The sequence below is a fragment of the Malaclemys terrapin genome, chromosome 8 (assembly GCF_027887155.1).
Source record: "Malaclemys terrapin pileata isolate rMalTer1 chromosome 8, rMalTer1.hap1, whole genome shotgun sequence".
NCBI classification, from domain to species: domain Eukaryota; kingdom Metazoa; phylum Chordata; order Testudines; family Emydidae; genus Malaclemys; species Malaclemys terrapin.
This window is the reverse complement of record NC_071512.1, coordinates 38,067,585-38,211,763: the sequence shown is the minus strand read 5'-3', so window position 1 is coordinate 38,211,763 and position 144,179 is coordinate 38,067,585. Positions and strand designations below refer to the sequence as shown.

At 42.2% G+C, this 144,179-nt stretch overlaps 5 protein-coding genes and 3 pseudogenes across 5 annotated transcripts; all 8 read right to left on the bottom strand.

Moving 5' to 3' along the window:
* Positions 1-54,156: 54,156 nt before the first annotated feature.
* LOC128841918 (protocadherin gamma-B5-like) lies at positions 54,157-56,640 on the bottom strand. Its single transcript, XM_054037439.1, has one exon. It carries the CDS (start codon positions 56,638-56,640, stop codon positions 54,157-54,159), a length of 2,484 nt encoding a protein of 827 aa, XP_053893414.1.
* A 2,476-nt stretch (positions 56,641-59,116) lies between these two features.
* Positions 59,117-61,708, bottom strand: LOC128841917 (protocadherin gamma-A12-like; annotated as a pseudogene).
* Positions 61,709-72,732: 11,024 nt separating this feature from the next.
* On the bottom strand, positions 72,733-75,075 carry LOC128841916 (protocadherin gamma-B5-like). The gene has a single exon (XM_054037437.1). It carries the CDS (start codon positions 75,073-75,075, stop codon positions 72,733-72,735), a length of 2,343 nt encoding a protein of 780 aa, XP_053893412.1.
* Positions 75,076-75,332: 257 nt separating this feature from the next.
* On the bottom strand, positions 75,333-81,705 carry LOC128841915 (protocadherin gamma-A4-like; annotated as a pseudogene).
* A 7,833-nt stretch (positions 81,706-89,538) lies between these two features.
* Positions 89,539-92,923, bottom strand: LOC128841914 (protocadherin gamma-B1-like). The gene is made up of 2 exons (XM_054037436.1): positions 90,488-92,923; positions 89,539-89,634 (listed from the first exon to the last, which is right to left on the bottom strand). The coding sequence occupies exons 1-2, from the start codon at positions 92,921-92,923 to the stop codon at positions 89,539-89,541; spliced, it is 2,532 nt and encodes an 843-aa protein (XP_053893411.1).
* A 14,675-nt stretch (positions 92,924-107,598) lies between these two features.
* On the bottom strand, positions 107,599-110,970 carry LOC128841805 (protocadherin gamma-A10-like). The gene is made up of 2 exons (XM_054037243.1): positions 108,404-110,970; positions 107,599-107,753 (listed from the first exon to the last, which is right to left on the bottom strand). The coding sequence occupies exons 1-2, from the start codon at positions 110,819-110,821 to the stop codon at positions 107,727-107,729; spliced, it is 2,445 nt and encodes an 814-aa protein (XP_053893218.1). The 5' UTR covers positions 110,822-110,970; the 3' UTR covers positions 107,599-107,726.
* A 12,612-nt stretch (positions 110,971-123,582) lies between these two features.
* Positions 123,583-125,904, bottom strand: LOC128841907 (protocadherin beta-3-like; annotated as a pseudogene).
* Positions 125,905-129,598: 3,694 nt separating this feature from the next.
* On the bottom strand, positions 129,599-132,223 carry LOC128841812 (protocadherin beta-1-like). Its single transcript, XM_054037249.1, is given in 2 exon segments — positions 129,599-129,707; positions 129,709-132,223. Coding segments are annotated over 2 exon segments (2,511 nt in total). The 5' UTR covers positions 132,148-132,223; the 3' UTR covers positions 129,599-129,635.
* Between the last annotated feature and the right edge of the window lie 11,956 nt (positions 132,224-144,179).

Genomic DNA, 144,179 nt, shown 5'->3' with positions numbered 1-144,179 from the left:
ACACCCTCACCTGGCGTAGTGAATGACACTACCATTGCTCCAGAGGCAGCAGTGGAGCAGGAGGAAACCCTAATGAACTATATTAGGACTGAATCTTGGTTGGGTAGTGAGGAATTTATTAAAAATGCTAAGATAAATGGCATAGATTGTAAGGACTGGAGGGACACAGCATCCCAAAATACTTTGGTCAAGCAAAGTTTGGTAAGGGAGAAAGACAGAATTCCTGGTAAAAGCCTAAATATATCAGCTTTGGCTGAATTCCCTATAACTCTGCCTTTGTCTAAGGTCTACCTCAAGTGCAAGGATTTTAACAGAGACATTGTGGTGGGCATTAGGAGTCTACTTCCCACTGACATTTTAATAGATAATGATATTTATTCATGTCTAAGCAGGTTAATATAACTCTTAGCCACAAAGAGCTTGGGTCTGCCTCTCCTGGCTTGTCTATGGACAGCAAGGAGGGCCGTGAGAGCAGGGAGAAATGCACTCAGTCCTTTGTCAGTTTGAGAGGGACAGCTCAGAGTAACCTGAGGAGGGTTTGGGGATTCCACTGCTTTGCCAGAGTCTCATTTTAACTTAAGTGAGATGCAAATGCAAATTATTGAGGCTCAACAGGCAAATCCTTCTCTGCACAAGGAGAGAAATGTGGCTCAGAATAATACACCTGCTGGAGAAGGAAAGGGTAACTTTTTCTTAGAAAGAAGTTTGTTGTACAGGGATGCTCCTACAGGAAAAAAGAGATGCCCTGGTGATATTTACAGGCATGTAATCATGCCTGATAAGTACAGGACAGAACTGCTGCACGTAGCTCATTATTGTCCCTTTGCTGTACACTTAGGAGTGGAGAGAACGTGTGGGAGGCTCAAACAGAATTTCTATTGATCTCACATGTTTGAGATAGTTCAAAATTACTGTAAGGGTTGTGTCTTATGTCAAAAGCATAAGAAGTTAAAGGGATGCTGTTGCCCATCATTAAGAAGATGTTTGGCAGAATGTCTGTAGATATTATGGGACCCCTACCCAGACATGGAGATATATAGAAGCTGAAACTATGGCTATTGCCCTAATTACCATTTTTAGCCGAGTGGGGAAATCTTATCAGACCATGGTGCAAATATCATCCAGAAACTAATGGTCCAGTAGAAAGATTCAATGGAACTCTGAAGTCTACACTGAGGATGTGTGCTGACTTGTGAGAGAATGACTAGGATGTGTTGCTCTCTTATTTGATATTAATGTACAGGTGTGTACCCCAACAGTCTACAGGGTTTGCCCCCTTTGATCTCGTTTATGGAATATAGATGAGGCGACCGTTAGATTTAATTCAAGGTGTTGGGGAGGGTAGTACAGAAGAGTCAAGACAACCTATAGCAGAGTATGTCACTCATTTTAAAGAAAACTTAAGGTCTGTGAAGGACTTATTGCATCAAACCTTGAAATGAATCAGGTGTCTCAGAAAGCATGGTATGACAGACATGCTTGAGAAAGGTCTTTTTATATAAGTGACTTTGTGTTACTGTTGATTCCTGTAAGGAAAAAAAAAGGATACAAGATTGTTGTGAGGGACCTTTCAATATGATAGGGATAGTGAATGAGATGATTTATGATGCAATGAAACTGCAAGGCAGGGGAGCTGTGTAAAACGGTACATGTCAATACAGGTCTGTCGCATCTTAGGCGCATTTAACATGTGCGATTTCAGCCTTACGCGGTCGGCAAAAACAAAAACAAAAACCCCAAAAAGAGAAAAATAACAATTTAAATACTGTTTCTGTAGTGCGGGTGATTCCGCCCGCCATTACACTCAATGTAATTTTGACCTTACGCGATTTTCGCTTTAGGCGCTGACTGCGGAACGTAACCCCAGCGTAAGATGAGACAGACCTGTAGATTGAAAACTTAACACAAAAGTGAGATGGCAGTAAATATGATTTGTTGGGCTGATGAGGGACCATTTACTGCTCCGTTAAATTATTTGGTCAGCTAGAGTAAGGAACAGACTGCTCTGGAGAGCATTCAGATTTGGAAAGGTTTGGACCCAACCCAAAAGCAGGAGATATTGGTCCTCTTGAAATACCTCAGGCAGATATTTTCAAACCTTCCAGGTTTAACTAACAGCACTGTGCATTCCATAGAAACTATAGGGCCACTCCAGGCCCCTTTCAGAGCATACCATGCTAAAGTAGAAATACAAAGACAAATTCAGGAGGAGGTGGAAAGCATTCTAGACATGGGAGTGACTACTAAATCAAAAATCCCCTGGGTGTCTCCTATTGTAATGGTATCCAAGAGGAATAAAATGATGAAAGTTTGAGTGGATTTTAGAAGGGTAAATGCCATCACCCAACCTGATCCTTACCCCATACCCGAGATAGAGGACCTACTGGATCTATGAAGGGGTACTCTGGATTTAACTCAAGGGTATTCAGAAATTCCAAATTCTGATGCCCAGGAAAAGTCAGTTTTCATAGAGAAGTCTGGCCTATATCAGTGTAAGAGGTTATACCTTTCAGATTAATTAATTCAGGGGGTTCCTTTCAGAGGCTCGTCAATGAGATCCTGCAGGGTTTACAGACCATGGCCCAGGCCTATGTAGGTGACTTGGCTATTTTAAGTGACACCTAGAAAGACTACCTGAACCATGTGGGAATTGCATTGGAGAGGCTTAGAGAAACCAAGCTCACTGTCAAGGTGTCCAAATGCAAGATGGGGGCAGCAGACCTACCTAATTTAGGATATAGGATGGGCAGAGGGTTTGTTCGCCCTGCTCCTCTAAAAGTAAAAGCCATTGGGAATTGGCCTGCCCCGTGAACCAGGAAGTAGGTCCAAGACCCAAGCCTAGCCCATGAACAAAAAAACAGGTTTATTGTTCTGGCGAGTTATTACCAGAGGTTTCTAAAGGGGTTTAGCAACATTGTGGCCTCGTAACCAGACCTTATAAAAAAGGGAAAATTATACTGGGTGATACGGACTGAGGCCTGTGAGAAGGGCTTCAAGGGCATAAAAGAGGCTTTGCCAGTTTAAGTTATCCCTGATTTTAGCAAACCTTGTGCTGTGCACTGATGCTTCTGATATTGGGTTACGTGCATTGCTAATGCAGGCTGGGTTGAGGACAACAGCGACCCCATTGTCTTTTTAAGTAAAAAACTGACCCACATATAACAGAACTATGATGTCATCAAGAAGGAATGTTGTGCCATAGTCTGGGCTGCTAAACCTGCCTGAGGTATTTCAAGAGGACCAATATCTCCTGCTTTTGGGTTGGGTCCAAACCTTTCCAAATCTAGGACTTAGGTTGGTCATTAGGAAAAACTTCCTAACTGTCAGGGTAGATAAGCACTAGAATAAATTGCATAGGGAGATTGTGAAATCTCTGTCACTGGAAATTTTTAAGAATAGGTTAGACAAACACCATTAAGGGATAGTCTAGATAATACTTAATCCTGCCTTGAGTTCAAGGGACTTGAGTTCAAGACCTCTTGAGGTTACTTCCAGTCCTATACTTCTATGAGTCTATAATTTATTAAGGTAATATCTGAGCAGCTGTATCGTGAGCCTCTGAGACTGTGTAAATCACCAGACGAGAGAGAGATCATTTAGTGTGAAGGGCTGACCTTCAACTGAAATTCTTAAGCCCTTCTCAAAAAGAAAGGTTCATCAATAACAGACAGACTATTGTGGACATTGCAACTGGAATTTCACTATGTACCATCAACAATAAATATGCTGGAAATAGCCTCCCCCCCAAAAACTGGCAGAGTGCCCCCCCAAAACACACATACCTCTTCAAAAGCACCCAGCAGCAAAAAACAAAGTTAGCGCCTATGAGTCTGGGGCCCCCTGGGGGGTCATGAGCAAGTTTTAGGGGGCCATCAAGCAGAGCCAGTATTAGACTCACGGGGGCCCAGAGCAGAAAGCCAAAGCCCCACGTTGCAGGGCTGAAGCCCGTGGCCCCGCAACCCGGGGCTGAAGCCAAAGCCTGAGGAACTTAACTTTGTGGGGCCCCCTCTGGTGTGGGTGTGACATTATCTAATTAAAATATGACCATGTAGATCATTGTTGCTACCGCTGTTATATAATTGCCACAAATCTTGTACAAAGTATGTCAAGTGAGGTGTCTATGGAAAGGTTATGATTTGCTGAATATGATTATGCTATTTGTATGTATGTATAATTTTTGTATTTGAATTTATGAGCATTGGCTCTATACCTGTATTTCAAATATGTTTTCTCCCACAAAGTATTTAACCTGCATATCTTGAAGGGACTATTCAAGTTAAATGGCTCATCAAGGAACACTTAACTCACAATGAACCATGGGAGATGCCTATCTACACTTAATGGACTTTCCTGTGAACTTTCCATCTACTAGTATAGATAATGGCTTCTGCTATGAGTAAGCGAAACCATGCATGGACATGTGACCTGCCCATATGACTCCAAACACCATCTTCTTACCTGTAATTTTCCACAGTGAGAACAATGGGATTCCCTTCAATTGGCAGAAGCTATAGAAGGTGCTGGAAACATCTCCATTTTGCCTCTTTCCTGCTCAAGCCTCTGGACTATCATAAAAAGCAACAGAAAGTCCTATGGCATCTTTAAGGCTAACAGATGTATTGGAGCATAAGCTTTCGTGGGTGAATACCCACTTCATCAGACGCAGTATTGCCCACTTCGTCAGACTATCACAGAATCATAGAATCAGGGTTGGAAGGGACCTCAGGAGGTCATCTAGTCCAATCCCCTGCTCAAAGCAGGACCAATCCCCAACTAAATCATCCCATCCAGGGCTTTGTCAAGCCTGACTATGAACTTATACTAATGGGGACATTCTAACCAAAGGACTGAGGACCTTCCAATGATTTGAAAGCAACCAGAGCCAGCAGTTTATTTCATCCCTTCTACAAGCCTGATCCAAGAACTTTGCAATTATTGTATGCATTTAATTCCTTAACCAATTTTAACTCTCACCTCTTTCTTTCTTTCTTTCTTTCTTTCTTTCTTTCTTTCTTTCTTTCTTTCTTTCTTTCTTTCTTTCTTTCTTTCTTTCTTTCTTTCTTTCTTTCTTTCTATAAATAAACCTTTAGATATTAGATGCTAAAGGATTGGCAACAGCATGATTATTGGGTAAGATCTGAGATATATATTGACCTGGGTATGTGGCTGGTCCTTTGGGATCAGAAGAACCTTTTGTTTGATGAAATTGGTTTGAAATAACCACTCATCTTTAAGTTTAGTGTCTGGGTGTTGAATTCAGGACTGGAATGCCTAAGAAGACTGCTTTTCTGACTTCCTGTTAGCCAGTGTGGTGAAACAGAAGTTTACTTTTGTTGCTGGTTTGGTATATCTTATGGGAGGAAAACCACCAGTTTTGGGGTGTGTCTGCTCAATTTCTCAGCAGTTTGTCCTGAATTTGGTATTCTCAGTTGTGACCCACGGAGGCACAGTGACAGTGGGGCCCCAAGCAATTGCCTTGCTTACTACCTCCTAACACTGTCTCTGGCTTTTATATGCAGAAAAACATGGGTGGGCTGTGAAGTTTTTATAGTATGTTGCGGGGAGGGTGTCTCAGAAAGAAAAAGGTTGAAAACCACTGATCTAAGGTACAATTAGACCAGGGTAAGAGATTGGTTCTTTGGAACAGGGAGTAACCTGAATATTGCTGTGATTCTTGGTGTAAGGGCCCAGCTATCAGAAAGGGATACTTCCTTGGGTAGCAAGATTAATTGGAGTATCCAAGAGGACTGTCTGAGACACCATATTAAGGCCTGTTATAATGCCCGAGGAATTTCCACTTGACAATTGTTGGTGAAGTCTAAGTACAGACCTCACAATTAATTTGGGATTTGGGTCCTGCTTTCAAACAGTCTGCCCTGAGGTTGATACTCATGCTCTTGTGTCACTGCAGGTAATGTTACAATTGCGTGAGCCCTTTTGTTATAGGTTCATACTGGGAGCTGTTGTTCAGTTAATTATCTACAATGAGACATAAATACTTTTCAGAGTCACTGTTTTCCAGGGTACTATTCACTATCCTGTCAGAATGGCCTATATTCTTTGTTCCTAGAAAGCTGATTTTGTATTTGACTGTATTAAAATACATTGTATTCAATAACATCTATCTTACAGTCTACATGCCTCTGTATCAATGGTCTGGCTTCGTCATTATTTACCATTCTACCAATCTTTGAGTTATCTGCACAATTCATCAGCAAACGTGTACTTTCTTCAAGGTCACTGGTAATTTTTGAAAAGCATTAGACTGTGAAGTAATCCTTGCTGCACCCCACCAGAAACAGTGCCATAATTGGTAATTTCTCCTTTACATTTAAATTTTGAGATCTATCACTCAATAGAACTTTAAGCCATTTATTATGGATCATATTGATATCCATTTGCCAACTGGTAACAGATTTTGGTGTCTTGCAGGATGGTTTTCTGTTGGTGGAGACCGTACTTGAACAATCTCAAGCAAACCTCTTTTTCAGAAATCTCAGTTGAAACACTAATATCTGGTTTCCAAGAAGCAACTTTGCACCAGTAATTGACTCTAGTCAGAGACATTAAGGTGAACAGGAAACTTTCTTGTTGTTTGCAGTTCCCTCCCAGAAGAGAGCCTGCTTTACAAAAATTAATAACCATGTGCCATCTGGTGACTCCAAGAACAATAATATCTAATTTGGATAGTGCTAAAATTTTAATCAGTTGGTGCTGCAGTTTTAGATCAAACATCTGACAAAAATCTAAATATATTACATCAACACAATTACCTGTGTTAATCATACGTATAATCTAGCCAAGGGATGGCATAAAGTTTGTCTGAAAAGACATATTTCTCGGGAGATGATATTGATTGGCAATATTTATATTTCTGTCCTCTAATTTCTTACTTATAGATCCCTGCATCTACAATTTCATTATTTTTCTCCAAAATAACTTCAGTCTAACTAGACTACAATTACATGGGCCATTCCCTTTTGTGTTTTTAAAATATCTTATTAAACTATGTTAAAACAGTCTTCTTTTATTCTTTTTTGGTTCTAAGAATTACAGTCTTCTTACAAAAGACAGAAAAATGTTACAAAATGAAGGATGTGCTCTTTCATTCTGAAAAGTTTACATATAAAACACACATTAGGCTTCTGATAGGACTGTTAATATAGGATGGTGTTTATCTTTTTTAGGACAAATACCAGGTTTTGGAAATAAAGAACATCTCAAGAACTAAGAGCATATTCCTAATAAAATAATGTCTTCAAAAGACTTTAGCCCATGCAAACCGAACACTTATACCTACATGTTATACTTAAAAAGATATTAAATACATTCATTGTACTATCTTTACCACAGAGAGAGTGTTTCCTCCCATAACACATTAGTCAGTGATATCAAAGCAGGCAAGTGAAACAATAAACAGAAGTGTCTGAACTTTTCCACTTATAAAAATAGCAAAATTCTGCTAATATTAAACCATATGCAGCCATGATAAAATCCTTAGGGAGGCACAGAGACAGTATAAATCAGAGGAGAATTTGGCCTGAAGTCATGATGCAACATGCAACAATTTCAGTCTGTCAAGGCCCAGATGTGGGGCACCTAGAAATCCCTGTCCCTCTCTATGCATCCCAGTATGCTGACCCAGCCTACATTGCTCCCTGAATACTCTGCTCTTCTCTTCCTTATGCCTAGCACCCTATAATTACTTCATTCTCCTTCCATTTTCTGTCAATATCCTGCCTCATTCATGCACCTCCTCTTTCTTCCTATCCAAGACTCTCACTTTCCAAGACCAATAATACAGCTCCTTGATACCCAGACTCCTAACCCCAGTCCAAGTCCCTCCCAACCCATTGTCTGTCCTTCATATCTCCTTCAAGAATCCACCCAGCATAAAGTGCATGGTGTTAGACCAATTTTTTTTATCTTGATTTAAACTTCTCCATTCTCCCCTCAACCCACCTTCCACCCATAGCTAGCAACAGATAGCTGAACTTTGCTCTAGCCAATACAAAACACAAACATTTATTCACTTAAAAATTCTCTTTTAAGTAGGACATAATTTTTCAGTTCTAAGTTTCTCTAAATTTCCTGATATAGTGACATAGTTAGTCAAACACTTCCTCTTCCTATTTCCATCTGAATCCCTCCCACAGCAGTTCTTTGGCTTCTTTCTATAACTCTGCTTTAATTAATCCCAATGAACTTCCTTCCTTCCTAGATTGTGTGATATAGAACAAGCTGTTTCAAGTTTTTATTGTATATCTTTGTAAGTTTTCTAATATGTCCCTGAAAATATCAAAAGACACTTCTACTCAACAACGGAAACAAAACAAAGCAAATCAGGAGTTTCTGGGCATAATCATTCTGAAGATCTTATGATTCAAACCAGTTAGAAACATTTTCACAAGTGAACTACTGTTATATTTGTCAGGTTTCTGGGTGCAGTCCAGACCAGTGAGAGGTTGCGTTACCACCTGCCCTATACCTGGGGGGAGGGATAGCTCAGTGGTTTGAGCATTGGCCTGCTAAACCCAGGGTTGTGAGTTCAATCCTTGAGGGGGCCACTTGGGGATCTGGGGCAAAAATCAGTACTTGGTCCTGCTAGTGAAGGCAGGGGGCTGAACTCAATGACCTTTCAAGGTCCCTTCCAGTTCTAGGAGATAGGATATCTCCATTAATTTAATTTATAACTCTGGGTGTCTTAAATACTTTGCTACTGTGGTTCACAGTTGGGTCATCAACAGTCAGCAGATGAGCATGCAGTTCCCTGAGTGTCTGTATGCCATGCAGCCCTGCTTCAGCACTTCTGAACATAGAGGTCTACTCACAACACAACATCCCCACTGAGGTCTCCAGCAGCCTTCGTTATACCTGCAAGGTGACCCCAACACACACCCTGTCCTGCATTTCCCCTAAACCATCTGCCCAGAAGTGTCCAGCCCTTTCCTGGAACACTCAGAGAATTAATAAGGTTTTTCCTCATCTAAAGAGACAAAAGCTCAACTTATTACTTTAACTGGAGTTAACAATCACTTCAAATAAGAGTAATATGCTTTCTAGTGGCTAAGACTTAACTTAACAAGCTACTGCCTTGGTTCAAGGTAGATTTTCTATCAATCTTTCTTCTTTCTAGCCATGGCTGACTTTCTCGCAGTCGGGTCTTTCCACAGAAGTACAAGGTGTTGGTTTTCTTTGTTTTCTTAGGTGAAAGGTCTTTGCCTAAGCAAGTTTTACATACATTCAGTTCCCAGAGACTTCAACCCCCTTGACTGAAGGACCCACTGTTCTCAGCTTGCAAGAGGTCTGGCCCCTTGTGCATGTCAGTTTTGTTCCCAGACTCTGGATGACCTCATGATGTTCTTCCCTTCCTGTGGACTTCCTGTGCCACTGAGGATTCATATGTAAATGGGAATTTAATTGTTTTTGGTTGCACCTTGCTTAATTTCACTGGAGACAGGTAGACAGCTGCCTTCCCGCCTGTCTGGGAGAAAACTTGTTTCTCCTTTTGTTGGACACACAATTTAAAGCATAATATCAGTGAATATTCATAATTCCTCATATAGTATTAATACCTGCATTTTACAATGATATTAATCACCTGTGTGTCATTAGCTTCCATAAAACACCTTATCAGATACACTTTTATAATACAGTAATATTGTATACTATCAGATGATTCAATTTTTTGTCATCTGAGGTTAAGACCCCTGTCTTTATAGTCCAGCAAACCATTTTCTCCTTCTGGGAAGAGACTCCATGCAGTCTGGTGAAGACTATGCTGGTTCCTCCCCTGCTGGTGATAGTTGAGTTTCTTCTTCCACTCCTTATTAGCTTGATGGCTTTGTTTATCTTCTATGTAAATGCGCCTTTATTGTCTCTGCATGAGGACCTAGTCAGCCAAGCAAATACACATCCCATTGTCTAGGGCAGACTGGTCTTATGCATTTGTTGCCTGTGAAGGGACATGCCTTCTCACTGGCTGGGAGGAGGCTAAGGAGCTCCTCTGGGCCTGTGCTGTACTAACAAGGTACACCTGCACAGCTTGTTCCTCCTCAAGGAGGAGGGTCTTATAAGGGGAAGCCTACCATAGGAAGGGGTGGTGACCAGGAAGAAAGCTGCTCCATGCAGAGACTGTGAGTAACAGAAGCAGGCCAGGTGAGGACAAGAAACCTATGTGGACCACACTGCTTCCAGAACCACCCCTGCTAACAGCCAAGTAACACACCCCAGGAGAGGGGTAGGAGGTAAACACCACAAAGGAGCAATAGACTTTCAGAGACTGAGCCTGTAAAGCCCTATCCAGGGGGCTTTCTGAGACGCTGACTTCTGTTCCAGCCAGACCCTCCCCTCTAACAAGGGACAGGGAGAAAGAAGAACCAAGCCTCTGCCAAGAGGCAATTTCCCCAGAAAACTGATTGCAGCCACTGGGGGTGTAGAGAAGGTGAATGAAGGACAGTGGGACCTGGGTGGGAGGGTTTAGGGAGTCCCGCTACCTCCTACATTGCCCACATTTTAAGAACATAGCACTAGCATATACCCATAACTCTTTGTACATACATCACACAAGAATATTGATAACTGAGTTATTAGTTTTCCAATCATATATAACACACCACCTTTTGGGTATATATCATAACAACAGTGTGCTAGGTGTAGTGAGTATGCCAGAGTTGCTGACACAGAACTGTGAACCACCAATAGGCCTCTGTGTCACAATATTGTAAAAACAAGATAACATTAAAATTAATTTTCTTATTTTTGCCACACTACACAGACATGCTTTACTATGGGGTGACATGTTTCATGGTATTTCAGGGAAACAGGTTTTCTTTTGAGGGAAGTGTAAGTGGGGTTCAATAATATGGTGTAAAAATAAAGCTATATTCAACTTTTAATATAAATTAGTTCCCACTATTTCATAAAAAATAACTCTTCACTTCAGTGACACATTCTACAACCTATTTTATCTTTCAGATAGTTAAAACTAGTCAAAATAAACCACTATATATTTGGTATATTTCAATAGACTTGTCTATTAAATGAGGGATAAAAGTAACAATGATTACAAATTAAGAGGTATTCTTTGGGCTAAACAATGCCTTCCACCATGTTACCAATTTATTAATGTACACATTTCAATATATTTGTAACTTTCCAAGTCATGTAAAGGTGCATTTGGGTGCAAAAATGAAGTGCCCACTTTAAAACTACAGCTGAGTAAATGCTTTGCATTGATAAAATGTGAACTGATATATATTACATTTCCATATGAAGGATGCAGAGAACTGTACAAATATATACGTTTATATATTAGCCAAAGACAAACACTCTCACCTTCGTCTCTATTCCTCAGATGGAAAAGCAATACAGGGCATACAAAGTCCAAACCACACTATGTAAAGTGGCAGACTCACCTGAAAAAGTGGCTGATCCCCATTGCTCAAACTCAAATCCTCCGACATGAGGACGGATTCCTTTTTTTTATCAATTGACTGACATGTTAGGGTACTTGAATAGTTCCGTTTTGGTAGGGTAAATTGGCTCCTTCTGGAGTCCGTGGTTAGAGAAACCTCATGTGAGTAGGAGTGAAGAAAAGCTCTGACTCCATCGATCCCCACAAACTGCGAGGCCGGAACTCCACTGAAAGTCACACTCGAGGAGTCAAACAGCTGCGAGTTTCTCCACCGGCGGAGCCTCAAGGCCAGTAACACTATGATAAAGATAAAGAACAAGCAGGAAACGGAAGCCACGGCGATCACCAAATACAAAGTGAGGCTGGACTGGGGGTCTGTAGGAGCTGAGAGGCTGCTTAAATCGGAGAGGATTTCGGGGATGCTGTCAGCCACCACCACCGTGACAGTGGCCGTGGCAGAGAGAGGGGGCTGCCCGTTGTCCTTCACTAAAACCACCAGACTTTGCTTGAGCGCATCTTTGTCGAGAAAGTAGCGCGCTGTCCTGATCTCTCCGCTGTGGAGTCCCACAGAGAAGAGCCCCGGCTCTGTAGCCTTCAGCAGCTGGTAGGAGAGCCAGGCGTTCTGCCCGGAGTCTGCATCCACCGCCACCACTTTAGTGACCAGGTAACCCGGCTCGGAGGAGCGAGGGGCCAACTCCACTCCCGTGGAGCCATCGGTGGGAAAGGAGGGGTGTAAGATGTGCGGGCTGTTGTCATTCTGATCCAGGATAAAGAGAGTGACGGAGACATTACTGCTGAGAGGTGGGGAACCCCCATCCTGAGCCTGCACTTGGAACCGAATCTCCCGGAACTGTTCGTAATCGAAGGAACGCAGAGCGTAGAGAGCCCCAGTCTCAGAGTTAATGGAGATGGAGGAAGAGAGCGGAGCTTCCTGGATCTGAGTTCCAGTAATGGAGTAAGTGACTCGGGCGTTCTGCCCCCAGTCGGGGTCATTCGCTTTCAGGGAACAAAGGGAAGCTCCACTGTGATTGTTCTCTGTGATGTACAAAGTGTAGGATGTCTGGTTGAAGATGGGAGCGTTGTCGTTTATGTCTGAAAGATGCACTAAAATTGTTATTTGGGAAGCCAGATTTGGAGTTCCTCGGTCTGTGGCTGTGATCGCCGCATTGTAATCCGAGACCCGCTCCCGGTCCAGGGGTCTGTCAGTCACCAAGCTGTAATAATTGTCAAATGATTTCTGTAACCGGAATGGCAGGTTGCCGGGTATGGAGCATGTGACCTCTCCATTATCTCCAGAATCTTTATCTCTGATGTTTAATAGAGCAATCAGAGTCTCTGGAGGGCTGTCTTCGCTGACTGAGCTGAAGAGAGAAGTGATTGTTATTCTGGGAGCATTATCATTAACATCAATCACAGTAACCAGGACTTTAGACCTGGCCGAGAGGTCTCCAACGTCCTTTGCTTGAACCTCCATTTCATATGATGCGGCTTCCTCATAGTCCAGGTTTCCCACAGTTGATATTTCTCCCGTTTTAGAATCCACCTGGAATATCTGGGACGCTTTGTCTTTCATCTTCCTGAGTGAATATGTGATCTCCGAATTTATCGCTTCGTCCGGATCTGTGGCGTTTACTGTCAGCAGCAGAGACCCGATGGGCACATTTTCCAAAACACTCACTTTATAGACAGGCTGACTGAAAACTGGTGCATTGTCATTTGCGTCAAGGACGATAACGCGGATCTGCGCAGTGCCGGACCTGACTGGATCTCCCCCGTCAGTGGCTGTGAGGATTAGATCGTGAACAGCTTGTTCTTCCCGGTCTAGAGACTTTTCCAGCACCAGTTCGGCATATTTGTCCCCGTCAGCTCCCGTTTGCACATCCAGAGAGAAGTGTTTGTCACTGCTGAGATAATAGCCCTGCACAGAACTGGCTCCCACATCTGCATCCTGCGCCTCCTCAAGAGAATATCGGGTTCCCACAGCGGCTAACTCACTGATTCTAAATTCCAATTCATCTTCCTGGAAGCGGGGCGCATTGTCATTAATATCTGTGATTTCAACGTCAACTATGAAAAGCTTCACTTTATCCTCAACAAGAACCTCAAGATGTAACAGACACGTCTCTAGCTGGCCACAGATTTGCTCTCTGTCAATTCTTTCTGTGGTGATTAAATGACCGCTCTTAAGATTCAGAGCAAAATACGGAGTCCTACCTGTGGAAACAATGCGGAGTCCGCGGTCTGAGAGTTCCTTTAGATCCAGTCCCAGATCTTTTAAGATATTCCCCACGAAAGAGCCTTTCTGCATTTCCTCATGAATCGAATAGCGAATTTCCCCAGAAACTGTCTCCCAAGCGGAAACCAATGTAAAGCAGAAGAGGGCTAGTCCTTTGCAGCCGCGGGGCCTTGCTTTATCCGCCATTTCCAGATCTTTGAAGTAGAGGTGCAGGATCCTAATCTCGGGACGCTGTAGTTTAGTGTAATATTTATTGTTTTCTTTCCTGAGATACTAATTTATATAATAATTATACTACGGATATCATTCATGCAACCGTTTGTATGAAGGCTGAGCTACAGACTGTTTGAGCTCTCTGTGTTTTGTGCTGTGAAACAGACGGCTGGGCTGCCTGAATCTCTGATTGCATTTCTCTGCCTCTCTGGTGAACAGCGGCACCCAGAGTCTCAACCGATAACTGCAACAGCTCCGATAAATACTTTTAAACTTGGCTTTCAATATGTTCTGGGTTTTTTCGGCACCATGAGCTTTATCGAGTCTTAAAACTACGTAATAAATCTACAAATTAAACAAATATTGCTGTGATGGCGTACTTACTGTTAGCTAGACTCCTCATTTTGATGCAATAATTTTATAAAAATGTGTCAAACGAACAAAACTATTCCGTTCTCTCTCTCACCTTCAAATTGGGGATAATTCACGACTATGTTTCATACTGGGACAAATCGACCTTGAATATAAATCATACTCGAATAGGACGAATCATTCCTATGTTGTTGTTTTCTTAGACATTACTGCACATACGAATGCGTAGAGTACATTCTTTCATTCTCTTTCCATAAATATTTTTCTCCGACCTTCTTTTCAGTATGCAGCATGCATTTATTTACTTTTTATCTGTATTTTATTTTTTCACGAGAACAAAAATGTCTATGCATCGTTCTCAGGAATTTTGCATATGTAAAATTCAGTATAAATAAAAGCAAATCCAGCAGCCTGTCTCCTATCCCCAAGAGGAAGACTCGTACTCTCGGGAAATTAAAATATCGATAACGCTCCACATTCGTCAACAACAACAAGGTTCTTTCCTAAGAGCTCCTGAAAACAGATGTTTTTTGCAGCATGCCCTAAAGATCATCAGAGTTGGAGATTGATACTAGTTTCCAAAGTTAAGGACACTCACAGTAAAATATCCTGCCATCACCTTCCCCCTTCTCTAATTTACCCCGTTGTGGCTCCAGTTCCGGTGTTTCCGCCTATTCCAATTAGGCCAGTATATCACATTTTGAGTACCTTAAACTTCACTTAGAAATCAAAAGACAGACAATGCAGATCATGGGGCACTGGTGCTCCCTCCTGAGACAAGACCAAAAGTACCTTATTTATACAGGTGGGGATATTTAGTTATTGTAACTTAGCATTTCAATTTACTTATAAATCGAATAGTTTTTAATGATGTGTGAAAATGAAATACCTGTGAAATCATGTTATTGCATGGAAAAGGAGATACAGAAAATATCTCCTAAAGGACTATAAAATAATATCTCATAGGTTCTGTTTACATCTCTTACATCTACATGCAAAAATTGTGTCTTATTCCTTTGGGGTGACCAAGCATTTATCCCTAGTTGCTTTGTGTTAGATATGCTATTAATGCTTCAATCCTCAGAGACTGATGAACAGAAGGAAGAAGGGCAAAAGAAAGACAGGAATGAGAGGGAGAGCAAACTGTGTATCAGCCTAGAAATTAAAATGTTACCCTAGAATCATTTTTAATGTTTAGGGAATAATTTAATCATATTATCAGGAAATTTTCTATTTATGTAACTATTTTTTTTCTGTGCCACTTTATTCTCCCATGCTATGGATGAGGCACATTAAAAATATCTTTATGTTTATATTTGTATTAATACCCATTCCATGTCAAAGGAAGAGAAAGATATAATAATGTGGAAATAAAGTAATGTCTGAACATGACAATTATTATAATATATTGAAACTACTTATTGATAGTCTATATCTCTTTTGGTATTTGTGCATCATGACATATTCCACACTTATCAGAAAACTATTGCTTTTCAACTTGTCTCATCAATGAACTTGGCACCAGAACATGAAACCACTTAAAAAAAAAAAAGTTCTTTACGGAAAGCAAGCTGCATTACAGAAAATAAAATAAAAATGTACTCATAAGATAATTAGTCAAGCAACACTTATAGCAAATAGTGTATTACCAAAAAGGTCCAAGAGCTCTAATTTTGACTAGAATTTAAACTGTTTCAAACCGCAGATACACTAGCGCATCACGACAGAATCTCACCTCATGCAGTGTGTCGGCCTCAGACTTTGGTTCTCCAGGCGCAGATTTACTGCTCATAGGTAGCATTCCAGAGTTGTCTCTGCAAAGAATGTTCTCTTCTATGAAATTCTGACCATTTGATTTTAGGAGGCTAAACGCCATTATGCCAGAGTCTGCGGCTGAACGTTGATTATAGCTATACGGTAAAGTCCCATCGCAGTAGCTGGGGGGCAATCCGGGACCCGACTTGGAATAATCAGAACGGAAACATCGCAAAACTGGGGGATTCATCGACCTTCCACATTTCATCACAATGGCCAGTGCAACTGTCAGGAGGAACAAAAATGAGATCAAGGCTAAAGCCAACACCAAGTAAAACTGTAAATCAGACTGAGGTGCCGAGTCACCCGATTGGTCACTCATTTCCGGAAGAGCCTCTTGGAAGTTCTCGGCAAACACCAGGTTGAGAGTCACTGTGGCGGAGAGAGGCGGCTGCCCGTTATCCTTCACCAGGGTGACCAGCCTGTGCTTCACAGCATCTCTCTCAGCAAAGGCGCGGGCTGTCCGGATCTCCCCGCTGTGCAGCACCATGCTGAAGAGCGTCGGTTCCGTGGCCTGGAGCAGATGGTAGGAGAGCCAGGCATTGTGTCCTGAGTCAGCATCCACCGCCACCACCTTAGTCACCAGATAACCTGCCTCGGCCGAGCGAGGGACCATCTCGAACAAGGCGGAGCCATCGGCTCCCAGGGAAGGGTACAGGATGCGAGGGGCATTATCATTCTGATCCAGAATAAACACCCTGACGGTGACATTGCTGCTGAGTGGCGGGGACCCGCCGTCTTGGGCCTTCACTTGCACTTCAAACTCCCGGAATTGTTCGTAGTCGAAGGAGCGCTGCGCATAGATAGCTCCGGTCTGGGAGTTAATGGAGATGTAGGAGGAGAGAGGCAGCTCCTCGAGGTTGCTGCTCAGGATGGAGTAAGTGAGTCGGGCGTTCCGGTCCAGATCCCGGTCTGAGGCTTTTACACTGAAAACAGAGGCCCCCGAGGGATTGTTCTCTGGCACATAGGCGGTGTAGGAAGGTTTTTGAAAGACAGGGGCGTTGTCATTGATATCCGAGATCTGCAACAGGATGGTTTTCTGGGTGGAGAGGGGGGGAGAGCCTTTGTCTGTGGCTATGATTGTGATATTGTACTCCGGGGTTCTCTCCCTGTCCAGGGTGCTGTCTGTGAGAATTTTGTGATAATTATTAGAGGACGACACTATTTTAAAAGGCAAGTTGTGCTGAAGATGACAGGTGACGTCTCCATTTTCACCGGCATCTCGGTCATAGACTTTGATCAAAGCTATCACGGTCCTGGGCACTGAGTCTTCGGAGATAGGACTGGACATGGATGTTACAGTCACTTCTGGGGCGTTGTCGTTCTCGTCAATAATTTCGATCTCTACTTTGCAGTGACCTATCAGATCACCGCCATCTCTGGCTTCTATCCCCAACATGTATTTATTTTTCTTTTCAAAATCCAGAAGCTCTGTACTTGTAATGTCTCCTTTCTCTTGGTCTAGGCTGAATAATTGGCGCCCTGTGTCTTGTATGTCGCTGAAGGTGTAGGTGATCTTTGCATTCAACCCTTCATCCTTATCCATGGCTTTCACCTGAAGAACAAAGGAGTCTTTTGGTAGATTTTCCCTCAGTCTGACCTTGTAGATCTCTTCAGTGAATATTGGAGGATTGTCATTGGCGTCAGAAATTTTAAAGTTAATGGTAACTGTCCCCGATCTAAATGGATCTCCCCCATCCACAGCCGTCAGAATCAAGTGATGAGAACTTTGTTGCTCCCGATCTAAAGGTTTTTCTAAAATTATTTCCGCATGCTTAATGCCATCTGGGGTCTCCTTCACGGATAGGATAAAATGGGGGTTTTTACTGAGCTGGTAACTCTGCAGCGAGTTGATTCCAACGTCTGGATCTTGTGCAGATTCTACTGGGAATCGCGCGCCTGATAGTGTCGATTCACTGATTTCTAAATCAACGCTGTTTCTTTTGAACCGCGGGGCGTTATCATTAATGTCCCGTATTTCGATGTTCACATGATAAATATTTAAAGGATTTTCAACCACCGTTTCGAATGTCAGGACACAAAGGGGTGTCTCCCCGCATATTTCCTCCCGGTCTATCCTGCCATTCACATACAGGTTGCCATTTCCCTCATTCACACTGAAATATTGCTTTTCCGAACTGACACGGAGCTTCCGCTGCTGCAATTCTCTGACATCCAACCCCAAATCTTTGGCGAGATTCCCCACAAGGGAACCTTTGGCCATTTCCTCCGGAATCGAATAACGAATCTGCTCCGAGACCGCCCAGCAGAACAAAGAGAATACAAAGGGAAACAACAGTACCTGCCTCGTGACTGCCCGGCTCAGATCTCTGTGCCTGATTTCCATCTCAGTCACTCTCCGATACGCTCTCCTGGCCTGTCTGGTCTGAATAGATTCTTTGTCTTAAATTCCCGTTACATCGAAAGGTTTTCCAGACTAGTCACTTTAAGGTAAACAAAATGAACTTCTCTGTCAAGTAACACACCACAAATCCCGGAGACGATTTCTTTTCTCAGCAAGTGTGTGAGAGCTTTCCCCTGCTTTGTTTTCTCTCGGATCTGTGCTGTGTTACTGAGCAATCGCACTGCAGGAGACTCCTATGGATCTCCAGCAGCGGCTCCTGCACCGCGTTGGCCAACAGCGGCACTTGCAGTCTTGGCCGCAGAACTACAGCTAAATTGATCTCGTGAAAGAGAAAGTAGATTCGTAACTCATTGACAAATATAAACTGCATAATCTATATGAAAATGTAGAAACTGCTTGGCATCCATTTTAATTTCGTTTTCTTTTGTTTTCTGTGAAGTTTTGTATGTTCAGGTTCCACAACTGTTTGACTCATTTTTAAACGACATTGTGTAGGATTAGATAGTCTCTCGTCAGGAAGAAAAAGTTTCCCTGAATTCCCAGATTTTGTGACCTATAGTAGCTGTATAGAGGGAGCCAGATTCTGATCTCGTTACTGCAATGTAAATCTGGACACAGCTTGATCCAGTAAGACAAGGTAGCGAGAATCATTAAACAGCGATTATATTCCACCTCGCCGTTGATTTGCTCCAGCCTTTGTCCAGTCACTTAAGCTCTCTGTGTTTCAGTTTTCCATTTTTGAAAGTGGTAGATAATATTGGCAATGTTACCTTTGCAAACTATTTGAAATGTCTGAATAAAAAGTGCTATTTAAATTATAAGTATTATTACTCTAAATTCGTATCTGTATAAATAAGAGCAGATTTTGACCCAAAGAACATTATTTTTTATGTACAAAATGCAAAATGTCAACAATTGAATGTGTTGGAACTGAAATTAAATGAGCAACTGTAAGTTATGTTTAATGTATATGACCAATCAGTCACAGATTTACAATTTTTAAGGCCGTCAAGAACTTCTAATAGCATTTAGTCCGACCTACCACACAACACAGGACAGATAATTTCACCCAATAATGCCTGCAGTGGGGAAACTATTTCCCCCTAATGTGTAAGTGGCATTATTAGAGCATTATAAGTGGTGGTGCAATCATATTTTTTTAGAAAGACAGCCAAACGTTTTTTAAAGACTCCAAGTGACGATGAATTAGCTACTTCTCTTATCAAAGCTTTTCTAGTAGTTAATTACTATCACTGTCAAAAAGTTGCCTAATTTCCAATTTGAGTTTTTCTAACTTTAGGATCCAGTTATTGCCTCGTCATATCTGTCTGCTATATTAAAGATTAAGTTCTCTTAAATCAGGTATGTTTTCCCAGTGTAGCTACTTATATTCCATGATCCAGTTGCATGTTAATCTGCTCTTTAATAAACTGGATAAATTGAGCTCACTAAGTCTCTCACTATAAGGTATGTTGTCCAGTCTTCTAATCATTTTTGTAGCTCTTCTCTGAACCCTTTCCATTTTGAACATCTCTTTCAAAGTGTGGACACCACCAGGAACAATCTCACCAGTATAGTATGCTGAGATAATACCATCTCTCTACTCCTATTCCATATCCCCATAGGTGCTGAAAATAGCTATGCTGAGGGTGCCGCTACACTTCCTGTCTTGAAGTGGTTTTCATCATATACAGTGTTTACAGTTTGGTTCAATGGCTATATACAAATTGTTCCAGTGCCAATACCCACGCCTGTTCCATATTCCCCATATTATACATCCAGTGATGCTGCTATCCCTTTTGCAGCAACATCACACCGAGAGCTCATTCAAATGTTTATACACCCTGACGGTACAACTCTCTCTTCCCCTGTCAAATACACAAAAGTTTCTCATAGTTTCTCCTCCTCTAACATAGGAACATAAGAACGGCCATAATGGGTCAGACCAAAGGTCCATCTAGACCAGTATCCTGTCTTCCAACAGTGGCCAATGCCAGGTGCCCCAGAGGGAATGAACAGAACAAGTATGATCAAGTGATCCATTCCCTGTCATTCATTCCCATCTTCTGGCAAACAGGCTAGGGACACCATCCTGGCTTATAGCCATTGATGGACCTATCCTCTATGAATTTATCTAGTTCTTTTTTTAAAACCTGTTATAGTCCTGGTCTTCACACAATCCTCTGGCAAAGAGTTCCACAGTAACCCCTCCATATGTCCCAGTGACCCCATCTCCTGATAGCCCTTGTGTCCACTCTCATCCTCTCCCTCCCTCTCCTCTGGCTCTTTCCCCTCACACAAGCATGTTTTACTCTCTACCATTAAATAAACAAACAAACCACTCCATCCTTGTCCCTACTTGCCTCTCCAATCACCACCCCATTTCACGTCCCCCTTTAATCTCTGAGCTTGTTGACTGGACCATTTAAAAGCACTGTATGGAGCCTCTCTCCTCCAATTCTACCCTAGACCCTCTCCAATATGAGTTCCTTCCCGTGGACTCCACTGAAAGTATTCCCACCAAAGCCTCTAATGAATTTTGCTAGTCAAATGTTAGAATCAATATTCAGTCCTCAGCTTGTCAACCGCCTTTGAGACTGTCAGCCATACCCTCCTTCTTACAACATTGTCCTACCTTGCATTCTATGACTCTATCCTCTCATGGTTTTCCTCCCACCTCTCTAATGGTTCCTTCAGAGTATCCTTCAGAGACCCCTTCTCATCCACCTTCCATCTTTCAGTTGGGATTCCACATGGTTTTGTCGTTTGTCCTCTTCTCTTCACCCTTCCCAGCTTATCTCTGGGTAATCTCACCCATAAATAAAAATTAAACTATTATCTCTGTGCTGGTGATTCACAGATCTACCTCTCTACTCCAAACCTGTCTTCATCTGTCTAAACTAAAATCTGAGCTTGTCTCTTGCACGTCTCATGAATATCTAGCTATCAGCTCAAGTTGAGAATGAATAAAACAAAGCTTTTCATCTTCCTTCCAACCTGTGCTCTCTGACTACTTTTTATCATTGTGGACAATACCACCATCCTGCCTGTAGCTCACACCCATAATCTGGGTGTCATCTTTAATTTACACCACTCTCTAGGTCCTCACTTCCAGGTTATGACTACATTTTGCTGATTCTTCCTGCATAATATCTCTAACATACGGTATTTGCTAACCATCCAAACAGGTATAACTCTCATCCAGGCTCTCATTGTCTCATGTGCTGAGTACTGCAACATCTTTTTCTCTGGCTTTGGCAAATGAAATCTTGTCCTGCTAATATTCATTTTCTTCTGCTGAAAATATCATTGTTCTGGGCCATTTCTTTGGCTACATCACTGTTCTTTTTGCATCTCTCCACTAGCCCCTCTTCTCTGTAACATCAAACATAAGCTGCTTATCTTCAATTTCAAGCCCTTCCCCATCTATCATCTCTCATTCACTATTTAGATCTCACCTACCACCTCCAATCAGCTAATGATACCAGCCTGCTCTACCCATTTTTTAAATTTTCATACAAGCACCTACATGCTTTTTCCCATGCTGCCCCCACACTTGGGGTGAGCTACCATACACATCAAATTATTGCCAAGGTGTCTACAAAAGACTTAATAATACAGGTTTTAATGCTGCAGGATTTAATCATTTTCTATCATGCTGACCAACATTGTTTTATTGTTTCCTAATACTCCCCCATCTACCTGTCTATATCTATCTGTGTCTCCTGTTTTATAGTTAGATTACTAGCTGCCTTTAGGGCAGGAACTGTCTTTTTTTCTGTATTTGTACATCACTCAGCACAATGGACTCCTGGGCCACGGCTATGACTCCTAGATACTATGGTAATACAAGTAAATAAATAATAGAGCCCTGACCAGTACTTCCATATATGAAATTTGTAGACCAGCAAAGACTAGATGATATCATGTATGTATTGAATGTAGCGCACCAGGAAGCTTTAAGTACAATAAATATTAGACAATTGAAAGATATAATTGATGCTACAGCAACAGTAGCAGCTCATCAGTTTAACGTCAAGCCAACTCAGGAATTGAACCACCAGAAAGCTCCCGATATTAAAGAACCTCTATGGAAATGAAGGTTAGATCAGAAGATTAAGATTTTACACTAAGATATCTTCCCATTGGATAATTGGAGAAAAAATCATTTGAAGAGAAAAAGGAAGTGAATGGCCCTGCAGATGAAATATCAGCTGCATAAAAGGGATGTGAGAGTTGTGAAGGAGCAGTGTAAACAGAAGCTGATTGCACTAACTCATAGATTTGAAAGCTGTTCAGTACGAAGCTGTCAGTATCAAGAGACCAGGTTCTTCATGAGAGACCCTAAAAGATTATTTGACCAGACTGAGAGTAAAAGCAGAATAGGGGAAAAAATTAGAGCCAATAATTAATGTGGAATAGTTCTAGTGCTAGTGGAAATACATTGTGGTCTGAGAATAAACAACATAACCAACAAGAGACTGGATTAATAATGTGTGAGAGAAATTTAGAAATCACAAATACACAGGAATATCAAAGAAATAAACAGGTGAGATACTGACAGGAATGAAAAATAGGAAAGCCCCTGGTCTAGATGGGGTGTGTGGATTCTGACCGAAACACCTCTCTCCGCTGTTTACTTGAAAAATTAAATACATGTTTGAAGAAAGGGTGTTCAAGATGGACAGTGACAGGAAGGACCATCCTCGTGCAAAAAAAAAAAAAAAAGAAAGAAAGAAGGCCACAGTGATCTTATGAATTATGGCTGATCACTTTTGCCAGCTATGTGGGAACTTCTAACGGCAATTCTGGCAAAGAAGATCCAAATAGTGCTAGCTCACAATGGAATGCTTCCTCCTGTGCAAGAAGACTGCTCAATAAACATGAAAAGGAACAAAGGACCGTCTCTGGCTGAACAAAAGGATCAAAGAAGATTCAAAACACAAAAAGAGAGAGAAAATGAGAGATGGTGTGGACAGACAATCAGAAAGCATGTAACATCATCCCACATGTGTGGACCACTAGGACAATGAAAATGCACAAGGTTTATCCAAAGATTATTTTCTTTTTGTGGCAATCTCTGATTAACTGGAACATTCAACTCTACCTGGAATGGACTCTCACTGATGAGATCTAAATTAGAAGAGTAATCTTTCAAGCAGATTCCTTTTCACCAATGCTGTTCATGGTAGCAATGGTTCCAGTGTCATAGATGCTTCGTGAGTGGTTATCATAAGAGCAGCAACCAGTTAACCATTGTTACACATGGATGAGCTGAAGCTATGTGGACAGTCACAAAAGGCAATACTGAGATTGATTACATGTAGAAAAGTTTGGTGAAGATATAAAGTTATGGGTTAGCTTGGCATCTGTAAAGAGAGGCTAACTGGTACACTCAGAGTGCATACAAGTTAACAAAAATGCTATCCAACATATCTCTCACCATGGCCCCTGCAAATACCTTGGAATAAGAGAACTGTCTGTGTTGCAACCTAATAAAGTTAATGAAGAGTGCGGAAATAATATTACAAATGAATAAGAGCTACTCTAATGAGAAAACTCAAATAATTTGATGCAAACCATTACTATGTGGGTAATGCCTGTAGTACGGTACACCGCCAGTTTGCCCAAGTGGAATCAAGAGAGAAGAAAGAAATCGACATCCAAACAAGAAAGCTCTGGAGATGCATAGAGTATGAATATCAATCAAGATGTGGACGGGATGTACATCTGATGATGCGATGGAGGAAAAGGTTCGCTATCTGTGGAAGAAGCAATTAACAATGAAGAATATAACATGAAAATATAAGAGGAGGCAACCAGAGTAAAATATCATCTGGTCGTTATAACACGTGATGGCTGAGCATGCATCCCAGCCCAAGAAAGTAAAAATGAAAGGAGAAAACAAATTGCCAAAGAAATATTCAAAAGATTTACACAGAAATCAGTGCGCAGACAGTGGTGGAGAGAGATAAAACCCACAACTGTTTGAGGATTAACAAACTCATGGTTTGCAGAAGGATACCTCAAGAGAGCGAGAGAGAGAGAGAGAGAGAGAGAGAGAGAGAGACTCAGCAGTGCACAAGAGCAGTCCTTAAGGCTTTATGTTCTAAACAAAAGTGACCAACAGAACTGTTCCCCAAACTGCAGCCTGTTTTCTGAGAAGAGAGAGAGGTGGTGCAGCATGTGTTGAGCACCTCTAGGAGCCTAGCTGGGAAAGAATATATGAACACACACAATTAGGTCACCAAGTGTATGAACTGGAGCCCCTATCTCAAGTACGGATTTCAGTTAACCATGTTGTGTTATGACTACCAAATTGAAAACACTCTACAGAATGGAGAGGCTAAGATTTTATAGGATCTGGCAATTGTCACAGACCGAATGGTGCTGGCAAACAGGCTGAACATAGCTGTAGAAAAGAAGACCAATAAGAATGCTAATTGATATTACCATACCAGCAGACAGAAACATTAGAAAGAAACAAGAGAAGATAATGAAGTATGAAGAACTCTGCCATGTCGTGGAATAATAATGGACGACTAGAACAAAGACAATGTCACAGATATTTGGAGCGATCCCTAAGGGTATGCATGAGTAATTCAATAACGCATAAAGTGTGGAAGACGTCATAACCAGTGACCTTCAGAAAACAGCGCTCTTAAGCACTGTGAGAATTTTAAGGAAAGTCGAAGAACAAGTGCATTTGAGCACCTAAAATGCAGGAATTCTGGTGAGGTTTCAACCAAACCTATGGTGACAAGGTGGGCGAGGTAATATCTTCTATTGGACCAACTTCTTGAAGTTGGTTCTTATTACTTCAGCCACCTTGTCACTCTAATATCCTTGCACTAACGTGGCTACGACAGGGCTACACTGCATAAACCTATGGAATCCGTTCATGGTCAGGATTTATTGGTGACTCACGGGGATAAATTTTAGAAAGTAGTTTCCCCCTTTTTATGCTTAAAGATTTTGTACGTTGTGAAGGCTAACTGTTTTTGTTTGTTTGTTTGTTTGTTTTAATTCTCATGATGTAATACTCAGGGATGCTGCTGCTGCTGATATAACAATCCTTAAATCTTTTTTCAGATTCACTGCTGCCAAGATTACAGTCCCACACTCCCCCAAAACAAAAGTATGGCCGATAATGTTTGTCTGTAAAGGTATGACATTGCAGTTGTCTTATTAAAACACATGGCCTTTGATTGGTCTCAGATTATACAGCGATCCAGATTACTCGGTGTCAATGACCCGCATTTACAATTATTTACCTTTCCATCAATCTCTCTGTCATCTGCAATTTTTTATCAGAACCTATTTTGTATTTTCTTCCACATCGATGACAAAAATATGGAACAGCACCAGAATGAGATCTGATCCCCGTGAGATTCCAAAATAATCACACAGTCATTGGTGAGTCAAACTTGTAATCATATAAAAAAAGATGTCAAAGCCATTTAATAACAGTTGTTTTCCATAAAAACATATTGATTGATACTAGCAATTGGACCTATAAATGTTATTGATAAAGTCTTGTATCAGGTACTACGACTGTTTTTTCTTGGATTTATGTCAGGCTAACTGACTAATTTCCTGGGTCATTCCCATTTACACTATAAAATGTCTCTTTCAGTAAGTTTTCACAGGGTGATGGGAATCAATCTTTCTTTCTTTCTTTCTTTCTTTCTTTCTTTCTTTCTTTCTTTCTTTCTTTCTTTCTTTCTTTCTTAAATGAAGTCTTCCGACAGAGACGAGAAAATGCTTAACATATTTAAGAATGTCCTTTTTTATTTTGAAAAACCAATGTGTAAAAACCACATGAGGTTCCCTCCTAGGATTCTTACTATTGATCAGTGATAAAAGATCTCTTGAACAATTATTAGGTGTTGAAAATGAAAAGCATCTCACAGCACCATGGACAAATTCCTCCAAATATACTTTCTACATCAGAATTCAACATATGCAAATCAATCTATTTTATAATTTAAAAAAAATGAAGTAAATTTCGTTACTTCCTGCACACACGGGTGCACACATGCACATACACGCACGCATACACATACAGAGTCACTCCCAGTTTAATCTCATGACACTTCAATCACCTTCAGTACATAAGATATCAAAAAGTTAAGTTAAACATTAACTATAAGCATGCGAATTTGTCTACTTATACAAAAGGACCAAATTCGGACATGATTTTAAACTCATGCAGCCCTATTAAAATCTATATTGTGTCCCAGGTGCTCCTGGCTCACCTATCCTTCACTACATAAGACCACACCACTACCACCAAGATGGCAGTGCTTAGATGAAATCAGCTCCTGGACGAAGAATAGCTCGCTGAAGCTGGAACTGAACAAAACAGAGGTGATGCTGGTGGGAAGAGGAAAGTATTTTGAGGCGTTTGTAGTCACAGTGAAGTCTCCTTTACCTGAAATTTCACATCTACACTTGATAAATTCAATCTGTAGTCTAGGTGTACTATTGGATTTCTTGCTGATGCTGAGGTCTTACTAACAACAGCTGTGCTTAATGTTTTCTTTCACTTCCACCAGTCTATGACACTCCATCCCATCCTGGTAATGAAGACCTGGCCTCAGTTATTCATGCCCGTATCATCTCTTGACTGGATTACAGCAATGCAATATATTTTGTCATGAAACCTTCAGCACTTTGAAAATTCCAACTAGTACAAAATGCTGCAGCTCATCTCCTCAACAACATAGGTTGCCTGTCCTCTACTGTCTACACTGGCTTCCAATACAATTTCAAATTTTGTTCAAGGTGATGGTCCTTATTGTCCAAGTGCTCACTTCCTTGGCCGCAGAACACCAAAACGACTGTAATGCTTTGGGACAAAGACCGTGGTCAACCACTTTGCTCCTTTGGCAAAATGGAATTCTGAACAATAAGATTAAAACCATTTGTTTGGGGAAAGAACTCTCTCTGGGAGCAGAGTCTGTGGAATGAACTCTCTCGGGAACTAAGGACCATCACAAACATCACCACTTTCTGTTCCAAATGCAAAGCACACTTATTTGACCTTGGCTTCTCTAATCTAAATGGCAGATGTGTACTCACATTTCTTAATGCACTACTGGGAGGAACTCAGACATTATGGTGAAGAACGAGGTATAAAAACCTACATAGCATAGAACAGACTAGGAATAGAGAAAACTCTCAAGGCAGTATATGCATTGTAGATGCAAGCATGTATTTGAGTTTTAGCTGTTTTCATATATATAAATATATAATTTTGTTTTATACCTAAATTATTATAAAATTAAGTATACCTATATAATATGTGTGAGCATAAATTTTATGTGTATACACACAAACTGACAATATATGCTCATTTTCAAATGCTACAAGGAAGCTACTCCTAAAGAAAATTATGTTTCACAATGTATCTCATAATTTAAAACAAAACAAAACGCTGATTCATTTTACTTTGACACGCCGAAGAAAATTCAGACACTCTACTGAAAAAAAAATCTATGTATTAGACCCCCTATCCTAAAGCGATAAAAGTTGATGATACTAGAAATAACTAATCCAAATAACAATATTTTTAACTATTAAGAACTCTAATTTTGAGTTAAAGGAAATGGATTTTAAAAAGCCCTGATATACGAGCGAATCTATACAAAGACTCACCTCTCCAAGTGATTCAGCTTCAGACTTTGGGTCTCCAGGAGCAAATTTACTGCTCATAGGTAGCATTCCAGAGTTATCCCTGCAAAGAATGTTCTCTTCTATGAAGTTCTGACCATTTGATTTTAGGAGACTAAACGCCGTTTTACCAGAGTCTGCGCCTAAACACAGATTATAGCTATACGATAAAGTCCCATCGCAGTAGCTTTGGGGCAATCCTGGACCCGACTTGGAAAAACGATCAGAACCAAAACATCGCAAAACTGGGAGATTCATCGACCTTCCACATTTCATCACAATGGCCAGTGCAACTGTCAGGAGGAACAAAAATGAGATCAAGACTAAAGCCAGCACCAAATAGAACTGTAAATCAGACTGAGGTGCCGAGTCACCCGATTGGTCGCTCATTTCCGGAAGAGCCTCTTGGAAGTTCTCAGCAACCACCAGGTTGAGAGTCACTGTGGCGGAGAGAGGCGGCTGCCCGTTATCCTTCACCAGGGTGACCAGCCTGTGCTTCACAGCATCTCTCTCCGCAAAGGCGCGGGCTGTCCGGATCTCCCCGCTGTGCAGCCCCATGCTGAAGAGCGTCGGTTCCGTGGCCCGGAGCAGATGGTAGGAGAGCCAGGCATTGTGTCCTGAGTCACCATCCACCGCCACCACCTTAGTCACCAGATAACCTGCCTCGGCCGAGTGAGGGACCATCTCGAACAAGGCGGTGCCATCGGCTCCCAGGGAAGGGTACAGTATGCGAGGGGCGTTATCATTCTGATCCAGAATAAACACCCTGACGGTGACATTGCTGCTGAGTGGCGGGGACCCGCTGTCTTGGGCCTTCACTTGCACTTCAAACTCCCGGAATTGCTCGTAGTCGAAGGAGCGCTGCGCATAGATAGCTCCGGTCTGGGAGTTAATGGAGATGTAGGAGGAGAGAGGCAGCTCCTCGAGGTTGCTGCTCAGGATGGAGTAAGTGAGTCGGGCGTTCCGGTCCAGATCCCGGTCTGAGGCTTTTACACTGAATATAGAGGCCCCCGAGGGATTGTTCTCTGGCACATAGGCGGTGTAGGAAGGTTTCTCAAAGACAGGGGCGTTGTCATTGATATCCGAGATTTGTAACAAGATGGTTTTCTGGGTGGAGAGGGGGGGAGTGCCTTTGTCGGTGACTGTGATTGTGATATTGTACTCCGGGGTCCTTTCCCTGTCCAGGGTGCTGCCTGTGAGAATTTTGTAATAATTATTAGAGGACGACACTATTTTAAAAGGCAAGTTGTGCTGAAGATGACAGGTGACGTCTCCATTTTCACCGGCATCTCGGTCATAGGCTTTGATCAGAGCCGCCACTGTGCCGGCTACTGAGTCTTCTGGAATGGGACTGGATATAGATGTGAACGTCACTTCTGGGACGTTGTCGTTCTCATCAAGAATTTCTATTTGAACTTTGCAATGAGCAGATTGTCCTCCCGCATCTCTGGCCTCTATACGTATTGTGTATGTATTTGTTTTCTCAAAATCCAGAATGCCCGTATTTGTAATTCTTCCATTCACAGGATCTAAATGAAATAATTTACGAGCATTTTCTTTAATGTTGCTAAAAATGTATGTGATTTGGCCATTTAACCCTTCATCCTGATCCGTGGCTTTCACCTGAACCACTAAGGAGCCATTTGGTAGATTTTCTCTCAGGCTTACTTTGTAGATCTCTTCAGTAAATTCGGGGCGATTGTCATTGGTATCAGTGACATTAATCCTAATCTGAACCGTCCCAGTTCTGACTGGATCTCCCCCATCCACAGCCGTCAGGATCAAGTGATGAGAGTTTTGCTTTTCCCGATCCAAAGATTTTTCCAAAATTAACTCAGCATATTTGTTTTCATCTGGACTCTCGTTTACTGACAGGATAAAATGCGGGTTCTTGCTGAGTTGGTAACTCTTCAGTGAGTTGACCCCAACGTCTGGATCTTGAGCAGATTCTAGTGGAAATCGCACACCAGGCAGTGCGGATTCAATAATTGCTAAATCAATGTTGTTTGTCTTGAACCGCGGGGCGTTATCATTAATGTCCTGGATTGCTACATTCACATGGAAAACATTCAAAGGATTTTCCACCACCGTTTCGAGTGTCAGGACACAAAGGGGTGTTTCCCCGCATATCTCCTCCCGGTCTATCCTGCCATTCACATACAGGTTGCCATTTTCCCCATTCACACTGAAGTATTGCTTTTCCGAATTGACACGGAGCTTTCGCTGCGGAAGCTCTCGGATACTCAACCCCAAATCGTTGGCGAGCTTCCCCACAAGGGAACCTTTGGCCATTTCCTCCGGAATCGAATAACGAATCTGCTCCGAGACCGCCCGGCAGAACAAAGAGAATAAGAAGGGAAACAACAGTACCTGCTGTCTGACTGCCCGGCCGCTCAGTCTGTGCCTGGTTTCCATCCCATGCATTTTCACGTACGCTCTTTTCTTTATTCTGTACAAAAAGTGCTTATAAATCCAGATATATGGTAAATATCCCAGGTAATGAAGAGAAAATGGATTCAATTGTTCAGGCTAATTGAACATCAGAGTCCAGAGGGAGGCTTTCTCTGAGCAGCAAGGCTGTGTGCGCGTTTCTCGGGTTGTTTTCTCTGCGATCTGCACTGTGTGATTGAGAAATCAGGCTGCAGTCGGCTGTAATGGATCTCTGGCTGTAGCTCCGCACCGCATTGGCCAATAGCGGCACTCTGAGCTCAGACGGAGAACTGCAGCACACTGTCACAAAACTAATGAAGTCACCGATAGAGATCTCGACACGAGGAAAGGTATTCTAATACATTTAATATAAATGTTTTTAAATTATTCTCAATCTAGTCTGTTCTAGCCTTAATTAAATTTTAAAAGGTTCCTCCAAACACCCACGGACATCTCTATAGTTTACAGTAGCACTTTCTTTATCCTTTATCAAAGTTGTTTGCTTCAAAATAAAGTGTAATTGTATTTTTTTATTATTATTGCATTTTCCTCCTAAGAGCCAGAGCCCTCATGGAAGACATGGGGATTCTGTTTATGCTTTAATTCAGGTATCATTTTGAAAATAAAATACTTATTCTTAGATTTTGTGAAGTTTATATATTATGGAGAGAGAAGATGGGTTTTGCATTCATTATTTCAAGAAATAAAGTTGTGCTTGTGACCTGGTGTGCCTGGGGTAGCCCTCACTGAAAATGCTAAGGTCAGGGCAGGCTGCAAAAGGGAGATCAGATACTCCCAAAACTGGTGGGCAACACTGAAGTTAAATTTACCAGCCAGTCACAAACCATGCTTCTGATCCTCCACACTGGTTATCAAGAAACTAAAAAGAGAAACCACACGGCCCCCTTTATTGCATTTAAGTTCCCTGACTCCCAATCAGCACATAGATCCAGTACAGTGAGAAGTTATTTACAAACTCTGCTCACTATACAAAATGTTCTTCTGACCCCAAAGTGCCAGCCACCTTACCAGGTCAATATTATTTTGGATCTTACCCAAAATATCACACTGCCAGCCAATCCTTTAGTGTCTAAAACTAAAGGTTTATTATAAAGAAAACAGAAAGAACAAGAAGAGAGTTGTTAAATGATAAAGCACTCAGATATATACAGAGACTTCAAAGTCCACATATCAGATTCTGAGCAGTATTGGTGCGTTTTCTGGCTTGAAAGTCCCTCTGGAATACATCCATAGCTTGGATGGGTCATCCAGTCCTTTGTTCAGAGTTTTATTTGTGGAAAATGTTACTCCAGAGGTAAGAAACAGGAATGAAGACAAAATGAAGAAGATGCAGCTGCCTTTCATATTCTTTTGCCATGTGGCTTGTACTTCCTTTGTCCCAAACACAAGTTTCACAGCACATGGCATGGAAAAGCTCTAGAGTTCTCTGTCCACAGGCATGCCCTACATGTCTTGCTGACTCATAAGGTGTAGCCCCTACCTTCTCTCAATGGGTTCATTGTACAGCTGATGTCCCTTGATGGGCCACCAAGCAGGCTTAGTGCTGATGCCATTCTATCTGGGGGAGTCACCCAGAAACACAGCACAAGTTTTGAAATACAGATATATCATACATATCTATAACTCACAATGCAAAGGTGATACAAACATATAAACAAGATCATCATTCCTGGCAAATCATAACATTTTCACAGACACCTTACATGGCCTATCTGCTCAGATTCCTTGCAATTTTGTAATATTGATATAAATATAATAAAGCGTCTCCCATATTCCATACAGTGTCACAGTGCTTTCCCTCACCTCTCAAGAATGAGTTCTCTAGCTGTGAGTCAGTTGTTACAAAACCCCCGCTCTTCCCCCATTTTGGAGCCTGACTTTTTTGTGTGTGGAGATAATGTCACAATTACTGGATAATTTTATTGTTATGAATAACCATAGCCAGAGTGAGTGAAACTGAAACGGATCCTCTAACTTAGGTTTATCCCACAGAGAGCCTTGAAAGTGAGTACAAGTACTATGAATTTGATTTTCCATTGAATAGGTATCCAGTATGTCATTGGGATGATGGGTTCAGGATGACGTGAGTTGCTTAAACATGTTAGAGTATCTGTGTTAACTAGTCTTATCTTTTTTAAATGGCACATTGTTCTTAAATATAGAGAATTGCAGCAGTTGATCCTGGAGATTACAAATGCATGCATCCCTGTGGCTAAGTCTTGGTACTATCTGTTGGATGCAGCAATCGGGCTAGCCATAGGTGGCAAGAAAGTATTTTTAGCGTCCACTGCTATTTGGAAACCTCCTAGACGTATTGAGAAATCTTGCAGGACCTTGAGACTACATAGTGTCTTTACAATCGTAAGGCAGGGCGTGAAGTATTGATGCTAACCAAGCCTCCCAAGTACTTCCCTTTCCCTACTACCAATATTTTTATTCTGACCAGATGTAACTCCACTTAACATAAATGAGCCAAATTATGAGAAAACGGGTGTAATCGTTTATGTCCTTAAACAAAACTGAACGTCTAGGCACGGAATGAAATAAATAATATAAAATAAATTTAACTGTCCTAAGTAATTTCTTATTCAAAGATATTTTTCAAAGTTGGCTTTAAAGATATTTTCCCTCTTCCATTCTAATTTTGTAATAAAAAGAGAAATTTACCTTACACAGAATATACAAACTTTACTAGATCGAAGGATATTTTATTTTATTCTCACAAACACTGTAATGCAAAACTTAAAAACCTGAACAGGTTCCCTATGGAAGCCTTCCTTAAGGAGAATATTCGGTGTTAGAAATATAGAGATTCCTAAGCAGTTCCGGTGAATTCTTGATAAAAACCCATTCTAGAAAGGTATAATAATTTATTTTTCTTCGGCTCATGCCCTAATAAATTCGGTTTTAAAAATGTGAACTAGAGTTTGTCAGACTTGAATAACAACAACAAATAGCTTCATCTCCTATTAATGCATGAGTGTAGAGGATTTGATTCTAATCCTACCTTCTCCGACTGTTTACGAGATTCTGAACCAAGATCGCAGGAAGAGAGACAAATTTGGAGATATCCCATCTCCTAGAACTAGAAGGGACCTTGAAAGGTCATCAAGTCCAGCCCCCTGCCTTCACTAGCAGGACCAAGTACTGATTTTGCCCCAGATTCCTAAGTGGCCCCCCTCAAGGATTGAGCTCACACCCCTGGGTTTAGCAGGCCAATGCTCAAACCACTGAGCTATCCCTCCCACCCAAGCAGGGGTTCCCCGCATGTTTGCTCTGCACAAGAGCTGCTTCCAATATTCAGTGAATAAAACTATATAATTACACGTCAAAATATTTTAAAAAAGGAACTAAAGAAAACTTACCTGACCAAACACATCATTCCCGTCATTATTTTTCGAGTTTTCAATCGGCTCATTAGTGAGAGTGTTTGAATAGTTTGATTTGGGAAAGTTGAATTGGCTCTTTCTGGAGTCCGTGGTTAAAGAAACCTCATGTGAGTAGGAGTGAAGAAAAGCTCTGACTCCATCAATCCCCACAAACTGCGAGACGGGAACTCCACTGAAAGTCACACTCGAGGAGTCAAACAGCGGCGAGTTTCTCCACCGGCGGAGCCTCAGGGCCAGTAACACTATGATAAAAGTAAAGAACAAGCAGGAAACGGAAGCCACAGCGATCACCAAATACAAGGTGAGGCTGGACTGGGGGTCTACAGGAGCTGAGAGGCTGCTTAAATCGGAGAGGATTTCGGGGATGCTGTCAGCAACCACCACCGTGACAGTGGCCGTGGCAGAGAGAGGGGGCTGCCCGCTGTCCTTCACTAAAACCACCAGACTTTGCTTGAGCGCATCTTTGTCGAGAAAGTAGCGCGCTGTCCTGATCTCTCCGCTGTGGAGTCCCACAGAGAAGAGCCCCGGCTCTGTAGCTTTCAGCAGCTGGTAGGAGAGCCAGGCGTTCTGTCCGGAGTCTGCATCCACCGCCACCACCTTAGTGACCAGGTAACCCGGCTCGGAGGAGCGAGGGGCCAACTCCACTCCCGTGGAATCATCGGTGGGAAAGGAGGGGTGTAAAATGTGCGGAGTGTTGTCATTCTGATCCAGTATAATGAGAGTGACGGAGACATTACTGCTGAGAGGTGGGGAACCCCCATCCTGAGCCTGCACTTGGAACCGAATCTCCCGGAACTGTTCGTAATCGAAGGAGCGCAGAGCGTAGAGAGACCCAGTCTCGGAGTTAATGGAGATGGAGGAGGACAAGGGCACTTCGCTTCTGTCTTCTTCAATAATTGAGTAAGTGACTCGGGCGTTCTCCCTCCAGTCAGGATCATTCGCTTTCAGGGAACAAAGGGAAGCTCCTCTGGGATTGTTCTCTGTGATGTACAAAGTGTAGGATGTCTGGTTGAAGATGGGAGCGTTGTCGTTTATGTCTAAAAGCTGTACTAAAATTGTTGCTGTAGAGGATAAAGGAGGAGTCCCTCGGTCTGTGGCTGTGACAGTTACATTGTAATCCAAGACCTGCTCCCTGTCTAGGTGTTTGTCAGTCACCAAACTGTAATAATTATCGAATGATTTCTGTAACCGAAATGGGATGTTTCTGGGGATGGAGCACGTGACCTCTCCATTCTCCGCTGAATCTCGATCGTGTAAATTTATTAGAGCGATCACAGTCCCTGGAGGGCTGTCTTCACTCACCGATTTGATTGCAGACGTGACTGTAATTTCAGGAGCATTATCATTGACATCAATAACAGCTATCAGAACTTTAGACCTGGCCGAGAGGTCTCCAACGTCCTTTGCTTGAACCTCCATTTCATATAATGCAGCTTCCTCATAGTCCAGGTTTCCCACAGTTGATATTTTCCCCGTTTTAGAATCCACCTGGAATATCTGAGACGCTTTGTCTTTCATTTTCCTGAGTGAATATGTGACCTCCGAATTTATCGCTTCATCGGGATCTGTGGCGTTTACTGTCAGCAGCAGAGACCCGATGGGCACATTTTCCAAAACACTCACTTTATAGACAGGCTGACTGAAAACTGGTGCATTGTCATTTGCGTCAAGGACAATAACGCGGATCTGCGCAGTGCCGGACCTGACTGGATCTCCCCCGTCAGTGGCTGTGAGGATTAGATCGTGAACAGCTTGTTCTTCCCGGTCTAGAGACTTTTCCAGCACCAGTTCGGCATATTTGTCCCCGTCAGCTCCCGTTTGCACATCCAGAGAGAAGTGTTTGTCACTGCTGAGATAATAGCCCTGCACAGAACTGGCTCCCACATCTGCATCCTGCGCCTCCTCAAGAGAATATCGGGTTCCCACAGCGGCTAACTCACTGATTCTAAATTCCAATTCATCTTCCTGGAAGCGGGGCGCATTGTCATTAATATCTGTGATTTCAACTTCAACTCCGAAAACCTTCATTTTGTCCTCTACTATAATTTCAAAATTTAACAGACACGTCTCTAGCTGGCCACAGATTTGCTCTCTGTCTACTCTTTCCGTGGGGTATAAATGGCCGCTTTTAATATTCAAAGTAAAATACTGAGTCCTACCTCTGCCAACAATGCGGACTCCGCGGTCTGAGAGATCCTTTATATCCAGCCCCAGATCCTTTGCAATATTCCCCACATAAGAGCCTTTCTGCATTTCCTCAGGAATCGAATAGCGAATCTGCCCAGAAACTGCCTCCCAAACATTAACCAATATGAGGCAGAACAGGGCTTGTCCTTCGTTTCCCAGCAGCATGTGTGCATTCGCCATTTCCAGCTCTCTAAAGAGACATCTGAGATGGAACCAGCACACAGAGTTCGGAGACAGGCTTTCTTCTATTGGGTTTATAATCCAAGCCGAGTGCAGAGGATTTATTCAGCGATGCTGCCGTTTGAAGAGGATTTGATCTCTGTTCTGTGCTGTGAGACACTGGTCCGTCTGCTCCATTTCTCATTGCATCTCTCTCCCCGAGTGGTGAACAGCGGCACTCAGAGTCTCAACTAATAATTACAACTGCTCAGATAAATAAAGCGGTATCTGTTTTTCTGTGTGACAGCTTACTTTTTCAGCACTGTATATAATCGTGATGTCCTAATTAAGGTATGTTTTAAAACTGAACACACAAAGCAAAACTATATATTTTTTGAAGTAATTATCAAAACACAGGATGGTTTTCTGGGTGGAGATGAGGATGTCTTTGTCTCTGGCTATAACTGTAATATTAGACTCCGGTGTCCTTTCTCTGTCCTGAGTGTTCTCCGTGACCAGCTTATAATAATTATTAGGAAAGGATATTATCTGAAACAGAAAGCTACCCTTTATATGATATTTGGCCTTGCCATTTTCTCCTGCATCTCAGACGGATACACAGATCAGAGCTGTCACTGTTCAAGGGAGACAGTCTTCGAGAATTGGTCTAGACACTGCTAGGAGGCGTTGTCCTTCTGATCAACAATATGCACTACTACCTTGCTGTAGGCAGCTATTTCCCTCCATCTTTGGCTTCCGCTCCGAAGATGTATTTATCTGCTCTTCAAAGTCCAAAATTCCTTTAGTTGTAATTTTACCGTTTTCGGGAACCCGCGTAAACATTTGCAGACCATTTTCTGGTATGATGCAGAATGTATGATGCTCAATATGAATTGTTCGTTAAGACCTTTCTCATTATTCCTGGCTTTCACCTGCAGTACAAATAATTATTTTGGTAGATTTTATCTCAGGCTGACTTTGTAGATCTGTTCAGTGAATACAGGGGGATTCTCATTGGCGTCAAATTAATCCTAATTTGAGCGGTCCAGGTTCTGACTGGATCAAGTGATGAGTTACTTGCCATTCCCCATCCAAGTGTTTCGCTAGAAATAGTTCTGAGTATTTATTGCCATCCTGTCTACCCTTCACGGCTAGAGAGAAACGTTGGTTCGGGCTGAACTGGTAATTTTGTAATGAATTCATCCCAACATCAGTATCTTGAGCAGAATCCAGTGGAAATTCGGCACCCGACAATGTTCATCAATCATTTCTAGATCAGTGTTATTTCCTTTGAACTGCGGTGCATTACCATTTAAGTCCCGGATTTCAACATTCACATGAGGAACTTTCAAAGGGTTTTCAACTACAGTTTCCAGTTTTATAAGACAGACTGGAGATTTCCTGCATGTTCTCTCCCCGTCTATTCTGTCATTTACATACAAGTTTCCATTTTCTACACTGATAACGAAATATTGCTTTTTAGCCAGAGCAAGAACAAAGAGCTTTCTCTGAGGCAGCTCTCTGACATTCAATCTCAAGGAGCCTTTTGCCATTTCCTTAGGAATCGAATCTGCTCAGAGAGCACTCGGCAAAGCAAAGAGAACAAAGTATTTGGAAAACAGTACTTGCGGTCTGAGTCCCCAGCCTGTGCCTGTCCCGCTGTGTTTGAGTCCCATCCCTTTTGCTTTCATTTTAACTGAGGCCTGGTCTACACTACAGAGTTGGATTGAAGGAAGCCGCCTTAAGTTGACCTGTTAATGTATGTGTCTACACTACTGGGTCCTTTATGCCGACCTAAGTAACCTCTAATGTCAACTTCTGTAATCCACCTCTGCGAGAGGCGTAGCACTTAATTTGTAGTGCAGATACAGCATTGTGTAATTCAACTTAATTGGCCTCCAGTAGCGTCCCACAATGCTCATCTGTGACAGCTCTGGAGATCATTCTCAACTCTGCTGCAGTGTATCCAGGTACAACGGAAACAGCCCCTCCCCTGCTAAAGCCCTGGGAATTCTTGATTTCCCATTTCCTGTTTGATCAGCATTGGGAGCATGCCAGCTTGAGCACAGCTGATCAAGGAGACTACACGCCCCAAATGCGCTCCAGCCTGGTCTGCACAGGAGGTGATGGATCTCATTGCTGTGTGGGGAGAAAAGTCTGTGCAGGCAGAACTCTGACCCAGCAGAAGAAATGCTGACATCTATGCAAAGATCACTTGTGGAATGGTGGAGAAGGGCTACACAAGGGACACACAGCAGTGCCATATGAAAATAAAAAACCATTGCCAAGCATACCAGAAGGCAAGGGAGGAGAACAGTCATTCTGGTGCTGAACCCCACACATGCCGGTTCTACAATGAGCTGCATGCGATTCTCTGGGGTGACCCTACCAGTACCCCCGAAGCAATGTGGACATCTCACAGGTGTGTGAGTCTAGGGACAACAAGGAGGATGATATAGTGGATGAGGAAGAGGAGGAGGAGAATGAGAGACAGGAGAGTGGTAGATCCAGTCTCCCTGAGAGCCAGGAAATATGTTTAACCCTGGAGCCCTATGGGTTGCAGGACATCGTAGTGGCTGACTGTGATGCTGGGGAAGGCACCTCTGGTGAGTGTACAGTTACAATCAAAGTCCAGTTAAACTTTAGCGGGCACACACATTCAGTGATATTGCATGTTTATTGTGAAGAAAAAGCGAGGTGCTGTGGTTCTCTGCTTACAAAAGGCCGCTCCACCTATGCAGATGGAGACCCCTGGAAAAGAATGTTTACGTGGACTGGGATAGCCCAGGAATCCTCCATGGATATCTCTAGGAAACTTTCATGGAGGTACTCTGCAAGCCTTTGCAGAAGGTTTCTGGGCAGGGCAGTCTTATTTTCTCCACCATGGTAGGGCACTTTCCCACACAACTCCTGAATTAATTCTGTTGTCATCATTGTGGTACACGGCATAGCAGCATAAGAACCAGGTCTATACCCAGATGCTTGCAGCATCTCCTTCCTTTCCACCTCAGTTACTCTCAGGAGACTGATATCACATAGGGTCGCCTAGGGGAAATGGGGAAGTTCTCATTAAAAGTGCTCTTACAAGAAAAAAAGAGCATGTAGACCCACCCCACCCTCCCACATTCCAGATTGCCAAACCACGCGACCGCTAATGTGCCTTTACTGTGCTTGGCATGGGTCGGCAACTAGTTTAAGTGGCTGATAGGGGATGGGGGCCCCACATGTGAGATTCTGCACTTTGGGAGTGAAAACGTTCCCCTCACGCCCGCCCTGTTCGTAAACTGCTTCCTCTGGTGCTATGGGGGAGGGCCATTGTTCAACTAGCTATCTCTGCTCCCGACATAAGCCTGCCATAAACGTCATTAAAAGTGGGCCTACCCACCATGGTTGGAGCAGCAAAATAGTGCAGTGAACGGTTACAGATTCTGATTATGTTATGGCTTGCATGTAGTGTAATAAGTTTTTTTTTAATGAAAACAGCCTTGCTATGAAAACATTTTATTCATGTACAATGGCTCCTTTATTTTTTCCCATGACTGACAGCTGGAAATGTGTCCTTCAGAGTATCATCAACACCTGAAAGCAGACTTTCACTGATTAGAAGGAGGAGAAAGAGAACACGGGAGGACATGTTCACTGAGATAATGAGCGCCTCCGGGACAGCTGACACAGAGCTGAGAGCATGGAGGATTTCACTGTCTGAGAAGTTAGACATGGACATGGATAGCAGGAAAGCCTCCCATGAGCAAGAGTGTGCAGCGCAGGATGCAATGCTTTGGATTATGAGGGACCAAGCAGACATGTTGAGGCATCTGGTTGAACTGCAGGAACAGAAGCAGGAGGATAGAGTTCCTTTGAAGACCCCGGTGGACAGCCAGCCAGCATTGCCTGGTACAGAATCACCCTCCCTCAAGAGTTCCATGAGGCGTGGATGAAAAGTCCATTATCCCTTTCACTTAACTCGGGGGGAGGGTACAAGGAACAGAAGGTTCCCATTCACAGACCTTTGATGGTTTAGAATGCGGTGTTATGTTACACAGCTGAAAATATTTCTCCCGTTCTAACTTTCCAACCTCCTTTCCCCATGGTTATCTTTTTTTTCTGTTCTCCCTCTTTACTTATGTTTGTTAAATAAAATAAATGGATTGGAGAAATAAATGTTCTTTATTGAGTAAAAGCAGTGGGCTTGGGCAGGGGGTTGGCTTTACAGGGACAGTGATACAAGCCAGATGAAGGTTTGGGAAATCACAATGCAGACAAGCAGCTCACATTACTGTGACACATTAGTGAAATGGCTTTTCAAAGCCTCGCAGATATGCAGTGCCTCTTGTTGTGCTCTTCTTATTGCCCTGGTGTCTGGCTGCTCAAAAATGGCTGTCATGTGATCTGTCTCAACTGCCCACACCTGCAGAAAAATTTCCCCCTTTTTTCACAGATATAATGGATCACACAGCAGGTAGCTATAACCATGGGGATGTTCTCTTCACTAAGGTCCCACCCTGTTAGTAAACTTCTCCAGCGCCTTTTTAAATGACCAAAGGCACATTCAACCACCATTCTGAACTTGTTGAGCCTACAGCTGAATGGCTCCTTACTGCTGTCCAGACGAATGGTGTATGGCTTCATGAGCCATGGGAGCAAAGGGTAGGCTGGATCCCCCAGGATAACTATAGGCATCTAAACATCGTCAATGTTCATTTTGTGGTCTGGAAAGAAAGTCCCCGATTGCAGCTTTTTGAACAGATCCAAGTTCCTAAAGATGTGCATGTCATGAACCTTTCCCAATCATCCTACACTGATGTCGGTGAACCGCCCCCTGTGATTCACCAGCACTTGCAACACCATTGAAAAGTATCCCTTTTGGTTTATGTACTCTTTGGAAAGGTGGTTTGGTGCCAAGATGGGGATATGCATGCCATCTATCGCCCCACTGCACTTAGGGAACCCCATTGTGGCAAAACCATTCACTATGTCCTGCACATTTCCTAGACTCACTACCCTTCATAGTAGAAGTCAATTAATAGCCCTGTACACTTAGAACACAGCAGCTTCCATGGTTGATTTACCTACTCCAAATTGATTCCACAATGACTGGTAACTGACTGGCATTGCAAGCTTACGAAGAGTGATCGCCACTCGCTTCTCCACTGTCAGAGCAGCTCTCATTTTTGTGTTGCTGAACTGCAGGGCAGGGGAAAGCTCTGCACAAAGTTCCTGGAGGGTGGCTTTCCACATTTGAAAGTTCTACAGCCACTGCTTGTCATCCTATACCTGCAAAACGATGCGGCCCCACCAGTCACGAGACCAAAAACGGCACTCAATAGCGTGCAGTTGCTCTGTGACTGCCAGCAGCAACTGTGAATTGTTTTTTTCAATGGCTTGCAGCAGGGCTGCTTGCAGGACATCGCTATGTTCCACACAGCGAACCTAACTTCGGCTCTGGAAATACTGCAGGAAAAGGCGTGAGGTGTTTGAGATGCTCACAGCAAGAGTGCACAACTGAGCAGGCGCCATGCTTCTGTGGTTATGATGTATGCATGGCGGTTTTAAGGCGTGAAAACCACTGGGTTGTTTGCCATTGATATGAGGGAGGGAGCACAGTGCATCATGGGATGTCGATGCAATGCCCCCATTCTCCACTGCGACAATGTTTTGATCCCATGAGGCATTGCACAAATGTCTCAAAACACACTGCAGCAAGTTGCATTTTGGGATAGCTACCCACAAAGCACTGCTTTGTGCATATCGATGCAGGCACTGTTAGTGAGGATGCACTCCATCAAGACAATAGGCATGGTGTGGCCACACACAATCAATTTAATTAATTTGGAGGCTCGAGGTCAAATTAGATAAAGTCAACTTAATTTTGTAGTGTAGACAAGCCCTGTCTAGTATATTCAACTGCTGAATCTCCCACACAGTTAGAAATATCACAGCCAAAACACTGAAGAATTTGCTCCTTAATGATCCATTTTCTCCTGTAATGAGGATTTATGGTAGTGAATGCGTGTGCTTGTTCCTCTGCTCTGTTTCCTCTCTGATCTGCACTCTGAGTAGAATATGTGACTTTAGCGTTCTCTTCCCAGTCAGGATCATTTGCTTTTAAAGTGACAATGGAAGCCCCTTTGCGATTGTTCTCTGTGATACAGGAAGTATAGGATGATTGGTTGAGGACCGTCAGGTTGTATTTTTTGTCCAACATAATCAGTGGAAGGAAGTTGGTTGCAGAGAGGAGTCCCTCGGTCCGTGCCTGTGTTATTTACATTGTAATCTGACTCGAGACCTACTCCCTTTCCAGGGCTCTGTCAGTCACCAAACTATAGTAATTGTCAAATGATTTCTTTAGTATAAATAGAAGGCTGTCTGTGATGGAGCACCAGACCTCCCCATTCTGTCTGTAATCTCTAGATAGCCCAGTATCCTGTCTTCCAATAGTGGCCAATGCCAGGTGCCCCAGAGGGAATGAACAGAATGGGTAATCATCAAGTGATCCATTTCCTGTCACCCATTCCCAGCTTCTGGCAAACAGAGGCTAGGGACACCATCCCTGCCCATTCTGGCTAATAGCCATTGATGAACCTATCCTCCATGAATTTATCTAGTTCTTTTTTGAACCCTGTTATAATCTTGGCCTTCACAACATACTCTGGCAAAGAGTTCCACAGACTGACTGTACATTGTGTGAAAAAATACCCCATTTTGTTTGTTTTAAACCTGCTGCCTATTAATTTCATTTGGTGACCTCTAGTTCTTGTGTTACGAGAAGAAGTAAATATCACTTCCTTATTTACTTTCTCTACACCAATCATGATTTTATAGACCTCAGTCATATCCTCCCTTAATTGCCTTTTTTCCAAGCTGAAAAGTCCCAGTTTTATTAATCTCTCCTCATACAGAAGCCATTTCATACCCCTAATCATTTCTGTTGCCCATTTCTGAACCTTTTCCAATTCCAATATATCTTTTTTGAGATAGGGTGACCACATCTGCACCCAGTATTCAAGATATGGGTGTACCATGGATTTATATAGTGGCAATATGTCTTATTATCTATCTCTTTCTTAATAATTCCCAAAATTCTGTTCGCTTTTTTGACCGCCACTGCACGTTGAATGGATATTTTCAGAGAACTATCCACAATGACTTTAAGATCTCTTTCTTGAGTGGTAACAGCTAATTTAGAACCCATCATTTTATTTATATAGTTGGGATTATGTTTTCCAATGTGCATTACTTTGCATTTATCAACATTGAATGTCATCTGCCATTTTGTTGTCCAGTCACCTAGTTTTATGAGATCCTTTTGTATCTCTTCGCAGTCTGCTTGGGATTTAACTATCTTGAGTGGTTTTGTAGCATTTGCAAATTTGCAAACACCTCACTGTTTACCCCTTTTTCCAGATCATTTATGAATATTGAATAGGACTGGTCCCAATGCAGACCCCTGGGGGAATCACTATTTACCTCTCTTCATTCTGAAAACTTACCATTTATTCCTACCCTTTGTTTCCTATCTTTTAACCAACTAGCGATCCATGAGAGGACCTTCCCTCTTATCCCATAATAGCTTACTTTGCTTAAGAGCCTTTGGTGAGGGACCTTGTCAAAGGCTTTCTGAAAATCTAAGTACACTATATCCACTGGATCCCCTTTGTCCACATGCTTGTTGACCCCCTCAAAGAATTCTAGTAGATTGGAGACGCATGATTTCCCTTTACAAAAACCATGTTGACTCTTTTCCAACAAGTTATGTTAATCTGTGTGTCTGACAATTTTGTTCTTTACTATAGTTTCAATCAGTTTGCCCGGTACTGAAGTCAGGCTTACCAGCCTAAAATTGCCAGGATCACCTCTGGAGACCTTTTTAAAAATTGGCGTCACATTAGCTATCCTCCCGTCATTTGGTACAGAAGCTGATTTAAATGATAGGTTACAGACTGCAGTTAGTAGTTATCAACTTGTTCCAAAACCTCCTCTAATGACACCTGGGACAGTTACTCAGATTTGTCACCTAAAAAGAATGGCTCAGGTTTGGGAATCTCCCTCACATCCTCAGCCGTAAAGACCTATGTGAGGAATTCATTTAGTCAGAGGTGAAAGTAAGCTGGTAGGGGCCAGAAAGGGTATGTCTACGCTACCCGCCGGATTGACGGGCAGCGATCGATCCAGCAGGGGTCGATTTATTGTGTCTAGTCTAGCTGCAATGAATTGATCCCTGAGCGCTCTCCTGTCGACTCCTGTACTCCACTGTCGCAAGAGGTGCAAACGGAGTCGACGGGGGAGTGGCAGCAATCGACTCACCACAGTGAAGGCACCATGGTAGGTTGATCTAAGTACATCGACTTCAGCTACATTATTCACGTAGCTAAATTTGCGTAACTTAGATCAATCTGCCCTCTTTCCCCCCAGTGTAGACCAGGCCTAAGAAAGTGGCCGAAGCATTCAGCACAAGTGGGTAAAATAGGCTAGTTTTAAGGGCAAGTCTTCATTAGCAACATTAAAGTGTTGCCTTGGCAGCGCTGCGGCAGCAGCACTTTAACATGGCTTGTGTAGTTGTGGCATAGCGCTGGGAGAGAGGTGGTTTTATTATAGAGCTGGGAGAGCTCTCTCCCAGCGCTGGAGCCAGGACTATACAGCCATGTTAAAGCGCTGCTGTGGCAGCGCTGCCAGGGCAACACTTTAACGTTGGCTGTGTAGACATACCCTTAAAGCTACTACCAATACTCTAGAATAAAACTAGTAGACAGCTACTGTATCAAAGTCATGCAAAGAGATCCATGAAGTTAAGTGTGTAGGAGTGGAGGTGGGAAGAGGGGTTGCGATACAACCATACCAGTAGGAAATTTAAGTTCCTTTCACTCCTGCATTAGTTTCTCCGCAATGGCTTTATTGTCCTTGAGTGCTCCTTAAGCATCTCGATCGTCCAGTGGCCTCTCTGGCTGTTTAGCAGGCTTCCTGCTTCTGATTTACTTAATTTTTTGTTGTTGTTGTTGCTATTCCTTTTTGATTCTTTAGCTAGCTGTTCTTCAAATTCTTTTTTGGCCTTCCTAATTATATTTTTACACTTCACTTGCCAGATTTTATGCTCCTTTCTATTTTCCTCACTAGGATTTTACTTCCACTTTTTAAAGGATGCCTTTTTGCCTCTCCCTGCTTATTTTACATTGTTGTTTAGCCACGGTGGCACTTTTTGGTTCTCTTACTATTTTTTTAAATTTGGGGTATACATTTAAGTTGAGCTTCTATTATAGTGTCTTTAAAAAGTTTCCATGTAGCTTGGAAGCTTGGCGCGTTATCATTAATGTCTGTGATTTCCATTTCTGTTGCAAAACATTTAATATGTCTTCTACTAAAACTTCAAAGAAGTAACAGAGACCTCGGTATTCAGCCTTAGATCTCTTCTCTATTTTGTCTGACAAATATAAATGGCCGCTGTTTAGAAGAAACACTGCGTCCCACCTTTCGATATGATCCGGATTCCGTGGTCTGAGAGCCTCTTTTTACACCGCCCAGATCCTTTGCAATATCCCCACAAAAGACCCTTTCTTAATTGCCTTGGGAATCAAATAACGATTCTGCTGAGAAACTACTTCCCAAATGGTAACCAGTTCCGGTGTCTTTGTGGATCAGCCATTTCCAGCAAGTGAATAATTGCCTCAGATTGCTATTCATGAGATTTCTGTACAGCTATTATAGATATAACTTTTTAGAGGAGTGTTTCCAAAATACTTCTTCCAAGCCTGGGTGGAGGAGAGATTGAGTTCAATCACGATGCTCCCTTTGGTCTCCAGACCAGATGAATGTGAGTCTGATCTCTTTGTGTTCTGTGCTGTGTAACAGCAGGGCTGCCTGGATCTCTCATTGCATTTCTCCCTCTGATTAGTGAACAGCGGCACTCAGAGTCTCAACCAATAACCGCAGCATCTCAGAAAAAATCAGCTTCCCCTGAGTTCATTTTTTAAAATTGTTTTAATTCTTTAGATGTTCTCATCTGTCTAATTTTTTAATTAACACACGGACAAAGATAAACACAGATAGACTTTCAATGTAACTCTGGAACTGTTTCTTAGGCCTGGTCTACACTGTGAGTTTAGGTCAAATTTAGCAGCATTAAATCGAATTAACCCTGCACCCATCCACACAACAAAGCCATTTTTGTCAACATAAAGGGCTCTTAAAATCGATTTCTGTACTCCTCCCCGATGAGGGGAGTAGCGCTGAAATCGACATTGCCAGTTCGAATTAGGATTAGTGTGGACACAATTCGACGGTATTGGCCTCCGGGAGCTATCCTACAGTGCACCATTGTGACCGCTCTGGACAGCAATCTGAACTCGGATGCACTGGCCAGGTAGACAGGAAAAGCCTGCGAACTTTAGAATTTCATTTCCTGTTTGCCCAGTGTGGAGCGCTGATCAGCACAGGTGACCATGCAGTCCCAGAATCAAAAAAGAACTCCAGCATGGACCGTACGGGAGATACTGAATCTGATCTCTGTATGGGGAGATGAATCTGTTCTATCAGAACTCCGTTCCAAAAGACGAAATGCCAAAACATTTGAAAAAATCTCCACGGCCATGATGGACAGAGGCCACAACAGGGACTCAACACAGTGCTGAGTGAAACTTAAGGAGCTGAGACAAGCATACCAGAAAGCCAAAGAATCAAATGGATGCTCACGGAGGGAGGGGTGACTGACAACCGTAGCTATCCCACAGTTTCCGCACTCTCCGAAAACCATTTGAATTCTGGGTTGAGCTCCCAATGCCTGAAGGGTCAAAAACATTGTCGCAGGTGGTTCAGGCTATATTTCATCAGGCACCCTCCTCCCCCATGAAAGCAAAGGGGAAAAAATCGTTTCTCGCCTTTTTTCACTGTCACAGTATGTCTGATGATGCTGGCAGACGCGGTGCTGCAGCGCTACACAGCAGCATCCCTTTGCCTTGCCTTGCCTTGCCTTGCGGATGGCAGATGGTGCAGTATGACTGGTAACTGTCATCGTCGTCCAGTGGGTGCTCCTGGCTGGCCTCGGTGAGGTCAGTCAGGGGCGCCTGGGCAGACATGGGTGCTCCTGGCTGGCCTTGGTGAGGTTGGTCGGGGGCGCCTGGACCAAAAAGGGAATGACTCCAGGTCATTCTCTTCTTTAAGTTTTGTGTAATGGAGATTCAGTCCTGCCTGGAATATCATGCCAGCCGGAGGCTTCTGCCTCAGGCTGCTCTCCCAGTCGGCAGCACCACATGGTCGCACCTACCCCAGCCTACTCCTTGCTCCCATGGCTCACAATCAGATACTTAGACCTCTACATTTTGCTGCAAATAAAAAAATAAAGCTGCTGTTTAGAACTGTCCCCCAACATACATATCCTGGGACATTTTGTATTTTACCAGTGTCAACCAAAGGCCCACACACACAAATGGAGGTTCAGCCCTGCAAGTGCTTCTATTCTAGTGCTTATCACAGATTCCCATTTTCAGCTATAGGCTGAGCAAGTGCAGAATGGTGGTTCACTCTACTTCGCTGTAAGCCAACCGCCCTCCCCGCCCCCCTTTGATCTCTGCTTGCAGAGGCAATAAAGTCAGTGTTGTTTCAAATTCATGCATTTTTTATTACTTCATCACACAAATGGGAGGGATAACTGCCAAGGTAGCCCGGGAGGGGTGGGGGAGAAGGGAAGCAATGGGTGGGGTTGTTGTAGGGGCACCCCCTAGAATGGCATGCAGCTCATCATTTCTGCGGGATGTCTGGGGCTCTGACCCGGAGCATCCGTTTGCCTCTCTGGTTCTTTAGTAGGTTTGTCTGATATTCTAGGCAGGACTGACTCTCCATTAGACAAAACTTAAAGAACAGAATGACCTGGGTATTCATTCCCATTTTTGTCCGAGGCTGGCCAGGAGCACCCATGACAGCAGCAGACGGTACAGTATGACTGGTAACCGTCTTTGCTAACTTGCAAAGGCAAGGGGATGCTGCTGTGTAGTGTTGCAGTACCGCATCTGTCAGCAGCATCCAGTAGACATACGGTGACAATGAAAAAAGGCTGAACCGGCTCCATGGTTGCCATGCTATGGGATCTTCCTGGGCAATCCAGGGAAAAGGGCGCGAAATGATTGTCTGCTGTTGCTTTCACGGAGGGAGGATTGACTGACGACATTTACCCATAACCACCCGCAACAAATTTTTGGCCCCATCAGGCATTGGGATCTCAACCCAGAATTCCAATGGGTGGGGAAGACTGCGGGAACTATGGGATAGCTACCCACAGTGCAACGCTCCGGAAGTCGACGCTAGCCTCGATACATGTATGCACACCGCCAAATTAATGTGCTTAGTGTGGCCGCATGCACTCGACTTTATACAATCGGTTGCCAAAAATCGAATTCTGTAAATTCGGAGTTATCCCGTAGGGTAGACATACCCTTATAATCCAGTCATTATAAGTCGGAAATGCTTAAAATGTCGAGTTCTGTCTTTCTGCTTGTCTGTTTCTCTCTTACTCTCTGTTTATCTATCATTCAAGTCTCAACTATAACGTTTTTCTTCATGATGCAAATTAAAGAATTATTGTTCTTTGGCTTACTGCTCTTTGACTTTTTTGTATAATTTAATAATAATACTCTTGAGTACCAGCCCAGAAACTTTGCCATGTGAGAAGTTCATACATCTCAATAATCTCAGTGACTTTATAAACACAAGCATAAGTGATCTAATGGCCAGAGCCATTGCTGTTTAGGATTTAGATTCATATGTTCTGCAAACACATTGGCCGTTAAATTAGTAATCAGTTTTGCTATATTCTTTTATTACAATATATTTATTATCTTTGATAGTCAAAATCCATACAAAATCTATTTTAACAGAATGTTAAGGTTGCAAAGCTAAGCACTCACCTTTCAGTAAATCCCCAAAATAAGATTGTGCATACAATTTTAATTACGCCTCTTTGTGGTTACACATGATAATACAGTTTTAAATAACATGTTCAGCTACTGGTGTTTCTACGGGAATTCTGTCTCATTCTGGGGCTGATTCAACAGCCGGTTTAGTCAGTGGAGACATTCATATGGGTGAAACTAGTATTCATTCATTCATTCATTCATTCACCCACTCATTCAGAAATTGGCTAATGTTCGGTGAACATATAAAGGGTATGAAACTTACCTTTAAACAACTTATTAAGCAAAAAAGAAGAAGGCTAAATATTGTGTATACACAATAATGTAATTAGGTCCATGAAATTAGAGTTGGTAGCAATGCCTATTTGGGAGTGCTTAACTTTTGCCATTATAAAACTCTCTTTTCAGTTGCTTAAACTTTGTCAAATTTAATTCTTTGGACTCAAATTTTCTATGCTGCCTCAGGCTGAATGTTTTTCAACTTTCAGCTAAAACAGTTCATCCATTTCTGAGTATGGAATTAGGGGAAAACATATTGTTTTTCTCATATTGAAAAAATTCTTAGAACCATTTAATTGAGAAGCTCTCCTGACCCGATGCTTTTGATCAGGTATATGAAAATTTACTGGGTAGGCACCGTAGTATTAGGATTGTGCCTTTTGCAGTTCCTGTGAAGGTTTGCAAGCATTTAGCTGAGTTATAAACTTATGAAAAATCAGAGTTGGCACATTCTCAGTAGAGGTTTAGAATCAGGTGGCTCTATTCTCTAAAGATTCTGTTTGAATGGAGAACAATCTATCCCCACAGAGATTCTACATGCAATGGGACTGCACATATGCCACCACCAAAGCTTGACTATGATAGAGTGCTAGGTATGAAACCCTGAGTCATCACTCTGTTCACAGAAGCTCCAATCAGGCATAGCAGATTGGAGTTGAGGAGACAGACCTGTGCTTCATTTATGGTTGGGACAGGGCAGAAAGGCTAATAAAGCCATTAGACAGAGCCCACGAATAGGCACAGGAAGGAAGTGAAAAGGGGGAAAGCAGGCAGTGAGAAGGAAAGAGATATTGCTCTCCCCTATGCTTGGAAAGGTGCCATGTATGTGGTGAAGGTGGTGGGACTCATATATAAATAAACTGCACAAGGTGTTGGACCAGCACAAGGGTCTCTGCTGTGCAGATGGAGATAGAAGTGGGACTGAGGAGGCCCTGTTACAGTGACTAAGCATGCTTCTCTGCAGGGCTGCTAGTGCTCATCAGACCTTTCCTTCCTCCTGTTAGTTAGGGGATGTTTGGAACCTTGCACTAGAACTGAGAGAAAGGAGACTGTCTCTGTTGTAATCTTATGGCCCCTCTTACAAGCACCCATACAGATTGAAGAAGGGATAGCCTCACTTGAATACACAGGGATTGTGGGAGACTGAGATGAGAACAGGGCTTTGAGAATGACTGGGAGAAGTACAGGCTGGAGGCGAAAAGCTCAGAAAGGGTTTGCTTGGGGAAGAACAGGGAGGAAGGGTCTGTAATCACTACAGCATACTTTTCTTCAAAAGTTGGAACCCCAAACACAGAATTTCTGAGTCTCAGCAGTCCTCTGCTGTCTAGCAAATAGCTGTGAAACCCACTGGGGAAATGTTTGTTTCTTCCCTCTTTAGTGGTTGGTCCACAGAGAGGATAACATTGTGGCTTTGAAGGTCCCAACCCTGCTGATGACCCATGTGGCAGGGTAATATGGTTCCACACAACAGAATTTCTGATTTCCCCCCAAAATTAGTTTTTTAAAAACCTAGGAATATACACTGAGAAATGGAAACACCAAAAGCTGAACCCTACATTAAAGGAATGTTAAAGTTGTGAAATCAAGCACTCAGAAGACCTCCCCCACTGCAACTTGAGACCATTGTTCCTTGTTCTGTCATCTGCCACCACTGACAGCAGCCTAGATCCATCCTCTTTGGAACCCTCCTTCAGGTAGTTGAAGGCTGCTATCAAATCCCCCCTCACTCTTCTCTTCTGCAGACTAGGTAAGACCAGTTCCCTTAGGCTCTCCTCATAAGTCATGTGCCCCAGACCCCTAATCATTTTTGTTGTCCTCTGTTGGACTCTCTCCAATTTGTCCACATCCTTTCTGTACTGGGGGGGGAGGGGCAAAACTGGATGCAATACCCCAGATGTGGTCTCACCAGTGCCAAATAGAGGGGAATAATCATTTCCCTCAATCTGCTGGCAATGTTCCTACTAATGCAGCCCAATATGCTGTTAGCCTTCTTGGCAACAAGGGCACACTGTTGGCTCATATCTAGCTTCTCGTCCACTGTAATCCCCAGGTTTCTTTCTGCAGAACTGCCACTTAGCCAGTCAGTCCCCAGCCTGTAGCAGTGCATGGAAGTCTTCCATCTTAAGTGCAGGACTTTGCACTTGTCCTTGTTGAACCTCATCAGATTTCTTTTGGCCCAATCCTCCAATTTGTATAGGTCACTCTGGTCCCTTTCCCTACCCTCCAGCAAATCTACCTCTTCCCCCAGCTCAGTGTCATCCACAAACTTGTTGAGGGTGCAATCCATCCCATCATCCAGATCATTAATAAAGATGTTGAACAAAACTGGCCCCAGGACCAACCCCTGGGGCACTCCCCTTGATACCGGTTGCCAGCTAGACATGGAGCCGTTGATCACTACCCATTGAGCCCGATGGTCTAGCCAGCTTTCTATCCACCTTATAGTCCATTCATCCAATCCACACTTCTTTAACTAGCTGGCAAGAATACTCTGGGAGACTGTATCAGAAGCTCTGATAAAGTCTAGATATACCATGTCCACCACTTTCCCCACACCTACAGAGCCAGTTATCTCATCATAGAAGGTAATCAGGTTGGTGAGGCATGACTTGCCCTTGGTGAAGCCATGTTGACTGTTCCTGATCACCTTCCTCTCCTCCAAGTGCTTCAAAATGGATTCCTTGAGGACCTGCTCCATGATTTTTCTGGGGACAGAGGTGAGGCTGACTGGTCTGTAGTTCCCCGGATTCTCCTTCTTTCCTTTTTAAAAGATAGTCACTATATTTGCCTTTTTCCAATCATCCGGGACCTCCCCCATTCACCACAAGTTTTCAAAGATAATGGCCAATGGCTCTGCAATCATATGAGCCAACTCCCTCAGCACCCTCGGATGCATTCCATCTGGCCCCATGGACTTGTGCATGTCCAGTTTTTCTAAATAGTCTTTAACCTGTTCTTTCATGACTGAGGGCTGCTCACCTTGATTGCCCTACTTTCTCAGTATGAATTAGGAGGCCTCCCCTGTTCCTGCATGATCCCACCATATCATTGCCACCTTCACTGCACATTGTTCAACTTCTGCACTCAGTGAGTCCTTGCTTAGTTCACTGCAGAATTCTGACTCATTCACTGTTCAATTTACAGGTTCTGACTGAGGCATGGTCTCTTAATAAAATGTAGCATATGACCATGAAATAAAATGCTGTACCATACTATATTTTCACAACAGGATTGCTTTGGCAACCTTAACTTTGACATTTCCACACTATAAAATGTGTCACTTGGCAACCTAATTTATTTTTAATATATTCTTTTGTATGACAAAATAGATTTTTGAATTTCCTTTTTTATGAGAGAACAAAGAAATTAGAGCTATTTCTGAGGGAGAAGTGGAATGCTCTGCCCAGAAAATACTGTGACATAATTGAGGGAATGGTCTTATAAATATATTTTCTCCCATTTAATGTACTGTCCATATCACACAAAGTGCAAAAAGATAGATCAAATAGAATGAGCCAGGGCTCCTCTGGAGCCAAGTTTCACTCCATAATCATATTTACATATGATATGGAACGAGGAACACCTCATCCACAAACATGCCAGTTCCATATGTAACAGCACTTACCATGGAATGAAACATCTGCTACAATTAATGAATAACTTTATAGATAGTATTCCTCATGTAAGTACATATAAGATGATATTCCATGCATTCTGATAGCTAATCAAATGCTGCTAGGGAACATTGAAAGCGAATATCAGGTTATGTGCGTACATGTGCAGAGCCACTGGAACACTGGTACATCATGAATAATCATCTGTTATCATGCAACAAACACCAGTGCAAATGCGTTAAGTAATAAACCTTTAGAACAAAACATATATCCACTAGACTACTTAAAGCCACAGTCCAGCACATTTCTATATTATGTCACCTCTTGCTGAGATACTAGGATACTAACAAATAAAGGACACAATTGTATAAAGGCCAAAAGTACATTTTTAAAAGATCTATTTTTCTATAAAAACGATAAAACACTTTAGCTTAAACTTTAAAAAAGTACTAATTAAAGAATAAATAGGAACATGTAAGTCCAAAAGGCGAAGGTTTCACACAGTAACAGAGCTCCTTAAAATGACCCCTTAGAATGTCTGATATCCCTGGGTCTCCTCTTTAAAGATGGGCATAATTACTGTACAAGAGACCCTCTTCACACTAACTGATGTCCCTCTTCCACGTGACAATTCATACCGTAACAGAGGCTCACAATACAACGGCTCAAATATTACCATATAATATGGAACATAGATATAACAAGTAAGATTAATGCAGACAACAACTCACAAGCAGTCAATACAGTCTAAACACTTTCTTTTAATTCTAATACCTACTTTATCAATATTAACCCACAGATTCCAACTCTGTATCTGTCAGGTCTCAGTTAAAACATGGAACCTTGGCATGAGCTGGAACTTGGCATGCCAATATCACAATCATATCAAAATACACTTCTCAAAAAATCACAACCTCTAACTAAATGCTACGTCAACATAAATCAAAAACACAAAACTAAAAATACTTCTTCGGGATTAACACACGATCTTTTAGATGCTAAACATTTTAATTAAGATAATTAATAATCAGGTTTCCTTTAAAAATACCGAGACATGGCAAATATTAAGAAGAACACTAATGGATCAGTTCATTCGCTCACCTTCGGTAGAGTTTCGGACTGAGAATTTGGGTCGTTACTGTTGCTGTTCAGATACAACATTCCAGAGTTATTACTGCAAAGATTACTACCTAGTGCATCATTCTGACCATCGGTTTTCAAGAACTTAAAGCCACTATCACTGGTAGTTGTGGCTAAACAGAGATTGTAGGAATAAGGTAAAGTACCATCGCAGTAGTTCGGTGCATAACTGGGATGGGCCTTGGAATAAATGTCAGAATTCAGACATCGAAGAACAGTGGGTTTTCCTGACCTTCGCAATTTCATCACAATGGCCAGTGTAATTGTCAGGAGGAACAAAAATGAGATCGAGGCTAAAGCCAACACCAAGTAAAACTGTAAATCAGACTGAGGTGCCGAGTCACCCGATTGGTCGCTCATTTCCGGAAAAGCCTCTTGGAAGTTCTCAGCAAACACCAGGTTGAGAGTCACTGTGGCGGAGAGAGGCGGCTGCCCGTTATCCTTCACCAGGGTGACCAGCCTGTGCTTCACAGCATCTTTGTCCGCAAAGGCGCGGGCTGTCCGGATCTCCCCGCTGTGCAGCCCCATGCTGAAGAGCGTCGGTTCCGTGGCCTGGAGCAGATGGTAGGAGAGCCAGGCATTGTGTCCTGAGTCACCATCCACCGCCACCACCTTAGTCACCAGATAACCTGCCTCGGCCAAGCGAGGGACCATCTCGAACAAGGCGGAGCCATCGGCTCCAAGGGAAGGGTACAGTATGCGAGGGGCGTTATCATTCTGATCCAGAATAAACACCCTGACGGTGACATTGCTGCTGAGAGGCGGGGACCCGCCGTCTTGGGCCTTCACTTGCACTTCAAACTCCCGGAATTGCTCATAGTCGAAGGAGCGCTGGGCATAGATAGCTCCGGTCTGCGAGTTAATGGAGATGTAGGAGGAGAGAGGCAGCTCCTCGAGGTTGCTGCTCAGGATGGAGTAAGTGAGTCGGGCGTTCCGGTCCAGATCCCGGTCTGAGGCTTTTACACTGAAAACAGAGGCCCCCGAGGGATTGTTCTCTGGCACATAGGCGGTGTAGGAAGGTTTCTCAAAGACAGGGGCGTTGTCATTGATATCCGAGATCTGCAACAGGATGGTTTTCTGGGTGGAGAGGGGGGGAGAGCCGTTGTCTGTGGCGGTGATTGTGATATTGTACTCCGGGGTCCTTTCTCTGTCAAGGAAGCTGTCTGTGACGAGTTTGTAGTAATTATTAGAAGAGGATAGTATTTTAAAAGGCAATTTTTCGTCTAAATGACACATGACCTTTCCGTTTTCAGCAGAATCTTGATCAATGACATTGATCAAAGCTATCACTGTCCCCGCCAAAGAGTCTTCGGGGGCTAGACTGGACACAGATGTCAGCGTTATCTCTGGGGCATTGTCATTCTCGTCAAGAATTTCTATTTGAAGTTTACAGTGAGCAGTCAGACCTCCGCCGTCGGTCGCTTCCACATCCAATAAGAAGTTGTTTGCCATTTCATAATCCAGATTCCATTTAGTTATAATTTCTCCGTTATCAGGATCCATCTTGAATAGTTTAGAAATACTGTCGGGTATGTTACTAAAAGAGTAGACAATCTTTGCATATAACCCTTCATCTTTATCCGTGGCTTTCACCTGAAGCACTAAGAAGTCCTGTGGTAGATTTTCACTCAGGCTGACTTTGTAGATCTCTTCAGTAAATACGGGGGGATTGTCATTGGCGTCAGTGACATTAATCCTTATCTGAACAGTCCCAGTTCTGACTGGGTCCCCCCCATCCACAGCCGTAAACATCAAGTGATGGTAACTTTGCTTCTCCCGATCCAAATGCTTACCCAGAACTAATTCTGCGTATTTATTGCCATTTGTGCTCATCTTCACTGACAAGACAAAGTACTGATTCTGGCTGAGCTGGTAATTCTGTACTGCGTTGATCCCAACATCGGGATCTTGCGCCATTTCTAATGGAAACCGAGCCCCGGGTAGCGCGGACTCACTTATTTTAAAATCAGCATTGCTTCTGGTGAAATACGGCGGATTATCGTTAACATCTTGGATTTCTACAATCACATGAAAAACGTTGAAAGGGTTTTCAATTACCGTTTCGAGATTTAGAACACAAAGAGGAGATTTTCCACATATTTCTTCTCGGTCTATTCTGTCATTTACATTTAGGTTTCCAGTTTCTGCACCAATGGCGAAATACTGCCTTTTTGAACTAGTGACAATACGGAGGCTCCGGAATGACAGTCCTCTGACATTTATCCCCAAATCCTTGGCAAAGTTCCCCACAAGGGAACCTTTGGCCATTTCCTCAGGAATCGCATAGCGAAGCTGCTCAGAAAGCGTCGGGCAGAACAACGAGAATAAGAAGTGAAAAAACAGTACTTGCCATTCGTATCTCCGGCCCCTGGTTCTGTCGCTTGTTTTTATCCATGTCCTTCTTAATTTCACTGCATTGTTCTCCTCGTCCATTCCGAACGGACCGGGAGTTTTAGATTCCAAGTAAATTGAAACCTTCTGCGATAAGGTTGAATAAATAAAATTATTTCTCTTCTCAATATTTCATGGAAACGCCAGTCAGAGACTGATGTTTTCAGCGAGTCTGTGTGGATATATCTCTGCTATGTCTCCTCTCCGCTCTGCACAGGCTGACTGCGATACTGCCGGAGTCTGCAATGGATCCCCAGCTGCCGCTCCCCCATCGCCCTTGCCAACAGCGACACCCTGCGTCTCAGCCGGAGATCTGCAGCTAGGCGCATCTCAATAATGCAACTATATGGCGCTGAATAGAGACTAACTCTGACCTCCAACTTATTTGAATAAATATCGAAGGTAAAATAATGTAAAGAATTACTTAAAACAAAAATGTCTTTGTCAAACCAACCGATACAACAGTGTTCGAAATACAGGCAAATTTATACCGATAAACTTACTCATCGTATTTTCATTTGGGGCATAACTGGACAGTTTGCTTCAACGTAGAAAAACGGAGCTTCTGAAAACAAATGCTCTCGCTTTCTGAATATTTCAACAAGTTCCCATTCAGGAATAAGACCCCGTTTACCCATATTTCTTTGAGATCTTGTCTATGCCTATTAAATATTTTCTCGGAGGTAAGATAATCTATTTCTGGATATCGAAGAAAATACACTCCAAACATTATAGCTAATACAGATACATTAATACTCTTCATTACTATAACCAAACCCTTACTCAGAACTTAATTCCTGGCTTTAATATGGAACTATGACATTCATTTTAAATAACGTAAACTCTTTATACTGTTTTCTAAGCAGATCACTCAGAGAAAAGAGCAAGTTTAAAAATAATTAAAATGAAATTATACATCGGAAGTGGCAGTCAATTAAAAACTAAGGCATAATCTACCGGAAACTAGTTTTAGAAAGAAATGTTTAAAATTCAGTTGACATCCTTAGAATGCATGTCATGGTGTTCTCACAAGGAGCCCTTTAGCCCCTCCCCCTGCCCTTTTCCCAATAGATATAGATATAAATACAAAATTATCTTATTACTACTTGGGGATAAGAGAACATATAGCGAAGTGTTAAGTTATAGCTTATTAATTGCTAGTGGAAAATTCACCTAACTGTATCAGTAGATACTTCTCTCCTTCATTTAAACACACACCTCTTTTTCTCATTTGCTTATGAAAAGAAAGTTAGCAGAAACTCTCACCCAAGCGGTTTGATAACTATTACTAAGAATTTTACTTGTATACTTAACCCCAGATTTATTAATACATTTGGCAGTTCGGAGATCATCTCGAAGGGATCCTCAGACACTCAGGTTATAGAGAAGGCGAAGAAAATGCCTTTCCTGCCATGTCTGTATGGCAAGGAAGTGAGGCATGTTCAGGGCCAGCTCCAGGCACCAGCTTACCAAGCAGGTGCTTGGGGCGGCCACGTCGGAGAGGGGCAGCATGTCCAGCTGTTCGGCAATTCAGGGAGGGTCCCTCACTCCTGCTCGGAGCGAAGGACCTCCTGCCGAACCTCCTGCCGAATTGCCGCCGCAGATCGTGATCGCGGCTTTTTTTGTTTTGTTTTGTTTGGCTGCTTGGGGCGGCCAAAACCCTGGAGCCAGCCCTGGGCATGTTTGTTTCCGACACAGACCTCACAATTATCCATCCCTTCCTCATATTCTGCTTGGATTATGACAGTGTTTTCTAGATGGAGTTATTCATAAAGGCAAATGTAAATTTCATCTAATATCTAATTTTATCTAATTAGTTAATTTAGCTTTAACTCTCACCTTTCTTTTTATAAATTTTATAGATTGTAGATATTAAAGGATTGGCAACAGCCCGATTTTTGAGTAATATCTGAGTTGTATATTGACCTGGGTGTGTGGCTGGTCCTTTGGGATCAGAAGAACCCTTTGCTTGATGAAACTGGTTTTAAAGAACCACTCATCTTTAAGTCTACTGTTTTTGGTGGTGATACAAGGACTGGAATGCCTAAGGAAACTGCTTTTATGACTTCTTGTTAGCCAGTGTGGTGAAACAGAAGTTTAATTTTGTTGCTGGTTTGGTATATCTCATGGGAGAATAATCACTAGTTTGGGGTGTGTCCTCCCTATTTCTCAGCAGTTTGTCCTGAATTTGGTATTCTGTTGTGACCCACAAAGGCAAGATTACAGTGTTTAATCCAGATTTTATTGTAAAAAGACATTTAATTTTTTTCAGATTATTCTGAGTTTGGGGAAATATTTTGATATATTATTTGAGTTGAGCTTTTTACAATTCACATTGGTATGAAAATAAATATTTCTCAAGCTGATGGTTGGACCTCAGATACCGCCATAAGTAAAATATTATAAAGTAGAAGTCAAATAAGTATAGATATAATAGTATATTGGTTTTCACCTGCATGTAAGTGCTCATTGAAGTTTTGAAAAGTAATACTGTACAGAAAAATTAAAGGTATTTACATTACATATAAATTATCGGAAAATTATTTATAATTGCATAGTGTAGTAAGTAAAACTTCATTAATTTATAGGATACGCCGATGAACTGTTGCTCTACAGGAACTATTACATATAAAACACACCAGGAAATAAGCCTTTCCACATGAAAGAGAAAGTTGTTGTTTAAGAAACTCACCTGAAGGGAGACTTGATCGTCAATATTGATATTTGAAATTTCTGCGACTAAAAGAGGACCTGATTTCTCAGAAGGATGCTGACCTGTAAGGCTATTTGAACAACTGCCATTAGGAAAGGCCAGTTGACTCTTTCTGGAGTCCGTGGTTAGCGAAACCTCATGTGAGTAGGAGTGAAGAAAAGCTCTGACTCCATCGATTCCCACAAACTGCGAGACGGGAACTCCACTGAAAGTCACACTCGAGGAGTCAAACAGCGGCGAGTTTCTCCACCGGCGGAGCCTCAGGGCCAGTAACACTATGATAAAGGTAAAGAACAAGCAGGAAACGGAAGCCACAGCGATCACCAAATACAAGGTGAGGCTGGACTGGGGGTCTGCAGGCGCTGAGAGGCTGCTTAAATCGGAGAGGATGTCGGGGATGCTGTCAGCCACCACCACCGTGACAGTGGCCGTGGCAGAGAGAGGGGGCTGCCCGTTGTCCTTCACTAAAACCACCAGACTTTGCTTGAGCGCATCTTTGTCGAGAAAATAGCGCGCTGTCCTGATCTCTCCGCTGTGGAGTCCCACAGAGAAGAGCCCCGGCTCTGTAGCCTTCAGCAGCTGATAGGAGAGCCAGGCGTTCTGTCCGGAGTCTGCATCCACCGCCACCACTTTAGTGACCAGGTAACCCGGCTCGGAGGAGCGAGGGGCCAACTCCACTCCCGTGGAGCCATCGGTGGGAAAGGAGGGGTGTAAGATGTGCGGGCTGTTGTCATTCTGATCCTGTATAAAGAGAGTGACGGAGACATTACTGCTGAGAGGCGGGGAATCCCCATACTGAGCCTGCACTTGGAACCGAATCTCCCGGAACTGTTCGTAATCAAAGGAGCGCAGAGCGTAGAGAGCCCCAGTCTCAGAGTTAATTGAGATGGAGGAGGAGAGCGGAGTTCCTTGAATTTGACCTTCAGTAACTGAATACGTCACTCTGGCGTTTTCTTCCCAATCAGCATCGTTTGCCTTTAATGTGAAAATAGAAGCCCCTTTAGGATTATTCTCTGTGATATAAGAGGTGTAGAGTGTCTGGCTGAAGACAGGCGGATTGTCGTTTTTGTCTAAAACCTTCAACAGGAAGAACGTGGTTGTGGAAAGAGCAGGAATCCCTTGGTCTGTGGCTGTGATCGTTACATTGTAATGCTAGACGTGCTCCCTGTCCAGTGCTCTGTCTGTTACCAAACTGTAGTAATTGTCAAATAATTTCTGTAACCGACAGGGGAGGTTGACTGGGATAGAGCACGTGACCTCACCATTCTCTCTTGAATCTGCATCTCGTACTTTTAAAAAGGCGATCACAGTTCCCTCTGAGGAGTCTTCGGGGATCGAGCTGATGAGAGTTGTGATTGTAATTTCCGGAGCGTTATCATTTACATCCATAAGAACTAACGAAACCCTTGTGCGAGCAGATAGTCCTCTCCCATCGCGGGCTTGAACCTCTATTTCATATAATTCACTTTCTTCGAAGTCTAAGTGCCCCGTCAATGTCACTTTCCCGGTTTTAGAATCCAGCTGGAATATGTCTGAAGCTTTCTCTGATATTTTCCGGAAGGAGTATGTTATCTCGGAGTTCATTCCTTCATCCAGGTCAGTGGCGTTCACTGTAACCAAAAGGGAACCTATAGACACGTTTTCCAAAACCTTCACCTTATAAACAGATTGTGTGAAAACTGGTGCATTGTCATTTGCATCCTCAACAATAACGCGGATTCTCGCAGTGCCAGATCTGACTGGGTCTCCTCCATCAATGGCTGTGAGGACTAGATTGTAAACGGCTTGTTCTTCTCTGTCTAGAATTTTTTCTAGCACCAGTTCAGCGTATTTTGCGCCATCAGTTCCCGTTTGCACGTCCAGGGAGAAATGCCTATTACTGCTGAATTGGAAGCTCTGAATAGAATTACTTCCTACATCTGGGTCCTGGGCGTCTGGCAGAAGAAAGCGCGACCCAGTGCTTGTGATCTCACTGATCTTTAACTCCAATTCCTCTACTTGGAAGCTTGGCGCGTTATCATTAATGTCGGAGATTTCAATTTCAACTGTATAAAGTTTAACCTGTTCCTGAACAAAAATCTCCAATTGTAACAGACATTTTGAGATCCGGCCACATATTTCTTCTCTATCCACTTTTTCACTAAGATACAAATAGCCGTTCTGCAAATTGAGAGCAAAATATTTCGTCCTACCTTCTGCAATAATTCGGACTCCACCGTCTGAGATTTTTTTTGTATCGAGCCCCAGATCCTTTGCGATATTCCCCACGAAAAAGCCTTTCTGCATTTCCTCAGGAATCGAATAGTGAATCTGCCCAGCAACTGCCTCCCAAAGGAAAAGCAACGTAAAGCAACACAGCAACCCTCTACAATCCCGGAGTCTTTGTTCATCGGCCATTTCCTTCCCTAGCAATAGTATTACTCTGATTCCCCGTCACCGATGTGACTATTGTGGCATTATAGCCAGTCCTTTGTCTCCGCAGCAACTGATGTTTGCATCGAGACTGTTTCAGAGATTATTCCACTCGCAAAGTTCTCTTTAGAATCTCTCTGACTGATCGTGAATCTGATCTCTGTGTTATGCGTTGTGTAAGCGGTTATGGGCTGTCTGGGTCTCTCATTGCATTTCGCTCTCTGATCGGTGAACAGCGACTCTCAGAGCCTCAACCAATAACTGCACCAGCTCAGATAAATATCCCTCTTGTTTTCCCTGAGTTTATTTTGCCTATTTGTTTTAATCTTTTAGGTGTGCTCCTCCCTCTATTTTTTTAATGAATACTCCACAAAAACAAACAGAGCTAGACATTTAATGGAATTAATTAAATTCGGGAACTTTTTTTCTTAAAATCTATTAATTATTCACCCACAATACTCAAAACATCATCTTGAAATGGAAAATAATCGTTTCCCCTGATTTTGAGTTGCTGAAATGACCTGAAGATTCGAGAAAAAATATATTTGAAATAAAGTTATAAGAGAAATGTGGCTATTCATTGTGGACAAAGACTTTTTGCTTCTCCATTTCCAAAGAATCATTATATCGTAAAAATGTTATTGCCACATGCAGAAGCAGGACTGGCCTTACCATGAGGCAAACTGAGGCCACCACCTGAGGTGCCAGACTGTGGGGGGGAGGTGCCACTAGGACCCAGAGTGTAGAAAATTGTATCTGCTGCTGGTACATATGTATTCTCTCTGCTCTAGATCCACAGAGATGGTGGAGTGCTGTGCTGGAGGAAGGAGGGCACAAGAGACATAACAGGCAGGCAGGAGAAAAGGTGAGAGGGAATAACAGAAAGCAGCAGGAGCTGCAGGGAGAGAGAGGAGGAGGAGCCTCTTATGTACCTCTCTAGCACCCCCAGGAGCCTGGGCTGATTAACACCAGCTTCTACGGGAGCTTCCTGTTTCCTGCTGCTTCCCTGAATCTGCTTGAAGAGAACAGGCAGTCAACTGAAGTAGTAGGAGCCAGTTAGGCCCTTAAGACACTGATATCTTCCCTCACTCAGGCCCTGCTACCAACCTGCTTATTTGTCCCCTTCAACTGAGTGTTGAGAGCCACTATAGCTGGCACGGAATAGCAGTCATGAGTGAAAGAAGAAAACGCCCCTCTGGGGGCAGCATTCAGAAAAAGTAAGAAAGCTAAGGAAGCTTTTCTAGCTAAGCAGGAAAGAGCTCTCTTGAGATACATAGAGAGAAATGTTCACAGTGAGCCTTCCAGCCCCAGTGAGGATGTGAGTGGTGAGGAGATGCCTGATCTTCCAGTTAGTCGGAGTGCAGGTGACCTGCAGGGCCAGCTCCGGGCACCAGCCCAGCAAGCAGGTGCTTGGAGTGGCCAAAGGAAAGGGGCGGCACTTCCGGCTCTTTGGCGGCAATTCGGCGGCGGGTCCCTCAGTCCTTCTCGGAGGGAAGGACCTACCACCAAATTGCCGCAGAAGAATGAGCGGGGTGGCAAAAACCCTGGAGCCGGCCCTGGTGACCTGGCAGCTACTGCAGCATCCATATCTTATTATCAAATGGATGTAACCATTTGATAATAAGATAATAAGACATTCCTGAAGAAAAGTGTAGATCAGAGAAGAGTGTGGTGGAGGCGCAAGAAACAGCTGCTGCTGAGTTTAGTTCTTTAAGTCTAGATCAGGGATTGGCAACCTTTGGCATGTGGCCCCTACGGTAAGCACCCTGGCGGGCCGGACCAGTTTGTTTACCTGCCACATCCACAGGTTCGGCCTATCACGGCTCCCAGTGGCCGCAGTTCACCATTCCAGGCCAATGGGGGCTATGGGAAGCAGCGGCCAGCACATCCCTCAGCCCATGCCGCTTGTCAGAGAGGTGATTAAGAAAAAGCAGAAAGCCTACAAGGAGTGGAAGATGGGAGTGATCAGCAAGGAAAGCTACCTTATTGAGGTCAGAACATGTATGGATAAAGTGAGAAAGGCCAAAAGCCATGTAGAGTTGGACCTTGCAAAGGGAATTAAAATCAATAGGAAAAGGTTCTATAGCCATATAAATAAGAAGAAAACAAAGAAAGAAGAAGTGGGACCGCTAAACACTGAGGATGGAGTGGAGGTTAAGGATAATCTAGGCATGGCCCAATATCTAAACAAATACTTTGCCTCAGTCTTTAATGAGGCTAATGAGGAGCTTAGGGATAATGGTAGGATGACAAATGGGAATGAGGATATGGAGGTAGATATTACCACATCCGAGGTAGAAGCCAAACTTGAACAGCTTAATGGGTCTAAATCGGGGGGCCCAGATAATCTTCATCCAAAAATATTAAAGGAACTGGCACATGAAATTGCAAGCCCATTAGCAAGAATTTTTAATGAATCTGTAAACTCAGGGGTTGTACCATATGAGTGGAGAATTGCTAACATAATTCCTATTTTTAAGAAAGAGAAAAAAAGTGGTCCAGGCAACTACAGGCCTGTTAGTTTGACATCTGTAGTATGCAAGGTCTTGGGGAAAAAATTTAAGGAGAAAGTAGTTAAGGACATTAAGGTCAATGGCAATTGGGACAAATTACAACATGGTTTTACAAAGGGTAGATTGTGCCAAACCAATCTGATCTCCTTCTTTGAGAAGGTAACAGATTTTTTAGACAAAGGAAACGCAGTGGATCTAATTTACCTCAATTTCAGTAAGGCATTCGATACGGTTCCACATGGGGAATTATTAGCTAAATTGGAAAAGATGGGGATCAATATGAAAATTGAAAGGTGGATAAGGAACTGGTTAAAGGGGAGACTACAATGAGTCATACTGAAAGGTGAACTGTCAGGCTGGAGGGAGGTTACTAGTGGAGTTCCCAGGGATTGGTTTTGGGACCAATCTTATTTAATCTTTAATACAGAGAAGGACTGGGATAACATACAGGAAGATCTGGATGACCTCGTAAACTGGAGTAATAGTAATAGGATGAAATGTAATAGTAAAAAGTGCAAGGTCATGCATTTAGGGATAATAACAAGAATTATTTTTATAAGCTGGGGACGCATCAGTTGGAAGTAACAGGAGGAGAAGGACCTCGGAGTATTGGTTGATCACAGGATGACTATGAGCCACCAATGTGATATGGCCGTGAAAAAAGCTAATCCGGTTTTAGGATGCATCAGGTGAGGTATTTCCAGTAGAGATAAGGAGGTGTTAGTACCATTATACAAGGCACTGGTGAGGCCTCTTCTGGAATACTGTGTGCAGTTCTGGTCTCCCATGTTTAAGAAGGATGAATTCAAACTGGAACAGGTACAGAGAAGGGCTACTAGGATGATCCAAGGAATGGAAAACCAGTCTTATGAAAGGAGACTCAAAGAGCTTGGCTTGTTTAGCCTAACCAAAAGAAGGCTGAGGGGAGATATGATTGTTCTCTAGAAATATATCAGAGGAATCAATACCAGGGAGGGAGAGGAATTATTTAAGCTCAGTACCAATGTGGACACAAGAACAAATGGATATAAACTGGCCATCAAGAAGTTTAGACTTGAAATTAGATGAAGGTTTCTAACCATCAGAGGAGTGAAGTTCTGGAACAGCCTTCCAAGGGGAGTAGTGGGGGCAAAAGATATATCTGGCTTCAAGACTAAGCTTGATAAGCTCATGGAGGGGATGGTATAATGAGATTGGTCTTTGACTATTAGTGGTAAATATGCCCAATGGCTTGTGATGGGATGTTAGATGGGGTGGGATATGAGTTAATACCGAAAATTCTTTCCTGGGTGTATAGCTGGTGAGTCTTGCCCACATGCTCAGGGTTTAGCTGATCACCATATTTGGGGTCAGGAAAGAATTTTCCTCCAGGGGACATTGGCAGAGGCCCTGAGGGTTTTTCGCCTTCCTCTGCAGGGTGGCGCACGGGTCACTTGCTGGAAGATTCTCTGCACCTTGAAGTCTTTAAACCATGATTTGAGGACTTGAATGGCTCAGACACAGGTTTGATACAGAAGTGGATGGGTGAGATTCTGAGCCTGCGTTGTGCAGGAGGTCAGGCTAGGTGATCATAATGGTCCCTTCTGACCTTAAAGTCTATGATTCTATGTATGAAGAAGAGAGATGTAATATTTAGTTGCTGTTTTACATTAGGAACTCAGTTCCTTCTTACACTGTAAGACGCAGGAGAGCTACTGTAAAGAATGACATCACGAGAGGAAAGAAAGTGAAAGTTGACTCGTCAAGGGGGGAAAAGATTTTTCAGTTAAACTGTATATATCTTTGCCTTTTATGTTAGCAATGGCTAGTTAACATTTTGAATAAAGGAAAACTTTGATAAAAGTTCTGCACCTTTTTCACCACAATCACTACCACAATAATAAAATAAATAATAAATTAATTAATAATAAATATGTCCTATATCTTCCTCTGATGCGCCAGCCAACAAGAGGAAACCTTTAAAGTCGTTCAGTATTCATCAACAATCCTGTGCAGATCATCGTAAAATTTCTCTTTCTTTCTCTGATTCCAAAGTTCAGATTGTGGTTTAAAGTATCTTACTTTTCTTTAAACGTTTCCATCTTTTTTTGTCATCCTAAGCCTCAAAAGTGGCTCAAGTGTTTTTGCCCCAACTTTTTAGAAAGATTCAGTCTCAGCTAGAAGCAAAGCCTTCCAATTTTCAGCACAAAATTTTAAAGATTTAAAAGTTTGTGAGCCTCTGAAAACAAAGTCTTGTAAAGACTTGTATATAACTTGTATATTGCAGAAATTATAAGAACCTAAGAAACTTGAAAAGCAGCAAATTTTCTTTCCTAAATATACAGTTTTATAAATTCCACAATAAACGAGGCTAAAAGGTAATTAAAATTACAAACCAAAATACTTAAATATCTAGAATTTTTTAAATTGTCCATTCAACCTTAACTTTGCCACTTGTGTTTATCTGTCTAATCTATCTATTTACCTATCTGTCAATTCACTGTTTAATGGTATGATCATATATGATTTACCACACAGGGTAAATCCATTAAAACATAAGAATGGCCACACTGAGTCATAACAATGGTCTTCAAACAGTGGCAGGTGCCAAATGCTTCAGAGGGAATGAACAGAACAGGGCAATTTATCAAGTGATCCATTCCCTCTCATGTACTCCGTGTGTCTCATAGGTTTAGGTTTAGGGACACCCAGAGCACAGGGTTGCATCTCTAATTAGCTTGGATAATAGTTACTGATGGACATATCCTCCATGAATTTATCTAATTCTTTGTTGAACCCAATTATACTTTTGGCCTTCACACTTTTGGACTATAAGGTGGATAGAAATCTGGCTAGATCATTGGGCTCAGTGGGTAGTGATCAATGGCTCCATGTCTAGTTGTCAGCCGGTATCAAGAGGAGGGCCCCAAGGGCTGGTTTTGTTCAATATCTTCATTAATGATCTGGAGGATGGCATGGATTGCACCCTCAGCAAGTTTGCAGATGACACAAAACTGGGAGGAGTGGTAGATATGCTGGAGGGTAGGGATAGGATACAGAGGGACCTAGACAAATTAGGGGGTTGTGCCAAAAGAAATCTGTTGAGGTTCAACAAGGACAAGTGCAGAGTCCTGCACTTAGGAAGGAAGAATCCCATGCACTGCTACAGACTAGGTACCAAGCTGCTAGGCAGTAGTTCTGCAGAAAGGTACCCTAGGGGTTACAGTGGGCAAGAAGATGGATATGAGTCAACAGTGTGCCCTTGTTGCCAAGAAGCCTAACAGCATTTTGGGCTGTATAAGTAAGGGCATTGCCAGCAGATCGAGAAACGTGATCATTCCCCTCTATTTGGCATTGGTGAGGTCTCATCTGGAGTTCTGTGTCCAGTTTTGGGCCCCACATTACAAGAAGGATGTGGAAAAATTGGAAAGAGTCCAGTGGAGGGCAACAAAAATGATTAGGGGGCTGGAGGACATGACTTATGAGGAGAGGCTGAGAGAACTGGGATTATTTAGTCTGCAGAAGAGAAGAAAGAGGGGGGATTTGATAGCTGCTTTCAACTACCTGAAAGGGGGTTCCAAAGAGGATGGATCTAGACTGTTCTCAGTGGTACCAGGTGACAGAACAGGGAGTAATGGTCTCAAGCTGCAGGGGGGCGGGTTTAGGTTGGATATTAGGAAAAACTTTTTCACTAGGAGGGTGGTGAAGCACTGGAATGGGTTACCTAGGGAGGTGGTGGAATCTCCTTCCTTAGAGGTTTTTAAGGTCAGGCTTAACAAAGCCCTGGCTGGGATGATTTAGTTGGGGATTGGTCCTGCTTTGAGCAGAGGGTTGGACTGGATGACCTGGCTTCCAACCCTGATATTCTATGATTCTATGATCACATCCCCTGGGATAAATTTTAATGGGTTAACTGTGCATTGTGTGAGGAAATACTTCTTTATCTTTGTTTTAAACCTGATGTCTATTAATTTCATTGGGTTACACATCCTTCTTCAGTTTCTCCATATATATTATTATTATTGACTTTTTCTGTACTTTTCCCAATGCTAATATATCTTTTTTGAAATGGGGTCACCAGAACTGCACACAGTATTCAAGGCATGGGCATACTATGGATTTATATGATTGCATTATGATTTTTTTGTCTTATTATCTATCCCTTTTCTAATAGTTCCTAACATTGTGTTAGCTTTTTTGACTGCTGCTGCACATTGTGCAGATGTTTTCAGGGAACTATCCATCATGATTCCAAAATCTCTTCCTTGAGCTAATTTAGATCCCATCGTTTTGTATGTATAATCTGGATTATGTTTTTCAATGTACATTACTTTGCATTTATAAGCATTGACATTTATCTGCCATTTTGTTGCCCAGTCACCCAGTCTTGTGAGATCCCTTTGTAACTCTGCACAGTCAGCACTGGACTTAACTATCTTGAGTAATTTTATATTGTCTGCAAACTTTGCCATCTTACTGTTTATCCCTTTTCCAGATCATTTATGAATATTTTGAACAGCACTGGTCCCAGAACGTATCTTTGGGGGATCCCTCTATTTAACTCTCTCCACTGTGAAAATTTATCTTTTATTCCTACCCTTTGTTTCCTATCTTTTAACCAGTTACTGATCCAGAAGAGGACCTTCCCTCTTACCCCATGACTGCCAATTTAGCTTACGAGTCTTTGGTGAGAGACCTTGACAAAGGCTTTCTGAAAGTCCAAGTACACTATATCAACTGGATCACACTTATCCATATGCTTGTTGACATCCTCAAGAATTCTAATAGATTGGTGAGATATGATTTTCCTTTACAAAAGCCATGTTGACTCTTCCCCAACATATCATGCATCTGTGTATCTGATAATTCTGTTTATTACTAGTGTTTTAACCAATTTGTCTGGTACTGAAGTTAGGCTTATAGCCTGCAATTGCCGGGATCACCTCTAGTGCCTTTTTAAAAAAAATTTCTTACATTAGCTACCTTCCAGTCACCTGGCACACAGGCTCATTTAAGGGATAAGTTACATACCACAATTAGTAGTTCTGCAATTTCATATTTGAGTTCCTTCAGACTTCTTGGGTGAATATGGTCTGGTCTTGGTGACTTATTAACATTTAATTAATCAAATTGTTCCAAAACCTCCTGTACTGACACCTCAATCTGGGACAGTTTCCCAGATGTATCACCTAAAAAGAAAGGTGTGGGAATCTCCTTCTCATCCTCTGCAATGAAGATTAATGCAAAGAATTCACTTAGTTTCTCCACAGTGGCCTTATCTTATGCTCTTTTAGCACTATGATCATCCAATGGCCACACTGATTGTTTGGCAGGCTTCCTGCTTCTGACTTAATTTTATTTTATTTATTTATTTTGCTATTAGTTGTGTCTTTTTCTAGTTGCTTTTCAAACTTTTTTTTGGCCTGACTAATTATATTTTTACATTTGACTTGCTAGAATTTATGATCCTTTCTATTTTTCTCAGTAGGATTAGATTTCCAGTTTTTAAAGGATGCCTTTTTGTCGCTAACAGCCTCCTCTTCTCTGCTCTTTAACCATGGTGGTATTTTTTGGTCCTCTGGGGTTTATTTTGGGGAGGGGGGGATATACGTTTAGTTTGAGCCTCTATTACAGTATTTATAAATATTTTACATGCTTCTTCCAGACATATCACTCTCGCGGCTGTTCCTTTTCATTTCTATTTAACTAGCTTCCTCTTTCGAAATTATATGCTAATATGGTGCGTTTCTTTGTTATTTTCCCTCCTACAAGGATGTTAAATATAATTACGTGATGGTTGCTATTACCAAGCGGTTCAGATGTATTCACCTCTGGGACCAGATCCTGTACTACACTTAGACTAAATCAAGAATTGCCTTTCCCTAATTAGTGGGTTCCAGGACTATCTGCTCCAAGAATCAATCACTGATGTTGTCTACAAATTTTATCTTTGCATCCCTTCCTGAAGTGACTTGTACCCAGTCAATATGGGGTTGTTGTAGCCTCTGTAATCTCCCATATAAATGGTAGTTTTAAAAATTGAGGGTAACATACTAAATCCTACCTCGGGAAACAATGGGGACTTCGCAGAATCAGAGCTCCGTTATACCCAATCTCACATCCTTTGCGATATTCCCCAAGAAAGAGTATTTCTGCATTTCCTCGGGAATGGAACAGAGAATCTGCCCAGAAACTGCCTTCCGAACGGCAATCATTATAAATCAAAGAAGGGCAGGCACTTCTTTTGCAATACCGGCGCTTCTGTGCTTCTTAATTAGCCTGATAGTTAAAGCTTACTTTTTTCTGAAGAACAGAACTGTTCCAAAAATAACCTTTAATCGGTAAATAACTGAGTTCTTTGGTGCTGTTCCTCTGTGTATCCAGATTCGGTAGGTGTGAGTCTGATCTCTCCATTTGGATGTGATATGTAACAGCGGGGCGGAGCTGGCTGTATCTCTCAGTAAATTTCTTTTCCCGATTGGTGAACTGTGGCTCTCAGGGTCTCTACCAATAATTGCACCAACCCAGATAAAACATTAACTAGCTTGTGTGAGGCATGGGGTTTCCCCAGTGTAGATATGCCTGGAATATTCTCATGTTCTGCATTTTTAAAATACGAACACCGTAATCAATATACATAAACACACATGGAGATATGGAAATGAGTAAACTTATATTTATCCCAATGGCTTGATTTCATTTTTATAATTGTAAGAGACATCCCAAGTAGGCTTAGTCTTGCGAGAGGCATTTCATCACGTGTGCTCATCTAATGAGTGAAGTATTCTGCATCAGCAAAGAGAGTTCACTAAAAGTGAAACCTTTGCAGCCGGTTCCTCTGAACCTTACCCGACGCTGAGATAACTAGGTTCATATTCTGTGGCCTGCGTGCCATGCTAAAATGGCGGGTAGGCGTGAGGAAGGCGTTGATTTGAGAACTGACTGATTTTCTGTTTCTTTATAAACTATTACCGTTTCTCTTTTCTATCCCTTTCACCCAATAAACTTTTCCCTTCAGTGCCTTTTAACTAGAAGTTCTCACTGTTTCTACCAACACTGGTTCTTGACTCATTAGAGGACTGTATATATTGTGTACGGACTTTTTCTCAGAGGTAGGGTGACACCATTTGTGCACATATCTTGTTGAATGCCCCGGAGTGCTTTGACACCACTCACTGATTGCAGGAGATCAAGTTGCCATTAAACATATCACGTCATATACTAGGTCAACAGCACCTTGACGGATCATCATGCACATTGGTTAATGACACCTAATAAAATAGACCGTTGTGATTCCTGACTTTACTGGAGTTGACTGACTGAGAAGATTGCCTTAGAAGCTGTAACCAGACACTCATTTTGATTTCTGAATCTCACAATAAGAAGGATTCATCCTGACTGGTGGGTTAGTGAAAGGGGGTGGGGAGAATTTTGGCTCCCACCAAGACAATTCTCGTGAGAGGTATACTGGAATCACTCATGTCACTTAAATAGAGAAAGTAGTCAGCGCCGTGAAGATAACATGGAAAGATCTTCTGCTCTGCTCAGAATTGTGTGAATATTCTATGTAAACCCCTCAGACAGTAGAAATTTTGTCCCACCAGAAATGCTTCCCGAGACAAAACAGGTACCTTAGAGGCTTGTGATCTGGAAAGAGACAGGTCACATTTCTACCTACAATATTCAGTCTGATTATACCCAACAGTTTCATGAATTACTATCAAAGGGGAAAACAAACCAACTTTGGTGAAATAAGATATTCTTGTAGTCCTGCAACATTTTTGCTCTCTTCTACACAGGTTCTAATTCACACCGAGGGTTTCGCAAGGGGGAATGCCACTGGTGAAATCGAAAGTGCTTACAGATGCATGCATACACCTGCTGGGATGTAATTCATTCCAGCAAATGAGAATGGTTTTGGTAACTTAATGAATTAATCCACTCAAATGGTGGGAAAGCAGCAGTCCTCTGACAGAGAGAAGGAGAAAACTCTTGCGCCAGAGTCCTCACAGAATGGCCATGGATACCCTTTGCACCTAGGAACAATAAAATGGATGTGACAGCTAATGAGTATTTATCCAGGTGGTAAATACATTGGGAACACAGGAAGTGGAGCGGGGAGAAATCTACCAACTAAAAAAATTAAGAGGAAAAGATTTGCCACTATTTGAGTCCCTTGGAAAGTCTGATCCAATGTGAGTTAGTAACACCGGGAGTGTACACGTTAGGGCGAACTACAAGACACGGTACCAAGTTTCCAGAGGACCCCTTTGCTCTTTTTGCTAACCCTACTACTCATATCCAGCCACAAACAGACATTACAATACCAAGAGAAACAAATTTACAACGTCGTACCATAAAGACCTCTACAGTTGATGAATGTAAAAGATGATGAGAAAAACGTTGATAAAGTAAAACAAAATTTCTTAACTAGTATTTTCAACAGCGTACACTACCCTGCTTCCTCCCTAAATCGTTCTTATTAATAGAAAAGTGTTTGTTTTAAATTTAACCAGATTATACTGTTGTAAAAATTTTAACATCAATGCACAAACTCACCGGAGGAATGTTGTCCTTCTCAGACGTTGGATCATTATTTTTCTTAAATATCATCACAGAGTTCTCAACAGAAAGGGTGGTGTCTCTCACATTACTCTGACGACTGGGATTTAGAAAGTTAGAGTAATTTCTTCCGGAATCTGCAGCTAAACACAGGTTATAGCTATATGGTAAAGTCCCATCGCAGTAGTTTGGTGGGAATCCAGGACCCGCCTTGGAATAATGATCAGAACCGAAACATTGCAAAACTGGTAGATTCCTTGATCTTCGCAATTTCATCACAATGGCCAATGTAACTGTCAGAAGGAATAAAAATGAGATCGAGGCTAAAGCCAACACCAAGTAAAATTGTAAATCAGACTGAGGTGCCGAGTCACCCGATTGGTCGCTCATTTCCGGAAGAGCCTCTTGGAGGTTCTCAGCAAACACCAGGTTGAGAGTCACTGTGGCGGAGAGAGGCGGCTGCCCGTTATCCTTCACCAGGGTGACCAGCCTGTGCTTCACAGCATCTTTGTCCGCAAAGGCGCGGGCTGTCCGGATCTCCCCGCTGTGCAGCCCCATGCTGAAGAGCGTCGGTTCCGAGGCCCGGAGCAGATGGTAGGAGAGCCAGGCATTGTGTCCTGAGTCAGCATCCACCGCCACCACCTTAGTCACCAGATAACCTGCCTCGGCCGAGCAAGGGACCATCTCGAACAAGGCGGAGCCATCGGCTCCCAGGGAAGGGTACAGAATGCGAGGGGCGTTATCATTCTGATCCAGAATAAACACCCTGACGGTGACATTGCTGCTGAGAGGCGGGGACCCGCCGTCTTGGGCCTTCACTTGCACTTCAAACTCCCGGAATTGCTCGTAGTCGAAGGAGCGCTGCGCATAGATCGCTCCGGTCTGGGAGTTAATGGAGATGTAGGAGGAGAGAGGCAGCTCCTCGAGGTTGCTGCTCAGGATGGAGTAAGTGAGTCGGGTGTTCCGGTCCAGATCCCGGTCTGAGGCTTCTACACTGAAAATAGAGGCCCCGGAGGGATTGTTCTCTGGCACATAGGCGGTGTAGGAAGGTTTCTCAAAGACAGGGGCGTTGTCATTGATATCCGAGATCTGCAACAGGATGGTTTTCTGGGTGGAGAGGGGGGGAGAGCCTTTGTCTGTGGCTGTGATTGTGATATTGTACTCCGGGGTCCTTTCTCTGTCCAGGGTGCTGTCTGTGAGGAGTTTGTAGTAATTTTTAGAAGACAAGATTATTTTAAAAGGAGATTCCTCTTTAATGCGACAGTTGAGCTTGCCATTTTCTCCAGCATCCTTATCGTATACATTCATCAGAGCTATCACTGTCCCAGGCAGAGAATCTTCGGGAATGGGACTGTACACAGATGTAAGTGTTAGCTTGGGGGAATTGTCATTTTCATCTGTAATATCTACTTCAATTTTGCTATGGCCAACCAGTCCTCCTCCATCTTTGGCTTCCACACTAAGTACATAACTATTTGCCTCTTCATAATCAATAATACCTCTAGTTGTAATGCTTCCGTTTCCGGGATCCAGTGAGAATAACTGACGAACACTATCTAGTATATTGCTGAAAGAATATGTGATTTGTGCATTGAAACCTGCATCCATATCAGTGGCTTTCACCTGAAGAACTAACGAGCCCTTTGGTAGATTTTCCCGCAGTCGGATTTTGTACACTTTTTCAGTGAATGTGGGAGGATTGTCATTGGCGTCAGTAACATTAATCCTAATCTGAACCGTCCCAGTTCTTACTGGATCTCCCCCGTCCACAGCTGTCAGGATCAAGAGGTGGGAACTTTGCTTTTCACGATCTAAAAGTTTCTCCAACTCTAACTCAGCGTATTTATTTCCATCCTTGTTCTCTTTCACTGTCAAGATAAAATACTGGTTGGAGCTGAGCTCGTAATTCTGTAGCGAATTATTCCCAACATCCGAATCCAGAGCATTTCCTAGGGGAAATGTTGCTCCTGGCAAGGTGGACTCACTTATTTCTAAATCAACTGAATTTTTGCCGAAGCCGGGTGCATTATCATTTATATCCTTGATTGCGACATTCACATGAAAAATATTTAATGGATTTTCAACCACGGCTTCTAAATTTAGGACACAAAGCAATGTTTTCCCACACATTTCCTCTCTGTCTATTCTATCGTTTACGTACACATTACCATTTTCTGTACTGACTCTAAAATACTGTTTTTTTGCCGTAGAGACAACTCGCAGTTTCCTGTGTTGCAGTTCTTTGATATTCAGTCCCAGATCCTTAGCAAGATTCCCCACAAGAGACCCCTTTCCCATTTCTTCAAGAATTGAATAATAGACCTGCTCTGAGACCGCACCGCACAACAAAAAGAATAACAAGGGGAACAGTACTTGCCATCTGAATCCGCAAGGCTTCTCTCTGCACTGTAATTCCATCCTGCTCACCACAGCTCTGCTGAATTTCTAATCGGATGTATTCTGAAGAGAATCCAATATTGTATTTTGTATATTTCCGTGAGAACGAAAATTCCGCGTTAATGAGGAGTACTGAAAATCAAATTATCTTTCTGTTTTCATATCATTTTCCAGAGGGGTGATTTCTCCGTTAAGCAATACTGAGTGAAATTTCTCCCGGCCGTGTCTCTTCTCCGATCTGCGCTGTGTGTCTGGCAATCACACTGCAGGAAGCTCCAAATGATCTTCAGCAGCAGCTCTGTCATGGCACTGGCCAACAGCGGCACTCTGAGTCTCGGCCTTAGAATTGCAGCTAGACTGATCTAATAAAAAAGTTCGTGAATATCATAGACTGTGCAGAATAAAAATGTCTTTCTCCATGTACATTTAAAATGTAAAACTTTAGTCAAATGAATCTTTCCATTCCCTGGTAAAATAATATCTTACTCAGAAGCCAGATAGATGTTGTAAATAGGTGGCTTAAATTTGTACTTCACGTGTTTAATTTGAGGTTTATCTATGTTACTGTGTCCCTTATCCTATAGTTATTTATGTATTCTAGAATTCTGTGGAAAAGTGTTAAAAAGTAATGCGAGAGAAAAAGAGAGAGACAGAGAGAGACATCTTTATCAGATCAGACCATAGCCCCTATCCATTCTCCATTCTTCCAGATCCTAGATGTGACAGAGCTTCTTTTGTTAACATCAGTATAATGAGGCACACTGGGAAAGTTGTAATTAGTCCTATTATGGTACCACTTTTTTGTAAATCCTTTCCCATGATTAAGCTTGAAACCCAATCGCTATTTACTAACAGAAAGTAAAGGTTGTTGTAGCCCTGTTGGTCCCAGGATATTAGCAAGACAAGGTGAGTGAGTTAATATCTTTTATTGAACAAACTTTTGTTGGTAAGAGAGGCAAACATTCGATCTTACACAGAGCTCTTCTTTGGTCTAATAAAATATATTGCCTCACCTACCTTGTCTCTCTAACAGAAAGAAAGGCATAATCCTAAATGTACCCAATCAAGAAAAATATAATGCAATCTTTAATGTATAAATCAAAATAGGATATCATTTCTGATAAAAAGTAAAGACTGAAGATTTACACCAAGCCAATTACCATCCTTTTTAGTTCCTATGCACAATTTAAAATATTTTCTTAAAATTCATGGATAATTCACAACAATTTCAAAGTCTCAGCATTAAACAGTAGGAAAATCACAGTCATCCTAAAACTGCCAATAGTCTTGCAGATCTGGGCTAAAAATTGTCTCCACTTGGGACTCTTATCTTCCAAAATCGCTTGCAAATTTTTGGTCCTTCCACTTGTGGAAATGGAGAAAGAGATAAAGGGAATTGAACATAGAGATCTTAGTTTTGTCTCTAGGAATAGAGCAAGAGTCAGGCTAACAAAGTCGGGCTGACACTGACTCCAATAGCGAGACTTGAAAGTAGGGTCTAGGCAGGTAGAAAGCGAGAAAGCGAATGGGAACAGACAGTAAGAGATACTGTTTTGACCTTGTGTTAGATAAGAATGGAATGTAGACTGTAGCAGAAATTAAGGAGAAAAGTGAGATATCAGGAAGAAATATATATAACAAAATACAGCTGTTGCTCATTATTGTAGGTAAGGAAAGGTTTAAAAGCTTGCTTAATTGTTTATCTAAGGAGACCTGCCCCTGTGTACTCTCCTGTGCATTTGCAATTGCTCAAAAATAAAGCTGCCTCTGGCTTGTTGCTTCAAACTCAGAGTGAGGACTCGTTTTTCTCCGACACGCTCAATCACCATCATTATTATCCTACATATTGGTAGTAACAATAGTAGTAGTAGTAAAGAGTGACATGCATTTTACAGGGCAAATAAAAGATAGTCAGTTCCATTGAGCTCTTACAATTTAAGCATAGACAACTGAGCATTAGCACACCTAACTTTTAGGCACCTAGAAAATCACTGGGATTCAGGAAGTCTGAGTTTGATGCCTAACTCCCTCTACAATGAATGGTGATTCATTCATTCATTCAATAGGCACCTCAGAATGGGATTCACAAAAGCCAGCATGCAGGTGGCTCCTAGCCTAAAATAGCCGATGGGGGATGCCAAGAGGAGGAGATAGGCCCTAAATCCCTGCTTCCTTCCTCTGCTTGGGATTCTTAACTGCAAACCCTCTGGAGTTAGGGGCCTTTACCACAGCAAGAACCTGTGTGGAGGGGAAGGAAGAGGGAATGAGGAGAAGAACCTGAACATCTCTCATAACTTCTATCCTAGTGATTAGGGTATTCAGCTGGGATATCTGAGACGCTCAGTTCAAGTTCTCCTTCCAGCGGAGGGGTAGAATGGATTTGAATTGAGATCTACTACCTTTCAGGTAAGTGCCCTAGCCATTGAGCTATAGGACATTCAGAGGTGGGTCTCTCCTGGTGAAGCTGTGCCACTGTGGGCAAATAATTTTAAAAAGTCATCGGAGTAAGGGGACTAGCTCCTGGGTCGTCCTCTTCACAGATGAGTGCTTTAACCACCAGGCTACAGCCCCATTTGCATGCTTGCTCTGGCACAACAATTCTTTCATTATTTAATCCACAGTTGAACAGCTCCAACAAGGGAGACTGAAGGAACCCCAAATCAGAATGGCCTACAGCCCAGTGGCTAAGGCACTCATCACAGAGGTAGCACACAACTATCTTTTCTCCCTATCAGCCAGAGAGGGGACCTGAACCAGGGATCTCCTCCATTCTAGTTGAGTACTTCAACTACTGGGCTTAAAGCATTCAGAGAAGTTCTCCCCCTTCCTCCCCCCGTGTGTAAGCTTTTCTACGAGAGCCTGGTCTGGTAGGTGCTCTCGGAGCCTGCCTACCGAATTGTGCCCTGTAGGCAACTTAAGCAGAATAATACCTATCTTTTTCCAGTGCTCTGAGGCTTAGGCGCCCAGACATCTCTTGTGGGGCTGAAGTGTGCATAGTTAGAAGCAGAAATATAGGCACCTGGGGAGATTTTACTGAAAACATTTAGATGCCCAACAATTTTAAGCACCCACAAGGTTCGGGGGCAGTTGAGTGGGGACTTTGTGAATCCCAGTGTGGCCTGATTCTGGGATGTAGGCAACTAGAGTGGAAGTTAGGTGCCTACATAATTTTGTGACTCTAGCCCCTAATCTATAAGACTCTCAGGCCCAAATTCAGCACCATACCTAAGGGTGCCTACTTGAAGCATCTGAACATACTAAAAAGTAGGCATATGTTTACATACCTTTCTGAGTCACCTCACAGACTCACATCAGAGCCCATCTACTCATCTATGACCCAAAGGATAATTAGGGAGAAGTTTTCAGAAGTTAGAGGCAAAGCAATTTCTGTGCTAGGTAAGAGACTATGGAAGATACCACAAGGAGAGATCAGAAACACTCTTCGTTTTACTTTTCTATTCCAGAATTCAGGAAAGCACCTGTTAATTTTATATTAATGGGATTTACGAATATGTTTAAACACGTGATTAAATTCTCTCCGGAAATGGGGCCCTAGATTATGGTGTAAATCAAAGATTTTTGCAAATGCATACCCACAATAACAGGAACATTATGAGGAGGAAGGAAGGAAATGTATACAATGGGATGTCAAGAGCAGACTCATTCTAAGGAAATTAATTAATATATTAACTAATTAATTGATTGATTTTTCTTAAGGAGTAGAGAGAGATTGTGAAAAATTGTTCAATTAAAAATATGATTTATGTCCGATTACATTTTTAAATCTAAAAATTAATGCTTGACACAACTTCCTAGAATGCCAGCCAGTATTTTGGGAAGCACAGTTGAGATTTACACACACAAACATGTAGGGTTTTTTAGTACATTGAAAGCTAAGATTTAAACGGAAGTCAAAATTAAAAACAAAACCATGAAACCTACCTGGCTGATGACTTGACCTTCTTTATTAATATATGAATCTTCTGCAATTAAAAGAGGCCCTAATTTCTCAGAAGGATGCTGACCTATCAGAGTATTGGAACAACTTCCACTAGGAAATTTCCACTGTCTCTTTCTGGAGTCCGTGGTTAGAGAAACCTCATGTGAGTAGGAGTGAAGAAAAGCTCTGACTCCATCGATCCCCACAAACTGCGAGACGGGAACTCCACTGAAAGTCACACTCGAGGAGTTAAACAGCGGCGAGTTTCTCCACCTGCAGAGCCTCAGGGCCAGTAACACTATGATAAAGCAACAGAGGGTCCTGTGTCATCTTTGAGACTAACAGAAGTATTGGGAGCATAAGCTTTCGTGGGTAAGAACCTCACTTCTTCAGATGCAAGAAGACTTCTGTTAGTCTCAAAGGTGCCACAGGACCCTCTGTTGCTTTTTACAGATTCAGACTAACACGGCTACCCCTCTGATACTTGACACTATGATAAAGGTAAAGAACAAGCAGGAAACGGAAGCCACAGCGATCACCAGAGGCTGGACTGGGGGTCTACAGGAGCTGAGAGGCTGCTTAAATCGGAGAGGATGTCGGAGATGCTGTCAGCCATCATCACCGTGACAGTGGCCGTGGCAGAGAGAGGGGGCTGCCCGTTGTCCTTCACTAAAACCACCAGACTTTGCTTGAGCGCATCTTTGTCGAGAAAGTAGCGCGCTGTCCTGATCTCGTCGCTGTGGAGTCCCACAGAGAAGAGCCCCGGCTCTGTAGCCTTCAGCAGCTGGTAGGAGAGCCAGGCGTTCTGTCCGGAGTCTGCATTCACCGCCACCACCTTAGTGACCAGGTAACCCGGCTCGGAGGAGCGAGGGGCCAACTCCACTCCCGTGGAACCATCGGTGGGAAAGGAGGGGTGTAAAATGTGTCATTCTGATCCAGTATAAAGAGAGTGACGGAGACATTACTGCTGAGAGGTGGGGAACCCCCATTTTGAGCCTGCACTTGGAACCGAATCTCCCGGAACTGTTTGTAATCGAAGGAGCGAAGAGCGTAGAAAGCCCCAGTCTCGGAGTTAATGGAGATGTAGGAGGAGAGCGGAGCTTCCTGGATCTGACCGTGGGTAGAGTAAGTGACTCTGGCATTCTCCCCCAGTCGAGGTCATTTGCCTTTATCACGATTATGGAAGCGCCTTTTGCATTATTTTCCAGGATATAAAAGGCGTAGGTTGTTTGGCTGAAAATGGGCGGGTTGTCGTTTTTGTCTAATATCTTCAGTAGGAGGAAGGTGGTTGTAGCGATGGGAGGAGTGCCTTGATCAGTGGCTGTGATAGTTATATTGTAATCCGAGATCTGCTCCCTATCCGGGGCTCTGGAAGTCTCCAAACTGTAATAATTATCAAATGACTTCTGTAATCGAAATGGGAGATTATCTGGGATAGAGCACGTGATCTCACCATTAACGCCGGAATCTCGGTCTTGTACATTTAAAAGGGCAATTACCGTTTCAGGAGGAGAGTCTTCAATGATTCCTCTGCGAAGAGATGTTACAGTAATCTGCGGGGCATTATCATTTGCATCAATGACTGTTAACAAGATTTTGGCTCGAGACGATAATCCACTCCCGTCCTGAGCTTGTACTTCCATTTCATGTATTTCAGAGTCCTCGAAGTCCAGATTCCCTACAACTAATATGTCTCCCGTCCCATAATCCAACTGGAATATATGGGCAGTTTTGTCCTCTATTTTTCTGAATGAGTATGTTACCTCTGAATTAATTCCTTCATCTTGGTCAGTGGCGTTTATTGTAAGCACCAGGAAACCGTCAGGGTCATTTTCCATAATAGCCACTTTATAGACAGACTGGCTGAAAACTGGCGCATTGTCATCCATCCATAACAATAACTCTGATTTTCACAGTGCCAGATTTGACTGGATCTCCGCCGTCTGCAGCTGTAAGGATTAACTGATGAATTTTCTCTTCTTCCCTGTCCAATAATTTTTCAAGAACCAGCTCTGCATATGTGCCACCATCAACTGCCGTTTGCACATCCGGAAAGAAGTGTTTTTTTTTTTACTAATTTGGTAGCTTTGGCGGGAATTGAGTCCCTTATCTGGATCCCGAGCCTCCGGCAAAAGAAAATGCTCCCCCTTTCCCGTGGTTTCAGTTATTTTTAACTCCAGTTCCTCCACTGGGAAACTCGGCGCATTATCATTAATATCCGTTATTTCGACTTCAACCGCAAAAAGCTTCACTTTATCCTGAACAAGAATCTCAAAATGTAATAAACACTTCTCTATCCGGCCACAGATCTGTTCTCTGTCTATTCTTTCGCTAATATATAAATGTCCATTGTTTAAACTGAGAGCAAAATATTACTTCATACCTCTGGAAATTATCCTGACTCCGCGGTCTGAGAGCTCCTTTAGATCCAGTCCCAGGTCCTTTGCTGTATCCCCCACGAAAGAGCCTTTCTGCATTTCTTCAGGAATTGAATAACGAATCTGTCCAGAAATTGTACCCCAGAATGTCACAATTATGAAGAAAAGCGGGACTCTTATTTTGCAATCCCAGCTTCTTTCTTTATCCGCCATTTCCAAATCACTGGGATATTTTCCCATCCTATTGATTACATTGCTCTACAGCCAAAATGCTTCTGAGATAAATGTAGTCAAATTTTACTAATTCTGGGTCACTGAGAACGAAAATGATGCTTAAAATTGTTGATTGGCTCTAGTTTTCAATATATGCTATTGGGTCAGTATATACGATCCTTGACTTGGGAATGGCGGAGGATAAGTGAGTTATAAAGGGAAGGTATCTCAATTTAAACCAGAAATGACTAAAATACATCTTTGCCTGGATCTATGAATAAATCTATGACTGGGTTTGGACAGTACTTGCTTTTTAGGCAAAACAATGAATGATGCAATCTGAAGCTGGTATTGAGTCATACATGATATGAATTGCATCATGTTATTCCTAGAAGTCATGGATGATGCAATCATAACGAAGCTTGCATCACTCTGCTGAACAAATTGCTCTATATCAACTCTAGAAATCATACAGTGTCCTGCTCTCTTATTTGTCAGTGTTTGATTTTGCAAAGGGACACATTTCTGTTTAGCCAAAGTGAGCAGAGATGCCTCGTACTTGTGTGAACAGTGCAGATAACTTCTGCTATGTTTGTGGTGAAGTGACTTTTGCATCACAAAAGCGCACTATAATCACTATGGTTAAGAAAGCCTATCACCTTTATTTTGGCTGCAAAATTGGAGATTAGGACAAGAGGTGGGCCCCACACATATGCTGCAACACTTGTGCAACAAATCTTCGCCAGTGGTTGAACAGGAAAAGGAAATCTATGCCTTTTGCAGTACCAATGATTTGGAGAGAGCCAACAGATCATACCAGCAATTGTTACTTCTGCATGGTGCCTCCAGTTGGGAAAGGTGTGTCAAAGAAGAAAAAGTGGACTGTGCATTATCCAAATATTCCATCAGCTATACGCCCAGTACCCCACGGAGAAGGACTGCCGGTTCCTGATGCACCAGAATCATTCTCACTTGAGTCAGACGAGAAAGAGGAAGAGGATGAAACTTCTGGTCCTGAACCATCAATGTGACAGGACCCACATTTTCTCCCATCCTCCTCCTCTGAACCACACCTCATAACACAAGGTGAACTGAATGACCTTGTCAGGGATTTGGAACTATCCAAGAGTAAGGCAGAGCTGTTGGGCTCCAGACTACAGCAGTGGAATCTCCTGACAGGTGATGTTAGGGTTTCCATGTTCCGTGACCGTCAAAAGGATCTTGTCCCATTCTTCTTCATGGAAGGTGATCTTGTAGCCTGCAACAACATCGATGGTGTGATGGCAGCCCTCAACATCATTCATGATCCAGATGAGTGGAGACTGTTCATTGATTCATCAAAGACGAGTCTTAAAGCTGTTTTACTGCATAATGGCAATGTTTTGTCATCAATTCCAGTTGGTCATGAAGTTCATATGAAGGAAACCTATGACAATGTGAAACAACTTTTGAGGTGCATAAACTATGACCAACATCAGTGGGAGTTTTGTGGCGATTTGAAGGTTGTTGCTCTCTTTCTTGGTCTGCAGACTGGATACACAAAGTACTGCTGTTTTCTCTGTGAATGGGATAGTCGTGCAAGAGATTCCGGCTACATCAAAAAAGATTGGCCGCTCCGACAGTCATTGGAGCCTGGGAGGAAAAGTGTTCAGCATCCACCACTTGTTGAATCAAGGAAGATTTTGTTACCACCCTTATGCATCAAGCTGGATCTAATGAAGAACTTTGTCAAGGCCATTGACAAAAAACAAGCAGCTTTCAAGTACCTCCGTGGAAAATTTTCAAGGTTAAGTGAAGCTAAGATAAAGGAAGGTGTCTTTGTTGGTCCTCAGATTCGTGAACTTCTTCGAGATGATGCATTTGACCATGCACTGCGTGGAAAGAAAAAGACAGCATGGAAAGCCTTCCAGTTAGTGGCAATAAATTTTCTCGGAAACAACAAGGCAGACAACTACAGGTTGTTGGTGGAAAACCTCCTCAAGGCATACAAAAGCCTTGGTTGCAACATGTCACCAAAGATACATTTTTTGCACTCTCATCTAGATTTTTTTCCACCGAACTGCGGAGCAGTGAGCGACGAGCACGACGAGCGATTTCACCAGGACATTGAAACAATGGAGAAATGCTATCAGGGCAAATGGAGCCCATCAATGCTTGCAGACTATTGCTGGACAGTGACAAGAGATGCTCCATTTAATGAATACAAGAGACAAGCCAAGAAGCACCGAGTAGACACTGAATAGGACTAAACTATGTACATAATAGTTTTTTGCCTTTTGTTTCATAATAAATTTTATTTATATAACCCTTTTGCTGATTTTTAAAGTGTTACATAAACAGGACAGGTGAAATATTATCATGTAAAGCAACCATAAACACATGAAAAGACCTAGGTTTACAATTTATGATTAAAACTCTACTATCTACACTAATACATAGACATAAAATGTAAAAACTTAAATATCTTAGAAACAGTAGCCAATCAGTTGTTTTAATTGTCATAGTTGAATTCAGCACATCAAAATACATAATAAATAGCACATTTTATCTCTGAAGCAGACGACTTCTCAAAAATTGTAGACCAGTGTTATATATATTTCCCCAGATATACAGGGATGGTTCGGAAGCTACAAGCATAAAAACCAAATCGGTCCAAATCAGCGAAGAACTAGAAGCACTCACCTATCTTCCTCTTTTCTACTCAAAAGCAATCAGTGTGGATCTGATCTCTTTTGCTGTGCTTTGTAACAGCGGGGCTGGGCTGGCTGGATCTCTCATTACAGTTCTCTGTCTTATTGGGCTAACAGCGGCGCTCAGAGTCTCAACCAATAACTGCACCAACTCAGATGCTACATTAACTGGATATCTATTTGTGTGCTAATTTAATCTTTGTCTCACTCACTGTGTATCCTAATTTCCATTACAGTTTTAAAGGTATCATACTCGGGAGCTCCAAGTGACAGACCTGAGAGGTTCCAAAAAGTGAACTGCGAAAAGTGAAAACCCTCAGCTCAGGGGGCTAGACTAGATGGCCCCGCGAGGTACCTTTCAGCCCTACACTTTCATGATTCGATGATTGTTTGAAGGCAGAAGATGGAAAACGTACACTGCGCCGAGGTAATTCTTTTAATTTTCCCGATTCAAGAATTGACTCAAAAGTCTCCATTTGAAAAAAAAAAGTGTGTGTGTGTGTGTTCGGGCTCCAGAAATGTCTAACATTTCAAAAAATATTCACGTTTTTCTAAATGTAGTTAGTATAAACAGTCCAGAAGATAAAAAAAATCGTTGGCAATGAAAAGTGAGAAGATTTCAATCTGATTTAATTTAAGGCAGCTTTATACTCATGTTACCCCATTGACTGCTGGTGTAGTAAATGAGATCAGATATAGGCTCAGAATTTCTGCTGCCCCTTTCTACCTGGCAATAAATTATCATAAGGCGTTATTAACTACAACATTGTGTTTCTTTTACAGCACTAATGAAAACCAATCAACCAACCAACAATCTGAGGAATTAATTTCCGTGAGAGATTGTGGAAAGGGAGTAACATTTACTTTCCCTTAAAGGGGAATATTGTTTTGTGAGCAAAGTATAATACAATTACATTTATAAAATATTATTTCGAAGTTTAATCATATAAAGTTATATTAAATACATCTTAGATGTTTGTCTGTAAATGTAGACTTATGCTTTCATCTCCACAGAGTATTGGAGACACAGTGGATATTTAATAACAATAATTTCAAGTTATGTGGGTTGTTACAGAATTGCTATTCTGGACATATATATGTTAAATCATTTTTTCCGATTATCGTTTTTCTAGAGTGCCTTTACCTTACACATGTTTTAGTTTTATAAATATATTATTTGATAGCTTAGATGATCATTTTTATTAATTTTACATATATAAAATTAGTGCAGGTCAGATTTATTTCTATCAACTCATTTCAAGTGTACGTTTGTGATAGTTACATTATAATCCGAAACCTGCTCCCTCTTCAGGGCTCTTGTCCGTCACCAAACTGTCATAATTTTCCAATTACTTCGGTAACCAAATAGGAGATTGCCTGAGACATAGCGCGTGACCTCACTATTCTCTCTCAGTTGCTCTCGTATTTTTAACAGAGGGATTACTGTCGCCAAAGAAAAGTCGTCGGCGATGGAACAAGAGAAACGTGATCGCAACGATCTTGCGATCCGTTATCTTGTTCTTCAGTCACCTTGCCCAGAGCAGATAATTCTCTCTGGGTTGCATTTTCATTTCACGTAATTTGGATTCCCCAAAATACAGATTCCCTCTATTTCATATTTCTTCCCTTCTTGTTTTCATATGGAAGATTTATGAAGCCTTGGTGATTTACTGTATGAATATGATATCTCTATTTAATGTTCATCCATATAAGCGGTGCTTGCTCTGACCAACAGGGACCCATTGCGCTCATTTTCACAAGCATTAATTTTGTAGAAAGATTTATTTTTAAAAGGGAGCCTTTGCTTCCAGCAAAGTAAGGAGGATATTTTCCAAGCCAGACCTGACTGGAAGAATACTTTGAGAATACGCTATTTTTCCTCTAACCGGACTTTATTCAAGTACCATTTCTGAATATTTTGCATGATCTGCTCTGTTTTTCACACTTGAAGTGAAACGTTAAATGCTGAAGGAATAGCCGGTAAGAGCGTTAACTCCTACCAGCCCAGCAGAATAAACCATACTCCTGGGCTGTAATTTTGTTTTTATTTTAAAATTATATAGTAGATAGGAGAACTGTCATTAATATGTTATAGCAACTTCAAGTGCATAAAGTTTCATTGTATTCTGCACAAGCACTTCACAACTGAACAGGCGCTTCGGTATTCTGCCACAGAACTGCTCTCGATCTACTCCTCCTGTGATACTTATAAGACCAAAACAAAATATCTAGTTTGCTGTCTGGAAAAAACACGATCCCTGGGATTCATAATTCTCATTTATCCCCGGCCAGATTCTTTGCAACATTTTCTACAAAAGAGAGAAAGGTGATTTTCCAGGAATAGAATAGTGGAACTCCCAGATATTCCTACTCGTTTTTTCTCTACATTTGCTTTATATAGAACTCTGTGCATAGGAATTATTCAGAAATCGCAAATACTTAATTTAAAGAAATGATGGGCTCAGTTCTTCCATTGAAGTTGTCTTTCTATTTACCTACTTGCCGAGGAAAGGATGATGTATCTCTCTTTGCCTTTCTTTCTTTGATAAAGCATTCAGTGTCAACCAATAACTGCACATACTTGGAGTAATTGCGAAAGATTTTGAGGCTTTCTGCGTGTGCTAATAATTTTCCTTTCACTCTGTATGCCTTAGTTGTATACCCAAATGCCCATTGACACATGCACTGAAATCAAGATGAAATAATTATGTTTGAAATGTAGAATATATAGTAATGTAAATGAAGGAAAATATTTTCATGATTTCAGGATAAAGTTTAGAGTCTCAGACTGTTTAATGAAACAAAATTATTCCTCTTAGAGAATTAGGAAAGAATACAAAATAATAGAAAATCTTTCTGAATGCTCACTCGAAATTCAGCACGCAAAATATTTTTTCTATTCTCCTTGAGAGATACAGCTCTTTTTATTGAAAAGAAAAACATAAACAAGTTATTTTCAACGCTGAAGAATACCAAGTTTGAGCGTGATGTTGTATATCCACCCACTTTCTAATAAATCCTAACTTTCATCAGTATGTGAGAATAAACATGATATCTTTTATCATTTGGAAAGATAGAAATGGAAAATCTTTCCTACAGGATAAATAGTTATTTTGTTAAAGGTATTTATATAATATATAATACATCATGATGTAAACTGGAACCATACTTCTGATGTACAATCATTTTGATGACGTAACGACTTGCCCTAATGTCGTATCAGTCTACAAATTGAAAGAAAGTTTTTCTCTGAAATCTCTGACGCCTGGTGAATTGCTTCAGAATTCTTAGTTTGTATACAATGGAGATTATTACTCCATCCTCAGCATGCCCAAATGACAAGAAATGGTGCACAATCTGATTCTGAGGCAAATCTTCTCAAATAACAAAAGAAAATAAAAAAGAAAACAAAAATCTGACACTTTGGAATATTTCCCCTTAATTCCATGGGTACTGGAATTGCTCCATACCTGCTGAACTCCATGGCACAGCAAAAGTTAGAATGGCTCCGAGAAAAGGGTATGTGTCCAGAAAGCATACTCCTGTGCCCTATGTTCTATCTAATTGCCTCTGAATGAAATAGGTGTGAGAGAGTTAAATCCCACCATGTACAACTCTGTGGCAACTAGAGTTACAGCAACAAAGGAAACAAACGAACACCGGCTTATGGAATATCAGTAGCAGATACACAGAGGCACAATGATTAGGAAGAACCACAGGAGACAATATCACGATTAATTTTGAAGAAAGAAATAGGATATCTACGGATCACAGAATCCCTGCCAAAACTGTGACTTGCCCTGCAAACAATGGACTGGCTCATGCATGTGCAAATAAAAGGTGCCAGGATGAGCTTTTGATACCACACATGACATCATCCGACCACTTCCCTAAATGCTGGCATCTTATATAAATCCTTCCTGGAGGCAAAGTGATACTAGTAAATGGGGGTGCAGTCCAGAATCTCAGATTAGATGACAACACATAAGAAGGGAGGTAATTCTGATGTGTAGGAAAATGAAAGGTTATTATAGTGGACGTAAATATGTACAAATGCTAGTATTATGCACCCTGTCTCTTAACGTTACATAGAGAAACCTGTTTCTGCAGTGGTTATGTATCCCTGACAACTCTGGAATGACAGGTTTCAGAGTAGCAGCCGTGTTAGTCTGTATCCACAAAAAGAAGAACAGGAGTACTTGTGGCACCTTAGAGACTAACAAATTTATTTGAGCATAAACTTTCGTGGACTACAGCCCACTTCTTCGGATGCATATAGAATGGAACATATATTGAGGAGATATATATACACACATACAGAGAGCATAAACAGGTAGGAGTTGTCTTACCAACTCTGAGAGGCCAATTAATTAAGAGAAAAAAAAAACCTTTTGAAGTGATAATCAAGATAGCCCAGTACAGACAGTTTGATAAGAAGTGTGAGCATACTTACAAGGGGAGATAGAATCAATGTTTGTAATGGCTCAGCCATTCCCAGAAAAACTTCAAAAACAGACTCCAACGAGAGACTGCTGAGCTAGAATTGATATGCAAACTAGACACAATCAACTCCGGTTTGAATAAGGACTGGGAATGGCTGAGCCATTACAAACATTGATTCTATCTCCCCTTGTAAGTATGCTCACACTTATTATCAAACTGTCTGTACTGGCCTAGCTTGATTATCACTTCAAAAGTTTTTTTTTCTCTTAATTAATTGGCCTCTCAGAGTTGGTAAGACAACTCCCACCTGTTTATGCTCTCTGTATGTGTGTATATATATCTCCTCAATATATGTTCCATTCTATATGCATCCGAAGAAGTGGGCTGTAGTCCATGAAAGCTTATGCTCTAATAAATTTGTTAGTCTCTAAGGTGCCACAAGTAACTCTGGAATGGTGATTCCATTGCAGCAGGTGTGGCTAGAAAGGGAGTATGGTTACAGTCAAGTAGGAAACTGAGAGGTGTTGTGCAGGTTTCCTTTGAGGATAAGTATTGAAAGATCAAATATGGAGTGATCGCTTTGTGAAAAGTGTTCCTGAACCTGTGTTTGCCTTTTAACAACAATAGTGCAAAGATGTAACAAATTAACAGGAGATGGATTATATACATAGCGGACACATGACCATCTAAAAGACCTTCTTTAAAATTGGCAGAAGAGTGGACTCAAGACCCAGTGCATCAACCAGTCAATCTTTAAGGGATCCAGTGTCACAGCATTATATTCAGTTCCATACATCTGAAAGTAAACATCAAGTACACTCTAAAAACACATAAATTCCTCCATATGCACGTTATCAGTGTGACATCGTATCCTAAATGAATCTTCAATAACATTTGTAAACGATACCTTATTTCTTAAGTAAAAAATAAGTAAAAACGTAATTCCATCAAAAAGCATAGTGCAAAATATACTTAGTAGCAGTAGCTTAGTGGCTTCATTCAGGGTCAGGGCCCCATTGGGGCTGATCACTATGCAAATATACAGGTAGAGAAGATCCCTACCCCCAAAGAGCTCTCTCCGCAAAATTAAAAATAGCAAGAAAAAGCAACCGGTTATACAAACAACTTAGAGTTTCCTTGAGTGAAATAACACCCTATACAGATGCTATGAAAGAAGGAAGAGGTTAAGAAACCGAAGAAAAACGAAATCTCTTCTTGTCAAAATGACCTCACTGGACTAGCTCCTAAAACAACAATGCAGATAAAAGCTCCCAACTACACTGAAAGTAATTAATTCATTAACAATAAGTTTAAAGGACTACCGTAGAGATCACCGATAAGGGTTTGGAGTTATTCGCCAAAGTACAGACAAAAATGGATGTGGGAAACCTATTTTCTGGGTATTTTAATTTAACCATTATTTCATAAGAATTTTAACTTGCATATTTAACCAGTAATTCACAAATCCTCTCTGCAATAATACTTGTCAAATAAGAGAAATAATAAATATATTAAACGTTCTTTTCCTCGGAGTATTGTTATATTCCCCATTTAACCACGGTGTTCATTTTAAAAGAAAAAAAATCTAGTTTTAGTTTACAGTAATTTCATACCCCAAATAACAAACAGGCATCTAATGCAAAACTCACCTTATCAGGAAGACTAATCTCAGATTTGGGGTCGCCGCAGTCATTGCTCAAAAATAGTATTCCACAGTTGTCACTCGAAAGGATATTCTCTGCTATTACAGTCTGGTCGTTTGGTTTTAGAAATTTAAGATCGTTTTTTCCGGAGTTTACGGCTAAACATCGGTTAAAAGAATATGGTAAAGTCCCGTCGCCACAGTTTGGTGGGCATCTGTCACTGGATTTGGAATACAAACTAGGAGAGAAACACTGCAGAACGGTGGGATTCACTGATCTTCGAAATTTCATCATAAGAACTGCTACAATTGTTAAAAGGAACAAAAACGAGATCAGGGCTAAAGCCAGCACCAAGTAGAACTGTAAATCAGACTGAGGTGCCGAGTCACCAGATTGGTCGCTCATTTCCGGAAGAGCCTCTTGGAAATTCTCAGCAAACACCAGGTTGAGAGTCACTGTGGCGGAGAGATGCGGCTGCCCGTTATCCTTCACCAGGGTGACCAGCCTGTGCTTCACAGCATCTCTCTCCACAAAGGCGCGGGCTGTCCGGATCTCCCCGCTGTGCAGCCCCATGCTGAAGAGCGTCGGTTCCGTGGCCTGGAGCAGATGGTAGGAGAGCCAGGCATTGTGTCCTGAGTCACCATCCACCGCCACCACCTTAGTCACCAGATAACCTGCCTCGGCCGAGCGAGGGACCATCTCGAACAAGGCGGAGCCATCGGCTCCGAGGGAAGGGTACAGAATGCGAGGGGCGTTATCATTCTGATCCAGAATAAATACCCTGACGGTGACATTGCTGCTGAGAGGCGGGGACCCGCCGTCTTGGGCCTTCACTTGCACTTCAAACTCCCGGAATTGCTCGTAGTCGAAGGAGCGCTGCGCATAGATCGCTCCGGTCTGGGAGTTAATGGAGATGTAGGAGGAGAGAGGCAGCTCCTCGAGGTTGCTGCTCAGGGTGGAGTACGTGAGTCGGGCGTTCCGGTCCAGATCCCGGTCTGAGGCTTTTACACTGCAAATAGAGGCCCCCGAGGGATTGTTCTCTGGCACATAGGCGGTGTAGGAAAGTTTCTCAAAGACAGGGGCGTTGTCATTGATATCCGAGATCTGCAACAGGATGGTTTTCTGGGTGGTGAGAGGGGGAGAGCCTTTGTCTGTGGCTGTGATTGTGATAGAATAATCAGAGATTATCTCTCTGTCCAGAATATTTTCGGTTACGAGTTTATAAGAATTGCTAGAAGAAAATGTTAGTGTTACAGGTAAATTACCTTCCACACTACAGGTAACCTCTCCGTTTTTTCCGGAATCTCGGTCACGGACATTAAGGAGAGCTAGGACAGTCCCGGGAGCAGAGTCTTCGGGAACCGGATTGGAGATTATTGTGAAGTCAATCACAGGGAGGTTATCGTTCTCGTCAAGGATCTGTATTTGCACCTTAGAATGAGCTGTCAGACCGCCCCCATCCTTTGCTTCCACGTTCGTTTGATAAAATTTCACCTCTTCGAAATCCAAAGGACCCGTCACTGTAATCCCACCCGTTCGAGGATCCAGACTGAATAGTTTGCGAGCATTGTCAGGGACATTGCTGAAAGAGTACATGATTTCTGCATTTAAACCCTCGTCGGTATCAGTAGCTCTCACCTGAAGCACTAAGGAGCCCTTTGGTAGGTTTTCCCTCAGGCTGATTTTGTAGATCTCTTCAGTGAACACTGGGGGATTGTCATTGGCGTCAGTGACATTAACTCTAACCTGAGCTGTACCGGTTCTGACTGGATCTCCGCCATCCACAGCCGTCAGGACTAAGTGATGGTATCTCTGCTTTTCCCGGTCCAAAGGTTTCTCCAGTAGCAGTTCTGCCTGTTTACTGCCATCCGGGCTTTCTTTCACCGCCAGGGTAAAATACTGATTGAGGCTGAGCTGGTAATTTTGTAGTGAATTGGTGCCGACATCTGGATCTCTTCCCGTTCCTAGAGGAAATCGCGCACCCGGCAGTGTGGATTCAATAATTTCTAAATCATTGTATTCAGTATTGAACCGCGGTGCGTTGTCATTAATATCCTGGATCTCAACATTCATGTGAAAAATATTAAAAGGATTTTGCACAACCAACTGAAAACTGAGGACACAAAGAGATGCTTCCCCGCATATTCCCTCTCGATCTATCCTTTCATTTACAATCAGATTTCCATTTTCTGTGTTAGTAGCGAAGTATTGCTTTTCTAAACCAGAGACAACACTAAGCTTTCGCTGAGGAAGTTCTCTCACATTCAGTCCCAAATCCTTGACGAGGTGCCCCACAAGGGAACCTTTGGCCATTTCTTCAGGAATCGAATAACGAATCTGCTCCGAGACCGCCCGGCCGAACAAAGACAATAAGAAGGGAAAGAACACTACTTGCCGTGTGACTGCCCAGTCCGGCTCTCTGTCTCTGGTTTCCTCTCCCATCTTTACTGAATGTCCAGTTTGTTTTATTCTGGACAGTTCCGGTATGTTAATTTATCGTTCGGCTCAAAGAATCCGCAGAAATGACAAACATATAAAATCACAGTTGCCACCCAATTGTCTGCAATAATCCTGAAGAATGACGTATTTTATCAGCGACCGGGCAGGAATGTCTTGCTGCTGTTTCTGTTATTTTCGTAGCACTGCAGGAGGCTCCAATGGATCGGCAGCCGCCTCTTCGCGTCGGCCAACGGTGACACGCTGAGTCTTTGCCGAGTAACTGCAGCGTGCAGAATTAATAAACTGAAACTCATTCTCTTTTGTGTACACTTATTTAAAAAAATAGAAAATAAAATAAAATATGCATTTTCAATACCAAAACCTAAACAACATTCTATCATTATTTAGTATTCAAAATCATATCTCTGACTAAACATGACGTGGATGTAGGAGCGATGGATATGTAAAGATATGTCTTCTTCTAAACGAAATCTAATTCTATGCGAAATTCATTATTAAATGTTTTAAAAACTAATACTAAAAATATAAAAATGTAGTATCAAATTCTATGATTCTTTGAGTCTATTTAAATCTCTCTCTTTAAATTCACTGAAATTTCATCAGAGATGGTGTTGCCCTTAGGAGTTAGAGGTTTTCTATACAAAGTAGAGAATTTTAAATAGGTATGAAAAAGATCATCAAAGGTACAAGAACTTCCAAAACATTTCACTATTAGATTTTTTCACAACGTTGCTAAGAGCGTATTTTCTTGTTGTTGTTGTTGTTGTGTTTGATTGTTTCTCACTGATATAGAACACACCCAGGGCCGGCTTTAGCAAGTGCGGTGCCCGATTCATGGGGCTTGTACTCACCGGGCGGCCTCCGAGGCTTCGGCAGCACTTCGGATTGCCGCGCTCTGGCCGGGGTAGGGGGCCGCGGGTATCACGTATCATGAATTTTAAATCCATGATACTTTGACAAATTCAGCATGAAAAATGTTAAGTAACCATTATGAAGATCATTATAACTATTAGCAAAACTTGGGGGACCCGGCACTGGGCCATCAGAGCCCTTAGGGAGCAGTGAGGGCAGGGGGCAGGGCCTGGGAGCCCAGGCCAGAGTGGATCAGTCCAGGCCACTGTGGAGAGCCGAAGACCCTTCACTTGCCATGGGCAGAGCACCCCAGCAGGCGGGGACATATGCCAGTGGCTGCTCTCTGGCCCCCTAGCCTCCCACCCAGGCTTACTTCTCTGTTGCTGCTGGAGCTTGGAGCCTGGCCAGCAGCCAAGAGGACTTGGGATGACATGTTCCAGGAGATGCTGCAAGCCTGTGCTGCATCAGAAAACATGACCAGGGACTGGAGGATGACCCTTGCAGACAGCATGGAGAAAGAAAGAGTGGAGAGGAAAAAGGCCCGGGATTCCAAACAGGAAAAGGAGAGGGGGATGCACGTGGACACAATGGGGTTTCTCAACAGAGATGCTGTGGACACTGGTAGACCTGCAGCTCCAAGAATCCCATGTTTGCCTCCCTCTGCAGCCCATAGACAACTCAATGTTGGGCCCTTTCTACATCCCTCTTCAACATTCCACATGACGTCAGGGGCTGCTACACTACCTCTACCACTCCACCTCGGGAGACATTAAAGAAGATCATAGCTGCAAATACACTGACCTTTGAAAGACATGGAAGGAAAAGGAAAAGGAAGTGACTGCTCTTTTCCCTTTATAAGTTGAGTTCCCTTAATTTATTGAGTTTTATAATGTTTTAAATGATTTTTAATTTGCCTGGTTCATGTCACAGAATAAAATTCTAATTTTTGGAACATAATTTGTCTTTATTAGTTAACAACATATGCAGGCTGGTGATGAGCATGTCTGACACCCCAAAATTTCCTGTTAATTCATTTTGTCAATAACCATAGCATGTTTATCAGACAATATTAATAGGTTCGTTGATAATGTTATATTCCTATGCATACAACACTCACTTCAGAATTCATAGTGGGCTGCAAAAGGGCAAGCCCGGGTAGAGCGCACTACAGCAATACACACTATTGTGACTCACTATTTAAATGGTCTTTCAAAGCCTCCCTGAGCTACATAGCTCCACACTGAGCTGTTCTTATAGCCCTTATATTTGGCTGTTCAGCAGACAGCTGCTCCACCTCCACCGTCCACTGCAGTGAAAACTCCCCCCCCCCCTTTTCTTCATAGATATTATGGTAGGACACAGCAGGAAGCCATAACCATTGAAATATTTTTTCCAGTGAGGTCCACTATCATAAGTAGACAACACCAGCGACCCTTCAAATGACCATAGGCATATTTAACTGTCATTCTCATCTGCTGAGCCTGTAGTTCAGGGATCAGCAACCTTTGGCACCCTGGTGGGTCAGGCCTGTTTGTTTACCTGCCGCGTCCACAGGTTCAGCCAATCGCAGCTCCCTCAGCCCGTACCACTTTGTGCAGCCCCCATTGGCCTGGAGCAGCAAACTGCAGCCAGTGGGAGCTGCGATTGGCTGAACCTGCAGATGCAGCAGGTAAACAAACTGGCCTGGCCCGCCTGGCGGGCCGCAGGCCAAAGGTTGCCAATCCCTTCTGTAGTTGAAATGCTCCTTGGTGCTGTCAAGGTGACTGGTGTATGGCTTCATGAGCCATTGGAGCAAGGGGTAGGTAGGTAGGTAACTTCTGGTGTGTTATTAATAACATCAGTAATTTGTAACAAAATTCTGCACTGACTGAACTAGCCTCCACTGGCTTGTGCTTGGACTTTTATTTAATAGAATTCGGTATTGTCCTTTAGTTTTAATCTCTCATGTTATAGAATTAATAATTCATATTTGGGAAGCTTTCTGACATATTTTAATAAGTGAGTATATTACCTCTGAATGCAAATTCTCATCAGGGTCTGTGGCATTTACTGAAACTACTACTGTACCTTCTGGCAGGTTTCCCACCACTCTCATTTTTCATAGAATCATAGAACTGGAAGCGACCTTGAGAGGTCATCTAGTCCATCCCCTGCACTCATGGCAGGACTAATTATCTAGACTATTGTTGACAGGGGTTAGTCTAACCTGTTCTTAAAAATCTCCAATGATGGAGATTCCACAACCTCCCTAAGCAATTTATTCCAGTGCTTAACCACCCTGACAGTTAGGAAGTTTTTCCTAATGTCCAACTGTAACAGGGCGTGACTCACCACCACAGTGCCTCCTGCTGGCTGTCCTGGGAATTAGCTCTCATTTCACTGGAGTGCCCTTGTCTAGTGTCTCGCCCGTCATCACTCCTGTCTCCACATCCAGGACCCACATCGCTCCCCGGACCATATCGTCCTCTTCTGGACACAGGCCTCTGGCTGTGCCCCACACAGTTCTTTCCCCCCTTCCGGGGGACCAACAGTGCTTAGTCCAACCACTTGCCACAGTGGCAAACTGCAGTCCCGATTCTAGCCGCTTGTCTCAGTGGCAAACTGAAGTCCATTCACTGGCCACTCCCCTCAGTGGCAAGTGGGGGTAAGGGTGGACAGGACATGGCCCCACCTGCTACTCTGTCCCGACGCAGCCATGTACTGCCCCTCCTCCAACTCTTATATCTCCTTCTCTGGGCCACTTCCCTGCAGCCCTAGCACCTTCTCCGCTCTTGTATCAGGGCCTCAGTTTGGCAGCCGTCAGCCTGGAGCTTTCTCCTACTCTGCTGACCCTGCCCAGCACTGCTCTGTCCATGGTGCTCTAGCCTTCTAAGCAGCCAGTCCTCCTCTCTCCCACTTCAGGGAGTGACTGCCTCCTCCCCTGCTCAGCAGCCCCTTCTTATATGGGCCAGCCTGGCCATGATTGGCTGTTCCAATAAAACTTCTCCTGATTGGTTGGCACTATAAGACTTTTCCTCATTGGCTGCCTCCTGCATAGCCTCCCCAGGATGGTTTTAACCCCTTATCTACCAGTGAGGGGCAGCCGCCCCATCACACCAGCCTAAACCTCCCTTGCTGCAATTTAAGCCCATTGCTTCTTGTCCTATCCTCAGAGGTTAAGAAAAACATTTTTTCTTCCTCCTCCTTCTAACAACCTTTTACATAAGATTGTACAATCAGAAGATTGTATGTTCAACTCCTGCCTGGCTTGGGTCTTCTTTTATGGGGGAGATTTAGGTTGGATATTAGGAAAAACTTTTTCACTAGGAGGGTGGTGAAGCACTGGAATGGGTTACCTAGGGAGGTGGTGGAATCTCCGTCTGTCTAGGTTCCCTCCCCACTCTGAACTCTGGGGTACAGATGTGGGGATTCACTTGAAAGACCCCCTAAGCTTATTTCTACCAGCTTAGGTTAAAAACTTCCCCAAGGCACACATTCTTCCTTGTCTTTGGATGGTATCACTGCCACCACCAAGTGAGTTAGACAAAGATTCAGGAAAAGTTCCTGTTTCCCCAAAATATCCCCCCAAGCCCCTTCACCCCCTTTCCTGGGGAGGCTTGAGAATAATATACCAACCAAATAGGTAAACAAGGTGAGCACAGACCAGACCCTTGGGTTTTTAGGACACTAAAAAACAATCAGGTTCTTAAAAGCAGAACTTTATTATAAAGAAAAAAAGTAAAAGAAGCACCTCTGTAAAATCAGGATGGAAGGTAATTCTATAGGGTAATAAGATTTAAAACAGAGGATTCCCCTCTAGGCAAAACTTCAAAGTTACAAAAAACAGGAATAAACCTCCCTCTTAGCATAGGGAAAATTCACAAGCTAAAACAAAAGATAAGCTAACGCATTTCCTTATGATTACTTACAATTTTTGTAATCTTGGATGCTTATTTCAGGCAGGGTTTTAGGAGATGGTTTTTCCTGCCCTGGTCCCTCTCGGTCCCGGAGATAACAACAACGAGAGCACAAACAAAACCTCCCCCCACAGATTTGAAAGTATCGTCTTCCCTTATTGGTCCTTTTGGTCAGGTGCCAACCAGGTTATTTGAGCTTCTTAACCCCTTACAGGTAAACGAGGAATTTTATGCTACCCTTAGCTGTATGTTTATGACACCTTCCTTAGAGGTTTTTAAGGTCAGGCTTGACAAAGCCCTGGCTGGGATGATTTAGTTGGGGATTGGTCCTGCTTTGAGCAGGGGGTTGGACTAGATGACCTCCTGAGGTCCCTTCCAACCCTGATATTCTATGATTCTATGACTCATACTTGAAAAATGGTATCATGTACCCTCTCAGTCTTCTCTTTTCCAACTAAACAAACCCAATTTTTTCAATCTTCCCTCATAGGTCATATTTCCTAGACCTTTAATGATTTTTGTTGCTCTTATCTGGACTCTCTCCAATTTGTCCACATCCTTCCTGAAATGTGGCTCCCAGAACTGGACACAATACTCCAGTTGAGGCCTAATCAAAGTGGAGTAGAGCAGAAGAATTACTTTTCATGTCTTGCTTACAACACTCCTGCTAATACATCCCAGAATGATGTTTGCTTTTTTTGCAACAGCACTACACTGTTAACTCATATTTAGCTTCTGGTCCACTATGACCCCCAGATCCCTTTCCGCAGTACTCCTTCCTAGGCAGTCATTTCCCATTTTGTATGTGTGCAACTGATTGTTCCTTCCTAAATGGAGTACTTTGCATTTGTCCTTATTGAATTTCATCCTATTTACTTCAGACCATTTCTCCAGTTTGTCCAGATCATTTTGAATTTTAATCCTATCCTCCAAAGCACTTGCAACCTGTCCCAACTTGGTATCGTCCACGAACTTTATGAGTGTACTCTCTATGCCATTATCTAAATCACTGATGAAGATATTGAAAAGAACCAGACCCAGAACCGATCCCTGGGGGGCCCACTCATTATGGCCTTCCAGCATGACTGTGAACCACTGATAACTACTCTCTAAGAATGGTTTTCCAACCAGTTTTGCACCCATCTTATAGTAGCTCCATCTAGGTTTCATTTCCCTAGTTTGTTTATGAGACGGTCATGCGAGACAGTATCAAAAGCTTTACTAAAGTCAAGATATACCAGTCTCCAGCTTCCCCCATCCACAAGGCTTGTTACCCTGTCAAAGAAAGCTATCAGGTTGGTGTGACATGATTTGTTTTTGACAAATCTATGCTGATTGTTACTTATCACCTTATTATCCTCTAGATGTTTGCAAATTGGTTGCTTAATTATTTACTCCATTATCTTTCCAGCTACAGAAGTTAAGCTGACTGGTCTGTAATTTCTTGGTTTGTCCTTATTTCTCTTTTTATAGATGGGCACTATATTTGCCCTTTTCCAGTCTTCTGGAATCTCTCCCATCTTCCATGACTTCTCAGAGATAATCGCTAATGGCTCAGATATCGCCTCAGTCAGCTCCTTGAGTATTTTAGAATGCATTTCATCAGGCCCTGTTGACTTGAAGACATCTAATTTGTCCAAGTAATTTTTAACTTGTTCTTTCCCTATTTTTGCCTCTTCTGATCCTACCTCATTTTCACTGGTATTCACCATGTTAGACGTCCAATCACCACCAACCTTCTTGGTGAAAACCAAAACAAAGAAGTCATTAAGCATCTCTGCCATTTTATATTCAAGTTGACTAAAAGTTGGCTCCTTGTCATTTGGCACGGATCTATCTGCATAGATTCTGTGACCGGATCCCCACAGTCAGTGGCTGTGAGGGCTAAATAATGAACAATCTGGTCCTTCTGGTTCAGAGCTTTCTCCAACACTAGTTCTGCATACGGAGCCTCAGATAGTCTGCACATCCAGAATTAAGCGTTTATTGTCACTGAGATCAAAGCTCTGGAGAAAGCTTAATTCCCGCATAAGGATCCTGCGCGTCATCTAGAGGAAACCGCGCTCCAGATGATGAAATCTCACTTATTTTTAACATCGTTTTTTTTAATTTGGGGAACCTGGGAGCGTTATCATTTATATCCAGAATTTCCTCTTCCACTCTGTAAAACTGCATCGGATTCTCAGTAAAAATTAACATATTCATCAGACATTTAACGGCTGCAGCTCATAAGATGGAAGTGAACAACTTTTCGTGTTTATATTTCATAAGGAAATATAACTATAAAGCTAAATTTCAACTCTCTGTATAGTGCCCAAAAGGGAAAACTACATTAAAGTATAGTACCCGGAACATATAAATATACAGTCTATAGTGAATAATTAATTCCCGAGTTTGCAGATCTTTTCCAATGGAAAGTATCACTTGGAGTCATTAGGAATTTTGTTAAAGACTTCAGGATTTGGCCTTATTTATTTATATTTATCCAAAATAACTTGTCTAAACTCTAGGCATTTACACACATTTTTTAAAAGCTCATACAAGAGAGTTCTTGTGGTTCAATAACCAAAAATAGACCCTTCCAGCTCACCACACTAACATTCTCGCTCTTCATCGCATTCAAGTGTCCATCCGACCTACCCTCCTAGAGGAAGCCTCATAACATAGACAGGTCATGCAACTTCTGGTAAATCCAGGCTCTGCCAAACTAAGAAGAAGAATAAGGTTCAGAATCCAGAACCCTTCAAAATGCCCTCAAATTTGTCCCTCTTGTTTTAATTTGTTATATAAACTATCCTGTTACACTTTAGCTGAAGTGACTCCACTTATCCCAACTGTCACAGCAGCACGCCGGGGGACATAACCACACTCAAAGTAACTCATAGCTTTTATAGGCCAAAACCAAGACTTTAAACTTCATCTAGAAACCACCTCTATTCCAATGCAGAGTAATGAGCACAATTTCAATCTGTTCCGTACCAGAAGTGTCAGGAAATATATGTATATCTGCATTCTGCACTCATTGAAGTGTCCCTGTGGTCCTCAAGGATAGCCCCATCATGGACACAGTGCATTGAAATAATGAAATGTGGAGTTGATAAAAGTATATCTAACTCTGGTGAGATATTCAAATGAAAAAAACAAACAAACCCTCCAAACGTCTTGCCACGTGCAAACAAGCAACCCCCCTCCTCCCCGTCCATTGTTGATACTTGTACGTACAGCAATACTGAGCACTCAACATGATCCCAAGTGTGAATTTGACATATATAACGGGAACACTCCCCCAGTCAAGGCAGTTGATATAACCCCCCACATTTCTTCCTGTTTTTAAAAATCAACACCAGAGTCTTCCTTATCAGTGAAAGTGGACAATTATTTCTACTCGTGATTTGTCACGATTCTTATGTTCATTAAGGTATTTCTTCAATCAAAATGTTTAGTTCAGCCCTGGATTTTATTTTCAATCCTTCTGCAGTCACTTTCAATTTTAAATCTCTTTTCTAGATGGCTACAATCTCATAATTAATGTATTTATTATTTATTATTAATTATTGTTGTTGTTGTTGTTGCTCCGGGATAAGTGTGTCCATAAGATGATTTTACCATCATAGCTATGCTGGTATAATTATAACGTTATAATTAACAATAGTACACCACACATAATATTATACAAGAATATATATAACCTTATATATACTATATTACAATTATATCTGCATAGCTATGCAAGTAATTTTCCGATTGTAGAGCAAGCCTTTACACAGTCATATCAAATGAATCTTAAAATATATGAAGAGCGAAACCGGTTTCATTTTTCACTAATTTTCCTTCGTGTGTGCCACCACCACTCCAGATGACTCCGCGCGTGTCTCTGAAAGTACCTAAATGCCTAATCATACAACGCTTCCAAATCTGGACATGAACGTTTAGATGAGAAACTTCACTAACCGCCTTTGATTTATGTCCATCCGCACGAGCTTCTCATTATGCAATCAGCCCCTGGGTCAGCACGCTTCTTATAAAAAAATCCTTTTCTACAGAGAATATTTCCAGGGTGAAGAACTGTAGTTAGAACCCGTCGCTAACTTTTAACTGTCTAATATCTTCCTGTTACTAGGACCACTTTACAGTTTATTTTAACTTTGTGCTTTTATCGCTAAATCCGCCCATGGTTGTAAAAATGTTTTTCAAAAGAACACACAAAATACCAAAGCAAAACTTGAGCTCAGACTTTCCATTCTCAATCTAGACATTAAAAAGTAATATATATAGGCGTTATTCTCTATATAGCATCTTAACTCATATAAATCCCCATCCTCCATAATGGGATTAAATGCTCATCTATCTGAGGAATTATCTCCGATTCTTATTCAAGACTCTTATGCAGTGATATCATAAGCAAGAATAAGAGTTATTTAAACTGAGAAATACTCTAAGGCAGCCTGGAGTGGGCCATAAATTGCCAGCGCAAGAGATCTCTTTTATACTCAAGTCATTCAGAGCAATTGTTTTGTGTTTTGTGCTACGTAAATTGCCAAGGAAATCTGCCGATTCTGTTCCAGAACTTCTGATCCACACTGGTAAACAGCGACTCTCATATTTTCAATCATAAGCCGCAGTATATTGGCTTATATTTAGTTTTTAACAAAATGTGTTCTGCCTTCGTAATATAAAATCCATATCAAGTTCTAGATTCATCCTTAAAATACTTCACTTCTTCAGACAAGGGATGAGAACTTTCATATTTTCCGAGAGAAGGAGCTGAGGAAGCTTTCAGATTGGACAAAAGTTATCTGAAAAAATTGGAAAATATCACAGCGAACGCAAGAAACCCAAGGAGCACCCGAGACACAGTGGTCACTCAGTGCACCGAGAAAAATAGAAGCTTCCTCGTATTTTTAATAACTGAGATGATTATTACCAGATATAAAAGAGACGGAAAATGAATTTTAATGAAAATCAACAATAAACTTGAAACGGTTGATTCCTTCCGGAACGTTGTTGGATAACGTTATTATTTTTGCATTGTCGTATTCCTATCTAATTAATTTACAACATGTTCTGAAACAAAATTATACATGGGTTTAATCTGTGAGTGACACTTCACTTTAACTATAAGATTTATCACACTGGTCTTTTGTCACATTTAGAGTTTTAATGTCGCATTTTTTGTTTCACTAATGTAGAAAAATGAACGTGGAGCCTTCCGATGCCTCTACTCCCAAAGTACACACCGGACAAGTGAAAAAATTCAAGATGAAAACTCTTGAGTATGAAAAAAATTTAAGTTTTGAATATAAAATTATGAATATAAGAAAAGACCAGAGTAGGCCTTAGCATACCAAAATCTAATGGAGAGATAAAGCTATCTTATAAATAAATAAAGCACACAAAGAGCTGGCAAATGTGGAACAGGCTTCTTTCTTTCTTTCTTTCTTTCTTTCTTTCTTTCTTTCTTTCTTTCTTTCTTTCTTTCTTTCTTTCTTTTTCCCAGATGTAGACAATTGCTAAAAATGATCTGGGAAAAAATTGCCAATACTTTTTCAAAGGGATGCAGGAAAAGCATTTGCTCACAGCACTCATACTGTTTTGGCTGAACAATTTCAATAACATATGCTATTTAAGACTTTTAAAATATCTAATTGTGTTGGGTCGTTTAAAAAATCAGCAGGCATTCTAAAATTCTGAGGAATTACTATCTGAACAAAAACAAAGCAAACAGAAACACAAACGTACAGCCATGAGGACAAGGAACATAGATTCTAACTAAAGGATCCATGCATATTCTTCCGTAGTTAGACATTTTCATAAATTCATAGACTATAAGATCAGAGGGTCACATACTCTGACCTCCAGAATTTCAACCATTAATCCCTGGACAACACTCAACAATTTGTGGTTGAACTAGAGAAAATATTTTAGAAAAATATCCTATTTCTATTTAAAGATGCCAAATGATGGATAATCTATCACTTTCTTGGGTAAACTGTTCTAATAATAAATTACACTCACTATTTAAAATGTGCACCTTATTTCCAGTTTGAATGCGTCTAACTTCAACTTCCAGGCACTGGATCTTGTTAAGAATTTGTCTGCTAGCTAAAAGAACCATCTAGTATTATATATCTTCTCCCTATGTAGGTACTTAAAGACCTTGACCAAGTTGCTTACTAACCTTATCTTCCATGACATAAATAGACCCAGCTCCTTAAGTCTCTCATGTTTTCTAGTTCAGGAAACTCTTGTAGGTCTTTCCTGAAGCACTCCAGAGTTTCTTCAACATCTATTTTAATTTGTTTACACAAAACTAGACTCGCCATTCCATGACTGATATCACCAGTGCCATATACAGAGCTAATATGGAATCATAGAATATCAGGGTTGGAAGGGACCTCAGGAGGTCATCTAGTCCAACCCCCTGCTTAAAGCAGGACCAATCCCCAACTAAATCATCCCAGCCAGGGCTTTGTCAAGCCTAACCTTAAAAACCTCTAAGGAAGGCGATTCCACCACTTCCCTGGGTAACCCATTCCAGGGCTTCACCACCCTCCTAATGAATTTTTTCCCTTAATATCCACCCTAAACCTCCCCCACTGCAACTTGAGACCCTTACTCCTTGTTCTGTCATCTGGTACCACTGAGATCAGTCTAGATCCATCCAGGTAGTTGAATGCAGCTATCAAATCCCCCAGCATTCTTCTCTTCTGCAGACTAAACAATCCCAGTTCCCTCAGCCTCTCCTCTCCAGGCCCCTAATCATTTTTGTTGCCCTCCGCTGGACTCTTTCCAATTTTTCCACATCCTTCTTGTAGTGTGGGGCCCAAAACTGGACACAGTACTCGAGATGAGGCCTCACCAATGCCAAATAGAGGGGAATGATCATGTCCCCTGATCTGCTGGCAATGCCCCTACTTATACAGCCCAAATGTCATTAGCTGTCTTAGCAACAAGGGCACACTGTTGATTCATATTCATCTTCTTGTCTACCCCTAGGTAGAGAAGTATTATCCTTTGTACAAGGCACTGGAAAGACCTCATATAAAATACCATGTACAATTCTGATCACCCAGGTTCAAGAAAGCTGAATTTAAACTGGAACAAGTGTAGAGAAGAGCAACTAGGATGTTTATGGGAAAGGGGGAGGGACTTATGAGAGGACTCTGGAAGCTCCTGCCTAGTTTAGTCTAGCAAAATAAGTCTGAGAGGGGATATGATTGCTCTCTATAAAAACATGGCTTCTGGGGAAATGACAGGAAGGTTAGAGAGCTTTAGAATGGGTGACAGGGAATGGATCACTTGATGATTACCTGTTCTGCTCGTTCCCTCAGGGCACCTGGCATTGGCCACTGTCGGAAGACAGGACACTGGGCTAGATGGAACATTGGTCTGACCCAGTATGGCCGTTCTTATGCTCTTATGAAGCTAAAGCACCGTTGGCACAGGAACAAATGGATAAAAACTGGCCATGAACAAATTCAGGCTGGAAACTGGAAGAAGGTTTCCAACCACGAGAGGGGTGAGGTTATAGAAGAGTCTCCTTATAGGAGTTTTGGGGGCAAATAATTTAATTAGTTTTAAGAGACAGAGCTGGACAAATTAATGAGTGCAATTGTCTGATGGGTTTGCTTGTGATGGAGGGGGGCGAGTTAGATGTCAGGGCTTAACAGCCCTGGGGCTCATTTTCAGTTTATGGCTTATGTTCCTAAAGCTCATGCTTCAGTCTTTCAGCCAGTCACTAGCAGGGAGACAGAAAGAGATTCCCCACCTAGGTATTCTGGAAGGTTTTTTTTAACCTCCTTCCTTTGATGAAGTGAGGGATAGCCATGGCTGGAGATGGTACATTGGGTGGGGAGGGCCAGGACTCTGAGTAGGAACCAAGCATTCCCTCTCTCAGGTGCTTGGCTGGCTGGTTCTTGCTCATATGTTCAGTGTCTAACTGCACACATACAAAATGGGAAATAAGTGCCTAGGAAAGAGTACTGCAGAAGAGTACTGGGGGTCATAGTGGATAGGAAGCTAAATATGAGTCAACAGTGAAACACTGTTGCAAAAAAAGCAAACATCATTCTGGAATGTATTAGCAGGAGTGCTGTAAGGAAAACACAAGAAGTAATTCTTCCAATCTACTGTGTGCTGATTAGACCTCAACTGGAGTATTGTGTCCAGTTCTGGGTGCCACATTTCAGGAAAGATGTGGACAAATTGAAGAACATCCAGAGAAGAGCAACAAACATCATTAAAGGTCTAGGAAACATGACTTATGAGGGAAGATTGAAAAAATTGGGTTTGTTTAGTCTGGAGAAGAGAAGACTGGGAAGGGACATGACACCAGTTTCCAAGTACATAAAAGGCTGTTGCAAGGAGGAGGGAGAAAATTCTTTCTCCTTAACATCTGAGGATAGGACAAGAAGCAATGGGCTTAACTTGCAACAAGGGCAGTTTAGATTGAACATTAGGATAAACTTCCTAACTGTCAGTGTGGTTAAGCACTGAAATAAATTGCCTAGGGAGGTTATGGAATCTCCATCATTGGAGATTTTTAAGAGTAGGTTAGACAAACACCTGTCAGGGATACTCTAGATAATATTTAATCTTGCCATGAGTGCAGGGGACTGGTCTAGATGACCTTTCAAAGTCCCTTCCAGTCCTACAATTCTATGATTCTCTGATGTCATATGTGGCCTCAGGAAGAAATTATCCCCCAGGTCAGATAGGCAATGACCTTGGAGGTTTTTTGCCTTACTTTGCAAGTGTGTGGGTGCTGGTCACTTGCCAGGATTATCTGGGTATTTCTCACTTAATCATTTCCCTGCCATTGCAGGGAGCCTGAGTACAGTGCATCTCAGTCCCTCCTGTACTCTGCCTGTGGTACATAATAGACTAGTTTCCTGTGTGCTGTAATACTTTGGTTTCACTTTGTTTGTTGGGTTTAGTGTGCTGGTGCTGGAGGGTGTTGGAGGCCTGTGATATACAGGAGATCAGACTAGATGATCTAGTGGTTCCTTCTGTCATTCAAACTGGTGGCTCTGTGACTCCATTACTCCTACTTCATATCGCCCTTTAATACACCAAAGAATCAGGTTGAAAGAATAAAGCCGTAGCACTGCACTGGGAGTTCATACTCAGTGAATTATCTACTACAGCCCCTATATCCTTTCCCAGGTACAGCCTCCCATCCTGAATGTATGGCTCCTAAATGCATGACCTTGTATTTGACTATATTAAAATGTATGTTTTGACTGCTCCCAGACTACAGACCTCTCTGCATCGTTGACTGAATCTCTGTTATTAACTACCCCATCGATATTTATGGCATCTGCAAATGTTAATGATTATAGTTTCTTCCAGATCATAGATAATAATACTGAATAAAGTTGGGCTTTGACTCCAACTTTGCTGAGCCTCGTTAGAAACACCATCATTTGATTATCTTGACATAGCAAAAAGATTTTCATGTCTGAAATAGTTTTACTCAAGTTAATATGTAACTTATTTATTTTATAGTATTAGATTTCAATATGAATATCAAGTGGTATTAAGTTAAATGCCTGGCATTAATGTAAATATACTAGGTCAACACAGTTACTTTTATCAACTAAATTAGTAATCTCATAAAAGATTTTTATTCTAGGCTAGCCAGACATCAAATAGGGAATAATGCCATCATATTTATAAGGCAGTCTGCTTTCAAAATGTGACTTGCTAAAATGACATTAGATGTGGGGTACGTATTATATCTAGGCTATTTGGGGAATAAGCGTTTACGATTGCAAACCTCTAGCAATGGTCAATGTATATTAGATTTATAATATACTAGAATAACATTTTCGTTACAGATTGTAATGGTAATAAGGGCCATTTATTTTATTGAGGGCTCTCAGTGTAAACTATTCATGTACATTTCATTTTTGAAAAGAAGATATCTTCTGCACCGATCACTGACGATTTTTCATGATCAAAGTAGAGACTTAGAGAGCTCCTTAAACTCTTCATAGGTCTTCCTTCCGATTAGAAACTGCTTATCAGGAACAGGTTTAGGATTTAAGCTCTAGATGAAGAACCTATGAGGAAAGAAATCCCTAGATGCTGTTTAATTGTCGTTGGCAAGCATTTTAAAAATGGGTGCCCACAGTTTGTCTCTTACATCCAAATTTAGGTATCTTCACAAGTAACCTGATTCTAAACAATAAATGGGCACGAGCTTAGGCATTTCCTACAGATATAGAATCCCAATTTAAGGCACCAATTTCTTAAATTTTTGATATGGACTAATTAAGTGATAAGGCTACTGTGATTGGCCGTTTAACAACACAGCTAGGATATAATAATATAGAAATCAAAAAATGTGTATGTGAGGTATTTGTGGAGAAATTAAGAATGGAAATTCTGAACTCCTTAACAGAAAATATGTCACATGGAAGAAATGGCCACTAATTGTTTTATCATTTTTTCTCTGAGAGTCAATCAATCCAACCCTCCTCCATTTTTAAATATTAAGCCACATTTTTCTGTAAACAGAATTTGATTTGACATCTTTGTTTTCATAAACTTATTTTTAACATGTGTACTCAATAAAACGCTCTTTCTTCCTTTTAAAATATCATTACAAATACGATTAGACAAAAAGACTACAAGAAATAATGGTAATATATCAATTGAAGTGTTTTACTCAGAGATCAAAGAAATATCGAATTCAGCCGAGTACACTCACCTCCAAGAAGATGTCGAGAGCATTTCTGGTACTTGTTTCTTCATCAAACGATTCAGTCTCCTTGTTAACAGTAGGATTAATACCCGTAAGATTGTTTGAAGCACTTCCCTCTTGAAAGAAGAATCCACAGTCCTTAGACAGGACAGCCTCCTGAGCAGAAGTGTGAAGAAAAGCTCTGACTCCATCGATCCCCACAAACTGCGAGACGGGAACTCCACTGAAAGTCACACTCGAGGAGTCAAACAGCTGCGAGTTTCTCCACCGGCGGAGCCTCAGGGCCAGTAACACTATGATAAAGGTAAAGAACAAGCAGGAAACGGAAGCCACAGCGATCACCAAATACAAGGTGAGGTTGGACTGGGGGTCTGCAGGCGTTGAGAGGCTGCTTAAATTGGAGAGGATGTCGGGGATGCTGTCAGCCACCACCACCGTGACAGTGGCCGTGGCAGAGAGAGGGGGCTGCCCGTTGTCCTTCACTAAAACCACCAGGCTTTGCTTGAGCGCATCTTTGTCTAGAAAGTAGCGCGCTGTCCTGATCTCTCCGCTGTGGAGTCCCACAGAGAAGAGCCCCGGCTCTGTAGCCTTCAGCAGCTGGTAGGAGAGCCAGGCGTTCTGCCCGGAGTCTGCATCCACCGCCACCACCTTAGTGACCAGGTAACCCGGCTCGGAGGAGCGAGGGGCCAACTCCAGTCCCGTGGAGCCATCGGTGGGAAAGGAGGGGTGTAAGATTTGCGGGGTATTGTCATTCTGATCCAGTATAAAGAGAGTGACGGAGACATTACTGCTGAGAGGTGGGGAACCCCCATCCTGAGCCTGCACTTGGAATCGAATCTCCCGGAACTGTTCGTAATCGAAGGAGCGTAGAGCGTAGAGAGCCCCAGTCTCGGAGTTAATGGAGATGTAGGAGAACAAAGGAACTTCGCTTCCGTCTCCTTCAATAATGGAGTAAGTGACTCTGGCGTTCTCCTTCCAGTCCACATCATTTGCCTTCATATGAAATACAGAAACACCTGGGGTGCTATTTTCTGGGATATAAGCCGTGTAATATTTTTGATCGAAGACAGGCCGGTTGTCATTTTTATCCAAAACTTCTATAAAGACAGTTTTGTTTGAGCTGAGAGGAGGAATCCCTCGGTCTGTGGCTATAACAGTGATATTGTATTCGGAGACTTGCTCCCTGTCCAAAGCTCTATCAGTCACCACAGTGTAAAAATTATCAAATGACCTCTCTAGTTTGAATGGGAGGCTTTCTGGAATTATAGTACACGTGACCTCACCATTCTCCCCAGAATCTCGATCATGCACATTAAGAATAGCAATTACTGCACCTAAGAGGGAATCTTCGGCAATGGGGCTGAAAGAAGATGTGACGGTGATCCCAGGGATATGATTATTAATGTCAGCAATCTCTATCAGAACTTTGCAGTGGGCTGATAGCCCGCCTTCGTCCCTCGCTTGTATGTCGAGTTCATAAAATGCTAACTCTTCAAAATCAAGCTTTGCTGTTACTTGGATGTCCCCAGTTTCAGAATCCAATTTAAATTTTTTGTCAAACCTTTCTGAGATTTTGAGAAACGAATATTTGATCTGTGCGTTTATGCCTTCATCCCTGTCCGAGGCTGTTACCCTGAGCACCACACTCCCCACAGGAATGTCTTCCTTTACACTCACTTTATACACCGATTGCGTAAATTCTGGGGCATTGTCGTTTCCATCCAACACTATAATACGGATGATTGATGATCCTGATTTTACAGGATCCCCACCGTCAGTGGCGGTGAGGATCAAATTATGAACTGCTTGATGTTCTCGATCCAAAGATGTCTCCAATATTAATTCCGGGTATTTTACACCGTCATCTCCGGTTTCTACATTCAGGATAAAATAGCTGTCTTGGCTACATTTGTAATTTTGTAGAGAATTCAGTCCTACATCAGGGTCATGAGCTTTTTCTAATGGGAAACGTGTACCTCTTACAGTATTCTCACTGATTTCTAACACGCTTTCATTTTCTGGGAAACTGGGTGAGTTATCATTTATATCCTTTATTTCCACTTCCCCTCTGTAAAGCTTCACTGGATTTTCCGCAAGAACCTCAACATTTAACACACATTTTTCAATATGACCACAGATCTGCTCTCTGTCCATCCTTTCGTTGACAAATAAATGGCCGTTTTTCAAATTCAAACCAAAATATTGTGTCCTACCTCTGGCAACAAGGCTGACTCCGCGGTCTGAGAGCTCCTTTAGATCCAGTCCCAGGTCCTTTACGATGTTCCCTACGAAGGCTCCTATCTCCATTTCCTCGGGAATCGAATAGCGAATCTGTCCCGAAACTGTCTCCCAAACGGTGACTGACAAGATACAGCAACACAAGACCCGCCTTTTGCAATCCTGTCTGCTCTGTGTGTCCGCCATTTCAAAGAGGATGAAGGGCTGCCTTCCAGTTCTCTTACCGATGTCTGCAGTGATTAGGAATCAGGAATTTGTATGCTGTTGTCTCGGACCAAATCTTCATTACGGCATCTTATGTAAAGGCTAGATTCAATAACAAGGTCCTCTGTTTCTATTCAGACCTTGAATCCTGCGGCTTCTCTGTCTTTGTTTGCTGTTAAATGGGTTTGCTCGATCTCGTATTAGACTGTCTGTGCATCGTTAGCGAACAGCGACACTCAGAGTCTATATCAATGACTGCAGAATACTCCACTGTGAACGGTTTGTTTTGTTTTTTAATACTGACATTTCAATTGTTCAGTCATTTTAAAGCGCTAGATATGTAATTAAACGTATTATTATATTATGCTATATGAACTGTTATATATATATATATATATAATAAATAATTCTCTACAATATAATGGAACACTCTGCAGTCTGATTATGACTGAATCAGGATATATCTTTTAGAAAGACATCAAATCTCAGTGTGAGAGGGGAACGTGTATAATGAAATATGATATACATAATGCTTTTTGCTGACATATATGTCACTTCTTAATAAAATTACCATCTACATGATATCTATTAAAATGTGAAGTATAAATCCCTTAAATTGAATTTTGTGTTAAAAACCCTTCCAACAATAGAATGCCTACAGAAGTTCACATATTAATAGCCAGAAATAAGAAAAGAGGATTTCTTCCATAAATTACATAGACTAATGTGGACATATTTTAGCATGAGATTGTTGGGATACTACACATCAAAAAAACAACAACAGACACAATATTAAAATATACATAATATACATATATAATATATATAATAAGTAGATTTCAGAGCACTTTACAGATGGGTTTAGTATAATTATTCCCACTTTACAGAAGAGGATATTGAGGCACACAGAGATGAAGTTATTTGCCCAAGGTCACCCAGCTGGCCCGGGGCAAAGCTGAGAGTAAACCCCAGTACAAGTCCAGTGCTCTATTTACTAGGCCATACCAATGACAATTTAATTAATCTCCTAGAACTCTTGAGCTAAAATAAATTGCATCGGTGAATGAATTTGTCTCTGTAATGTCATTTCACATATGAGCCCATATTTTGAGGGAATACAGATTTTTCAATACAGTGGAAACACTCTTGTGTTTTAGAATGGAAAAGATGCTTCGTTATAATTACATACATTTGTAAAAGCATTACTTCCATTACCGTCTTTTGAATATAGATCTTACAAATGCACTTCAGCATTATATTTGGCATTATTATTCTTTAAATACTGTCATTTATCATACTTCACAATGTTTGACAGTAACATTTTGAAGTAGTAGAAGTATTTCACTTCTTAAAATGTGCCTACAGATTAATAAATTAATTTGAATAAATTAGATAATGGGAGAGGTGTCACCAAGAAATTAAAGAAAGGTCAAACGAAGAGTTTGTTAATCAATAAATACACTTTTTAATTAACCTCAATTGCTTAAAACTAGATTGCATGATGTACAGAAATAAACCCAAACTCATCTGAAAGTAGAAAGAAAACATTGGCTAATCACAAAACATTTAAAATTACTAATGTTACAAGATGTAAATGTATGTGCATAGGTCTAAAATTTTCATATTTAATTTCCATATAATACGTAAACATAAATAACAAAATACACTCTAAATCGTCATTTGCACAAAATATACACAAGCGAGGGACTAATCCGATTAATTAAATGTTCTTCGTTAGATTTCTTCAAACTTTTCTCAGACTTGTTTGAATCCGTTTTATCATTTTCTTGGAGTTTTTTTAGGGAATCGTTTGAGCTACTTGCTTCGGCCAAACCAAACCGAGCCATTTTAAATTCGCCACTCATCAGGATCGTAATTAGTGTGAAGAAAAGCTCTGACTCCCTCTATACCATGTACTGGGACACGGGAACTCCACTAAAAGTTACACTGGAGGAGTCAAATAGACGAGAGTTCCTCCACCTGCAGAGTCTGAGGACCAGTAGCACTATTATAAAGATAAAGAAAAAGCAGGAAACAGACGCCATCACATCTCCAAATAGGAGGTGACATTGGACTAGGTGTCTGCAGGAGCTGAAAAGCTGCTTAAATCGAGGAGGATTTTGAGGATGTTATCAGTGAGGGCAAACAACTTAAATTAGTTTTAAGAGCTAAGCAAATTTATAAGTGCAGCTGTATGATGGTATTGCTTGTGATGGTAGTGGGCAGGGCTCAACATCCGAGGGACTCACTTTCTGTTTATGTCTTATGTTCCTAAAAGCTCATGATTCAGGGTTTCAGACCACCAACTGCAGGGGTCAGGGAGGGATCTTCCCCCCCCACACACACACACACAAAGGCCTGCGCTCTCTCTCTCTCTGCTTCCTCTAAAGCATCAGAGATGGTCACAGCTGGAGATGGGACATTAGAGGAGGAGGGCCAGGGCTCTGAGATGTCACCAACCATTTACTCTCTCTTAGGTCCTTGGTTAGCTGGTTCTTGCTGAAATATGTACTCGGGGTTTAACTGATCTCCCACAGGTCAGAGTGGCAGTGACCTTGGTGGTTGGTTTCTTTTGGTTTTTGTTTTCCTTCCTCTGCAGCATGTGGGTTCAGGTCTCCTGCCAGAATCATTTCTCCACCACTGCAGGGCCTCAGGCACTGGTGCACCTCAGTCCCTCCTAGTCTCTGCCTGTGGCACATAATAGTCTTGTCTCCAGTGAGCTTCAGTTTACTTTCAGTTGGATTTAGAGTGTGGGTATGGAGTGGTGTGGGTGGCGGTGAGGTAGACAAATTAGAGGATTGGGCCCAAAGAAATCTGATGAGGTTCAACAAGGACAAGTGCAGAGTCTTGCACTTGGGAAGGAAGAATCCCATGCACTGCTACAGGCTAGGGACCAACTGTCTAAGCAGCAGTTCTGCAGAAAAGGACCAGGGGATTACAGTGGATGAGAAGCTGGATATGAGTCAGCCTTGTGCCCTTGTTGCCAAGAAGGCCAATGGCATATTGGGCTGTATCAGTAGGAGCATTGCCAGCAGATCAAGGGAAGTGATTATTCCATTCTATTCAGCACTGGTGAGGCCACACCTGGAGTATTGCGTCCAGTTTTGGTCTCTCCTCCCCGCCCCACCCCCCCACTACAGAAGGGATGTGGACAAATTGGAGAGAGTCCAGCGGAGGACAACTAAAAGAATGAGGGGGCTGGCGCACATGACTTAGGAGGAGAGGCTGAGGGAACTGGGGTTATTTAGTCTGCAGAAGAGAAGAATGCGGGGGGGGTTTGATAGCAGCCTTCAACTACCTGAAGGGAGGTTCCAAAGAGGATGGAGCTTGGCTGTTCTCAGTGGTACCAGATGACAGAACAAGGAGTAATGGTCTCAAGTTGCAGTGGGGGAGGTTTAGGTAGGAGGGTAGTGAAGCACTGGAATGGGTTACCTATGGAGGTGGTGGAATATCCTTCTTTAGAGGTTTTTAAGGCCTGGCTTGACAAAGCATTGGCTGGATGATTTAGTTGGTGTTGGTCCTGCTTTGAGCAGGGGATGGGACTAGATGACCTCCTGAGGTCTCTTCCAACCCTAATCTTCTATGATTCTATGATTTTATGTATGGGAGTTCAGACTAGGTGATCTGATGGTCCCGTCTAGCCTTAAACTCTATGAATCTATGACTGCCACCGTGACAGTGGCCGTGGCAGAAAGAGCGGGCTGCCCCTTGTCCTTCACTAAAAGCACCGTAGACTTTGCTTAAGCGCGCCGTCCTGATCTCGCGGCTGTGGAGTCCCACAGAGAAGAGCCCCGGCTCTGTAGCCTTTAGCAGCTGGTAGAAGAGCCAGGCGTTCTGCCCGGAGTCTGCATCCACCGCCACCACCTTAGTGACCAGGTAACCCGGCTCGGAGAAAAGAGGGGCCAATTCTAATCAGGTGGAGCCAACAGTGGAAATGGGAGGGTACACAGTTCCCGCGGTATTGTCCAATATAGAAACAGTGACGGAGACATTACTGCTGAGAGATGGGGTACCTCCATATTGAGCCTGCACTGGAACCGAATCTTCCAGAAGTGTTCGTAATTGAAGGAGCGCAGAGTGTAGAAACAGAGTTTCTGAGTTAATGGAGAGGTAGACGTATTAGGAATTTCATGAAAGCCACTATCAACAATTTAGGAGTGACTGGCATTCTCCTTCTAGTCACATTTCTCCCTGAATCTTTATTGTTTATATTAAAAACAGCGATTACTGAATCTGTTGAAATATCTTCTGAGACAGAGGTAAAGAGAGAGAATGCTTCAGACGTTGCAGTGACATAATTTTCCTCAATAGCATATATAATTACTTTGCAATAATTCCTCGCCCGCGACTTGCCTTAGCTTCTACCTCTGTTTTATACAGCGGAGCTTCCTCATAATCCATATTCCAATATTTCTTACTTCTTCCGTGGTGGAAATACAGTGTAAAATCCTGTGCATTCCCTCAGATACTTCCCCGAAGAAGTAGTTTAAACACACTATTCGCTCCCTCGTCTTTGTGAGTCTCCAAAAATCTAATTACCAAGGTTCCTTCTTGCATGTTTTCCATCACATATGTTTTATATACGGACTGATTAAACACAGGCTGATTGTCGTTTGCATCTAGAACAATAACCTAGATCGGAGCTGTACCTGACCTGCAACTGTGAGATGGTGAAGACTGCTCTTAGGCCTGGTCTACACTACGACTTTAATTCGGATTTATCAGCTTTAATTCGAATTAACCCTGTAACCGTCCACACAACGACGCCATTTAATTCGATGTAAAGGGCCCTTTAAATCGATTTCTGTACTCCACCCCAACGAGCGGAGTAGCGCCAAAATCGATTTTAGCAATTCGAATTAGGGTTAGTGTGGCCGCAATTCGATGGTATTGGCCTCCGGGAGCTATCCCACAGTGCATCATTGTGACCGCTCTGGACAGCAATCCGAACTCGGATGCACTGGCCAGGTAGACAGGAAAAGCCCCGCGAACATTTGAACTTCATTTCCTGTTTGCCCAGCGTGGAGAGCACAGGTGACCACAGATACCTCATCAGCACAGGTAACCATGCACGCTGATAATCGAAAAAGAGCACCAGCATGGACCGTGAGGGAGGTACTGGATCTGATCGCTGTATGGGGAGAGGATTCAGTGCTTGCAGAACTTCGTTCTAAAAGACGAAATGCAAAAACTTTTGAAAAAATTTCCAAGGGCATGATGGAGAGAGGCCACAATAGGGACTCTGAGCAGTGCCGCGTGAAGGTCAAGGAGCTCAGACAAGCCTATCAAAAAACAAAGGAGGCAAACGGTCGCTCCGGGTCAGAGCCGCGGACATGCCGCTACTACGCCGAGCTGCATGCAATTCTAGGGGGGGCTGCCACCACTACCCTACCTTTGTTCGTGGATTCTGGGTCGGGGATAGTCTCGACGCCTGAGGATTCTGCCGATGGGGTAGAGGAGGAGGAGGAGGAGGATGAGCTTGCAGAGAGCACACAGCACTCCATTCTCCCCAACAGCCAGGATCTTTTTATCACCCTGACTGAAGTACCCTCCCAAGCCTCCCAAGCCAGTACCCAAGACTCTGACCCCATGGAAGGGACCTCAGGTGAGTTTACCTTTTAAAATATAAAACTTGTTTTAAAAGCAAACGGTTTTTAATGATTACTTTGCCTGACTTTGCATTCGCGGTCAGTTCAGCTACTGGTAAAGTCTGTAGCTACTGGAAAAGTCTGTTAACGTGTCTGGGGATGGAGCGGAAATCCTCCAGGGACATCTCCATGAAGCTCTCCTGGAGGTACTCCGAAAGCCTTGCCAGAAGGTTTCTGGGCAGTGCATCCTTATTCCCTCCTCCATGGTAGGATACTTGACCACGCCATGCTTGCAGCAAGTAATCTGGTATCATTGCCTGACAAAGCCTGGCAGCGTATGGTCCCGGTGTTTGCTGGCATTCAAGCAACATCCGTTCTTTATCTTGTTGTGTAATCCTCAGGAGAGTGATATCACTCCTGGTAACCTGGTTGAAATACGGGAACTTAATTAAGGGGACAGAGGTGGCCGTTCCTACTGGGCTGTTTGCCTGTGGTGGAAAATAAATCCTTCCCTGCAGTTAGCCAAGCGCAGATGGGAAATTGGCCCTGAAGTTTTCCGCGTTTGGCTAGCAGGGATCTTCCCTGTTACCAGCCACGCGGTGGGGGGAGGGTACCGTGATCATCCCAGAGAATTCATGGCGAGGGGGGGGGGTCGGCGGCGGGGGGGGGGTAGTTTGGTGCCTGCAGGGATCTTCCCTGATACCAGCCATGCGGTGGGGGGAGGGGTACCCTGATCATCCCAGAGAATTCATGGCGAGGGGGGGGGGGTCGGCGGCGGGGGGGGGTAGTTTGGTGCCTGCAGGGATCTTCCCTGATACCAGCCATGCGGTGGGGGGAGGGGTACCGTGATCATCCCAGAGAATTCATGGAGGGGGGGGGTTAGTTTGTTTTCTGGTGCTGCTGAATGTTAACAGAAAAACCGCAGCACTCTACTTGCCTGAAGGGGCCCAGACAAGCCCCCCCACACTGCCCCCCCCCCAACTGGCTGAGATTGGCCAGGCTTCTGCAGCACTCTACAGGCTATGCTTGGTATGTGGGAAAGGAGGGTGCAGAAGCTGTAAAACAATGGCTTGCCATGGCCGCATGCAAGCCGAATTCTGTTGCCCAGACCTGTGATCTCTAGCAGCAAAGCCACAAGCACTCAGCATTAAGAGGCAAAATGCGACCTTGCACAGAAATCACATGTGCTATGTAATGTGAACAGTGTTGGTCACCGTGAAAGAGTATAAGCATTGTTCTGCAAAATGTAGCTTTTAAAACAATTCTCTCTTTTTTCCCCTCCCTACAGCAGCTGCAAATTCCTCAAGCCTCCCTCCTCCATCCCGAAGGTTATCACAGATAAGGCGTCGTAAGAAGAAGACGCGGGAGGACATGTTTTCTGAAATTATGCAATCCAGCAGGAGTGACAGAGCTCATCTGAATGAGTGGAAGGAAACAGTTTCAAAGTATAGGAAAGAAGTCAGTGAACGTGAGGAGAGGAGGGACCAACGTGAGGAGAGGAGGGACCAACGTGAGGAGAGGAGAGACGATCGAGATGAGAGATGGCGGCAGGAAGACCAGAGGATGAAGGATGCAACGCTGGGGCTGCTCCGGCGTCTGGTGGAGGTTCAGGAACGGCTGCTGGAAAACAGACTGCCGCTTCAGCCCCTGTTCCACCCTCCCCCCTCCCCATGTTCCGTATCCTCCTCACCCAGACATGTAAGAACGCGGGGGGGAGGCTCCGTACACCTTCCCATTCCACCCCAGTAGACAGCCCAAGCAAAAGGCTGTCATTTTTTTAACCTTTTCTTTGTGGCTTTTTCCTTCCCAGCAATCCTCCTCCCAAATACCACCCGGGTTCCCTCCCTCTTTTTCTAATCTATTAATAAAGAATAAATGATTTTTAAATGATAGTGACTTTATTTGGTTTGAAAGAAAGCTGGGGGAAGGGGCAGGGTGGGTTCCTTACAGAAAATCAGTCAGTAAAGGGGGAGGGTTTTCATGAAGGAGAAACAAACAGATATTTCACACGGTAGCCTGGCCAGCCATGAAACTGGTTTTCAAAGCTTCTCTGATGCACAGCGCTTCATGGTGTGATCTTCTAATCGCCCTGGTGTCTGGCTGCGCGTAATCAGCAGCCAGGCGATTTGCCTCAGCCTCCCACCCCGCCATAAAGGTCTCCCCCTTACTTTCACAGAGATTGTGGAGCACACAGCAAGCAGAAATAACAATGGGGAGATTTCTTTGGCTGAGGTCAGAGCGAGTCAATAATGAACGCCAGCGACCTTTTAAACGGCCAAATGCACATTCTACCACCATTCTGCACTTGCTTAGCCTGTAGTTAAACAGCTCCTGACTCCTGTCCAGGCTGCCTGTGTATGGCTTCATAAGCCATGGCATTAAGGGGTAGGCTGGGTCCCCAAGAATAACTATGGGCATTTCAACATCCCCAACGGTTATTTTCTGGTCCGGAAAGTAAGTCCCTTGCTGCAGCCCTTTAAACAGAGTAGTGTTCCTGAAGACGCGAGCGTCATGAACCCTTCCCGCCCAGCCCGCGTTGATGTTGGTGAAACGTCCCTTGTGATCCACAAGTGCTTGCAGCACCATTGAAAAGTACCCCTTGCGGTTTATGTACTCGGTGGCTTGGTGCTCCGGTGCCAAGATAGGGATATGGGTTCCGTCTATTGCCCCACCACAGTTAGGGAATCCCATTGCAGCAAAACCATCCACTATAGCCTGCACATTTCCCAGAGTCACTAACTTTCGTAGCAGCACCTGAGTGATTGCTTTGGCTACTTGCATCACAGCAGCCCCCACCGTAGATTTGCCCACTCCAAATTGATTCCCGACTGACCGGTAGCTGTCTGGCGTTGCAAGCTTCCACAGGGCTATCGCCACGCGCTTCTCAACTGTGAGGGCTGCTCTCATCTTGGTATTCTGGCGTTTCAGGGCAGGAGACAGCAAGTCACAAAGTTCCATGAAAGTGCCCTTACGCATGCGAAAGTTCCGCAGCCACTGGGAATCGTCCCAGACCTGCAACACTATGCGGTCCCACCAGTCTGTGCTTGTTTCCCTTGCCCAGAATCGGCGTTCCATGGATAGAATCTGCCCCATTAACAACATGATCTCCAAAGCACCGGGGCCTGTGGTTTCACTGAATTCTGTGTCCGTGTCCGTGTCCATGTCCTCATCATGCTTGTCGCTGCGCTGCCGCCGCCGCTGCCTCCTCGCCTCGTTTTTCTGGTCCTGGCTGAGCATAAACTCCACGAGAACGCGCGAGGTGTTTGCAATATTCATGAGTGGTGTCTTGACCTCAGCGGGCTCCATGCTTGCCGTGGTATGGAGTCTGCAGTGTTCACCCACCCAGGAAAAAAGGCGCGAAAATGGTTGTCTGCCGTCCGTTGCTTTCATGCAGGGAGGGAGGGAGGGAGGAAGTGAGGCTGTACCCAGAACCACCTGCGACGATGTTTTTTGTCCCATCAGGCACTGGGATCTTAACCCACAATCCCAATGGGCGCAGGAGACTGCGGGAACTATGGGATAGCTATGGAATTGCTACCCACAGTGCAACGGTGCAGAAATCGACGCTAGCCCCGGTACTTGGACGCACACCACCGAATTACTGTGCTAGTGTGGCCGCACTCATTTCGACTTTATACAACCTGTTTCTCAAATCCGAATTATCTAAATTCGGATTAATCCCGTAGTGTAGACATACCCTAAGTCTTGGTCCAGAGATTTCTCCAAAACTGGTTCGGAATACTTCGCACCACCAGCGTGTGTCCTTACATCCAGATTGAAATGTATATTGCAGCTCTGTAGGGAGTTGGATCCCACCTCCCGATCCTGCGCATTGTGTAGAAAAAAGCGCGTCCCCGGAGTCCTGAGCTCATTGATTCCTAACAACATTTGTCTCTCTGGAAGCTGGACTCTTTATCACTAATAACCTAGATCACTAATAACCTTCAGCTCATTGTTCACTTCACCGTGTCCTCAGCCTTTATATCCAACGCCAGATCCTTTTCAATATTTCCCACGAAAGAGTCTTCCTGAATTTCTTCAAGAATCTAACAGCGAATCTTCCCAGAAACTGTCTCCAGAATTGTAATAATAAGAAAATAAAGCAGAACTCGCCCTTTGCAATTCCAGACACTTTGTCTGCCATAGGAGTGAAGATGCCTCTGACTTCTGTTTAGGCGAATACTGTAGTAATCGAGATTATGTTTATTATTTAATGCATACCTCACAAGAAGTTTGGAAAAATGTAAAAATAGCTCAAAGGCAAAATACAGTCCCAATATTCCCTTTTCATAACCAAACACTTATGTGTGGTTGATCCATCTCTGCTTGTGCGGTGTGTATAAGGGGAAAGAGTTGCTTGAACTGGATTTTCATTTGTCTCCTTAACGGGAAAACAGCGCCGCACAGAGCATCAATTGCGAAGTACTGGAAGCTGCAATTATTTTTAAGGAGAGTGTTCATTTTTATATATTTTTCGTGATTTATATTAATTTGTTTTCAATAAAGCTAAAAGTTATTACATAATACTTTAGATGGATTTTCGCAGAATAATGTAATTAGGAGTGCAATGGAAATATCTGTACAACAAATATTCTGAAATATTTAGAAATACCGCTCTTTAATTATGAACTCATGGGAGGAAGTCTTGAAAAGTGACACAAAATGGTATTTAAATAAATAAATAGATGAAAATGAAAAGAGAAAATATGGACATTTTCGTCGTGTGCAGAAGTATATAGTCTCAAAGTGCCATCTTTATGGTAAAAACAGAAAACTCATTAAATATAATAACTGGGCCAAATCCAGAGGTTCTCACTCCATCTTTGCTAAATTTTGCTCAGTCCTCGGCTCAATTAAATTCCATTAAATCCAATCGCATTTTCCTTGAAAAAGAACTGATTACAATTGAATAAGTGCGTTGTATTAATATTCTTAGTATTTGTGCCAATACCTATAAATCATGTAATACAGTTTTATCTCTTTGACAGCATACGTACAGCGACCAAAATGCAATTTTAATTATATTGTGAGGATCCCTCCCTACTGACACTTTGCTGAAGAGAAATACACTTCTCTTAACAAATTCCAGATATTTGGAATGCGACTAGAATTTGGCAATAGTACACAAAGACTTGTTTCATTAGGAACAGGATTTGGCTCTCCATTTCCCCTCATAGCAGCTTCTTTTCCCTTCAGCCCCATTCCCCCTTTTCAGTACTCGAATGAACCTACTGATTTGAAGGCACCACACAGAAAAATTAGAAATATTGTATAAAAGGAGCGGGTTTTCCTGATTATTATTATTATTATTTTATGTAGAAAGGAAAAACAGATTTATTTACGTATTACTGGCAAATATGAACTCAGATTTCTAGGTTTATCCTAATCAAGTTTGAAATGCTCCATCTTCATCGGTAAGTAAATTATAGAAGTAGAACGTTTAAATGTTGCTTATTTTGATGCACATTCCCAGAATACTCTTCCAGATCTCTCTCTCTTTTAGAGAAATGCTAATGTCCCAGCCTTGGAAACAAATTAAAATGTTGTCGCATAACAGATTATGTTTTATCATATGTTTTAAGTAGCTTTCACCGTTTTAAGGGGCAGATTCTCTGCTATCCAGCTTCCGCTGCGAGCAGCAGAGCCGTGATCAGTCAAGGGGCCTGTTATGGCTACCTGATTCTCTTCTCTAGAGCAATCCAGGCTCAGGATAGAGCTACTTGGGAATATTAAACTTGTGCAAGCTAAGCATGGTACCCTAGCAATTAATCACATAGATCGAATCAGGTTCCCATCACCAGCCAAGAACGAGGGACAGTTGTAGGGGAGAGCTGCTTACCCAAGCCAGGGACACTCTGTTCACCCTCTCCTGCCCTCCCTCTTACTTTAATCTTCGTCTGCTGGAGAAGCAGAAGAACGGTTAAATAATTTGAGGGAAGATTTCTTTATTACTCAAGGAGACACTCGGAAGATAATACACAATAGGTAGAGTTCTTGTTCTAATTTCTTAATCTCCTCATCAGAGAAATCTCATTCCAACAACACTTTTCCTGTGTAAAATTTAATTCTCGTTTTGTTTATTGCTCAAAGACAATTGCCGCTTCCAATTATGAGTTGAAATACCATATTGTAGTATACGGCTCTCACAGATTTGCCCATTACCGTGTCACACTTTTTTCTTTAAAATTGTTAAAGCAACGTATACAGACATAGAACAAATATATCATCGGATCATCCGATAAATTGCTAACAAGACAAAACATGCGACAGCAAGCAGCGCCACTATCTGCATGCACAAGTATAAAAGATTATAGTGTATGTATCGAAAAAAATCTGAAAAAGTAGTTCATGGTTCACTAAATTGTATGATGATGGTGGAATATTCATATAGTACTACACTGGTTGTATTAAAACTATTTTTTCTAACATTTATTTTCTGTGACAACAAAATATCACACTGAAGTTGTTACTGAATTAGTAAAACAATGTGACTCACTCTATCAAAAGAAGTGGGAATCTCTTCCCTTTAGCATCTGGAAGCAGTCTGAAAACTACGTTTAATTTAGTATATCACCATTGTCTGAAGGTATAGGACTGTCACATTGTGTACAATTAAATTTTATTAAGTTCGATGTGATTGCTAAATTTAACTAAGCGAAGTTTATGAAGGAGAAGGGTTGTGGAACCCTGTTAATTCTACAAAGATATTCAGAAATGTTATAAAGGAATCAGAAAAGTATTTATCCAAATAAACAGTCCAGTACACCTTGCTTTGTAATTAACCCTTGGGTTTGCTAAGCATAAAAGATAAATATTGTGTTACGTGGCATATACACTTTCCAGAAGTTTCAAACAAACAAACAAAAACCCAACAAGTCATCTTAATCATCCTTACGGACCAAATTCTGTTTCTCTTAGTCAGGCATGTAGTTCCTTTAACCTCTTATACAGTGTCAAATGAGACTACAGTCCTGTATCATTCAGTATCATTTTGTGTGAAAAACATCAACCCACTTCATAAACACATATAGCAAGATCTGAAGAAAAATAATGAAAAATAATATCAACGTATGTTTATCTGGTTTTCTGAGCCCACCTCCTTATTGGGGTTAAGAATATTCTTAACATCCGCTTCTCTCAACAGTCCCTTCTATATTACAGTGCTGAGCTGGGAATGAGCGGTTTCAGAAACTTGAATTCGCTGTTACCCGAACCAGTTGTTAAACAGACTTCATAACGATAAGCGTGGGACAGAGTTCCCGTAACATTTACATCAACCAAGTTACTCAGAAGGTTACAACCTCCATAAATCATACCAGAGGTTGACATGTAATTCTCCTCAAATTGTTTTTGTTACATAACTTAACTATGAGTATCATTAGCGCAACCAGAAGAGAAATGAAATTAAAGCCAATGAAATTGCTAAATACATAGTTAATATACTGCCGTTTTCCTCCTCCTGAGCCGAGTCAGTGAGTGGCGTATGTGCGGCAGAGAATCCCTCCACCGGTCCAGAAGGATATTCAACACCGGCGTAGTGGAAAGAGGCGGTCGTCCATTGTCGCTAACAAGGATGATGAGTTTCTGCCTGAAGGAGTCTCGCTCAGTTATTGGCTTGATGGATCTTATTTCCCCATTTTGAAGCCCCACCATGAATAGACCAGGATCAGTTGACCTGAAGAGTTGGTAGGAAAGCCAAGAATTCTGACCAGAATCTCCATCTACAGCCACCACCTTAGTTACAAGATAGCCTGCCTCCGCTGTTCTGGGAGCCAAGTCAACTGAGGCAGAAGAGCTGGAGGGTTGTCATTTTCGTCAATAATGATTACATGAACTGTGACATTTGTGCTTAATGGAGGAGAGCCAAAGTCTGAAGCTTGTACTAGGACATCGATATTTGTTATAAGCTCGTAGTCCAATGGCCGTAGAACATATATATTTCCGTTTTCAGAATTAATAGATATGTAAGAATTTAAGGACTGATCAGCTTTCCGAGCAGGCAATATAGAATATTTCACGTTGGCATTCTGTCCTAAATCCCGATCAACAGCAGTTACGGTGCCAATTAATGCAGTTGGATTATTATGCTCATGCACATACACGGTGTAAAATACCTGATTAAACAGAGGGGCATTGTCATTGATGTCCAATATTTGCACCGTAATGGTTTCAGTGGTAGTAAGCGAGGCGGACCCTGAGTCTATAGCAGTGATGGTTATAACATACTGAGAATCTTTCTCTCTGTCCAGAGTTTTTCTGTCACCGGTTCATGATAATTCTTAAAAGCTGGTTTTAGAGCAAAAGGCAGTTGATCTTCAATAGAACAAGATGATCTTCCATTTCCCCCGGAGTCGAGATCCTTAATGCTGAAAAGGGCCACCACTGTCTCAGGAGATGAGTTTTCTGGTATGAGGCTCATGAGCGAATTTATTGTCACTTCAGGGGGATTGTCATTCACATCCAAAACTTCTACAAGAACTTTGCAGAGTGCAGACAGACCTCCGCCATCTGTGGCTCGAACGCCAATCTCGTATTTCTCAATACATTCAAAATCCAGAGGTTTTACTATTAGTATTTCACCACTCAGAGGGATTATTTTGAATGCTGAATGGCTCTTCCCCGCATTTTGACTGAATGAATAAGCTATCTCCCCATTAAGTCCTTTATCTAAATCAGTTGCAATGACCGTGACAAACATAGAGTCTTCTGGGCTGTTTTCCAAAATCTTAAGTTTGTACAACTCCCGAGTAAAGATAGGAGCATTATCATTTACATTCAGAACCATGATGTGAATTTGTGTTGTATCGGATCTGGGGGGAGTTCCATCATCTATACCAGTGAGAATAAAACTGATCTCAGGCGGCCCCTCTCTGTCCAATGATTTTTCCAATACTCGCTTTAAGTATTTATCACCGTCATTTTCATCCCGAAAATATACGTTAATATATTCATTAGGAGGAATGATAGTATAATTCTGAAGGTTGTTACTTCCCAGATCAAAATCCTCAGCGCCCTCTAGTGGAAAACGAGATCCAGAATCAATTGTTTCCCGGACCTTGAAAATTAATTTGTCCTCAGAGAAAACTGGAGAATGGTCATTGATATCATAAATTACCACTTCAGATCGAAATAATTGCAATGGATTTTCCAGTAATAATTGAAAATGTACAGTGTACATGACAATTTTCCTACAAATCTCCTCGCGATCTATTCGGTCTTAAATTAACAAAGCCCCTGTACTGCGTTCAAATTGAAAGCGCTGCTTGCTGTCTTCTGAAACAATCCGGCCCCACTAGCAGACAGTTTTCTCAAATCCAGCCCCAGATCTTTTGCAATATTAGCTACAATGGACCCATTTTCAATCTCTTCAGGTACAGAATAGCGAATCGTTTCAGAGAGAACATAAGGTGCAGAGATAAAAACACAGAAACACAGAACTTGCCTTATTAATGCGATTTTCAGGTTTGTAGTCGCCATTCGTCTCACAAAACTCCTGTCAGGAAGTCCCCTTATTTCCCAGACGAAAATATTGCAGAATGCGGGAAAATAGATTTTATTGTATATTCCTTTACACGTAAAGCTATAATGCCCCTTCAAAACGCGCTAAACATTGTTCAGTCCGTCATTCCTCACAAAGTAATGCCCCGGTGTCTGCTCTCCGGCGTCTCTGACTGATACTGTCTGGCTGAACGGCTGGGTTTACAGGACACACAGTTCTGTTTCGCGCCGCCTTGGCCAATAGCATTACCAAGCGGCTTTAAAAAGGGATTCTTCCCGTTTCAAAATATTCTTCCAAATTATTTTCCTCCTTTGAGGTTCAGAAAAAGTAATGACTATGATTCATGGATGAGCTGTGCCAGATGATGCAGGATAGCAGAAGGTAAGAATGCTGGTGGCTCAAGACACACTTTTTCAGATCCACGGCAGCACAAGGACAAGGACTTCTCGAAAACACAGGCCTCAGCAATTGTCTTCTGTGAATTCACAGTATCCACACATGTCATGTGGGAAGTCCACCATGTGTGAAATGGATCTGTGCCCGTGTGCTGTTGAAAACCTGCGAACAGCACATAGGTCCCCCACGGAAGGAAATAATCAATGTATCCTTCAGGGAAGGCACTCTCCCAAACACTCTGAAATGGGCCCTAATCAGTCTGGCTCTCAGGAAATCACCACTGGATGCCAATAACCTTTCCCATTTTTCTTTATCCGAACTTCATTGGGTATAACCAACCTATAATTAGCTGACCTGCTGGACTTTTCCCAGTCCGAACTCAGTGCACACAGCTATGCTGATGATGATGGGAAACCACCTCAGGAATGACAACAGACAAACATTCAAGTCTTAGATTTCCAGACCTATCAGCTCCTCTGGTGATCAATGATCAAAACAAAGTGCTGTCACGCTTCAAAACCGAGCATGACTAGAGAGGGAACAAGAAGAAAGTCAAGGATTAATGTTCAATGTCTTCATTAATGATCTGGAGGATGGCGTTGACAGCACTCTCAGCAAATTTGCAGATGACACCCTCAGTAAGTTTGCAGATGACACTAAACTGGGAGGAGGGTACGCTGGAGGGTAGGGATAGGATACAGAGTGACCTAGACAAACTAGAGGATTGGGCCAAAAGAAATATGATGAGGTTCAACAAGGACAAGTGCAGAGTCTTGCACTTAGGAAGGAAGAATCCCATGCATTGCTACAGACCAGGGACCGAATGGCTAGGCAGCAGTTCTGCAGAAAAGGACCTAGGGGTTACAGTGGACGAGAAGCTGGATATGAGTCGACAGTGTGCCCTTGTTGCCAAGAAGGCTAATGGCATTTTGGGCTGTATAAGTAGGGGCATTGTCAGCAGATCGAGGGCCGTGATCATTCCCCTCTATTCGGCACTGGTGAGGCCTCATCTGGAGTACAGTGTCCAGTTTTGGGCCCCACACTACAAGAAGGATGTGGAAAAATTGGAAAGAGTCCAGCGGAGGGCAACAAAAATGATTAGGGGGCTGGAGCACATGATTTATGAGGAGAGGCTGGGGGAACTGGGATTGTTTAGTCTGCAGAAGAGAAGAACAAGGGGGGATTTGATAGCTGCTTTCAACTACCTGAAAGAGGGTTCCAAAGAGGATGGATCTAGACTGTTCTCAGTGGTAGCCGAGGACAGAACAAGGAGTAATGGTCTCAAGTTGCAGTGGGGGAGGTTTAGGTTGTATGTTAGGGAAAACTTTTTCACTAGGGGGGTGGTGAAGCACTGGAATGGGTTACCTAGGGTGGTGGTGGAATATCCTTCCTTAGAGGATTTTAAGGTCAGGCTTGACAAAGCCCTGGCAGGGATGATTTAGTTAGAGATTGGTCCTGCTTTGAGCAGGGGGTTGGACTAGATGACCTCCTGAGGTCCCTTCCAACTTTGATATTCTATGATTCTATCATTCTATGGTTCCCATTCTATAGAGTCCAGAGAGCCATGAAGGTCAATTACTTCTCCTCCCTTAAAGGTCTCCTTACAAGACTTTCAGGGGATCCCTTAGATTGTGGGTTCCTCATAGCAGGGAATGTCTTTTTAAGTGTTTGAAAAGCCTCAACAGGTAGTCAACACAAGAGTAAATTAATAAATAAGGAGTCTGTCTCTTTTCCTTTTCAATCTATATATGAAATCTCTTTAAACAGGTCCAGAGAGTTCATAGGCTCAAAATGCTTCCAATACATGGATAAAGCCAAGCTTTATGTCTCCTCACGTCCTTCTGAATCTAATAAGAAAATTGAGCAATGCTTTTTCCTCTCTCCAGACAACCATAAAGTGGCATTTTAACAACTGAATTAAATGAATTCCTGGATTAAATCAAAATAATAAAGGGCAAAATAGCTTAATCATAGAGTAAAAATGTTTACAATTTCATGACAAAAAGAGTTACATAAATCAAATATCTAAAATTTGAAAACAAGTCTATTAAAATAGCTTACCTATATCTATTAAACATATACACACGCTTCTATAAGTAATGTATTAAATATCATATAGTCACATATCGGGAAAGTACAACAATAGAATCGATTGGCAGTACATAATAAAACGGATGTCAAGTGTAACATTAACACTGAAAAATCATGAAGAACGTGTTTTCTCGATAAAACGAGAACAGCAAAAACAGAATTGTATAAGCTAATAGTTCACCCGGACATCGATAACAATTCGTTTCGCAGAGTTCTTTTGAAAATCTGGGTTATTCCAAACTTGCGTATCAATATTGAAATATAGATTTAGGAACGGAGAATAATGTATTGGGGATAATGTGCCCATACCCATAATAACCAGCCTTCAGTCTATACTGTTCCGATCTGTTATTATCCTAATGGTTCTTATTTCCCCATTATGGAAATGACCACAATAACCTGGTTCAGTGACCTTCAGCGTTTGGCAGGAAAGCCAGATTTCTGACCAGAATTTCCACTACTGACTCACAAGGTAGGCCGCCTCTGCTGTTCTAGGAACCAGTTCAATAGCAGGGGAGGTGTTGTTTTGAAGAAGGTATAAAGGAAGGGGGCGTTGCCATTTGTATGGATTCTAAAATATTATTTAAAATGTATCCAGCTGTATGGAGGCAAGGGAAATACCGTAAACAATATAATGTCTGTGAGAGCAGCTAGCCTAAAAGAAGAGCTCATCCCAGCTGGAGGAGGGACAGGGCCAATACAAGTGGGTGGGGCTACACTGTCGCAGTGGGGTTATGAGGCCCTATAGGGAGCATACCTAGAGCTTCGATTAATTTAATTGGGTAACAGTGAGTCAACATAACAGTGTGTAACTGGTTAGGTCCATTAATTTACCATCTCCAATTCCCCGTTAACCCACACTTATGGCAAAGTCTGATTTTTAATAACACCAGCTCTCCTTAACAAAAGCACAAATCAGTACACCCTACTAGGACATTCAAGAGTATTTCCAAAAAAGGTAGACTAATAATGTCCTTATAACATGCATATACAATGCACCATTAGTATTTTAATATTTTCCAACTCTTTTCACATCTGTTCATTGCTTAAGATATCTAATAACCCAAATATTTTTAAACCAAAATACGTAAACTACAAAACATTAAATGTACACAGATAAATACTAACTTCAAATTGTAAAGGCAATATTTATATGTACGTTAGAGAAGGAAAGGAATCGCTTTCTGAATAATTTTGAAAATAAGAACTTCTAAATTATCTTTTAATGATGGGTACACTTTAAATAAATAATTAACGAAAATGAAATAAAAACACTCGAGAAGATCAGAAGTTAATCTAACCTCGTTCGCTGATTCTAGGTCCGTGTTCAGCTGGAGGTTAGTAAGAAGATCCTGTTCTTTTCCAGAGTCCGTTCCAGCAATGCCATGCTGAGGTGGGAGAGAGGAGATAATGGGTCTGAGGAATCTGAATTCGCTGTTTTCTGATCCAGTTGTTAAACAGACTTCATAACGATAACTGTGAGACAGAGTTCCGTTACCCGTTACATCTACCAAATTATTTTGGAAGTTGCTATTACCATAAAAATTACCAGAAGCAGACATGAATCTTTCTCTATAATGTTTTCTTCTATAAAGCTTGATAGTTATAAATACTATTATTGAAATTAAAAAAACAAATGATACTAAGCACAAGGAAATTATTAAGTACAGAGTTAATGTGCCATTCTCTTCCTCTTCCACAGCTGCATCTGTAAACCGCATGTGTAAGTCTGAAAACCCATCCACTAGAGCGATGTTTAAAGCTGCAGATGACGAAAGGGGCGATTCTCCGCTGTCTCTAACAAGCACAATGAGTATTTGCTTCATCGTATCTCGGTCTGTTATTAGCCTCGTGGTTCTTATTTCACCATTTTGGGAAGCGATAGTAAATAGACCTGGGTCAGTGGCCTTCAACAAGTGATAGGAAAGCCAAGAATTCTGACCGGAATCTCCATCCACAGCCACCACCTTCGTCACCAGGTAACCCGCCTCCGCCGACCTGGGAACCAGGTCATTAGCGGGGGAGCTGCTGTTCTGCAGAGGGTATAAAATGAAGGGGGCGTTGTCATTTTCATCAATTATCACAACTCGAACAATGACTTCAGAGCTTAGTGGAGGGGACCCGCCATCTGCAGCTCTCACTGCAACCTGGAAACTTCCTATCTGTTCATAATCCATGGATCGCAGAGCGTACATATTCCCATTTTCCGAGTTTATGGAGATATAGGAGAGCACAGGAAGGCCACCTACCTCAGCAGGCCATAGAGAGTATGTCACTTTGGCATTCTGCTCTGAGTCTGAATCAAAAGCATTGACTTTCCCTATCAATACAGCTGGGCCGTTGTTTTCTCGGACGTACATAGTGTATGATGTTTGACTGAACTCTGGGGAATTGTCATTAATGTCGGATATTTTCAAAATGATTCTCTCTTCAGTAGAAAGACTGGGAGTTCCTAAATCCCTGGCTGTGATGGTTATGTTATACTCCGATACTTTTTCTCGGTCAAATGTATTTTCGGTCACTAAAGAATAGGAATTTTTTGAAGTTGGTTTTGCAGAAAACGGCAGATCGTCTTCTATGGAACAGACTGTTCTCCCGTTGTCCCCAGAGTCCCGGTCTCTGACATTGAAGAGGGCCACCACGGTCTCGGGAGAGGAATCTTCCGGTATCGGACTAACAAGAGATGTTACTTTCACCTCTGGGACATTGTCATTGACATCCACCACCTCCACCAGGACTTTGCTGTGCGCTGACAGCCCCCCGCCATCTGTAGCTTGAACGTCTATTTCATAGGTTTCTGTTTCCTCAAAATCTAGTGGTCCCAAAAGTCGAATCTCCCCAGTTACCGGGTTTATACTGAATGCGCTGACATTCTTTCTGGATTTTTGGCTAAATGTATATGATATTGCTCCATTAATTCCTTCGTCTGAATCAGTTGCGGAAACTGTCAGAACCACGTAATCTTGTTCGGAATTTTCCAAAACCCGTGCTCTATAAAGAGTTTGGGAAAACTCGGGAACATTATCATTGATATCCAGAACAGTTATTCGTACCTGCGCTGCACCGGACCGCGCTGGGGAGCCTCCGTCTATCGCAGTCAGCATGAAGCTAATTTCTGCCTGCTCCTCTCGATCCAAAGGTGTCTCCAACACTAGCTCCGCGTACTTCCTGCCGTCGCTGCGATGGCGAGTGTATACGCGGAAATGGTCCGTTGAACTGATGGCGTAGCTCTGCAAGCTGTTGTTCCTGACATCTAAATCCTGGGCGTTTGCCAGAGGGAATCGGGACCCAGGCGGAGTGCTTTCGGGCATCTTTAGAAGCAGCTCATTATCTGAGAACTCCGGAGAATGATCATTTATATCATAAACCCTTACCTCAGCCCTATAGGACTGCAAGGGATTTTCCAGGATTATTTCAAAATGCAGAATGCAGGGGTCAGTTTGCCCACACAGTTCCTCTCTGTCCAGTTTCTCTTTAATAAACAAGTTCCCGGTGTTGCTGTTTAGCTGGAAATGCTGGCGGCTGCCTTCGGAAACCACACGGGCCCTGCGAGCAGACAGTCTCTTCGGGTCTAGCCCTAGATCCTTTGCTACATTAGCCACAAAGGACCCGCTTTCCATTTCCTCAGGCACAGCATAGCGAACTGTTCCGGATCCGAGGGCCCACACGCAAAGAAATAAAAGGAGAAACACTACTTGCCTAATGATTGTTGTTCTCCTCTGCTTATCCGCCATTTTAATGCGAAAATATAAAGAGCTCTGTGGTGAAATAATGTCACTTGCTGTAGTCTCTTCTGCAGTTCCAGAGCTGCATGCATCCCTGCTCCTGCGTACATAAACTACTCCAGTCTCGCGCGAATGTTTCAGGTTGTCGATCTCTGTTCTCCTTAGCCAATACTGCCACCAAGCGTCTCAGCTGATACTGATTGGATTTTGAATCGATTTACAAAGATCAGAAATTTTGTTGTATATTTGCCATCAGCTACCAGTCTCGCATGTAAATGGAACACTCTCATTTGCAAAGTATTTAAGCCTGTTTAGTGTAAAACAAAAGTGAATGTAAAGGGAATGTAAAAGGCAGAGCTTCAGATATCTTTTATATGAATATTTATAATTTGAGAATTCTAATTATTCTGAAAATCCTTTTCCGCCTCTGGAAGTTTCTTTAACAACACAAGGACTTCACTTTGGGGGCGAGTTGTCGGATCTTTCAGTTCCTTACAGCCGCCTTCAGTTACTAAATTCATGAAAATAGTATCCATCTATTACAGTAGATTTTTGAATCCACTGCATCTTTAGAAAGCACTGACTGGAAAAATAATATGGAATGTTTGATACAAACTTGTAATTTTTTTGAACATCGGTCAGGATAGAGTTATTTCATTAGCTAGCGATATATCCCTAGGTATTTCAAATACTGAGCCACATCCTGCCCGTGAATTTTAAGTGGGACTTCTCATTGACTCCACCCCGTAATAACATGCCCCTTATGAGCAGTTAATACCCAAACGAGTCTGGGTTTGGGGCTGGTGTTTTTCTTGTTACTTTCTTCTGTCAGACCAGTCTATTTTGTCCTAGATTCATATGTCCGTGTGTGTTAATATTCAACGAATCTGGCTATAACACGGAATGTTATTTTCCAGCAAAACTAACAATCCTTGTTTTCACAGCTTTCTCTGTATTCCTTTTATAACAGTTCTCCTGATCGAGCTGGTTGGAGCACTGCTGAATTATAGTGCTAGTTCTATTCCAGAAATTAGCATATTGAAACAAAAAACCCCTAGAAGTCTCTTTTGGATGGGGATAATTCCTTAGGAGTCTTTAAGAGAAACAGTCACGTCAAAAGACCATCCTTTTTACTTCAGTTGACAAGGTTAGCATTTCCTCTGTTAGTTTGGATTGAAGGGGGGTGGGAGAGATGATTCTTTCTTGGAAAGGATCAAGGCTATTTCTTTAGCTGGAATGTCAAAGGACGTACATAATATTTTCTAATGCTTGCCAATTTTACATACCTATGTCTGTCTTATACTATGTGTGTACATTCATATATACTAGGACTGTCAAGTGATTAAAAAATAATCATGATTAATCCACTTTTAAACAATAATAGAATACCATTTATTTAAATATTTTTGGATGCTTTCTACATTTTCAAATACATTGATTTCAATTACAACACAGAATACAAAGTTTACAGTGCTCACTTTATATTTATTTTTGATTACAAGTATTTGCACTGCAAAAAACAAAAGAAATAGTATTTTTCAATTAACCTAATACAAGTACTATAGTGCGATCTCTTTATCATGAAAGTTGAACTTACAAATGTAGAATTATGTACAAAAAATCCTGCATTCAAAAATAAAACAATGTAAAATTTTAGAGCCTGCAAGTCCACTCAGTCCTACTTCTTGTTCAGCCAGTCGCTCAGACAAACAAGTTTGTTTACATTTGCAGGAGATAATGCTGTCCTCTTCTTGTTTATAATGTCACCTGAAAGTGAGAACAGGCATTCACATAGCACTGTATGTGCCAGATGTACTAAAGACTCATATGTCCCTTCATGCTTCAACCACAATTCCAGGGGACATCCATCCATGCTGATGACGGGTTCTGCTCGATAGCAATCCAAAGCAGTGCAGACCAACGTATGTTCATTTTCATTATCTGAATCAGATGCCACCCGCAGAAGGTTGATTTTCTTTTTTGGTGGTTCAGGTTCTGTATTTTCCACACGGAAGTGTTGCTCTTTTAAGACTTTTGAAAGCATGCTCCACAGCTCCTCCCTCTCAGATTTTGGAAGGCACTTCAGATTCTTAAACTTTGGGTCCAGTGCTGTAGCTATCTTTAGAAATCTCACATTGGTACCTTCTTTGCTTTTTCTGAAATCTGCAGTGAAAGTGTTCTTAAAATGAACAACTATCTCCTGTAAATGTAAACAAACTTGTTTCTCTTTGCGATTGGCTGAACAAGTAGTAGGACTGAGTGGACTTGTAGGCTCTGAAGTGTAGTAGAAAATTGTCTCAGGCCTAAACTTTGGCTCAGGCCTGAACTTTGTTGGGCCTGAACTTTGGTCAAGTTAACCGTAAAAAGGGGTGGGGGCAGGTATTGGAGACAGGGTAAAGGAAAAATACAAAAGCAGAACTATTTGTAATCACCAGGCTTGCGAAATGTAAATGCCCACTGCTAGTGTTCCAAAAGCTTGTAACCGCAAACGGCAAACTGAATAACAGGAAGGCTGGCTGGTGCTGCATTCCTTTTATGGAAGGTGCATTCCAATTATGGCAAAAATTGTTAACAAGGAAGTGTGTATTGCTAATTGTGTTTTTACTCTATATAAGCTGCTGAAAATCTGTATTCGGGGGGACTGCCGGTTCGCTGGTACCCACCTTGCATGCTTGTAATAAAGGGGCCTCAGGCAATTCTGATCCAAACGCAACATGTGGTCATTTTTCCATGACAATCTTGGTGCCATGACTCGGGTCCACAGACTACCCACTGGACCAGGGAACCGTGGACCGTTCCCCACCGGACCCAGCCAGCATCTGAAAGGTGAGAGACCTTTTAAATTTCTATTTGGGTTCCCGGTGGAGGACTGCCCGTAGGCCCTGGGTTGGGGTGAGTAGCACGCTGGATCTGGACCTTTTGCTGCCAGACACGCCTGACACCCTTTTGGTTCTGGTTTCCCCGGGAAGAGCCACGGGTAAGTAGGTGTGAGTTGGAGTCCCCACCAAAGTAGGCCTCGGTTGTAGGCCTTGCTCGGTGGCCGGAAAGCTGAGGATTGTGGGAGCCAGGGATTGTGGGCTCGGGTCACGTGGTCAGAAACCTAGGGATTGTGAGATTGGATCACACAGTCGGAAACCTAGGGATCGCGGGTTCGAGTCCCATAATTGGGTAGACTCAAGGAAGATAGGGGTCGGTAAGTCCAAAGGAACTGCCATCCTGCCAAAAGGCACACCAGCGTTTTATATGTACACAAATTTTAGTCCTTTTACTTGCAAGTTTCTGGAAAAAATGGAATTGGTATACCAGGGATGATTCAATATTATGGTCTCCCATAGAGGGAAAGTTTTGACCTTGACAAGATTGTGCACCTCAGCAGGGCCAGCACTTCCACTAGGCGACCCTAGGCAGTCGCCTACGGCAGCAGGATTTGGGGGGTGGCATTTTGCCGCCCTCGGGGGAAATTCAGCGGCAGGGGGGTCCTTCCGCTCCGGGTCTTCGTGGAAATTCAGCAGCAGGTCCTTCACTCACTCCGGGACCCGCTGCTGAAGTGCCCTGAAGACGTGGAGCGGAAGGACCCCCGCCACCGAATGCTCAGAGGAGAAGTGCTGCCGCCTAGGGCGGCAAAAACCCTGGCTCTGCTCCTGCACCTCAGAGGCACACTTCTGGCCAAAGTTTGATGCATATTTCGATTGGTATGGAGAAAGAGAAAAACAGCGCCGTGAATCTCAAAGGAGGAGTCTCAAGGACTCCCAGGAGAAACTTAAAACACAAAGGAGACAAAGGAGAAATTGGGTTTTTTACAAGCCCCTGCTGGCCAGCAGATATCTCTCTACCCTTTAAGTCATCGCTCCGCTTATTCCCTTGAATCAGGCTGGGCCATATGTAACCTGTATTATTGATGGCAAGCCCACCACTTGTCTGCTAGATACTGGCACATCACGATCTACTCTTCGTGCCATTGACTTCCATTCTCTCCCTTTAACTTCTGAGATAGTAAATGCAGTAGGGGTGGGAAATACACCTATTCCCCACCCCATCTCTTCACCTCTGACTGTTTCTATTGGTCCTCTGTCTGACCATCATGTTTTCCTCCTCAGTCCTTGTTTGGTGGTTAACCTTTTGGGAAGAGACTTGCTATGTAAATTAAATTGTACATGGATGCTCCAAAGGAGGAGACCGACCCCAGTCCTTCCTCATTGCAACAGGAACTGCTGGCTAAGGTCTCTCCCTGTGAGCCTTGTGAGCCGATCATGCCAACCAGGTTGGGTGCATTGGGTCTGCCCAACCTGTTAAGATTCGCCTAAACCCAGCAAGACCCTTTCCTAAGGTGCAGCAGTACCCTCTATCAAAACAGGCCAAGAAAAAATCCAACCTGTTATTATCTCCTGCATTCAGCAAGGAGTCATTATTCCTATAGTCAGTGAGTGTAACTCCCCTATTTTACAGTGCTGTTAATGTGGCTGTTCTCCCCATCTTTCCCGTTGTCCCTAGCCCTGCTACTATCCTTTCTTACAATGCATCGGTGCTGAGGGGTTGTTACCGCCTCAAGGAAAGATTGTATTAAGTCTGGACATAAAGAATTAAGGTTATTATTAAATAAGATGTATCTACATGTAATGTGTGTATGTAAATAGGTGTGTATAAATAAATAAAAGAAGGTTAGTCAAAAGCCCACCCTCCTTGCTAAATTGGTAGTGAAACAATGCCTGTGCCCATGGAAAGAAATAATGCAACAAGGGAAAAAGGATCAAGCCCAGACAAGCAGGCAACCACAGTGTGAGAAGTTGAAAGAAAAAAAATTGAGAAGTTAACTCTGTAGTTACTGGAAAGAATTAAGCAGTAAAACTTTGTATAAATGTTAAAAGAAAGTGTTATGAAAGAAAAAAATTTGGTTTCTTTGCAGCCATTCCTTTGGGAATGTCTGTAGATAATCCAGGCAACAGGTTATTTAAGTGAAATCATTTGACTATAAAAAAGTTGGTCAAATTTGCTAAAGAACACTCCTGATGTGTAAAATCTTTGTTTTGTAAGTTTAAAATAAATTGGTGTTGTTTTAAGGTTGTAAAACTGAAAATACTTTTGCGAAACAAACAAACAAAAAAATAGTATTGTTTAATTTTGGTATTTAGCATTTAATCCTTAAAGTAACTTAATGTGTTACAAGATTTAAATTGTTGTTTTTTAATAAAAAAAAAACAACAACATTGTAGCTGCAGCAGGGCAGTCAAGGCCAGGAGAATGGTAAAAGATTTTAAATCTGTTTTGGTAACAAATAGCAGATAGAAGCTGTAGTCAGTACCCCACACTAAGCCTTAAGGTGTCTCTGTGTAATCAACAGTCACTTTGCCAAAGGGAAGCCAAAGTGGATTGTGTTTTCCTTTTCAAATCAATGTGCAGAAGTTAAAAAATAGAAGCCATTAAAACCTGACCTGCCTATAAAACAAATACTGGAAAATATGGGGAGCAATTTGAGTAATTCCTCAGTTTTGCCTGTAAGCAGCAAAGGTATTTATAAAAAAAAGAAGAAATATTTTAAGCAATAATCTGCCAACCCCAAGAGGGTAGAAACATGCTCTTTGTCTTTCAGAAAAAATAATAGGAAAATCTGATACCAACTGAAAAGCTGCAAATTGTTTTTGAAGTGATTGCTGAGTACACCTTACACCCTGAGCACCTTTGGCCCAGACGGCCACCTGGTTGCGCCTCAGTTGCTGTGGCCCTATTTGCTCGCATGCATCACGGGATGGCATGCGTGAGCAAAGTGGGGGGTTAATTGTTGCAGTTAAATAAGACTTTTCCTCTGTGGCCCAGCACTGCTTCCAGCAACATAATGTTGGTAAAGCTGTCAAGATTAGGAAGGCAGCACTTTCCCCTCTCTGGGGACCCTTTGTAAATATTCAGATTGACTTTATTCAAATGTTTAAATGTTGTAATTGTAAGTATGTGTTAGTTTTAGTAATGTATTTCCTTGTTAAAAGGCAGATGCCAAAACTGTTGTGAAACTTTTGCTTAAGGATTTTGTATTACAATCTGGCATATCTGGACTGATTATAAAAAAATTATGTGCAGCTTTACAGATCCAGAATGGCCAAATGCCCTTTGAAGGCTACTCCCAATCGAAAGACCAAACTCAGCGCTCATGAAATTCTAACAGAGCGCCCAATGCGACTACCAGCTGTGCCCCACTGGCCCTGGCCCAGATGGACAGTCATTTAATAAATAACACAATGCTTAATTATTGCCAGGCACTAATGAAATGTGTTAGGTCTTTTTATATATAGCAGCCCTGCCACTCACTGAAACCAAGAGACTGGGTCTACATGGGGGTCCATCAGCGAGGAACCATCCTGGCTCCGTGCTGAGGCACCCTTATCAAGTCCTGCTAATTATCAACGCCGCTGTGAAGTGCCGACAATTGACTACCTGCCCATGTTTCTCACTGGAATGGCTCTCCAACTGATGATCGGTCTATCTTTCCTCCTGGTGTTGTTGCTCCTTCTGGACAGCAGGAGTAAAGAACAAGGTAAAGAGCTGGTAACCTCTCCTTTGTCCGCTGATAGACCCACTGTGCCTTTGAATCTTGCTAAGAAAACAACCTCTCCATCTGAAGACATAATAAAGCCTCCAACCAAGCAAGGTGATTGTGCTAGTAACCTCTCCCTTGCTACCTCACTGCCGGACAGCTAAGTGAACTAAGACTACAAAATCTCAAAGAATAGCTTGCGGAGGCTAGACAAAACAACCTGAAGATGAAACTTTTAATGTTCCTCACCTCTCCTTCTTAACAAACTTAGGGTGGGGATGGGAAAGTAATATTTTTCTAAATCTTAGTCAATCAGTAGCCTCACTAGCAAATAATCAAACATACCCAAAGAATCTGCTCTGCCACTGAAGATTTTACCTGTACTGAAAATTATTCCTGTAACTAATAATTTATCCTGTACCCTATTGCAATATACCCCTTCCTATGCCATTAATGTTGATGCCTCTCTGCCCTTTGTGAAGGTGTTTAGACAACAGATGTGTTATAATACTTCACAATGGACAGATGTGTTAGTGTGTTAGGACACCAATGGACTGTAAATAATGTTACATTAGGGACTATTCAATTCACACTGTCCAGTTTTCAAATTATCTCTACATATCCAAATTGCTCTAAAGGAGCTGCTATTCAGCTAGCACAGCAAAAGATCTGGGTTTCCCCTAGAAAGAGAAGAGACTTGGCTGGACACCTATGGGATGGTATAAATAGCGCAGCTGAAATTTGGAATGTTCACAAAAGCCAACAGCATGAGGAAAAATTAGGCCAATTGGAAAAAGCCACTGGTCTTATTACTGGAGCACAGCTAACCCAGGTACAGGCTGGTGTTGGTGAATTACATGTTATTTCTGCCTTTAGTCCAATGACTCGCAAGCTGATGACAGAGATGGTATTAAGTATCAGCAAGTCTGGGAAGGCATTGCAGTGGGATCTAGCATGTTCAGAGGTTCAGGATTTCCTGAATGATCAGGTATTGGACATTCGAGGTGATCTTATGCATCAGGCCTGGCCCTCTGCCCTTACAAATGCCTCAGGAATTCCATCTAATCTATGGCCATGGAGGCATACCTGGAGGTTTTCAGGGTGGAGGTGTGAACATTCACAGTGCTCCTTCCAACCATACGGACCAGTTAGAGGGATGTGGGCGCCCACATACCAAATCCTGCCGGGTCCATGGGGAGGATGCATGTGAGAATGGGTAATCCACCAAGACATTTGGGAAATCAAAGTGCCTGGTGGACCTAACTGGTTTGCGATCAGTGCTCCTGAAATAACACACGATATTTGGATAGGTCTTGGGAATCAGTGGACACTCTGGCCCTTAGAGCCCCCACAGCTTCAATGTATATGCAAACTGAAACCAGGGGATGTCATCACTGTTCATGACAGTGTCTGCTCGGAAGGCATGGGGTTAGGAACTAACTTGACAGGACACTTGCTCTTCCAAGCTAATGACACCAATGTGTGCTTGAAGACCTCTGCTCTGTTAGATATACATTTTAATCTTACCACAGCTGCAGGCAGCCATCTTGTTTATTGGCCTGCTAATAAGGTTTCTCAGGTAGTCCTTAAGTACAAAATCCCCTTTAATTGGACCACCTTAATACCCAACTGCTTTCACAATCTACTTTCACTCCTACCGGAAGTTCAAAAACTCTCCGAATTGCAAGGACCTACTCAGGTACTTGAAAACATATATCAAATTGAAAAGCAAGCCTTCCATACAGCCCATCGTATATCCACATTATGTACTGAATCTGATGTAATGTGTAATGTAACTAAGGTTATATGCCAACCCCATCATACCGCTGCAATAGGAGGGTTAACGGTTTTGGTATTGCTTGGATTAAGTCTTTGTATTTGCTATTGCTGTTGTAAAACACAGTGCTGTCCTTGTACCTGTCCACCTAACCCAAGGCAAGAAAGACTCCAAGCCCAGCCTCGGAAAGTAATAAAGTTGATGCATGTTTACAGTAATATTTGGATGGATAAAAAGGAAGAAGGGGAAGAGCAGAGGGAGATTTACCAACTTATGAATATGGAAGTTTAGGCAAAGGTGATGCCAAATAGGCATCAAATGGGGGATTGTAGCAGAAAATTGGCTCAGGCCTAAACTTTGGCTCAGGCCTGAACTTTGTCAGACCTGAACTTTGGTCAAGTTAACCATAAAAAGGGGCGGGGGCAGGTATTGGAGACAGGGTAAAGGAAAAATACAAAAGCAGAACTATTTGTAATCACCAAGCTTGTGAAATGTAACTGCCAACTGCTAGTGTTCCAAAAGCTTGTAACCGCAAAGGGCAAACTTTGAATAACAGGAAGGCTGGCTGGTGCAGCCTTTCTTTTATGGAAGGTGCATTCCAATTATGGCAAAAATTGTTAACAAGGAAGTGTATATTGCTAATTGTGGTTTTATGCTATATAAGCTGCTGAAAATCTGTATTCGGGGGGACTGCCGGTTTGCTGGTACTCCCCTTGCATGCTCGTAATAAAGGGGCCTCAGGCGATTCTGATCCAAACACAACACGTGGTCGTTTTTCCACGACAGAAGTTTTACATTGTTTATTTTTGAGTGCAGTTATGTAACAAAAAAAATCTACATTTGTAAGTTGCACTTTCATGATAAAGAGGTTGCACTACAGTACTTGTATGAGGTGAATTGAAAAATACTATTTCTTTTATCATTTTTACAGTGCAAATATTTATAATAAAAATAGAATACACTGTTATTTCAGTTACAACACACAATACAATATATATGAAAATGTAGAAAAACATCCAAAATATTTCATAATTTTCAATTGGTATTCTATTGTTTAACAGTGTGATTAAAACTGTGATTAATGATGATTAATGTTTTAAATCGTGATTAATGTTTTTGAATTAATCGTGTGAGTTAACTGATTAATTGACAGCCCTAATATATAGCATAGATTTGGAGGTGATATCAATCTAATTGTGATGCTGACATACCAGGTGTCAGCTCATGCCAAAGCCCCAAACCAATTCAGATATGTATTAATATAGATTAAAGTGGTTGTTAATTGTTTAAGAATGTATTTGGTATTTAAACTTCATGAAAACTAATGGGATGTTACATGCATTGTTTTCACTGATATGCATCCTGTTATAATATAAAACATTTACATTCTATATTCCTCTGTAACTAAATAACCCACCAAATGAGAAAGAAGCCTTGTGTAATGCAATGAAGAACTTTAACAGGAAAGTGCTTATTTGAAGGCAAGTGGTCATTGTGTGTGCTGATCAGAGATCGAAGACGCTAAATGTACTCCTATCTCTCGATCAACCAAAGAGCCCATCTGGATGGTGAGCCTGTCAGCTTATTTTCTGTGAAAAGAAACTATACCTATGGATTCAGGGAAAGATCCTGCATGTCTGGACTGTTTGGACTGTTACAGGGAAGGGTACCAGAAGCAAAGCAGAGATCCCCAGAAACAATCTGGCTATCATGAAAAGACTTTTCTACCACCATTTGGGAATTAGAGACTATGACTCACCTGTAGGTATATTTTACGTGCTTTAGCCTGGCAACAGATCTCATTTCCTTTTCTTAGCTAATAAACCTATAGTTAGTTTACTATATACTTGACTACCAGGGTTATCTTTGGTGTGAGATCTAGAATGCAACTCAATCTGGGTGACTGGTCTCTTGGAACTGGGAGTAACCTGTAGTGTTTGTGATTTTTGGTATAAATGACCATTTATGGTAAAGTCCAGTTTGTCTGGGTGGGAAGATAGACTGGAGAGTCTAATGGGACTGTATGGTAAAACTATTATAGTAATCAGGGCCAGCTCCAGGCATCAGCGGAGGAAGTATGTGTCTGGGGCGGCACATACTAAGGGGCGGCATTCCAAGCATTTTTTGTTTTGTTTTGTTTTTTTGCTTGGTAAAAAATGGTAGAGCCGGCCCTGATAGTAATCCAGGAGTTCACACCTGTTACTGGTTTGGTGAAATCTAATCATGGAGCCCATCACCAGTTTGGGGTGTCTGCACTGAGGTAGGCACTCAATGTCCTGAGGTACTCCAGATGGCCTGGCAGTAATACATCAAAGCAACTTTTGAAAATTGCACAGACATTCTATCAGTGTATTACCTTCTCAATGAGCCATGTCCTGGGATTAATTTATGATTTTTTTCGAACCCCGATCAGCTTCCAATAGCGTCTGTATTTTAAAAATTGTCAGCCTGAAAAATACCTTCTTCCCCAAATTTTACATTTCCCTCCTAAACAATCTCTGCCCATTTCAGTGGGTCCAGCAAACCTGTCTACCTCTGAATACCATATATATCAGCCCTTAAAGTCCTAACATTTTTTATGAAAAGAAAGCTATTCTGGGTCATTTTAAGATGTTTTACATTTATAAGTTTCATTTTCCCTCTCTTTTTAAGACCTGCATTTTTCGGTTCATAGTAACAAAGGTATCTGACTTTACCACTGGAAGGATGCAAGAGAAACTCCAAATAACAATTTTTAGAAAGCTTTCTAAAATATCCCTAAAGTACTTTTTCCTATAACGTCTAAGTAATTTAAAACTACATAATTTATTGGTTAGCTTTATGAACACTCATTTGTGATGATCTACATATGTCGCCTTTGCTTTCCTGACAGGTTTCAGAGTAGCAGCCGTGTTAGTCTGTATCCGCAAAAAGAACAGGAGTACTTGTGGCACCTTAGAGACTAACAAATTTATTAGAGCATAAGCTTTTGTGGACTACAGCCACGAAGTGGGCTGTAGTCCACAAAAGCTTATGCTCTAATAAATTTGTTAGTCTCTAAGGTGCCACAAGTACTCCTGTTCTCTTTGCTTTCCTGTTACTCACAAATTCGTGGAGAAAAAATTAGTACGACACACAGCATCGAGTATTCAACAGACATGTGAGGAGAGACAGAGAGAGCTACCCCGCCAAGATATTCTTGATCAAATGGTTGCAAATCAGTTATATTTCTGTACAATCATTTATAATTGTGTAAAAAGGAGATTGGAAGAAAAGACACTAACTATACACAATGTTACTATCAACTTCTTAACATTGATGGCTTTCAGGTGGCTGTTCACTCTTTATGTGAAGTGAGTTGTTCGTTAGAATTAGGATCTTATAGTGGACGAGTTGAATTGGAAAAAAGCAACATCATATAAAGTTGATTGTCATCCTTTTGCTGGCAGTCTCAACAGAAAGAAGGATTGAACTTCTCATTCAATTCATGAGATCGCGGTTTATTCATGGGGAGCTTGGAAGGTGGCATAGCTACTGCCAATGAAGAAGTTGCTATCTAAGTAACCAGAACACTTTACTTTTATAAAATCCAGCAATGATCCCCACACTAACATTTACTTACTGTATGAAGGGAACTTGATATAAGCAAAGAGAGATGTACATTTTCCAGAAGTTAGAGTTCATATTGTCTTAAATTTACTCCTGGGAGAATTCTGTGCCACTGTGCAATACAGAATTTTGCAGAAATTAACATTGTGTGTA

What these genes read in the sequence shown, in the direction of transcription:
- LOC128841914 (XM_054037436.1), bottom strand. Translation starts at nt 92,923, where the DNA reads ATGGGAGAGGAAACCAGAGACAGAGAGCCGGACTGGGCAGTCACACGG. An exon ending in AGATTAGTCTTCCTGATAAG is followed by an intron (nt 89,635 to 90,487) that starts GTGAGTTTTGCA and finishes GTTTACTTTCAG; the next exon opens with ATGTATGGAACTGAATATAA.
- LOC128841805 (XM_054037243.1), bottom strand. Translation starts at nt 110,821, where the DNA reads ATGGCGGACACACAGAGCAGACAGGATTGCAAAAGGCGGGTCTTGTGT. An exon ending in CTCTCGACATCTTCTTGGAG is followed by an intron (nt 107,754 to 108,403) that starts GTGAGTGTACTC and finishes CTTTCCTCATAG; the next exon opens with GTTCTTCATCTAGAGCTTAA.
- LOC128841916 (XM_054037437.1), bottom strand. Translation starts at nt 75,075, where the DNA reads ATGGGAAAGGGGTCTCTTGTGGGGAATCTTGCTAAGGATCTGGGACTG.
- LOC128841918 (XM_054037439.1), bottom strand. Translation starts at nt 56,640, where the DNA reads ATGGACGAGGAGAACAATGCAGTGAAATTAAGAAGGACATGGATAAAA.